Source organism: Haliotis rufescens, unplaced genomic scaffold, assembly GCF_023055435.1.
Source record: "Haliotis rufescens isolate VD_foot unplaced genomic scaffold, xgHalRufe1.0.p SCAF_19, whole genome shotgun sequence".
Classification (NCBI taxonomy): domain Eukaryota; kingdom Metazoa; phylum Mollusca; class Gastropoda; order Lepetellida; family Haliotidae; genus Haliotis; species Haliotis rufescens.
The window spans coordinates 18,412,775-18,530,715 of record NW_025963879.1 but is presented as its reverse complement, the minus strand read 5'-3'; the positions used below and the strand labels follow the sequence as shown (position 1 = coordinate 18,530,715).

General features: G+C 39.2%; 3 protein-coding genes across 3 annotated transcripts; 1 reads left to right on the top strand and 2 right to left on the bottom strand.

The window, feature by feature from the left end:
• Positions 1-6,574: 6,574 nt before the first annotated feature.
• Positions 6,575-18,046, bottom strand: LOC124137533 (cilia- and flagella-associated protein 418-like). Its single transcript, XM_046503871.2, has 6 exons — positions 17,867-18,046; positions 16,780-16,837; positions 15,206-15,279; positions 11,125-11,190; positions 10,297-10,445; positions 6,575-7,511 (listed from the first exon to the last, which is right to left on the bottom strand). The coding sequence occupies exons 1-6, from the start codon at positions 17,977-17,979 to the stop codon at positions 7,414-7,416; spliced, it is 558 nt and encodes a 185-aa protein (XP_046359827.1). The 5' UTR covers positions 17,980-18,046; the 3' UTR covers positions 6,575-7,413.
• A 233-nt stretch (positions 18,047-18,279) lies between these two features.
• On the top strand, positions 18,280-74,674 carry LOC124137534 (vesicle-associated membrane protein/synaptobrevin-binding protein-like). Its single transcript, XM_046503872.2, has 7 exons — positions 18,280-18,444; positions 50,568-50,720; positions 52,702-52,808; positions 66,288-66,365; positions 67,848-67,919; positions 68,514-68,615; positions 69,432-74,674. Exons 1-7 carry the CDS (start codon positions 18,387-18,389, stop codon positions 69,603-69,605), a joined length of 744 nt encoding a protein of 247 aa, XP_046359828.1. The 5' UTR covers positions 18,280-18,386; the 3' UTR covers positions 69,606-74,674.
• A 24,621-nt stretch (positions 74,675-99,295) lies between these two features.
• On the bottom strand, positions 99,296-99,892 carry LOC124137618 (variable charge X-linked protein 3B-like). The gene has a single exon (XM_046504010.2). It carries the CDS (start codon positions 99,890-99,892, stop codon positions 99,296-99,298), a length of 597 nt encoding a protein of 198 aa, XP_046359966.2.
• Positions 99,893-117,941: the final 18,049 nt, after the last annotated feature.

Here is a 117,941-nt window from a genome sequence, read left to right as displayed (position 1 = left end):
CCCAATGTGATGTATGTTTGGTTGTTTGCTTAACACCACACTCAGCAATATTCCAGCTATATGACAGCAGTCTGTAAATAATTGAGTCTGGACCAGACAATCCAGTGATTGACGTCATGAGCATCAATGTACACAATTGGGATACGATGACATGCATTAATCAAGTCACTGAGCCTGACCACTCGACCCAGTTAGTCGCCTCTTATGACAAGAATTATTCCAGTTATATCATGGCATGTCAGCTTAATGTGGGAGGAAAGCCTGATGTGATGCAGGTCTCAGACATTTACCCCTTCGGTGAAACCCACAAGCACGGGTATGGTGCTGACAAACCTAGAAACATAATTGGGGCAAACTGGGATTTGTACCCACAATCATAGGTTTCTGGTGTGCCCAAGTGACGCAACTCTGCACAGGGAATGACGGCGCCTTAGATGACTGGGCCATGGGTTCCTGAAGATCTATTCTAACTCAGATCTGTACCCGGGTGGTGTGAGATGTTGCTCATGAAGTCAGTCATGGGGTTGTCTGGTCCAGACTCAACTATTTACAGGCCCAACATTCTGCTGGAATATCGTGGCTTTAAACAACAAATGAAAGAAGAAACTAGAATATAATTTCCAGGTTTTATTATTTGAACACAACAGCACGGGTTTCACAACCCATGTGAATACAACAAGCAGAATGAACAAGATACTGAGGTCAGATTAATGGTTGGTCAAGGTTTCTGTAAGTGGAAATGTGGCACACGTGTTGCAGATCTTAACACTTGGTAATCATTTGAATCTTCAATGAGGGTCCTGATATGTAGGGGGATGGTGGGTGGGCCAGTAAAATTTTGGCCCTTTTGTCAGTATTGGTAGTCTTTACTATCCCCACAACAAAGTGAGGCAGGGTATATAGGAACGGAGTTATCCGTCCTTCCTTTCCATCCTTTTGCTTCTCAAACAGGACAAATGTTCTCAAAAACTATTTAAGTTAGAGAAATGAAATTTTTCACACTGATATTACTGGCCATGATCTTAAATGAGTTTGAAAATTGTGTCATTTTTCTGTGCTTTTCAACTTAGTGATACTGTGTGAAATGGCGACAGGTTCTCAGAAATTACTGAAATCACTTGAATATAAGTTTGCATGCTCATATGGGAGATACTTGTCAGTATCTCAGTCAGTTCAAAAATTGGAGCCATATATTAACTTTTTTACAGAGTTATGTCCCTTGCTCCGTGCTTTTCAACTTAGTGCAATGGGACAAGTTTACAATAAACATTTTACTCATCTTACGTTTACAATAGGTTTTTTAGTCGTTTTACGCTAAGCAGTATGCCCCATCAGAACCCTCTTATGTAAACTACTGGTCTAACAACATACTTGTGGTCCCTGAAATATGATAACTCAAGTTTTATGATGAATAATATCTACTTTGTCATTCTTCACTGTCATTTATCCGAATCAACCTCACACAAACAAAAGCAATCCTTCTTATGAATGAGTGAGTGTGGTTTTACGCCACTTTTAGCTATAATCCAGCAATATCATGGCAGGGGAACCCAGAAATGGTCTTCCCACATTGTACCTATTTCGAGAATAAAACCAACGCCTATGGCATGACGAGCAGAAACTGAAGCAACTGGTCTACCCAATCAACACTAAGAGTTAAGTAGACATGTGTCTTGTCTAGAACGTAGAGGGATAATACACAGAGGTAGACTCATCCTCAGTTATCCAGGGTATTATATCTACATTCTATTGTGATAAATACCCTGGACCAATAAGACAGCATAAGGACTTCCCTCCCCCATCTCAATACTTAGAAACATGTTTTTCAAAATTAACAGACAATTTATAACCATGATAACAGTCTCTCATTTAGGGTTTCGTGCCCACAGGGAAGTGAACTCGTATCTATGCTCGACTAATTTTGATTGGTTGTTTCTGTGCTAAGTTGGGATAAGACAAATGGGGTCATGGTGGTGATTGAGTGCAGGTGCTTATCATAAAAGAATGGAGATATCCAGTCTACGGCTTCCGCCACTTGTCTGAGAACTGGGGCTTGTAAGATTCTGGTTGGCCTCGTAAGCTCTGCTGGAAAGTCTTATAATAACATCAAAATGTACAAACAATATTGCTTAATGTCAACTTCGGGCTAGTAGCCTTAAAAGTATTTGGCACAGACTGTAGTACACTGGATAATTGAGGATGGGGTAGACTATTAGGGCTGGGATGGGTAACTCGGGTACTGAGAAGGACCCGGGTAACCACAGGGCTACCCGGACCTATGGTTTGTCACGTGATATATTGTTTAATGACAAAATTATCCAGAACTCTATAGTTACACGACAAGTCAGTAATGCTTGCATTTCTTTCTGACTATGCACCCATTCGTTCTCACTTTTATAGGTTTGAAGGGGCGGTCGGGTTGCCTAGTGATTAAAGCGTACGCTCATCACGCCGAAGACAATGTTTGAAGCCCATTTCTGGTGTCCCAGAAATATTGCTAAAATATTGCTAAAAGCGGCGTAAAATCAAACTCACTCACTTATAGGTTTGAATAAAGGCTGAACTTCAATGTATACACGACCAGATCGTTTTATATGTGTATCTAAATAGTTGCCCAAGTACTCAAGTTACCCGTCCCAGCTCTAATACAACAAAATTATCTTACCGACATGTTTTAATGTGACATTGTAAAGAAATTAACACAAATTCAAATTGATAGAAAACAGCTGTTTGATCGAGCTGAGGTTAACTTCACATGACTTCCATTGAATCAGAAAAAGCTTGTGGCTTTTTGCTATAAAGCAGGGCATAAGGCATTTATTCTGCCTTTCAGAAATCCACGTGCAGCCTGTATTGCTCCTGGCGGGGTATAAGAGATTTATTCTCCCGCTGAGAAATTTATTCCCCTCCAAGGCAGGTTACACAGTATTTTATCAAGATCACATGGACTAATCAGATCTCATCATTCTGACATGGAGAGATGATAATGCCATTGCATATGGTTAACACACAGTGAATAGATTGTTAAATGTATGTAGCATCACACATTTTTCATGCCATGTAAGCTGTCAAGTACAAACTATATGACAACATGTTCAGTTGTAATGGCTATTCTTATAGAAGCTGAATGGAAAGTGACCTCATGTATCCATAATTCAGAATGAAAAAAATATCCAAAAAAATAAAATTGGTAATATGTTTAACCCAAGATAAAAAGTGAGATGAGTTTACAGAGATTACCATCACTCTATTGACAATAATCATATATAATCACATTCAAAGCACTCCATCCATCCACACACCTGGGTCCACTTGCACAGAACAATCTTAGTTACAATCGATCTTAGGCGGCTACAATCAACTTTACAATCACCATACAATTGTCCTATTCCACTAGCCCAAACCGATCTTAACGCGATTGTAAGGCGGCTTTTAGATTGTAGCCGAAGCCTAAGATCGTGATCTTAAGGATTGTAGCACTAAGATGGCTTTGTGCAAGTGGACCCTGTTTGACCTTGAGGTCAAAGTAGTATTGACAAACAGACAAATGAGAGAATGCTGTTTTATGCCACAGTTGGCAATATTCCATCTATACAAGGGTGGCATTTTAAGGATCAAATCTTTGCAAGGCAAACATATGCCTGTATGAGTAACACTCAAGGACTATGTATACAAAGACACACAATCACATACTGTGACAGCCTAATCAACTTTAGACAATTCACACAACAAACATCTGCCCGAAGAGCAGGTCGGTGGATCGATTCCTGGCCGTGTCACACCAAAAGATGTGAAAAGATGTTACTTGTTGTAACACTGCCTTGCACTCGGCTTTACGTGGATAAAACAAGGAATGGTTGGAGTCCGTATACTAGAAGAGTAACACTATTTTTCAGGGCATTATCATTTGCAGAGGCCTGAGGTCTTCCATAAACTGCCCGATGAAGGAGGGAAGTTGAAAACACCGAGGGATTCTGCAAATGATAATGCCCTGAAAAATAGCGTTACCGTTATTATTGCTTAAATAGATGGAAGTTGTTATCAAATAAGAAGAAACAACAATATCGGTTTTGAAATATGTACTGCAATCAACACGATTGTCACTGACCCACTTTTACAAATATGGAAACGTCATAGAACAAAACAGATGACATCACTATTCAACGTGACGTCACCGATCCCTATCCTATGACGTCACCTAACAACAGGTGTGATAACAGCCCGTCGTCAAGCAATATATGAGGGCATTTTCAAGTGACAGTGGCCCGCTCATTTCTGATAACATGTGGGCGGTTTAATGATAATTCTATCCATTTTAGCTATAACGTGTCCTAGTTATCCATGTTATATTGTGGCATGGTGTCTTGGTGGCCTAGCACTGTAAAAACAGCCTAATTCCGGACTAGTACAAGCATCCATACACCTACACACACACATGGCAGATTGCAATACAAGTTAAATGATCTTGACCATGCAATTAAAGTCCATTTCAACTCACATGGAACACAAAGGACTGACAAAGAATAAGGTGAATCTGACAAAGAAATACAAGTACCGTAATGACCAATTTAAGCGAACCCTCACTAACATTCTGTAAAAAGACGTTTCCAAGAGGTCCCTACTAAGACTGAAAATTTACAATAACACCCCATATTTTCTTTTGTATATTACACATTTTTTCATAGACATCAACAGAGCAGTTGGGGTACATAATCGTCTAGTTACTATAATTGAAAAAGGTTTATTTTCATCAATTATCGTTGTTCACTAACATTCAATCTCTTGAGAACAAATTTATCTCGCTGTGTACAGTTTTAGTACCGGTATGTGTCCCCTTTTGTCAATTATGGAAGAGCCTTTTGCACTTATTATGGCAAATATGGTAATGCCGTTTTCCTAACACTTATTTGAGATAAATAGAACATTCATCATCTCTAGCCATAGCTACTGGCCATGAGCATTCATGAAGTAAACATTACAACTATATTCCTGTAACAACTTGAGTACCGGTATATATTTTCAGAAAAGTTACTTTTGACTGGTCAATGTAATATCTTTGTTTTCATACCTCAAATTCATGGACACGGCAGGGAGTGAGTAAGTATGTATTTATGCCACTTTTCGCAGTATTCTAGCAATATCACAGCAGGAGGAACCAGAAATAAGCTTGAACTTCCGTTTCATCATATCTTATTGTGTGACACCATGGTAACGCCTCCAGCTATTAAATGGCAATAAATTTGAACGAAAACCTTATTGGGACACAAACAAACAAACAAACTGAAGCTCACCACACACACATTGCTAACACACAAAAGACTCTCTCAAAAACAGTGTTTGTGATGATGACACAGGACAAGGTACACACTTACGTAGCAGGAATTCAAATTGGTGAATTGATGTCTTTAACATACCGGAATATCATTGTAACATGCATACCTGAATTATGGAACAATATAAACAATTTTATGTCCAGCCTTTCAAACTTAATGAAAATTCTTATTACAAATGTGACCAGAACTTCTCTTGAATTGATCACCTCAAGATATACATCTACGTCTCCACAGAAACATTTCCATGAACATCAAACATAATAGAATATATACGGTATATATATATATATATATATATATATATATATATATATATATATATATATATTTCTATCTATCTATATACAGTAAACTACGTTTATTACAAACACACTTATAACAAACTGACAGATATAACAAATTGGGGGGGGGAGTCCCGGCCATATGTATATATATGCTGTACACATGCTTATAATAAACTATGGTTATAACAAACTAAAACAAGAGTCATCAGAAAGATGAAATATCCCCCCGTCAGCTGTCTGTAAAGTAACCACAAGTAAATGTGCAATTCTGTATGTAATGAGTCAAGAGAAGTTCTTGAGGAAACATACATTGTTTACCAACAAAAGATCCACCATGGTCGCATCCATATGAAAGTAAAACGTGTGTTTCTGTGGGTTTTTTTTATGCAAACAAATGACAAATTACAAGAAACAAGCGTATAGTCAACGAAGTCATCTATATCCCCCACCCATTTTAACATGTTATGGTCCCAAACCAGGTAACTGACCCAACATTTTTCTTAGGCCATGTCAAAATAGCTGCAATGGAAATTCTAAAATGAACATTTCTAAAACTCCTTAATATCAAATGGCACCTGTTCAGTATGTACTTTATATATGGCTATGCAATGTTTGGCAAGGAAATATTTAACAGTTTATTTGTTATACTCCATAAGTGAACCCACCCTATATGAAAACTTCAATCCAACTTGTTACCATGGAAACATAAAAAATAAAAATTTATAGTATTCCTAAATAGCAAAAGGCACCAGTTCAGTATGTGCCTGGTAGACATGCAAAGTTTTGTAAGAAAGTATTTAATGGTTTTTGAGTTACGCTCCGGAAACGAACACCACCCTTATAGAACCTAAGTCCAACTTGTTACCATGGAAACGTGAAAAATGAAAATTTATAATATTCCTAAATAGCAAAAGGCACAACTTCAGTATGTGACTGATAGATATGCCAAGTTTCGATCAAATACACTGAATTATTTTTGAGTTCTGCCCCGGAAAAGGAAATGATTACGGACGGACAGACAAACGGAAAGACAGACTGGCTGATCGCTATATACCCCCGCATTATATGCCGGGGGGATAAGTAGTGATCCCTTTGGGTTCGTTCTAACCATAGTTTACTGTATACATATATATGCATAAACCAATCTGGTGCTTGGTTTAATGCAAGCAATACAGTATCACATTGGCCTAAGGACCGTAAAATAAAATAATTTTGCCTTGTCAAGAAGCGCATTTTCACAAAAGCTTGGGTTGTATACTCCCCAGGAAACTGGGAATGAAAATTGAGTGCTCATTGATCCTTTGACCGGGGTAATAATAGTGTAGCGCTATGAGCATCCACTTGGTGAATGGAATCTGGCGCATTATAAAAGCACTTATTATTATTATTATAATAGTCCACAACCTCTGAAATTGGCTACAGTCAAGATTTCACGAACAAAAGATAAAGTTTCTTGAAGTCACTATTCAGTGTTCATGAAAAACTGCCTCAGTGATGCTATAGTCATGAAGAAATAACAAAGTAGACACAATTTATGGAAAACAACTTCAATATACTGTTATAGAACGTTTGGGTATAGGTCTTTATACTGTTGTCAAGCAGCAAGAAGATACTGAATGTCACTATAACCGTATAATAAAGAAGTTGTTATCCATATATTGTGTCTATCTGGTCATGCGTCAACGTCTGAGAAACGTATATCAAACAATTCCAGAAGAAATGGTTGGTGATGGTTGTATCATGGTGGCCAATGGGACGGAATGATCTGGAATCTGTCATCTAGAGCCTGGTCTGCGTCAATGCTTGCCACACACCCACTTCAACTTGGGGTCTTTCAACTCCCCAAGATCCTGAACAGACCTCCAGCAACACTGGCAACAGTACGCCCTCATGCCTGAAACAACAAAACAACTGTCAGTATGCTCTCATGCCTGAAACAACAAACAACTGTCAGTATGCTCTCATGCCCCAAACAACAAAACAACTGTCAGTATGCTCTCATGCCTGAAACAACAAACAACTGTCAGTATGCTCTCATGCCCGAAACAACAAAACAACTGTCAGTATGTTCTGATGCCTGACACAACAAAACAACAGTCAGTATGTTCTGATGCCTGACACAACAAAACAACAGTCAGTATGTTCTGATGCCTGACACAACAATACAACAGTCAGTATGTTCTGATGCCTGACACAACAAACAACAGTCAGTATGCTCTGATGCCTGACACAACAAAACGACAGTCAGTATGTTCTGATGCCTGACACAACAAAACGACAGTCAGTATGTTCTGATGCCTGACACAACAAAACAACAGTCAGTATGTTCTGATGCCTGACACAACAATACAACAGTCAGTATGTTCTGATGCCTAACACAACAATACAACAGTCAGTATGTTCTGATGCCTGACACAACAATACAACAGTCAGTATGTTCTGATGCCTGACACAACAAAACAACTGTCAATATGCTCTCATGCCTGAAACAACAAACAACTGTCAGTATGCTCTCATGCCCGAAACAACAAACAACAGTCAGTATGTTCTGATGCCTGACACAATAAACAACAGTCAGTATGTTCTGATGCCTGACACAACAATACAACAGTCAGTATGTTCTGATGCCTGACACAACAAACAACAGTCAGTATGTTCTGATGCCTGACACAACAATACAACAGTCAGTATGTTCTGATGCCTGACACAACAAAACAACAGTCAGTATGTTCTGATGCCTGACACAACAATACAACAGTCAGTATGTTCTGATGCCTGACACAACAAAACAACAGTCAGTATGTTCTGATGCCTGACACAACAAACAACAGTCAGTATGTTCTGATGCCTGAAACAACAAAACGACAGTCAGTATGTTCTGATGCCTGACACAACAATACAACAGTCAGTATGTTCTGATGCCTGACACAACAAAACAACTGTCAGTATGCTCTCATGCCTGAAACAACAAACAACTGTCAGTATGCTCTCATGCCCGAAACAACAAACAACAGTCAGTATGCTCTCATGCCCGAAACAACAAACAACAGTCAGTATGTTCTGATGCCTGACACAACAAACAACAGTCAGTATGTTCTGATGCCTGAAACAACAAACAACAGTCAGTATGTTCTGATGCCTGACACAACAATACAACAGTCAGTATGTTCTGATGCCTGACACAACAAAACAACTGTCAGTATGCTCTCATGCCTGAAACAACAAACAACTGTCAGTATGCTCTCATGCCCGAAACAACAAACAACAGTCAGTATGCTCTCATGCCTGAAACAACAAACAACAGTCAGTATGTTCTGATGCCTGACACAACAAACAACAGTCAGTATGTTCTGATGCCTGAAACAACAAACAACAGTCAGTATGTTCTGATGCCTGACACAACAAACAACAGTCAGTATGTTCTGATGCCTGAAACAACAAACAACAGTCAGTATGTTCTGATGCCTGACACAACAAACAACAGTCAGTATGTTCTGATGCCTGACACAACAAACAACAGTCAGTATGTTCTGATGCCTGACACAACAAACAACAGTCAGTATGCTCTGATGCCTGACACAACAAACAACAGTCAGTATGTTCTGATGCCTGACACAACAAACAACTGTCAGTATGTTCTGATGCCTGACACAACAAAACAACAGTCAGTATGTTCTGATGCCTGACACAACAAAACGACAGTCAGTATGTTCTGATGCCTGACACAACAAAACGACAGTCAGTATGTTCTGATGCCTGACACAACAAAACGAAAGTCAGTATGTTCTGATGCCTGACACAACAAAACGAAAGTCAGTATGTTCTGATGCCTGACACAACAAACAACAGTCAGTATGTTCTGATGCCTGACACAACAAAACGACAGTCAGTATGTTCTGATGCCTGACACAACAAAACGACAGTCAGTATGTTCTGATGCCTGACACAACAAAACGAAAGTCAGTATGTTCTGATGCCTGACACAACAAAACGAAAGTCAGTATGTTCTGATGCCTGACACAACAAACAACAGTCAGTATGTTCTGATGCCTGACACAACAAAACGACAGTCAGTATGTTCTGATGCCTGACACAACAAACAACAGTCAGTATGTTCTGATGCCTGACACAACAAAACAACTGTCAGTATGTTCTGATGCCTGACACAACAAAACGACAGTCAGTATGTTCTGATGCCTGACACAACAAACAACAGTCAGTATGTTCTGATGCCTGACACAACAAAACGACAGTCAGTATGTTCTGATGCCTGACACAACAAACAACAGTCAGTATGTTCTGATGCCTGACACAACAAAACAACTGTCAGTATGTTCTGATGCCTGACACAACAAAACGACAGTCAGTATGTTCTGATGCCTGACACAACAAACAACAGTCAGTATGTTCTGATGCCTGACACAACAAAACGACAGTCAGTATGTTCTGATGCCTGACACAACAAACAACTGTCAGTATGCTCTGATGCCTGACACAACAAAACGACAGTCAGTATGTTCTGATGCCTGACACAACAAACAACAGTCAGTATGTTCTGATGCCTGAAACAACAAAACGACAGTCAGTATGTTCTGATGCCTGAAACAATCAAAAGCAACCCATTTTGTGAATTTCTAACTTCCCAGGGCACTAATTATCACAAATTACAAAATGCTTACCTTTACGAGCTTTAAGCTTAGATTTCAGTTTATCAAAATCTGGTACATTGTTCCTGAGAAACAGATAGTCTGTACTTGTAAGCCATTCAAAGTTGTCAAACTGTGACACACGGAAGTCACATGACGTACACCTTAGCTTGTCACAAGCCCTGAAACAGAGAACTTGACACTAAACATGTCTGTGTTTACAGAGAACTTGACACTAAACAAGTCTGTGTTTACAGAGAACTTGACACTAAACAAGACTGTGTTTACAGAGAACTTGACACTAAACAAGTCTGTGTTTACAGAGAACTTGACACCAAACATGTCTGTGTTTACAGAGAACTTGATACCAAACATGTCTGTGTTCATTGAGAACTTGATACCAAACATGTCTGTGTTCATTGAGAACTTGATACCAAACATGTCTGTGTTCATTGAGAACTTGATACCAAACATGTCTGTGTTCATGGATGACTTGACACTAAACGTATCTGTGTTCATTGAGAATTTGCAATGTCAAAGTAGTTCCTGACCGTGACATCTTTAATTGGCTGACACCTCCATAAGCATGTGGGTTTTCTTTTGTTAAAATCAAAATTTCCAAATCAAATTGGTAAAGAAATGAAGCCCAACTGTTTTAGAAAGCTGTCTTCTGATTGGTTCAAGAACCCATGCATCCTTCATTTAGATTGGACTATCAAAGTTTCATGGTTCATCTGATGTGACCTTTTATGGAAGAGTTGTCAGAACTTCATGCAGAGAAGTATCGTATAGGAGTGGTGTGATCTTAATAAGATTAGGTAAAATATCAGACAGCCAGACCCTTCAGGAAAAATCACTTACCGTTTATTTACACTTGAGGCTGAGCCCAAAGCACAAGAACTTCCACCTAAATATACTGGAAAGCATCTGAAAATTATAAATGTCAAGTCATAAAGAGTAGAAATCTTATTTTGAAGTGCATCATGTGAAACAGGCATGATCCAACGGTTAAATGAGTGAGGTGTAAGGTTTGATGCTACAGTGTTCCCGTTTACCAGTAGTTAACAGTTTTTTACCGGTAAAATTAAGGCTTGGACTAGTAATTCAGGTGACTGCCAGTCCCTCTGGACCGGCAAATAATGATCCTTATAAATCAAGGCAAGAGGCAAGAAGAACTGTAACAGTCAGACTGTAACAAACCGGAACAAATATGTCCGGGAGAAGGCGGCCTGTTTCAAATGACATGGTCAGTTACCGACAGATTCAAACATAAGTTCCCTGAGAACGGGAAGACACAGTTGGCAAAATGCTAATTAGAAATGAAACCCAAAGAGGTTAAAGTTGTGGAACTGAGGTGAGAGGGGAAAAAGGGGCGAGCGAGCCTGCACGTTTGCTGTTTCATTCTTCTCGGCCTTCGGTCTCAAGGTGTTGTTTGGACCATGAATATGCATGAATGTCACTAAATGTCCTGTGCATGACGATACACTTGAGCAGAAAGGGCATTCCCTGGATTCCCTCACATTCCGTAGTAATAAAAGTAGTCTGCCTCGGTGGGTGTGGCTTAATTTTTTACATTCATTGGGAAATGAATGCAATTACACTTCACCAATTCAGCTAATCAGAATGCAGGAAATTCAATGAACACAATGAAAATTTAATTATTTTGACTTGACACTTGTATAAAATCTTCCAACAAATTGATATGCATGATTTGAAAAAGCAATATATTGTTTTTTTCCAAACGTTTTTAGGTACGTATTCATTGGTATTTCATATCCCGGTATACCGGTAATATCGTGCACCTCTAGTCAATACACAGTACTTGGGTATGTATACACTACATTCCTCCAACACCCATGAATACAGATGGCTGCTATGCCGTGTAATAGTGACTCATGTCTATGTTTAGACAGCTAATGAAATAACTCACAGATGTCACATGACCTTGCTCCATGCATAAACTTTGTGTGACCCCAATGATCGACAGATATTGATTAGTTCAGGTTTATTGTTGGTTTGTTTGTCTGTTGTTTAACACTGCGCTCAACAATATTCCAGCTACATGATGAGAGCCGGTAAATAATCAAATCTGGACCAGACAATCCTGTGATCGATATAACGAGCAATAATCTACGTTGTCAGGGTAAAAGGACATGCTGTCAAACAAGTCATATCTGACCACCTGATCGCCTCTTCTGACCAGCATATGTTCCTGGGGATCCATTCTAACTCAGAATCTCTAGGGGCGATGTTACAGTAGATTAGATGGTTGCGACCCATGAAGATCCGGGGTAGAATAGGTCTTCAGCAACTCATACTTGCCGTAAAAGGCGACTATGCTTGTTGTAAGAGGCGACTAACAGGATCGGGTAGTCAGGCTCGCTGACTTGGTTGATGCATGTCATCGTATCCCAATTGTGTGAATCGATGCTCATGATGTCAATCACCGGATTGTCTGGTCCAAACTTGATTATTTACAGACCGCTGTCATATAGCTGTAATATTGCTGAGTGCGGCGTTAAACAAACAAACGAATAAGATGACTGCATGAGAAATATTGCTGATGTATTTTCAGTGCTGACTGGTTGATGATGTTGGAGATTTATCGAGTGCTTCCGGTAGACCTGATTTCTCACTTGATCTCATTGGTCTGATAAGTAGCTGGTTTACCTAACACCGGAATGAGGCCATAGTTTGATTCATTGCTTGAAAACAGCAACTACAGTGAAGTCTCGTTAATCCGACATCATTGGTTGCACATGATTGTGCCGGATTAACAAGTATGTCGGATTAACGAAATTAAGTGATTTGTAATCGAAAATCGGACGTCTTCACGATAGATAAAAACCCTGTGTACCTTGTAATAAAATCATTAAAAACGAAATATTTATATTGTTATGTTGTTTATTCATTCCTTCCTTAGTTTATATGGTGTCGACAGTGGCATGGGATGGGGCATTGTCCAACAGCAATACCACGTGGTGTCGCTCAAATCGCATTTGCCGATCCAAGATCAGTAGCCAGGCTTTGAATATTAATGAAGTCATCCATGCTTTCTTGTTTACATACCAGTCGACCATGGTGAGTCGACCATGTTTTATATACCTGTTCGTATTTTAAACTGGCTTCATGCACATTTATCTGGCTTCAATTTGTAAACTACATTTGTATAGCTTTGTACATACAGGTTTGAATAGCTTTTCCGGTTAATTGTTAAGTTAATCTCTGCAGCCAGTGCGTGTCAAAACATGGGGTTGTGTACTCGCGGGCAGATGACCACGGAGTACGCTGACCACTGTGTCAGATTAACGAGACTGATTAATGAGTGATTTCGGTAATTCGTTGGAAATTAGGTGTGTCGGAGTCGGAGTGCGAGAATGTCGGATTAACGGGACTAAATAGCACTGAATCAATCGGTTCCCATCATTTGTGTCGCATAAAGCCGAGTGTCGGATTAACAAGACTTGACTGTACACAGAAAAGCAGTTGTATTCATTCATGGGTGATAGGGGGACGTATCATATCCCTGGGGCTCAGATTAATAGTTGATAACAGTCTTGTTACTCTAACTTTCCCTGGCATTTTTATAAGATTTTGAACAGTGTAATTCTATCCTGCTGCATCCATAATGGAGTGAGTGAGTGAGTTGGATCTAACACCGCTTTTAACACTATTCCAGTTATATTGTAGTGTGTCAGCTTAATGTGGGAGGAAAGCCGGAAATTATGCAGGTCTCATCTAGGTGAAACCCACGAGCACGGGTATGGTGCTGACAAACCTAGAAACATAATCGGGGCGAACCTGGGATTCGAAGAACCCACAATCATAGGTTTCTGGCGTGTCCAAGGGACGCAACTCTGCACAGCGAATCGCGGCGCCTTAGACGACTGGGCCACCTGTGCCCCCCAACCATTTTGGAATCAAATGACATCTCATAGTCATAATGATAATATCAATATCAAGCGAAATGCAAGCCTCATCTGAAAAATGTAAAAATATTTAATTTGTCCCCTGATTACTATTTCATGTCATTAAGGTTAATAAAATTATTATTTACAAATCATATACTATTGATACAGGCTCCAGTCACAACAGTGCGAATATGAAATATATATAATTTACTTTGTCAACATTAATGTTTACAAATAATACATGAATTTGTGCAGTGACTGTGATGTTTTCCTTTACAGTTGACTTCTTGTTGGGTATACAAGATACAGGGATAAACAATGGAACAGCTTATCGTCTTGAGGGGGGCTGGGAGACTGGGGGGCTGGGGGGCTAGGGGGGTGTAGGGCATAATCATCAACCATGTCCACTGGAGGTGAACAGCAGTCTTCTTTACATATTCAGATATACTATTTCATCACTATTTTTACATTCTAGTATCCAAAAAAGTATTTCCCCACACTAAAACTTGAAAGTATTTCTTCACACCCGTCACTTCCTGTCACATGGCCCAGTCCACCATGCCACACCTGGATTGTGTCTGGTCCACTTCCTGGGTTGATTATGCAAGCAATTCGCAACCAAGGAACTAATACTGCTGTTATCTTATCAGGTCTTGTTCTTTCAAAGGGAAATATTTAATGGTCAGGAAACCATGAAATATAATGGCCCAGCTGCCGTGTTAATTACCTGAACATGATTGTTACAGAATAACAGGAGTATTGAGATGAGGTCTTTTTAGATAACCTTGACCTGTATGTCATGCTGGTTCCATGAGCATCCATAATTACTCAAGAGTACACTGCATAATTTCATTAACTGAGAGCAAGATCAGTTTTCAAGATATAATATTTGTCACTTCAGAAACAACATGTAATATTATTTATATGCATAAGAGGTGTATAGAATTTTAAAAGATTATATTTCTACATCACATAACACATTATAAGTCTGGATATTAATGAGGTTGTTTGTGACCAGCTCACATACTTACTTTCGAGAAGATTGTGACCGCTGGTTGGCTTCACCATCTGCTGAGGTCTTACTGCCTATATCGAGATGCTTCAGCTGCAAAATAAGGCATCCATCTTACTATACTGTGTGACGCTAAGTGTTGATTACTGTGTTTCAGCTTACACTTTCCTGATGATGATTGTATAATATATACATACAGTCTGCAACATAAGCCACTAGTCCGAACCCTCAGTCTAGTAAAAAACATTTCGGTCTTGGAAGCTCAGCTAATAAAATCACCAATATAATCCTAAAATGTGCTACTTATGATGCTAAGAGTCAAGTTTATGCTACTAAACGCAAACATTTTGGGCACAGTAGACTAACATCTAGTCTCTGAAATGAACATATCTTACAGAAAAAAACAGTTGTTAAATTATCTTAATAAAAATATATTAAAAAGGAGCCCAGAGACTCTCTTCATTTTAAGATACGGATTTCAGATTTCCTGATACTGCAGTAATCTAGACTCGCCAAACTTTATAGACTTGCATTGGCTGTATTGGATATATTTGTATCAGGGTCTGTATGACAGACTAGGGGCACAGCTATACAGCTCGAACTATTCAGTTCAATAGAAACAAAATCTTTAAATGTCTTCCAAAAACTTCTAAAGAGTGAGTGAGTAAATGTTGTCACAGTCACAGATATCAATATTCTAGCTTATCCCAGCAGCTGAGTCTGGATCAGGTAAACCAGTGACTCGAACAGCTCATTCATCATCCTACGTTGGCTTGTATGGCAAGCATTGCTCCTGGGGACCAACTCCTCCCTTGATCCCTAAAAGGCTCCCAGGAAAGTCTACAAACAATATCTATTTCTAAAATAGTTCCAAAGTGAATGTACATTTACCATGTTTACATGACATTATATTGGGCTAAAAACATAATAGTCTTGGTTCTCAGGCCCTGCCCGCATCATCATAAAATCTGCTGCACGGTTTGTTTTTATTTCCATTTTCCCAAAAAATAACACAATCCTAATACTTTAAAAAAATGCGATCCACTTTAGCACTTATTTACTTCCCTTTACATGTGCACTGCTTTACTGCGCATCTTGTGTTATGGTCATGGTGGCAATAGGAGTTTGTGTGCTTGTTTATGTAGGGAGGCCCTTTCCCAGGTTGATGGTACACAACTACAGGTATATTTGGTTACATACTAATTCGAACAAGCCAAAAAACTCACAAAGAAACACCACCCGCCTGCAAAAGTCCTTGCCTGAGAACCAAATCTTTTATTTTGTTAAGCCTTACACATAAATAACATGATACAACACTTTGAAGATTGTTAATTCTTAAATTGTTAACTTATTGTCTGAAAACAGTGTTCTGTTAAGTCTTTCAGTATACACATTCTTTTCATGGTGAACATCTGAGTTTGCATTTGGCAGAATAAACAATGATAAACAAATTGTGCCTTTCAGACTATTTTCCACTTTTCACATGACTAGGACCGTACTTTGAAAAAGATGTTTCACCAACAGTGTCTCATTTTGTTCTTACAAACAATATTCCATCACATAGGAACACGCTGAACAGATCAAATTTGTTACCTGTGGAATGTCGTCATCATCTTTGAGAATGTCATCAATGTCATCATCTAATTTGGCTCTGTCAACAGTAAAACATACATATACTGAAAGGTTAGACATATGTCCTTCAACTATTTCAAAAGTAAGATTGGTTGGTTGGTTTGTTGTTTAATGCCACACTCAGCAATATTCCAGCTATATGACGGCGGCCTGTAAATAATCGAGTCTGAACCAGGATTGATGACATGCATCAACCAAGTCAGCGAGCCTGACCACCCGATCCCGTTAGTCACCTTTTACGACAAGCAGAGTCACCTTTTACGGCAAGCATGGGTTGCTGAAGACCTATTCTACCCCGGAATCTTCATGGGTGTCAAAAGTAAGCGCTTTGTGAGCAAGGATCATATAAACAAATTTCAGATGACAGCTCGTTATATACGCGAGGTGGCAACAGGGTCGAGCCAAGAAAAGTGGCCTTGATGTGGCAAGCGTAGAAACTATAGGCTTTGATATGGGATAGTGGACACACTTGCCTCGGAGAAAAAGTATTTAGATACATGTATAATACGCTTTGGTCATGTTGGTCACACATACATTGAAGTTGACCGAAGCTTTATCTTTATTCATTAATGACTTGTAGTGTAATCACAGTTAAAGTGAGTTTTGGTTATTTAACAATATATCTCATGACTAACCACAGGTCTGGGTAGTCCAGCGGGTACTTGGGTCCTACTCAACCCCTATCTTCATGGGTTAAGCACTGGATTGGCTGGTCCAGATTCAATTATTTACAGACCTCCGATTTGTAGATGCAATATTGGTAAGTGCGGCGTTAAACAACAAATTACCCCAACAATATTCTAGCAGATGAAGTATTTTATCAATCTTCTTTCAAAATATCTGATGTTGGATATAGATTCTGCATCATATTGGCATGGCTATGGATCTCTAAAATACAATATCTATGTCTAATCAAAATAAAAAAATTCTTAATTGATCGATGTATATATATTATACAAGTTGATACCGGTTCAATCTACTTTGTGTTTTCTGTTGAAATATTTTTGACATAGATATCCACTATCATCGGTAAAGTGAAATCGCGCACCTGTTCCTGGGTTTATTGGTAGTTATTCTTTTGTGGGATCCCGTTGTAGATTTTCCGCGTGTACAGTATTTAGTTTCGACCTCATCTAATAAATCATCTATGTCATCAGCCATCCTTGATTACCACGATGATACCCCAGCTACTGTTTACTCGATCACCAGGCTCATGCTCGTGTTTACTTCCGATTTCCACTTTTAGTAATAACGTTTGAAAAAGGTACACTAATGATTGGTTGACATTTGTAATATAAACATGGCCATTTACAGAATAATGCTATAGTAGATAAATAAAATTTGTAACGAAGTTTTAACAACTTTGATAAAGTTTTGATATGTAAGCAAGTTTTGTATGCATCCCAAATCGGATGGAATTTCCTGCCTAACTTTTATACTAATATTACTCAGACAAGAATGAATTGCGCATGCGCAGTCCACGCTAACAGAGAGTGAGTCGAGCAGATGCTTTAGTCGTGGAAATTAATTTACAATATCTGCGATTATAGCGGAGAGGATACTCTGAAATGGCTAAAAATGAACAAGTGTTGATTCTTGAGCCAGCTGGTGAACTACGTTTCAAAGGTGAGAAATAATTGAGAAGGCCACTTGAGTCAAAGACACGCTGCTCTATGGTCACATCCTCCCCACTGAACATATCACTGTGCTATCGATGGTTGGAGGCAAGATCTGTAATTTATAATGCACAATAATGCAGTTGATCTAATCAAAGGTGAAGTAATTTATTGAATCAACCTTTCATGGCGTACAGAGACAGTGTTCCGCTTGCATGAGACCGGAACATTCCAGAATTGCTGAAGAATCTTCATGGGGTTATACCGGCATATTTGTAAAATGAAAGTCATGCTTTTGATGTCATTTATAAGACCTAGACAGTGGCACTGTTTTTACCATATAAGTATTTGTGATGTAGGTAGATTCATTACGTTGAGACTGAATATGGTGAATACTTCATGGGATGACCATCCGCGATGGAATATGTTTCATTTGCATAGCATTATCACTTGTATACTGATCTGTCATTGATTTTTCAGCACGTGTATAGCCTTGTAATTTCTGGTAACCCTCAGATAGGACCTAATCAGTTTTCATATAACTGCCTACAGCATTAACCTTGGAGTAAGTTGATGAGAATCTTGGAGTAATTTTTTGTACAACATGATGGTTGTGACACACCTCAGATGCATCTTATGTCATGCGAAAATAACCTTGTACAAATATTGACATACGTTACAAGTTCAAAAAATCATGCTTTGTAACATGTTTGGATTCAAGATTGTTTTGGAAACTGAATGAAAACTCAGTCATGGTTCAAGGATATTTTGCCATTCTTTCATATTTACGTGGCATCGGTTTATTGTTTCGGCTTTTGTACTTGCAGTCTTGCCAGTCATGTGACAGACATCAACAAACTGTTTCAAACACTCCACTTCATAGTAACCCTGGGGGGTATTTTAGATTGCTTAATTATTACCAATGATTAATGAATTGTGACCATGCTCACTGCTAGTTTACCGGGGTGACACAAATATGGCAGCTTGCAAATTACGTCCTCATGTACATGTGTACTTTTCATAAGCTTATCTCTTCCCTTGAATGGAGGGTATCACAAGCGTGAAACAAACACAAAGTATTTACGCAATATCTATTGTGTTTCTGAGTCAGGAATCATGCAAAAATAATAATTATTACAGTCAAGCAGAATACAATATCCTTCAACATAAAATACACAAAATATCAGACTTTTTCTGCTGGAGCTGCTATTGATATGTTTCTATCCACATGCAGTTTTCGAAATAAATAGGGTCGTTCGGTCCTTAAGGTTTCTATGGTATTGAATCTACTGACCCCTAAATGTTTAACTTTTAATGTAAGGGTTATGATACAAAGGTCTCTTGCTTAATTCATTCGTTTAAATATAAGATATTTTCTTAATTAATATTATATGGACTTAACAGAACTAAAGCCTTACCACTGAACATAATTTTAATAAATGGACATAGAGAATTATATAAGCAACACAGGCCTATCAGCATGAACAGAGCTCTGTATTTTCCTTTAAAACACTTTGTCACATGCCATTGGCATCATTGGATATGGGCAGCAGAAGGTGTTAGTTACATTTTTTAAACATTTCCTTTAATTTAGTAAGCTTGTCCAGGATTAGAAACTAACAGCTTTTGTCCACTAGCCCTAATAATGATAACACATAGCAAACCCCTTTAAAATGGCAAATTTCAACTAGTCCTTATGATACCTTCACCATTGAGCAGTTTGGCAAGGACTATAGGACCAGTGCCAATTTCTAACACTGTTGTCCCTCTCCTGGCAAATAGCATTATCACATTATTTGTATACATAGAATAACCGTATATTAGGCAAAACCTGAAAACTGCTAAATCAGATTACCAGAGTATACCTATACAGCTTTATCTGTCAGTACTCCTTTCATACTGTTATGTCTTACCTGGCAGTCTGCTGCAGTATTACTTATGTATTAGCCTATTAATATATTATGACAATAGTGATTCAAGGTTTGGGTAAGTCTGGAATCATGTCGCTATACAAGTCTTACATCACATGTATATAAGGAAAAGGAACACATGTTTACTTGAATGATCATAATGATCATATATTGAAAGTGTTTACTACATTGTGTTTAGTATAAGAACCTTTCTATGAAGATTCATGTACATACATATCCTGGGAAGGTCAAAGCATACTTGGACTGTTGGGGTAGCCTTTTGGTTAAACATCCATCTAGCACTGAAGGCAGCCCAGGTTCAATTCCCCACAAGGGTAAAATGTGTGACTCTCATTTCCCTTACAAATATGTACAGTATAGTCAAAACAAATACAAGAGAACCTCATTCCATAATGTGTGCTTTCATCTTGCTGAAGTGACATGATACTAAGTTGTTGAAAAGCTTTATATGACATGTGAATGTATTTAATTTGCTGTCTTTCTGTTTCCTTGAGTTGTCCAATGATTTTATTATTTCTGAGGTAGGGCTACACATATGATGAATTTTATGCTATGGTCTGTCACTTGTTCTAATTTGGTGTACCTTTCATTTCATGATACAGTTTTTCAATCAACATGTTCAGTTTTCATTCAAGAACATGATTTCTACCCTTAAGAACAATTTTAAGACATTCATGAGTAATTGATTCATCAGTGTCAAGATGAATAAGAACACCCATTTTCAGTAATGTAATAATTCAATCGTTAATTGATTTGATTTATTTTACTATTATTAAAGATTGAATTATTACATTAGTGACTTCAGTGTCTTTGGGTGGGAGGGGGGTAATAATAAGAGGAACAGTTATCATGATTTTTTCATGAACTTCCTAGTTTGAATACACTTTTATTATCACTGTCATTGAAATTATTATCATTGAGGTTAATTTTTGGTTGGTTACATTTACAAGTCTCACAGGAATTAAATTCACAAAGAACACAAAGTTAGTTTAGGATATGTTGTTGAGGACATTGTGTCCCTTCCCTGGCAGTTTAAAGAGGTGTTTCTGGGTTTATGCAGGCAGTTTTCCCTCAGGCCTACCCTTGATCCTATACTCAATCAGTGTATACCCATGAAGCTGTCTCACTCTCAACCCTCTCAGTGCAGAGACAATATACCTTGTTTGACATTAGCTGCAACTCGAATTGTGCTTTTTGCAACTTGAATTATCTAGTGTAAGTTGCAAATTACATAATACAAAAAGATCTGGTTTTTCTTGCTCAAAAGGTCAGGAAAATCATAGACGATGCAAGTGATCCAATTACAGGGCATGATTAGTTGTTATATGGCATGCAGAGGCTCTCCATTTCTTGGTGCATAATGTGGAATATCTTTTTAATCATTTTGGTAATTTGGATTAATGTCAGGGAATCATTTGGAATGAATGCTATTATTGTGTAGACAGTTCATTGTACTCCTCATGATGTACTGGATCAAGGTTGTAATATGTCCTTTGTGGTACTGTCTTGATTCTAAGTCCATCCTAAACCTTTCTGTCTTGTATGTATAGCTGGTTTTGTAGTCTTTTCAGCAAAAGTACTGGCTTTTCTTCATTTGAAGCAGTAGACAGAATCATTAATGAGTGTTTATAATAGATCTGTGTTTAGAGTGAAAATTGTTGGGTGGTATGGAAAATGTCATTGTGAAATGTCTTAATATATATAGTCAATTGTCAACTGCATAAAAGGTTTACATATTTCATATGTATACTATTACTAGTTTCATTTTTCTTGTGTCTAGTTATGTGGTTGATTTTGTTTGCAACTGTGAGGTGATTATCATAGTAAGGGGAAGCAACTGTGGTAGTCTTGCTTACATTATGGAGCCTTCAAGAAATGTTGCAATATTATATTCATTCCTAATTGATAAGGTTGTGAAGAATGCTGTCAGCAGAAATCCACATTGACTTGGATACCTATAGGTAAGGTGACCAAATACCTGTGAAAAAGATGTGCCAGGTATTAGAAATATGATGTCGGCGGACTGATATTGCTAAAATTGGAAGTTGTTTTTTTTCGTCAGAGGTCCAAGACCGGGAAATATGAAACACTGCTGCCAGCATATATCTGATAAAGTGTCTATCATTAGAGATTTATGAAATTATGATCATGCAGGTTTAATATTATCAGAGATTTTGTGTGGTAATTCAGGCCATGTGACACCACCTGTAAACAGCTTGCGAGTGAAACTGTGACATCTACTGCTGGTTAGTGAGTTTTGTGATCATTCTGTGTTTGACCCAGGTTATTGGTGTTGGCGGGATGTTATTCATGAAATGCAGGACTGAGGTAGTAGTGATACATTGGGTCATGATGGGATCATATGTATCACATTATTTAGAAAGGTTGTAATATGATAGGTGATATGATAGAAAAACATGACACATTCCAAGTGACATGTAGTAGGGGCATATTTTAAGAAAGCTGAGGTTGGTTGGTTGGTTTGTTATTTAATGCCGCAGTCAGCAATGTTCCAGCTATATGACGGCGGTTTGTATATAATCGAGTCTGGGCCAGACAATCCAGTGATTGATATCATGAGCATCGATCCACGCAATTGGGATGGATGACATGCATCAACCAAGCCAGCGAACCTGACCACCCGATCCTGTTAGTCACCTCTTACAAGCATAGTTGCCTTTTACGGCAAGCATGGGTTGCTGAAGACCTATTCTATCCCGGATCTTCACAGGTCAACAAAGGTAAGGAGGCCCATCTTAAACGTTCAGTATATTTTGAGTCAAGTAATTGTAACCTGGTACAAGGTGTGGTAACGTTGAGGCAGACCATAAGTGACTGTTATAGAACTAACCAGAACATACAGGGACTTATCTAAGATTCCATACTAAATGCCGTGTCAAGCAAATAGGGCAAAAAGCTGTATATCAGACAATGTATAGACATATCAGTACTTGCCATGGTCGCAGTGTTCACCTGATTGAGGGACCAGAAGTAGCCATGAAACATTGTTGCAAACATCAACATGATAAAGAAGTTATTGTCCATGAAAGTATCATGTCTTCATGTTCTCTCAACATATAATTGCCTATCAAAGACTTAACATGATTAATGAGAATTATGGAGACAGTACAGGCAAATAATTTTTGTTCGTACAACATGTAGCTTAAATAATTAATACCAAGTTGATGAATTAATATGATGAAATGCCTTTGGGGTATGATCTATTTCTGATGCAATTTACATGTACAATACAGGGTTTCAGATCGGTTCGTTTTCTAGGACATCGGCTGATGTGTATCCAAAATGTCCTCAAGACATTTTTCAAATTTGGTAAAGATCTAGAACAATGTCCAATCAACCGTTAATGAAATCGTGAAAATGCCAAGCTTCCATTTGTCTCTAACAAATTCACTGCAATAAGTATGACATTGTTAAAAGATTAATTCTAATTTCAAGTTTCAATTGGCTTGAGAAACTGGAACAAGTGGATTGATGTGAAAACTTGAAGGATTCTGTCATTGTGACAACATGCAGGAAGAGCATCCATTATGATGAAGAATTGTGATGTATATCAGAATTTTGATTATGGCATGTTTAGGGAAACAAATATTTTGATGTTTCATTCAGTGCATTAAGCTTTATGTCTGTTACCATGGTTATGAATACATATATTCCTGATACACATGCTATCTGTGAAGCTGTTATTTATGAGAAATTTGTTCATAAATAAACTACAGTGATAAATAACATACAGTCATCTTGGTAATGTTAAGAAAATATAGAATTTCATTGACTATATCATATGCCAGAAAGCAAGCTGTAACAGTAAGATCAAATCTTATGTTGATATTGTTTTCTCTACTTTTAACAACCTTAACCATGTGTTAACACCAAACCCGTATTACCATTATTCAGGAGTAGATACAATTGGTCATATACAGACCATATATAGATACAGATATAGATCCAACTTGTCCATGGCTCGTTTCAAACTGGTGGGTTTGTAAAATAACTATTTTGGGAGAGAAAAACTAGTTCTTCCAGGTTTTTACTTGTCTCGGACTGGAATACTAGTGGTCGTGTCTATCCCTGTTGTTGCATGTAAATGGCTTCTGTTGTACGACAGCTACTCTGATTTATAAGAAATTTTAACAGGCTGATGTTCTGTCTTCTATACACTCCCACTGTTGCACAATGACGCTCTGTGCAAGGAGTGGAGGGGGCAAATCAGGTCAACTCATTATAATCCATATTTCTTGTCCGCCTAACTCACATACCCTGCCATGTGAGTGAGCATGAACATGATGAAGTGTGTCTGTACTATTTTACACGTGTCAGAATAACATAGTTAACCCTACACATGCTGAAGCATTCCGCTGAATTTGTTACCATGGTGACTGGCTGTTGTTTTAAGTATATCTTTAATGTTGTTCAATATCTTACAATTTACATGCTGTTCAATGTTGCCTCTGTCATGTCTGTAGTTAATAACCATATATGTTTTTGAAATTTTGCTTAATGTTTTGGCTGTCAGTGTTCATGTTGAAAGATCAATAAATTGTTTTGTTGTATTGATCAATAACTTCATTGTCTTGTATTGATATTGAGTGTAACTGGATACGTTTAGTGATTTACATTTCATCAATATTTGTTTCATACATTCAGTTAATGAAATTGAATGCAAACTTCTGACATTTAAAAGTGGCCCATGTGACCTAGTTGTCCAATGCACTGTGATTCACAATCATGGCTTTCACCGAAGTGGTAAATGTCTGAGACTTGCATCACTTCGGGCTTTCCTCCCACATTAAGCTGACACGCCCTGATATAACTGGAATACTGTTCAAAGCAGCATTAAACCCTACTCACTCACTCTGACATTTACATACAATAGAGAGCAAGTTTAATTTAGTAGGTCACTGCTATCTAGTTTAATCTCATCCATGACAAGTATTTCTTAGATAATATTCTTTAGTTATTTCAGGGTTAGAAACAAACAGTTTTCGTCCACTAGTTCTTATAATAACATATAGCAAAATCCTTAAAAGGGGCAAAATTCTACTGGTCCTCATGATACCTTAACTATTGGGCAGTTTGGCTGGGACTATAGGACAAGTGCCAATTTCTACCGCTGTATTTATGACCATAACCTGTATTAAGCTTGGGGAGTACTTGTACTTGTGTACTTAAAACACCCTACATTCTTGGACTAGTTATCCACGAGTAACTTATCAAAGCTAGTTAATGTTTTTGAGTGTCTTGTGGCCTGCTAAGTCCGGGCTGCTGGGTTGCTAGTCTGAGACAAGGGTACATCTACAAGGAATGTTTCCTTCCTAGATTCTGAAAAGGCACAAAACCACTGGCCCTAAATGAGCTGTTGACTTCTTGAATTTAACTCCTACTCCATGGCCTCATTCCATAAAAGGATCTTAGCACTGTGATTTTTGTAAGTCTATGTTAAAGTATGGTAGTTACAATCGTCTTTGTGCTAAGATTTTTGTGGAACAGGGCCCTTGGTACCGTTGTACAAAACAACCTTAGCGGTAGAAACTAACATTTCTAGTCCACTAGTCCTTATAATGATAACAGAGAAAAACCCTTAAAATGGAATGATACCTTAACTGTTGGGAAATCTTGCATGGACTACATGACTAGTGCATTCTAATGCTACTGATTGACATCTTAGCACTAAGATCCCTCTTAAGATGACACCCTGGACTTTCACCCCATATTTTAATATAGACTTATGATGGTTGTAATGTCATGATTACTTTGTATCTAATTAATGTGTATCCTGTAACGCTGATTAGGTGGGATGTGAACATGGTTAACCTATAACACTGATAGGTTTAGTTTGAGAATGTCTTCTTACCCTTAAAATGAAAAATCGTTATTGTAATGGCATTTCTTGAATTGAGTTCTTTCGGACTCAGAACATCAATATTTCATATGGCTGAGGTAGCATTGTGTTACCTGTACACAGGGATGTATTGACCTACTTCAAGAGGAAAACTGTAATAGACCTGCATACTTAAGTCATGAGTGTGTGTTCGTACTTACCTGTCACTTGTCACACCTGTTGTCTATTGGTTCTACCTCACTGAGAACCATGATCACTAGTTCATGACTGGATGTTAATCACTTGTGCAAGAGTCTTGTCAAGGCTAGGTGGAGTACGGCCTATAGGGAAATAGGGAACAGTAGTAAACTGCATTGAAGGCCTGTCTGTATTTTGATTTAAGCACACCTGTTTGTACTGTTGTTTCTTCATTGCATACGACTAAGTTTGACACCTGCTAAGCATGCCAAAGTTTTTATGAATTAATGTAAGTCGTAAAATTCACGCGAGCGTGAATTAAATCCGAAATGTGAGTGGTCTTCGCTCACATTATTAAACTTCGCATTTATGTCTCCAAAATGACTATCAACAATAAGACGGCCTCACTGCACACTTTGAACTAGTGAAGATCAGGGGTAGAATTGGTCTTCAGCAACCCATGCTTGCCGTAAAAGGCAACTAACGGCTCCCTGGCTTTGTTGATGCATGCCGTCGATCATAATTGCATGGATCGATGCTCATGATATCAATCACTGGAGTGTGTGGTCCAGACTTGATTATTTACAGACCGCTGTCATAAAGCTGGAATATTGCTGAGTGCGGCGTTAAACAACAAACAAACCAACCAACACTGCACACTTTTGGATAGCGGAAATGCCAACTTGAATATAAACACGAACACGGTTTATTGAGCAGCAGTTGTAACAAGTATATTACAATTTCATTCAAAGAATAGGATTTACCAAATGGTCATCCGGTGAGTTATGACTGCTGGGGTCAAGAGTTCTACCCACTTGTGTCAAACTTGTTGACACCTTCTCCGCATACCAATCAGTGAACTGTTGTTGGTTTATTATTTTATTGCCTTTGAACTTCCTTAATGCCAGTCAACCGAGTAAACATATAAACTGTGTGTTGTTTCTACTCAGTGCTAATAAGCAATGCTATTTGCTGTTTGATTGGATTAAGGTAAGGATATGCATCATTCTACTGGGGATGGGGCTGGGAGAGTCGCATTGATGTTGAGTCGCATTTTTGGCTAGAGGTTAGCAGTCCCATTAATTTGGAGATGCATTAATTTCCAGATTTACAGTATTGGGTAGTGTTCAATAATGTTTATAGTTTTTACTGGAAGTAATACTGATAAACAAATACTTATAATAATAGAGTCTTTTTGGTCTGATAAACTGGTTCATAGAGCAGTGGTAGAAACTAATAGTTTTAGTCCACTAGTCCTTGTAATGATAACATATAGCAGAGTCCTTATGAATGGCAAATGTCTCCTGGTCCTTATGATACCTTAAATATTGCGACTACAGGTCAAGTGCCAATTTCTAATGCTGTAGAGATATAGCACCCTATGACATTCCTGGGATGGAAAAGGTACCAGAACCCCATATGATGATGCTTGTGAACAGTGGATAAGGATTTTGGTTACATTGTATTGCACTGATCATGATTGGGTGGATCATTGTTTATTTGTAGCTGCCAGCCACTGGTTTGCCTGGTTAGATGGGATTATTTACACTTACAGGTCAATGAAATATTGCTGGAATATTCAATCTACTCCATACAACAGTACTGAGTCATTGGACATAAATGCTGGACGTATACAGCATTAGAAATTGGAGCTAGTACTATAGTCCTTGTCAAACTGCCCAATAATTAAGGTATCATAAGGACTAGTAGACATTTGCCATTATTAAGAGTTTTTCTAAATGTTATCATTATAAAGATCAGTGGACTGAAACAGTTTCTATCGCTGGTATACCTTGATGAATTTCTTGGAGTTGTCAAAACATGGTGTTCGGGAGTTGTAGCTTGAGACTGATGTGTGTTAAAACGACAACACTGTCAGCAGTCTGAATGTTGTTATTGTAAGACTCCAGAAACATTCATAAAAAAATATTTTGTTAAAAAGTGGATTGGGTGTGGGTTGTTTTCAGTATTTATTTTGACAGCATGGCATGAGGTTCAAGTGGTTTATGGCACTTGTTTACATCCTCTCTAATTGACAATGAAAGACAGATCCTGTGAGAAAATACTGTAATATGCAGATACTAAATAAAGCATAATGTTTACTAGAGATAAAATTATCAGTGATAGCAATTGCCAAGCTGGGGGTGGTTGGATAGCCTAGTGGTTAATGCGTTCGCTTGTCACGACGAAAACCTGGGTTCTAATCCTGACATGGGTACAATGTGTGAAGCCCATTTCTGGTGTCCCCTGCCTTGATATTGCTGGAATATTGCTAAAAGCGACGTAAAGCCATACTCACTCACTTACTTGCTGAGGTGCCCAATAGTTAAGGTATCATTTGGACTTGAAGAAATTTGTCAGTTTTAGGTGGGGTTTTACTATAAATTTGGACTAAAAATATTGGGGTTGAAATAAAACATCGGTGCACCAGTGCATCATGAGTTTTCATGTGAAAATGCAATGTTTTTTTCTGTATCCATACAAGATGATACACTTGCTAAAATATATTACTTACTCCTCATTGAATTATCCCTACCCCTGCATTTTTGTAAGTCAAATCTTGTTAAATATGTTGTAATGAGCTTTTTTAGTTCACTACCAAAACTAGCAGCTATGAACATGTGTCTACCATGTGTCTACAGCTAGATTTTCCTTTAGAACCTGCTCTGAAATATTTTTAGTCAGAAAGTTCCCACATGATTTGACATAAATATGTGTATACATATTGTATCATAATACATATCATATCGTGAGCCTGCTGTATAAAAATTAGTTTCTAGTTGCTGCTGATGTAGTTCATAAGATACAAGTTTGAAAGAGCTATGGATGAGCATTCAAAAGTTAGATGCATAACTTGGTGCAGACAGGAAGAAATAAACATTGTCCTTTGCTATTTGTTAATTACTATGCAATGTTCTGATCCATTACACGGCCTTTACAAGGAAATAGCTTATAACATGAGGAAAGTTTATCATATGTGTTCCCCTCCCCTCCCCTCCCCTCCCCTCCCCAGTGTGCTACTTATGAAGGGGTGCTTTCCCTGTGTATCTTGTCAGACAGGGGAACATGACTATTTGTCCCAGACTCTGAGTCATGTTGATTGCAGATGTATATTTGTGATATTAGGTCATTAGCATGATTAGTGTGAGTCTCGGTCTGTCATTATGACACGACAGGTGTCCAGTTACAGGTGACAACTGATTGACAAATGTCTCTTGTGGATACAGAAACATTTTTATCATGGTGTTACCTGGTCATCATTTGCTGATCTAAGCACGTATTATAATAGTTGTTGTAAGTGGGAAAGGAGAATTATTGTCCTGACTACAAACCTTTTCATGGTTTTGGGCATGTCCTTGAGATTTTCTACTATATGGTCGTATTTTAAGCAAGGGGTAAATATCACCTTAATCATTTTATGATGAACATAGTCTCTAGTTGTTTTTCATTCTTATTTAGGTTATTACAAGAAAAATATGACTATTGATCTTGCACATTTTAATTATCACAAGCAAATTCTCAGAATCTATCAGTTTACATCTAACCAGGCTTATGTCATATGCTCATATCACGTTACTGTAATGCCATTTTGTTACACCAGTAATGTATGATAGGCAGATTGCTTCAGTAGAATGGTATTTCAGAAGTTTATTGGAAGACAAACTTTTGGGCTGAGAAATAGATTTTGAAGACAGTGGTATTTCGACAGTTGTTCAGCAGGTTGTATCAGAGATCAGTCTGTTATCTTGTTGAAACCAGTGGAACTTTTGTATAAATGCTTTGAATCAAAGTATTATCAGTAAGCTCATTATCTTCCATCCAGCTGTAATGTTTAAGCTCCAGATCCTAATCTTTCCTTTTGTCCTTGCGAGTGTACAGGGTCAGGTATGAACATCAGCTTACACATGTTGGCAGTGTCTGAGCTGGAGTGAGTGAGTGAGTGAGTGAGCGAGCGAGCCAAACATCACACACATCATAGACATTGATAGACAAACAGACAAACAGACAGATAATTTATTAAAGTCTCACCTTGTGTGTAGATAGATGTTTACCACTTTGGTGAAACGTAGAAGCATGGTGTTGACAAACCTAAAAACAATGTGGAAAGCGAGCTCAAAACCAGTTGATACTATCAGATGCAATTTACACTAACTCCCAGGGCTAGAAACTAACTGTTTTAGTCCACAAGTCAATATGATGATAACATACAGCAAAACCCTTAATAATGGCCAATTTCTAGTAGTCCTTCTGATATCTTAACTATTACGTATTAGACAGTTTGGCAAGGACTATAGGACTAGTGCCAATTTCTGACTGACTCCCCTTCCACAGCAATAGAAACTGTTCTAGTCAATTTGTCCTAATAATAATAACTTATTGCAAAATTTGGCAAATTTCTGCTTTTTTTCCTTGATTTTTTTAATAATTAGGCAGCTATGTTTTTATTTAACAATTGATAGTGTGGAAGAATGTCATATATATGTTGAATTATGGCAATGGAATGTTAGACTTCTGTAGAATAGTATCTGTTTCTTGTTTGCTTGAGCAAGATTGATGTCATCTGTTAAAAAGTATCCATTTTGATTTAGAGTTACCCCCCTTTCTGTACATACATCTGAGAAAAACATTGTCTTTGGTAGAAATGAGGGATACAGCGATAGTTCATTTGAAACATTCTGATGCCCTACTATTACACCTCTTTGCATGTCAGTTTGAAACTAAATGTTATTTGAGTTCTGACTCCTATCTGTGAGTGACAAATGAGACAAATGAGTCAGTCGCCTCAGATGAATGAATGAACAGATGTCATGTGCCATATGGTGAGCTAAGGTTTTAGTCAATACAAACTGAATAGGCAGAAATATAATGACACTGCAGTTGTTGACAAATATCATTGTATGAAGGGAGAAATTGATTTTTGTGTCGCTACCTTTGGACATGTTGAACATGGGACCTTTATGGCACTGATATTGGAAACAATTTGTGATGATAGATGGTTCTTGCATGTTAGGAGTGACTGGGCCCAAATGCTTGTCCGAAGATGAAATAAGTATGGTGTAGAAAATCGGTTGAGAATTATAAGAATGCTGAGTATATATTTTAGTTTTGACTTAACAAGTTAACATGAAAACTGATATTGTTCACACATCACACTAGAAACGACATCATAGCTGAAGATTATTGATGTCATTCGACAAATTGTGGTTCCACTGCTGTTGCGACTTGCTGTCATTATAGGTAAACACTAAAATTTGTCTCTCTATGTAGACATCTTCTTTTGTAATAAATAGAACTTTATATGAGTGTTCATGTGACACTATGTTTATGACACTCGTGCCTAAATTTCGGTATTTCGGGAGCTTGGGAAATACGTGAATTTAGACATGGGTGTCATAGACAATGTATGACATGATACTTATATAATATCCTCATGTAGAAATTTATCATTATTAAGGGTTTGGCTACATGTTATCATTATTAGGACGAGTGGACTATAACAGTTAGTTGCTATCGCTGGTTCATTTGATCACCTGGGCCCCGTTCCACAAAGCGATATTAGCGCTAAGATGATCGTAACTCAACATAGGCTTACGATGATCGTAGCGCTAAGATCGCTTTGTGGAACTGGGCCCTGTCTATTAAATAAAAGTGAAAGACAACACTATTAACAATATTCCACAATGAGACTAAACATTATGCCATGTATAATATTGTATTACTGATCACTTTCAGAAGGCCATTAAGCAATTATGAAACTGTCAATGTACTGCATATCATGTTTCATATATGGGTTTTACATCTACGCACATGATTGGGGAATCATTCTATATGTAGTTTTTGGTGTTGTTTTTTAGTCAGTCATTTGTGTACAGCTGATAACATTCAAATGTCAGCTATGAAATAGCATCCGACTCTCCTGATGACTGTATTGATCTGTGACTAGATTGTGCATCTTGGGTGACCATTGGAGAAGGTTGAACTGTATGAGTTGCAGTAGTTAAAAAGATTGTGCAGGGATGTCATTGTTTTTACATTTTGGCATCAATATATCAATAAATTAAATTAGTTATTTTGAAATTTTATTAGATAATAAATTCCGATCTAGACCATGTAGAGCTGCAGTTATTCAACTTAAGGCTAAATATGAACTAAGCTGATCTATTAAATGTTTAAAATTGAATTTCAGCTTTCTTCTGGTTCATCTTAACCATGGTAATCTTAACAACTGTGAATGTTTCTGTGGCAGTGAAAATAATAAATTTAGTAGCAATATACAAAACTTTGTATTGATACAGTATTGACATTAAAATGTATTTATACAAATACATGATGACATCCCCATTATTGTGACACAGTGCGATGATATCATTGTAATAGGTGAGGTGAGGTGAAATAGGGTTTAAGGCTGCATGCAAGATTATTGCACTTATATAACAACGTGCATGCGTGGGTCTGTGTGCTAGCCCACTGAGATACCATGCTTCAGTTTAACATGAATACCCAACTCAGACATAATATACTGTCTCCAAGCCGACCAGTCCTTGTTTTGTCTCCTTACTGTCGAGCGGCAGACAGGGTAACAACAAGGACCATCATTTTACGTCTTTTGGTATGAAGTGGCCGGGGATCAAACCCCGAATCTTCTGCTCTACTGGCAGACACTCTACCACTAAAGGGGTGGTCGGGTTGCCTAGTGGTTTAAAGGTTCGCTCGTCATGCCGAAAACCCTTGTTTGATTCCTGACATGGGACAATGTGTGAAGCCCACTTCTGGTGTCCCCTGCCATGATATTGCTGGAATATTGCTAAAAGTAAAAGCCGGGTAAAACCATTCTCACTCGCTCACTCTACCACTAGACCATGGAGGCAGTCTAATTGTAATAAGTTTATCACTATAAAAAACACTTTTTTTCTGCATATTCCAATGGATTATAATTGTATGAGTAATTTTATTCAAAGTCAAAGAAGTTGTCAACGTCCCCAGTACTTTGATTGCTAGAGGTTATGTTTAAGATTCATAGTACAAAGCTGTCATTGTAATCTCATACTGTAGGAACATGTTATTTATGAACTCACATATCTCTTCATGTGTTTTGGATAAAAATGAATGGTAACATGCTAATGTTAATTTTCCTTTCTTATTTCATTATGTTTACTACTCAAAAGAAGTTAAAGAATACCTGATTCTTTCATATTACTATAGTCAATCTGTCATGGCATGATGATTGACTGTGGTAATGTGAAAGAATGAGGTGTTCTTTAACTTCTTTTGACTCGTGTATTGTATTACTGTCAATAGTTTTGTGATATATCAGTGTCAACTTTGGTATTTTTACTTGTCATTGATGTGTAGCCATCAGGTCATTGTGAAGGGTAATGCATGAACAGTTTGATCAGTTGTCTGCCACCATTATAAGAAGCTCTCTTCATGCCATGAAGTATAGAAGCTCCTGGCATAGGTAATCAATAAATCATGGTAATGTGAGTGAACGTTTTGAGACCTCATGGTTTTTAAAAGAGCTTGGTACATAAGACAGATGTGAGATATTTCATTTATTGACCACCATGAAGCAGTGAAGGGGATAACTTTTGTATCCAGTGCTATGCTGTTCAATGTAGAATCAGCTCGTAAGATGGCCTGGTTGATACTTGTCTGAAGTGTCAGGATACACACATTCTGTGTCATAATTTTAAGTCGCATTGATTGTGAAATTCCCTCCATACAAGGGGTAGAAACTAGCATATTTAGTCCACTTGTCCTTATAATGATAACATATAGCAAAACACTTAAAAATGGCAAATTTCTACTAGTCCTTATGATACCTTAACTATTGGCCAGTTTGGCAAGGACTACAGGACTAGTGCCAATTTCTAACGCTGCCTACTGTATCCTTGGGTGTGCAATATTCTGTAGTTTCAAAGGTTTCTGTATGTGGAAGATGAAGATGATACATTAGATGATCATGATGATGTTTTTTGTTAACGCCACACTCAGCAATATTCCAGCCATGTGAATGCAGCCTGTAAATTAATCCAGTCTGTGCTAGCCTTTTCAGTATCAGTCCATGCCATTGGGGTACATTGACAAGCAATCAACCAAGTCAAAGAGTCTGACCATCCAGTCCATTTGGTCGCCTCTTAGGACCAGCATAGATTCCTGGAGACCAATTCGAACTGAAATCCCAACAGGAATCTTTCTCTTGCTGGCAATTTGTTGCATTTGGCACTTCAGTTGGGGAAGCAGATCTTTCGTTTTCCACAGATATTGCAACCAATTTCAACATTTGTTACCAATGTCATGAAGCCTGCTAAAGCCCAAGTTTGGTCAAATAAGTTTAGCTTCTGACTGCCAACATGAAAAGTTTAAAACTTAGTGAAAAATTTTGGACTAGTAGTCCATCTGTTGACACCAGTGTCATCTCCCCGCTTGAGATCATCTCTGTCGACTTGATAGAGCGTTGGCTTGGAGATAAAGAAGGCCAGTTGTTCGATCCCCGGCTGCATCATACCAAAAGACATTAAAAAATAAAAGATGGTTCTTGTCTGTTTCCCTGCTTGGCGCTCGTCATTAAGGGCATTAAGTCACCACTGTTGTTTTTGGAGCAGCCTTGTTATCATCATGTGTTGGTTGGCCGAGCTTGACCCCAAGTGGATCTCTTGGGGGTGAGGATTTGGGGGAATTAGAGTTGGCTCAGACCCTGCCATGTGGGGGACAGTAATCTCCAAAGTAGACTGGTGGCTAGTGTACCTGCAGCATGTACAGTATATGCTTTGTGTTGTGGCCAGGATTGGCTTTGAAGAAGCAGGCCACTTGTTTGTTGCAATGAAGGTTCTTCTCTGTCCAGGGACATCTGACAGACATCACTATACATGTGCAATAATCTTGAACACGTTGAACACCTTTTCGCCATACTGACCCATTATTGTACCCTTTTTGAATTTTATCTTCAAGCTTCAAGTTTAGTCAAAAGTTAACATGCTTTGACATTTTAATAATGTTACATGCCTCTCTTGTATGGTTTAGAGACTCCTATGCTCTGCTCTGTTTCATTTTGACTTGGTTCTTTTTCTTAAAGCAGAAGAAAAAAACATTTGGAGTTTAGTGTGAAAAAATGAACTACCGGTACACTGTATGACTGTGTTCATCACATTGGGGCAAATTTTGCAGAATATTCAAAGGGTAAGCACCATACTTTGTTCTTTTTGCATGGACTCTTTTTCCTGCTTCCCCAATGAACATGATGAATGCAGCTGGTTTTGAAAATGCCATATCTGTGAAGTATGATCATGATGATCAATCGGCTAGTTTCACATCATTTACTGTCAGGCATTCAGCATCATTTCATTAATTGTGGCTTGTCATGTCTGATAGCCATTTCAAGCACCATTATGACTTGACATGAAACTGTTATCACAATTTCTTCTACCCTAGTCTTCTTGAACAGGGCCATCTAGTTGACAAGTATAAATGGGTCGATTGAAGGGCAATGTGATAGAGGAAATATTTTCCTGTGAAAGAATGACCTCATTATTAATACATTTGCTGGCTAATGATGAGATACATCCACATCATCAAATCAGTCAAGGAAGTGTTCTGTCCAGAATTTTAAAAACAGATGCCAACATGATAGAGGATTTCATTGATTTAGAACCTGACCTTATAAGGTGCTTTAAAGTTACACCTTCAGCAGAACTTTCTTGGTTCACTGATTTTGTTTTAGGAATAAACATGATAAAGGTTTGAAGGTGAGAACTGAAGAGAAATTACATAGTCTGCTATGCAGTTTAGGATAGATATTTATCAGTTATTTAGGGATGTGCTTAAAGTAACTGTTGAGATTAAGGTCCTTATAAGCGCTTGCTTGCATTTAGTCGATGATAGGTTGATAGGTTGTAATGTTCGAATTCAAAGGGATGGTGGTAGTCTTTCTCACAATCCCTGAACCATATGATCTACCCTTATGCCCAGCCCTAACTTTGATGCTGTAGCCCTAAATGAAGCAAGTCTAGATTTTCCACAGGTTAAATGCAGTTGTATGTTTTTATAAAACTTATATAATTTCAGAGACTGAGCGTGAGTCGAGGGTGGTGGGGTCCTTGAGATTTGTTTTTATAGTATTTTAATCTATCAAGATCTATGGACCCTCCAAATGTTTTCTTTTTAACATGTTTACCATTTTTAGCATCAGGGCTTTGACGAGGACCCCTTGACTGCTCTGTTATCTGTAAGTAATTTCTTCCAAAGGGGAGACAAATGCGTAAAAAGAATGGCCAGGGAATTGTGGTTTAATGTATGCTAACATTGTAAAGGCTGGTTAGAAAAGTATTCAAGTTCCCAGATATGAGTTGTCTTACATGATGTAATTGCCAAATGTGTTCAAACAAGGGATCTCCTATGTCTGTAGTTTTCATTTTGTCTGCTTGTCAGAGATATTTTACAAATCTTCTGAAAGCTGCATTTGGTAAGCAGCTGATAAGAAAGTAAATAAACCTAGGAAATTGAGGTTGTGAGTGAAATGGTTGTGCTTGATCATGTTGAAGAAATGGTTTTATTGCTCTAGATACTGAGGTACATTTTTTTGCCTGGGTTTGATGCCTGATTTCACCGACAGCCGAGTGACAGGCTTGAAATAAACAAGTGCAGTTTGATTGTCAGTTCATGTCATGTTGCTTGGGAAGACATTTTAAAAAAATCAAATGGCTTTTGTCTTTCGCACATAAGATGAAGGTGTGAAAATTCACATGTTTTATTTTTGTTGAACTAATAGGCAATATGGCGAGTCTAGTGATTTCTCTCAGTAGCTCTTATCCTTAATACATTGATACATTGATTAATTTTGTATTTGTTGAACACATTTTAGTACATGCCTAGTATGACAGCAATTGTGCTGACAGTGATATGAAACACTTGGCCTAAAGGAGAAACTAGGAAATCTGACAAGTCAAGTATGTTTTATGAAATTCATACAGATTGCACTTTGTCTGATAAATCTAATATTATCGTGCATATGAACCAAGATTAAAGATTACCTTATTACTAAGAATGTTATGATTCACTCGCGTATTCGGTGAATCGAACTGTATCCATTCATGAATTGAATTCGGTATTCGGGGTCACTAGAATCGAATATTTATGAATATGCAGTCATGTGCATCTACATACCCTGTACCTAAAAATATCCCTAAGAACATATTATATGCAGAGATTTCTTTAAAGACAACACTCATATTTATAATGTGACAGTATTGTGGTCATCGGTCATTGTGGTATTTGAACAGATACTAGTACCTGGATAAATGCAGTATATGAATGTATACTATATTAAAAATTAACCAACCATGTCAAATAATTAATGTTTTTATTTTTCACTGAATATAATAAATTGTACATCAACTGCTGACTTATTATTGTATGCGTGAATAAATATTCGTATTCGTTACCCTTTATTCGTGATATGAATGGTATTCACCTCATAGTGTATTCGTTGCAGCCCTACTTATTACAGAAGGAAATAGCATGTCTTGGAATCATCTGTTGTTTATAAGATTGTAGTTAACCCTCGAATTGTTACAATTAGGTCACATCATGCACAAGGACAAAAGCTCTTAACAAGGATGGTGTTTTTTACAGCAGTAGAAACTAACCTTTTTGGCTCACTAGTCCTTATAATGAAAACATATAGTAAAACCCTTAAAAATGGCCAATTTCTACGAGTCCTTATGATACCTTAACTATTGGGAAGTTTGTCAAGGACTACAGGACTAGAGCCAATTTCTAACCCTGGTTAATGTGACAACATATGGCACTATCTGTTGTCTATTAGATGATGGGTGGTGCACAAAGACAATGCCCCAGTATCATATAATTATGGCACTAACTACAACATGTACAACATTAAGATCTCAGAGTCTGGGTACCAGGTCAAAGGTCAAGAAGTCATGACATACATCAAATATTTGACATTTTGATAAAGCGCTGATCAGGGTAATTACATTTTGTCAAGGTTTCACCACGTAATGCTTTAAGCCACCCCATGAATAATGTCACTCCATCAGATGCAATCATCTATTCTTTTCAAATTAAGAAGTCAATGTCAATATTTTATTGACTATCATTTGATTAATGGTGAAGATGATCAATCAGAAATTGATTTCTGTCACCCTACCATAGACTCCTTAGGCACTTAGTAGCAATGTGGATGTGAAAGGAATGATTGCCTGTGTTCCAACTCCCGAATTCTTGACAGCAGTACCTCGGAGGCCTGTTGAATTTCCTAGCTGCTAATTCTAGGTTGCTGGCTTGTTGTAGTAAACCCAGCAGTTCCTACTACCAGCGAGTAGCCTATCGATCTATTCGTCCAGCTAGATTTGTTTATTGCATTTCCGTTACTCTCATGCTCATTCTGGTTAGGGTCAAAGACTCCTGGTTTCACATCGCATATTTCAATTTGACAGATCTTCATCAATGCTTAATGTGTGCTTCTTGTTTTGAGGGGGGCAGAGGTGCCCAGACTAAGGTGCCACATTGCACAGTGCAGAGTTGGGTCCCTTGGGAACGCCAGAATCTATGATAGTGGGTTTGTATCAGTTTCGCCTAGATAATGTTTCTAGGTTTGTCAGCTCCATACCTGTGCTCGTGGGTTTCACCAAAGTGGTAAATGTGTGACCAGCATCACTTCTGATTTCTTCCCACATTAAGCTGACACGTCGTAATATAACTGGAATACTGTTCAAAGTGGCATTAAACCCAACTCACTCATTCTAGTTTTGAGGATGTAAGAAGGTCACATGGTTTTGTGTGTGACCACTTCATTGGCAGATAGCTACTTCAAGATGTAATTTTGCCACTTACATGCTTCTTATCAAATGTTGGAAACATCTTGGGATTGTTCCAAATGGGATTTTATGAATTGGAGAAGGAAATGAACTGTTGATTGGGTCAGAGTTGGGAAGGCCAGATGTTGAGTCATTAGTAAAAAGTCCAGAGTTAAAATGATTCCCATTGAAACAGTTATGTTTTCTGGTCAGATGACTCAATCTTGTGGAAATTATGTCTTTTTTTTAAAAAACAAATGCCTTCAGCATGTTCAGTGTTCAGAATATTCTCCCAATTATCAGAAGGTTTTGTTTTGTTCTGTTCTAAAAAGTACTTGAATACAGACATGAATACAAATGTATTGTAGATTTAACACCTTGTAAATAGGCCTAACTATTCCTTTCATAAAGTTTTCTTTAGCATGTTCAGGCAGACTGAAGTTTATTATAGTAATGTGGTATAGATGTTTGATAATAGGAAAAAATCAATCAATTTCACCTTATTTGGTCTCTTTCTTCAATACCAGTGTTTCAATTCTGTCTGGCCTCAAAGACATCAACTGGTCCTAGAGCCTTATAATGCTGCCCTGATAACATTAATGATCTGCCCAAGAGAAATAGCATCTCTCTTGTGCCTATGATGTCTGTGGACTGGTGGAAGCTTCACGATGCATGCTTAATGCCAGTCGATACATCTCTTCTCTCAGCTGGCAGACTATGTACCTACATGTGTGTACATCGTGCTTTGTAGATATGTTGTCCAAGGTCCAGCTTAGATTTCCGTGTGATGCCCCATTCTAGAAAGGATTGGGTCCTTAGTCTAGGATCCATTAGCTGACTTCGTTGTTTGTACTGTAGACAGGGCAGAGCACTAGATAATGGTCCATCAGTAGACTTCCTTGTTCTGTCCTACTGTAGACAAGAGTGAGTCCACAAGGTCACAGAGTTACCTGCTCCACTGTAGACAGGGTGGGGCACAGAGTTACCTGTTCCACTATAGACAGGGTGGGGCACAGAGTTACCTGTTCCACTGTAGACAAGAGTGAGTCCACAAGGTCACAGAGTTACCTGTTCCACTGTAGACAGGGTGGGGCACAGAGTTACCTGTTCCACTGTAGACAAGAGTGAGTCCACAATGTCACAGAGTTACCTGTTCCACTGTAGACAGGGTGGGGCACAGAGTTACCTGTTTCACTGTAGACAGGGTGGGTCACAGAGTTACCTGTTCAACTGTAGACAAGGCGGGGCACAGAGTTACCTGTTTCACTGTAGACAGGGTGGGGCACAGAGTTACCTGTTCAACTGTAGACAAGAGTGAGTCCACAAGGTCACAGAGTTACCTGTTCCACTGTAGACAGGGTGGGGCACAGAGTTACCTGTTTCACTGTAGACAGGGTGGGTCACAGAGTTACCTGTTCCACTGTAGACAAGGCGGGGCACAGAGTTACCTGTTTCACTGTAGACAGGGTGGGGCACAGAGTTACCTGTTCAACTGTAGACAAGAGTGAGTCCACAAGGTCACAGAGTTACCTGTTCCACTGTAGACAGGGTGGGGCACAGAGTTACCTGTTTCACTGTAGACAGGGTGGGTCACAGAGTTACCTGTTCCACTGTAGACAAGGCGGGGCACAGAGTTACCTGTTTCACTGTAGACAGGGTGGGGCACAGAGTTACCTGTTCAACTGTAGACAAGGCGGGGCACAGAGTTACCTGTTTCACTGTAGACAGGGTGGGGCACAGAGTTACCTGTTCAACTGTAGACAGGGTGGGTCACAGAGTTACCTGTTCCACTGTAGACAGGGTGGGGCACAGAGTTACCTGTTCCACTGTAGACAGATTGGGGCACAGAGCTACCTGTTCCACTGTAGACAGGGTGGGGCACAGATTTACCTGTTCCACTGTAGACAGATTGGGGCACAGAGTTACCTGTTCCACTGTAGACAGGGTGGGGCACAGAGTTACCTGTTCCACTGTAGACAGGGCGGGGCACAGAGTTACCTGTTCCACTGTAGACAGATTGGGGCACAGAGATAACTGTTCCACTAGACTGAGGGGCACTGAGTTACCTGGCCATCAGATGGCTTCCTAGTTAATCCACTGTAGCACTAAATAGAACTTAAAGATCAGAAAGTGTAGTTGCAACAGAATGCATAGTCCCTAAGACAAACTTTGACAAAATATCTGTGATAGATAGCCCAAAAGATTCTCAAGTTGTATCCCTGGGCAGAAACTCGAGTAGATTGCCTTGCTTTTCTTCTGACTGTCACATTTAACACATTTTGAAAACGTTAATCATGTTAATCACATTGATGTTTTTAGCATTCTGAAAATGCCAGTAGTTAACTCAGAATCCTCGTAATTTCATTGATTAATGTTTGTATCCCTGCTTCCTTGTTCTGCCAGACTTTAATACACTGTTGTGCATGTGGATCATGTGGATGCCATGGCTGAATGGTGATTGATAATCAGTCTTGATATTTATGTGAAGTTGGTATTAGATCTGACATTTGTCTTGATTATGTATTTTGTGATGAAATCTATATTTATGTCAGTTAATCATTGTTAATATTGATATTTCAATCCACATTGTCAACTGAAGAAAATTGTTAGTACCCTCTATTCATCATGTGTTCATTAATATTTAGCAATTGTCAGTATATGGATGTGGCAGGCACACTTTTTGTACAACTTTAATATGAACTCAACATTTCAGATCAGTTGTTGTTCAACCCATGATAATCTGGGTTAGAATAGGTCTTCAGCAACCCATGCTTGTGGTTAGAGGTGACTAATGGGATAGGGTGGTCATGCTCACTTGGGGGGTGGCCGGGTAGCCTAGTGGTTAAAGCGTTTGCTCATGATGCTGAAGACCCGGGTTCGATTCCTGACATGGGTACAATGTGTGAAGCCCATTTCTGCTGTCCCCTGCCGTGATATTGCTGGAATATTGCTAAGTATTGGAGAAAACATGCCCACAAGGTTTTGGTAGATAGAGCATGCCCTGGGGAGAGGGAAAAACCAAGGGGGTGAAGCCCCCGCGGTTTTCCCGACCCCCAGGGCATGCTCTGTCTACCAAAACTGAGGGAAAGTGTTTTTCCATGCTTATAAACCGAAAAAAGAAACTTAACACAACATTTATCATCATTTTTATGTTTCGAACATACTTTCCATGAAACTTAGGAAACGCGCTTAAATATCTGTTGCTGGCGTACAGATCTTGAAAAGGACGTTTTTAAAAACCAGTGAGTCTTAGTACCACGGGGCTACAGATATGAAGGTTGCGAGTTCGATCCTCGGGAATATAAAGAAAACATTTGTCATTTGATTTTACATTTCATTACATGTTACAATCTGAACGGAAATTATATTAATAAAATACCCAGGACATTATATAAAATCCCTGGGATATTATATAAAATCCCAGGGACATTACAACGTCCCTGTTAAGGAGATTTAACCCGACTGGAAAGTAAAACCTCACAATAGGTCTTAATGTCTATAGAAAGAAGTCTCTCACTTAATAGCGATCCCAATGAATAGGTTTATAAAAGCGGTGTAAAACCATACTCACTTGGTTGATGCATGTCACCGTATCCCATTTGCGTGGCTCGATGCTCATGATATCAATTACTTGATTGTCTGGTCCTTACTTGATTATTTACAGACCACTGTCATATAGCTGGAATATTGCTGAGTGCGGTGTTAAACAACAAAAAGTTGTTGTTCCGTTATTAAGTAAAAGGTGCTTCAGCATGAATTCATTGCATTGTGAAACAGAACCCAGGGCAGCACTCCTTATCTTTGATAAGAAGCAGGGGCTTGATATAGCATGGGCGGATACAGAGGAGGGGTGCGCACAGCCCCTTTTTATTTCGAAAAAAATCTTTATTTCTGTATAAATTACCATCAAAGACAATAAATAGATCTGTGCACACACCCCCCCCTTTTCAAAAAAGCTGTATCCGCCCATGTATAGGTTTGGGATCCAACCATTCATCTTCCTGTCAGTCCAACCAAATTGGGACCAGTTTTCCTAAACTGTTGTAGATACAAGGATGATTTTTACATTCACCTTTAAGCAGTCTACTAGTGATGTAATGATATGGCGATACATTTGATACAATACAAATACAATACAAGTTGTATGGTGTCCAGCACATTAATCATGTTAATAACAACAGAAACTGTTCAACAACCAGCTTATATGGATTATCTGATATTTCCCGTATTATAACACTAAAATATAGAAAAAATAATGTTAAAAGCCAAGTTCGTGATGGTGGAGTTGAAGGTTTTGGTGGCACAGACTGTTAAGGGGTATATGTGATGATCGAGTTTCAAAAAACGCATAACCTTCACAGTACCCTCTAGCCTATAGTTTTCTGCCCTCTGAAATTTAAAACAAATGATTTAGGGTTGTGATTCACCAGTAAATACAAAGCATATCACCATGATCACCTTAACAAATAAACTACCGTATCAGGATATGAATCATATCACAGCCATAGCATCGGGATTTGTATCATATAGTGACCCCTCCCTGTCATTACACCTCTATAGACTACAAATTTAATAACTAATATGAACTTCTTTGATAGGCATTTAGAAGTTGGAGTACTAAGTAAGGATAAGAAATTTATGGATGAACAACTTCTTTATTACAATTAAGAGCGACGTTTCGGTGTAGGTTCTAACACCGTTATCAAGCAAGATAACACTTGCTTGATAACGGTGTTAGAACCTACACCGAAACGTCGCTCTTAATTATAATAAAGAAGTTGTTCATCCATAAATTTCTTATCCTTACTTAACTAATATGAAGTCTGAGTCTAGTAAACTTCTGTTCGGTAAAATTTGCTCAGTGAATAATTATCCACATAACACTAAAATGTAGAAAAAATTATGCCAATAGCCAAGTTCGTGATGGTGGACTTGAAGGTTTTTGTGGCAAAGACACATATATTTGATGATCAAGTTTGATAGCAATACTCCAGCTATATGGTCTGGATCAGATGATCAAATGATTGACATCATGAGCATCGATCCATGGTGTAGGGTATGATGACATGCAATAAGTCACTGAGCCAGTCCACCTAATCCATTTAGTCAGCTCATGACAAGCATAGGTTGCAGTGACGTTTACCCAGGATACCCAAGGCTGCCCAAATACATAGAGGTTATCATGTGAGTGTGTTTGGGATGGTAAATATCCTGATTTATGAATAAATATTGTATTTAGTGAGCCGTGACATAGTGTTTATTCCTAATAGAGGACATTTACCATCCCAAAACAAACAAGTGTGATTAACCACTGATAGCCTCTTTCAGTCTTTGTCATAAAATGCCATTCTTACAATCTGTCATTGAAAAACCTGTTCTCATCTCTCACCAACATTACCTAAACATTGCTCTTCTGGTGCGCATTAATATATATTATGTTAGAAGGTCGGCCGTGGCAACAATCAATATAGTTCAAACTGAAACCTGATTCTTAAACAGTGGCATAACTTTAAACAGGCAAAATAACAACTGCCTACACATTGTTCCTACTTGCCTTTCGGGGCATTCCATCAGTCTGCCCGCTACATGCCCTCAGAGCTAGAGTAACTGTCACAGGAAAGCTAACCCTAGTCTATGAGACATCATGTCTTTGTCTATCCTGTCATAACATTATGAAGTGCAGTCGGATGTACACACAGCAACAAGATAAAACAAGGTAACAATTTGGACATATTTCGCCAAAATCAAAAATTTTGTATTTGGCAAAATGTCCCCAGCTACAGAGGTCTACAAGCACTGATATGGAAACTGATCCTGTTAGGCTGGTCTACTCGCTAAATTCACCAAAACTTATAAAATGTCTCTCTCAGCTACATCCCACTTACACACTGCTTTTCACTATGTTCAACTATAATTGTTTGTACAATGACAACAATTATCCCAGTAGTTTCTTCAGATTCCTGATGGTTAATTCTGACTTTATCCATATCCCTGATTGATAAGGGTGACACAATGTTTGTTTGTAAACACTGAAAGAAGTACCCACCTGACCTTTAATTTTTTGCATCTTTTACGGTATATGACCCCAACTGATATTGTTTTTTATTTGTTAGCTTTATCAAGCCGAGGAACCTTCCCATTGTATGATAATGTAGTTATGAGTGTAGACTGACTTCATAGTGCTCTTTCTGCCAGGACTTATCTTACGTTGTGATAACTGATATATTATCAAGAACAATCAGGCTTAAATTACAGAGGTTTCACTGGTATAGTACACAAGGCTCTCAGCTGAGACCACGCTGGTTTGGATGTCATCATATGTAGATGCGATGCAGCATGTGTGATCCATGCCCAGTAACACTTGACAGGTTGTTCACTCTTCAGTAGCAGCAAGGGGTCACCTGCCCAGTGGCACCTGGGACACTTGCTGGATGGAGAGTGTCACATCTCTGTACATGCGGACACCCTTGCCAGGAGATGTGTATGTCTACTATGGTATAACCTGTGTCCTGTGAAGATCAGGAGGGTAGAATAGGTCTTCAGCAACCCATGAGTGCCATTAAAGGCGACTATACTTGTCGTAAGCTAGAATATTGCTGAGTGTGGCGTTAGACAAAAACAACAAAAAGTTAAAATTTAACATTAATTTGCATGCAGGTACAAGCCCTACCGCAAATAGACAAAACTATCCTGTATAAAAGCATTAGAAATTGGCACTAGTCCTATAGTCCTTGTCAAACTGACCAATGGTTAAAGTATCATAAGACACTTTAGAAGTTTTCCATTTTTAAGTGTGTTGCTGTATGCTATCATTATAAGGACCAGTGGACGTTAACTGTTAGTTTCCATCGCTGTATAACACTGCATGGGTCTACGTGAACATGGTGAACATATTCCTGTAGCATTACATTTTTTATGTGTAGAAAGGTATTGAGAAGTGCAAATTGACAGACGTGCAAGTAGACATGTCTTCTGTTAGTGTATGTCTGCAGTCTGTACACGTCTGCTGTCGGGGCACTGTCTGCATGTCTGCTGTCTGTTCATGTGTACTGTCTGTAGATGTCTCCTGCTTGTATGTGTCGGATACATGCAGCATCCTCTGCTCAACATGCACAGGTTTGTTAATAATCTGATGTGACCAAGAAGAAGAGATGATTAAAACTGATGATCAATCATTAGTCGGAGATTGGATTTTTGACGCCAAGCAGTGATCGATCATGAATTAAGTGATTTTCAACATTACTTGCACACAGTTATTTCAGTAATGTGACACACTTTAAAATGTAGCAATTTATGTTAATGAACCAAACCATGATAACCTGAAAACTCTTTCCATGCTTACTTTTGCAACGACATAAACAGTGCCCACTGACCATTCCTCTCTTTATGTCTTTGATCACCCACAGGGTTAGCAATAACCGAGTTCCTAAAAAGTATACCGTATTCGATGTAATAAGTGCCCACGGCGTTATTTGTGAATATATTGGCTAGTGAACAAATCCAATTAGCCCCCCTTTCGATTGATCAATGTTCACATTGTTTATCTATTCGCGTATGATACGCACCCGTGTGTTATATGCAACCTTAATTATGGGCAATTTAATTCTGGAAAAATATATCTGTCGTACATGAACACGAAATTTATCTTTCAACTCTGTTTTTTTTTCCTCCAAAATAATATTTGAATAAGAGCCCCCTATTTCTAATTTTGAGCGCGCCCTGGGCACTTATTACGTCGAATACGGTATGTGTACTAGTGAAAATATCCCTTTCCATGCACCAGTGCATTGTTGCCGGACATCCAGACATCATTGTTGACGTCATTCGAATCTCATTCTGAAGTAAGCACAAAATGATGTCACACTAGAAACGATGTTGAAGATGTTGACATCATTCGACAAATTGTGGTTTTCTAGGACAGGGCTATAGATAATGGGGATTTAGGGTGTAGAGAAGCATTTGGGAGTAAGATTCTTGATGAATTTATCTAGTCAGTCTCCCAGACCCTATATGAATAAAAAAAAATGAGTCCAACTCAAGTCTAGAACGATTTGGCAAGTCTAGATTACCTCAGCTCTATCCAGAAATTAAGATTCAATGTGATCTGTTGTCTGAAACTTTAAGTATTGGTGATGGTATCAGAGCTTTACTTGATTGGAGCTGGAGTCAATGAGCTGTACTCTGATTGGTCATGTTAGTGTGGGTATTTAGAAGGTAGCTGTAGATTCATTGTGCAGGTAAGTCAAAGTTAAACCCTGCTCATTGCATTTTGGCCATGATGACACAATCGCAAAATATAAATAGACAAATATTTCTATGTTTGGGACTCATCCTGTTACATTTATTGGACCACAAGCTGTTCTTGGAAACCAATACAGATATTTTTATTAAAATATTGGCAGTAACTTGTGATACAACCCTTTGACAATGTGATACTGATACCATATTCCCATTCTGTGATCAATATCTTATTTTTCCCCAGGTGACTTCAGTAGCTGATTTTTTATTCAAATTTTGGATAAATTGGGATATATTTGATGTTGAGAAACATTGACATAATAAATCAATCGGTTAATAAGAAATTGAACAGATTGTCCTCTTTGGAAAGACAAATGGGACAAGTATAAAAACATTGATCAAACGACTGCAATAATCACATTTAATCTTGGTACGAAGTTCAATTTCTTTCAGTTTTAACATCGTTAATGTATTGGCTGTTGAAGTTGAAAAATCAATTTAAAAAGTTAACAGTTTCTGTTTCATCGGCATGAGAAGGCAATTGAACATGGGGCGGAAAATCAATCTTGGAATTAGTATCCAACTGGCCTAGATCTGCTTGGTGTTCAGTCAGACAATCAATGTCTGTGATTGTATTGGTGTTGCATTGAATAGACAGTTCTTATTATCTCTGATGTAAGGATCTAAACTTTGTTTATTGTTCATCCCACTGCTGTTTGTTTGTTGTTATATTCCAGCTATATAACAGCGGTTTGTAAATAATCGAGACTGGACCAGACAATCCAGTGACTGACATCATGAGCATCAATCCACCCAATTGGGATACAATGACATGCATCAACCAAGTCAGCGAGCCTGACCACCCGATCCAGATAGTTGCCTCTTATGACAAGCATAGTCGCCTTTTACCCCACTGCTGTTTGTGATGTATTGATTTGGGGACCCACCCACTCACTCACTCACTCACTCACTCACTCACTCACTCACTCACTCACTCACTCACTCACTCACTCACTCACTTACTCACTCACCCACTCAAGAAGTTTCCTCTTGTAATATTTGAATCTTGTGACCCCTAAACGCATTAAACATACAACATTAGAGCTATGAGAGGACCCCTGGAGACTCTCTGATTAATTTTGAACAGTTTCAGCCACTGGTTTGCTTGACACAGACTTGATATTTACAGACCAACATGATAAAGCTGAAATGGTCAGTCTTGCTGGAATAATGCCACAGTTATCAACATTCAGTCCAATTTGTTTGTAGGTTAGTGATACGGATAGGTTAAAAAGTGGGGAGCTTGCGAGAGCAAAGGTCTAAGGCAGTGTTAGAAATTGGCACGAGTCCTAAAGTCCTTGCCGAACTGCCCAATAGTTAAGGTATCATAGGGACTAGCAGAAATTTGCCCTTTTTAAGGGTTTTACTATATGTTATTATTATAAGGACTAGTGGTCTAAAACTGTTAGTTTCTAACACTGTAAGGTGCTTCTGGTGGTATTTATTTGCGTTTCTTGACAATCAATTTAGAATCGGTAATATATTGTGAAAATGAGAATGGCTACCTTGAGTTGTGTTCATTATTTAAAATCATGAACCTGGAATTAAGCCAAGGCTGCCAACGTGAATCAGTAGCAGTTAGCATGCTGAAAGGAATTGGTTTAAAGGTGGCGGTGTGACCAAAATGTCATGATTCAGCTATTCATTCCTGACTGGGTAACTGGTAGTCTGGTACTCACATTCTTCTCTGTGTTATAAACCTATAGTTTTACTCTGTGCCACTTTTGAGATTGCTTGCCCGAATTTGGCTCTTAGCCTAATTATCAGTAGAATATAATGTGATTATGTACTCAGCATCATTATTTAGGGGTCAGGCAGATAATAAGATTAAGGGGGTTTGTAAATAATGGAGTCTGGACCAGACAATCCACTAATTGACATCATGAGCATCAAGCCATGCAAGTTGGGATATGATGACATACATCAACCAAGTCAGCGAGCCTGACACCCGATTCTGTTACTCGCCTCCTACGACAAGCAGTCGCTTTTTATGTCAAGAATGGGTTGCTGAAAACCTATTTTACCCCGGATCTTCACGGGTCCGATAATAAAAGATAAAAGTATAATTTTTTGTGCTTTTTTACAACTTTCAAGAATGCAGTTCAGTTGATCTGGAATGAATCTTTTGATACCCACATTGACCGTTACTCGTCATATATTGCACGTGCTTGGGCTAAACCATTGGTTGCGTTCAGGTGTTTGTTTTGGGTAGCTGTTTCCATCTTTTTAAACATGAAAGTCGGTGAGTCCTTGTTGTAACTCTTAGTCTTATGTTAAAAGTTGGAAACTTGTTGGTAGATTAAACCTCAAACCTCAAGGTTCCAGGACCCCTTAATTTTGAACATTGTTAATGTAAGTAGGGGTTACTCTGTTGAGAAGACTGGCCCTGATCATGGATACTGCAGTATGGTCTGATTCTGTTGTTAAGCCCTGGGTCATATGTTGCAATCAATCCAATCAATTTATGACTTTGAAAGTCACGTTAGGAACTGAATACTTGCTCTAATGGATTGCATGCATTCACCTATTCACATGTCAACAGTCTGGGGCATGAATATTTGATTAATTGGTCTCAAAATAATATGCTGGATAATGCAGAGTGTGTTCGACATAACAACAGTTTTTATGTTTTTGGTGTGTTGTGATAATGTATGGGGCTATTGCCATGGCAGCAGGTACCTGAAATATGTTGATTTCTTCACTGACAATTCGACACTGTACATGATGTTAGTAATGCTGACATCCCTGCCATGAACTATTATCAGTGGTAAGTCAACTTTTGGCTTACTGTTAAGACTCGGCAGACCAAAGTCTGGGAACACTTCAAGAGGTGATTTGATGGTCCTGGACTTGGTTGAGGGTATGTTATCTTACCCTGATGGCGTGGATCATTGGGCACAGTGGCAATCATTGGATTATCTGGTCCAGACACTGTAATCTATGGTCCAAATCTTATGACTCGTGTATAGCTGAGTGTGGCATTGAAAAAATGAACTTAAACTTGTAATTGGTGCTGCATTTTTGTAAGTATTTTCAATTTGTTTCACTTCAGGACCATTCACAGATGTAGTGACAGCTGATTTGAAACTTAAGAATCCATCAGACAAGAAAGTATGTTTCAAGGTAAAGACAACAGCACCCAAGAGGTACTGTGTCAGGCCAAACAGTGGTATCATCGAGCCTGGTCTCGCGGTCACAGTGGCAGGTAAGATTTGCTGCTACACTAGGACCTATGTCCTTTTAAGCTGGGTTGGACTGGTTGTACTAGTTGTATATAAATACAATTATTGTTTCAGCTTAGGTGGTTTGATGTACTAGAGACTTTCATTGGGGAATGTAATGTTAAACTTCAATACTAAAATACATTTGAATTTCGGAAAATAAGAATGAAAAAAATAAAAAAATTGAACAAAATAATCATTTTCCCACAATTTGCCTAACAATCCTAGATAAGTCCCTGGGTAGCCTCATAGTTTTAAGTATTGGTCATAGTTGAACCTGGGTCTGATCCCCTGTCTGGTACAGTGTGTAAAGCCCATCCTTAGTGGTCTCCGCTAGGAAATTTGGAAACTGGAAATAGAGGTGAAACCAAAGTTATATTTTTATATCAAATTTATTATATATGTCGTTGTGAAAGACTGAGTTTTCATTGCAGTGAACATAACACTTGATATTTCACTGCAGTGAGCAACCCTTGTCTTACAAGAGTTACCTCCCCACTAATAGTCTCCCCTTTATCTGTCTAGCCCAAACACAAACTGTTGACTTCTTTTTTACGTTAGTTCCACATTGACAAGGCAAAATAATGACAGATGGTCATTTATGGAGTTAATATAGCTTCCCCCTGTTTGTTATTCTCTTGAAAATATTTGTTATAAACTGTAAATTTCTGTTCGTTTCCCAAAGCGCCATTTTTGTGACTTGAACAGCATGTATTCTTTCGCTTCCAACAGCGATCTTACAGGTTTCAAGAATATGTTTTATTGAAGTTGATTTTGTATATTATCATATCCAAAAGTATGATAAAGAATTTTTTTACCTCAACTATTTTTTGTTACTTATGTATATATTTTTTAAGATTTTGCAAACATGGAACTACTTTTTATGTTTCGTTTCGTTTCAAGGTTTTACTCTCACTACACAAAAAGTATATAATAAATAGGATATTCCATGTGTCAAGTGAAATATGTTTGGTCATCTCGTGATGGGGAAAAGAGATATTTTCACAGCCACTTGTGAAAATATCTTCTTTCCCCACGTCACTCAATGAAAGAAACAGGATATTTCACTTGATACATGGAATATCCTCTTAAAAGTCAATAAAAGTTGTAAACTACGAGGCTTAACAAAGACTTTTAAGTTTTATTGATAAGTGGTGATATGTTTGATATCAAAAGACAAGTTAGGTGAGATTGTATGTTTCATCCACAATCATTCTCACTTTTCTGTTTGTAAACAGTAATAACGGGTAGCTTTAGTCAGTGTTCCCGCTGGCTATTGAAACTGCCAGTCCACCAGGACTGGCGACTCTAAAAATTACCAGTCCCCGCTAATTTTTGTCAGTCCCAACTTTCAACAAATGAAAATTACCTGGTTTTAAATCTTTCAACTCTTTTCTTTTTTTTATAATTCGAGACTAAATCATGTAAATTGTTGCAAATATATATTTAACCTATAAGTAAAGCTAAATGTTATTTCTTTGCACTAAAAATAGACAAGGGGGACCCAGATGGCAACTGACAATCTGACTTCGAAAAATATACTTATATGAATATCGCCGAAAAACAATATTTATAAGGTACATGCACTTTATTTGCCGGTCCACAGGGACTGGCAGTAACATGAATTACCGGTCCAAGCCTAATTTTACCGTTGAAAAACTGGTAATTACCGGGAAACGGGAACACTGTTAGTGTAAAAGGTACAGTAAACCAGCTTCATTGGCAAAGAGATTAGTGATGTCAGGTTAATAAATGACATCACAATTGACTGCCAAAGCATTGTGGTGCAAAGCCATTGTTGCGATATCTCCTGGGTGATGTATTGCTTGATCTAACCCAAGCGATACGTCCTGTGGAAGTCAGTTGTGGATGATAAAGTATTTTATTCACTTAGTCATTACATGCAAGGAATACTTCCTGCTCAAAAGACGTTCTTTCAAGGCCTTGCGGTTTGTGTCATTTCAGTAATGTTACAGCCATTCGAGTATGACCCAACGGAGAAGAACAGGCACAAGTTTATGGTCCAAACAATGTTTGCTCCAGACAGCAAAGTGGACACTCTAGAACAATTGGTAAGATTTACACTCTTGTGTTGTTATTTCATATAATGTGATAAGGATTTCTTGCCAGCACTGATAAGCAGCAGAATAACCATGATAACAGACTGCTGACACCTTGCTGGATGCTTCTTAGTGGTGTGTAGGCACTGCTGTAGAACTTAAGGGATGTTCTGGGTATTTAGAAGTTTCTTATTGGGTGATGATTTGTGTGTTCTGCCTTTCTGTAGAAATACAGGGCATTTTGTGTCTATCCATCTTCCCGAGGCAAGGGAGTTGCCGAACTAGGCCGGAATTCCTGTGTTCAATCGTAGCACCACCAGTCCCTTCTATGTCCCTCCTACTGACAATCAGATTCCTATCTCTTATGTCACTTGCATTTGCTTCAAACAAAATGGCGGCACCCAGTGAAGAAGATCTGATCGATTATCAAGATCTGTATTGTAAACGTGTCTTACTTCGCTAAGTTCATCAAATCAGGTGAGCACCTTGATTAAAAAGTTGACGCTAAGTTGACGGTACAAATGCTTTGCAAATCGTGCAAACGACCGAAGTCTGCACTGCAGTTTACGAACTGGATGTTGATTTCATTTTGTGATTTTGATTGGACTATGGATAAACTCGTTAGCATGGTTAGTCCAGCCAAAATACAACTCCATGATTGCAGCCTAGTTCGGCAAGGGTGGAAACTAAACTTTTATAGTCAGTTAACTCCCTTGCCTGTCGTGATTCACTCAGTATTTGACCTTGGTGTAGAAATACTGGGCTTTATTTGGTATGTCATGATTATCATAGTTGTCTGCCTTGCTGTATTATGCTTTTTGAAAATTTATGAAGGTCTTTTACTCCTGATAGGGTTTTTCTTAAGTGAGATGTACAGAAAAACAATCAGTAGGTCCCTTTTAGATTTGAGAAACAAAATTAATAAAACATGTATTATGTGTGCACAATGTCCGAGGTGGTTATAACTAAATTCCCCTTTCACATGGACTCTCACATGCAACCCTGGGGTGTGTGCAGTGTAGAATAGGTGTGTGGCCTGGCATTTACTGGGGCATTGTATCCTGACAGTGGGGATTATTGCTTATGCTATCACTCACTGTTCACCAGTCTCTCATGCAGACCCTGAAACAAGATTTGGTTTGTTTGTTGTTTAACGCTGCACTCAGCAATATTCCAGCTATATGACGGCAGTCTGTAAATAATTGAGTCTGGTCCACGTCAATCCAGTGATTGACATCATGAGCATCGATCCACACATCGCATCAACCAAGTCAGCAAGCCTGACCACCCAATCCCGTTAGTCACCTTTACGACAAGCATAGTCGCCTTTTATGGCAAGCATGGGTTGCTGAAGACCTATTCTATCCTGGATCTTCACGGGTCCCTGAAACAAGAACATCAGATTACACCCAAGCAACCTTGAGTACTAAGCCATTCTCAGGGCCCCGATCCACAAGGTGATCTTAGAGCAAAGACAATCATAAATCTATGTTAAAGTATTGGAGTTACCATTGCCTTAGCTATGATAGATTTGTGGAACGGACCACTGGGCCCTTTCTATTATATTTTAAAAGACAATTTAACCCCTCGGATCATGTTTAAGGGCTGTTCAATGTTGATATTGTTGCAGCCAGTAGTTGACAAAAATAACATATATGAAAATACATGTCCTTTAACACAGGGACTTACTGAACAAAATAAAACATTCTTAATTTATGGAAATGCTTGTTTTCTCTTGGCATATACTGTGTTTAGCCATAGAACCAAATTGTCCTGATTATGTTTTTACCTTCTGCAAGATCTTGAGCATAAATCTATGGGTCTATTCAGACACGTTTTTTTGCACTAGTGAAAGACAGGCCAATCCAGTAATGAACAGAATCATGCAAGTACATTTCTCTTTCTGGTACAGCCAACTGTATTACTTGTTCAATTGGCTGAAGAGGCACCTGTCAAATGTTGCAACATGGAGGCAAAAATCAATAAGAAATGGTGGTATTGTTGGCGCTGCAACTATGTTAGAGGAATGCAAGGACAAATAGTGCCATCTGTCTCCCAATTCTGACAACCTTGTCATGGGTGGGATTGGAGCAGGATGGGGACATGATGGGGAAGAGAACCTTGCTGTCAGGTGCTGAGCCTGACATCTTGTAGGCCACCGTGACCCAGAAAATAATAAGCCTCAGTCGAATTATCGTTTTGGAATTTTATGTTATGTTGTTTGTGATTAAAACTGAACATGGCTGTTCCATTTTTGTCTGAAAGAAAACAAGGTCCTCTGGGGTTCCTGTTTTCAGTGCCATAGACAGCTGACATTTGGGATTCAAAATATTTTGTTCCATAAATTGAAAAATGCAGCCATTAACATTTTTATGAACATTGTGTCGATGACATTTGTTTTTGAAAGTGTCTTCATTTTGTCCCTTACTTTGAGAAACTGATGATAATAACGGATGAAGGAATCAAGAGGGTTTTATTGACTGGTTGCTGTATGAATCAGTTGTTCCTTGCCAATTTGTCTGTGTTATGTGGAGTAAATGACGTCACTGTTGCATAACCAGTGCAGTGAGGTAAGGGTCAACCTTTGATCTGCTGTTAGGTGGTATCATTGATTCCCCTGATTAGCCTGAGCTCAGCTTGTGCTGGAGATGGGACATAATGTTACCAGTGTTTCAAATCAAGGATGAGCATCAATTAGGCATACATTGTCCTCATGTTAAAGGGCAGTAAGGTGGTATAGTGGTTAAAGCATTCACTCATGCCGAATGAAGAGGTTTGTTTCCCTACATGGTATTATTTCTCTGCATGGGTACAATTTGTGATGCCCATTTCTTGTGTCCTGTTCCGTGATATTGCTGGAATATTGATAAATGTGGTGTAAAACCATATTCTGCTACTATTGCAAAGCCCTAATCTAGTCAAATTCTGTTTGATCTAATAAGGTCAGCTTACCCGTGAAGATCCGGGTAAGAATAGGTCTTCAGCAACCCATACTTGCCAAAAAGGCAACTATGCTTGTCGAAAGGGGCGACTAACAGGATCAGGTGGTCAGGCTTGCTGACTTTGCTAATGCATGTCATTGTATCCCAATTGCGTAGATCGATGCTCATGATATCAGTCACTGGATTGTGTGGTCCAGACTCGATTATTTACAGACTGCCATCATAGCTTGAACATTAAACAACAAATAAACGAACAAAATAAGCTCAGCTGAAAATAGGCCATATAATAACCCTACATTCTTCTAAAAATGATGTTTAGAGCAATGTTCAGGCTAGTTGTCTCAAAGTTTTTGGCACAGACAGTACTTGCCTAATGTTAAAACTAGGAAAGTTATGAATTTGGAATTTCATTTTTACAATTATTCTCCATTCATGTTGGAATAAGTCAAACATCTGCTCTTTGAAGAGTGCATTGTTAAATTGTAACCTGTTACTGGCCGACTTTCTGGCCAGAATACACCCACAGTCAGTCATACTTGAACTTCCATGTAATAAGAGCTGGCTAATAAGTATCATGTGGGTACAATTTGTGACCTCCCTCTTGTCATTACACCCAGATGATGTGGATCAGTATTCATGCTATCAACCCCTGGTTTTCCTTACCCAGATTCAGTTTTGTACACTCTACTGTGATATAACTAGAAAAACTCTTTGAAATAAAACAACAATCATGCATTTTATCATTTGAGGGAATTGTACATATTGTAAAAGGAATGGCAGTGTGTGCTCCAATCAGCATGATCAGATAAGATGAAACACGTGGGATTGGTTTCTGGGAATCTTTTGGAGTCTCCACTGTTACATAATGATTAGTGGTTATTGAATCACAACCATATGAAAGCTGCAGCTACTCTCTTCATTTAGCACAAACATCACCGCTGATCATTAACGTGACAATCACAGACTAATCCAGCCTCTCACAGCAGTAACAAGATGTGATGTAAGAGGATTTCCTGTCAAGAGCTGTCCAACTATTTTTTGGTATTTTGATCAACTACGCATGGATATGCTAATTTATCCTATTAGTGGTGTTTTACAGCCACCATTGTATAGTTCAGGTCATGCTAGCCTTCTGTGAAGTAAGCTTGCTGAGGAACAAGAGCCTGCTGCAATTATCTAGCTGTGAAATTGTATAGGATATGTTGCAATATCTTTAGTCATTTCTCATGACAGTGGACCGGCTCCGCGGTCTTGTGGATAGAGCCTCTTTAGTCGATCCCTAGCTGCGTCATACCAAAAGACGTTGAAAGATGCTACTTGTCATTATCCTGCCTAGTTCTCGTCATTAGGGGATGCAACAAGGTCTGGTTGGTTGTGACTCAGTATACTGTGTCCCATCAGGTTATCCATGTCAAAACTGCAGCATGGTATGTCATTGGGCTTGCATTATAAAACTGATATTAGTCCTGACCAGTGCGTTGAACCCCATTTCACCTCCCGTATCATGACAGTGTGATTGTAATTTGCATTTTAAGCAGTGTTGTGAGTTGGGAGTATTTCTTTTTGAGTCTGTGACATTGACCATGATAAGGCGTGCAAACACAGCTAATTACTGCTGACTAAGCTGTTTCATCTTCCTCGACTGTTTAAAATTAATGAGGGCTCTGGGGTCCTTGAGGTTTGCTCCTATGTTATTTAGACCTTGGTTCCCTTACATATTTATCTTTTAACACTAGGGATATGACAAAGACTCCCAGTCTTTCCTGCTTAATTTTGAACATGACTTCACTCACTAAACAGCTGAAGGATGTATTTATATAAATCCAGAATATTAACCTTACCTTTAATTTGAATAAGAAAATAAAAGATATGGATTAGAATCAATACCATTTCTTAAAAGGAACAAACACACTGTATTTATCTAATAACTTACTCCTGGCAATAGAAAGTAATGGACTTTCAGTATTTGTTCAATGTTAACAACATTGTATGCATGTTCAAAGGGAAGTCATTGCTTGTGGATGTCAGTACTACAACATGAGATTTGACTTCAAAGGAAAGCAAGCACTTAAACACTTGAAGCATGTTGGGATAAAGGTTACAAAAACATTTTCTGATCAGCAATAGGTTTATTGGACATGCAATGTTTACAGAACAAAACCAGCCATAAAAATCAGTCACCAGCTACTGACAGTGATTTTCTATAATTTTAGGGTAAAAAAAAACTTGACCGAGATTCTCTGATAAGGTAGAGTTGCGGAGCAATTTAACTATTGCAGTGGTGTCATGTTAGTTGAAAACGCTATAGCCATTTATTGCAAAGGTTCTACCACTATTGCAATAGAATTGTGAGGGTATTCTGAACATCTTTACCTTCAAATAATGCAGATTTCCTTTTTTGATGCCTCAAGGAGAGATACACCAATCAGAGATCAGAACTACTAACCCAAAACGAGCCTGTACACTGTCAATACAAATCCAAAATGGTTGTTACTGACTTAACATGAGATGGTATGCTGTCAGTAACAGCCATCTTGGATTTTTGAACACCCACCTCACATATTTCGCATGAAAATTCTGGTACAGACATTTGTTATTAGAGGCTGTTTTGTGTTTTAATATTTTTAACTGTGATGTGCAAGGATATTAATTTTTAAAAATCACGTTCATGACTTTATTGATAATGATTATGGTTAAAAATTTCCAACAAGGGTTGGGGGGCACGGGTGGCCCAGTCGTCTAAGGCGCCCCGATTAGCTGTGCAGAGTTGCATCCCTTGGGCACGCCAGAAACCTATGATTGTGGGTTCGAATCCCGGTTCGCCCCGATTATGTTTGTAGGTTTGTCAGCACCATACCCGTGCTCGTGGGTTTCACCGAAGTGGTAAACGTCTAAGACCTGCATCACTTCGGGCTTTCCTCCCACATTAAGCTGACACGCCGTGATATGACTGGAATACTGTTAAAAGCGCCGTTAAACCCAACTCACTCACTCCAACAAGGGTTGGCCTCAAAGGTTTGAAAAGTAGTCTCCCTTTGACCCTCAACCTCTACAGTTGTGTCAAGTTTTCATTTTGACATGACATGCGGTAAAGATATCAGATAGTGAAAACGTTTCAGCTTCATGGGTTTGTTATGGTGTCTTTAGTTGCTGTATATGGTGTCATTTTAGGTTAGTAGAAAAATATTGGGCTCGGCTGATGCCCAATAAATTTTCTGCTAACCTAGCATGACACTGTGCATATGGCAACTAAAGTACCATAACTAATAGTATTCAACATCTCCGCCATTTCCAAGATTTTCATTTAGAACTGAGTGTTTTCAGGGATGTAGTCTAGTGCATCCTTGGTTGTCCTGTGTGTTATATCTCCATTCTATTGTGATTGTGATTATGCATGTGTTTTTCATTGTTTGACATCTGTCAACACTGGACACTGGACACTGCCCCTGTGGTGTTGTAGATAGAGCATCTGCCCAGGGAACAGGTGGTCGGTGGTGTGAACCCCTGGCTGCGTCATACCAAACGACATTAAAGATGTACTTGTTTCCCTGCCTGGTGCTCGGCATCAACAGGATAAGACAAGGACGAAGAGGCTTGTAGTCCTATACTGTCTGAGTGGGCTATTCATGTTAAACTGCGGCATGGTATCTTAGTGGGCTAGCACTATCAAACCGATATTAATCGACTAGCACAAGCAACCACACCCATGTGTATGCATATTGCTATATAACTGCAATAATCTTAAACAGGATGTTGAACTCTATTCCTCCTCATGTCTGTCGAAACTATTGATAATCAAGCATGGTATTGATTCCAAATATTCTTGGCATGAGTATATTGCCTTTGACCCATAGATAAAGGAATAATTGGAGCCCTGTGAAAGTCCGCCTAATTAACTAAACATACATAATGTTACACTCATTTTTGTCAATGTCATGATGTTGCTGATATAATGGAGGACAGGTGGTCAAACTGACCGAGGCAATGGTGTGATAATAACAGGCATGATTGGTTCATTGCCTTGGCGACTGGCGAGGCTGTGTTGGTGTGGATTGATGGTCAATATGTGCATTCATAATGCATCACCCTCATACACATGATGGTCTAAGGTGCCGTTGCTATTCAGAGTTTGTTCCAGGTTGCGCCATTGGCACGTTCAATTTTCAAATGGTGCACATTGAAATTACGAATGGGCCATGATGGCGCACTGTGCTTGAATTAATTCCAATCTAATAAAATATATTAAGGATCCCAATACCAAAACAACATGAATGTGCATCGAATGAATCCGCATTAAAACTCCAAATCATACACTCCCAAATACTGTATTATGTTACATATAGTAGGTATGTGGCTTTTCACGGGGCGTATCACTGTTTTGTACTCTTCACGCTGTACAAGCAAACATTTTGCATATGAAATGCTGTCGAGTAACTGCATCAAAACATTTTATTTTGAGCTCAGAGATTGGCCATATCGCCAGCAGTAGCCAGTCATAATTTCAAGATGCATATTTCATTAGCAGAACATGGCTGGATGGCCTTGATGGCTGAACTCATTGGTTTAAATTGTTGGCTGAGATATTTTCATTATTTTCAAAGAAACGAATTCAGTTGATGATCATGAGGAAACAGATAATCCATTCTGAGGAAATACCAGCCGATATTTTACAAGCTAACTTACAACTAAGTGTACACATTGCAGTGTCTATGACATGGGTCGCTTTCGGCTTTCCTTCCATATTGAGCTGACATGCTGTGATCTAACTGAACATGCTGAAATACTGTGGCTTTCACCGAAGGTCCTGATGTGAGGGCTTTAGATGTGTAGACGTAATCAGACTGTCCTCGCAGATGCGCCTCTTTTGTCAGGGATGGTACGGGCTGTGATAGTTGTCTGGAACCTGTGTAAAATCTACGGTAACATAGTGCCATAAGTGCCATGTGTTCTGTGGATGCTGAATTGATCAATGTGTGACGTCACGCTGCAAGGTACCAGATTCAAGCATTCTTGTCTTGCTATCTGTTGTTTCATGTAGGTGTGACATGACAAAATTTCACAAAGAATATCAAAAGTGGTGTTTTTTTAAACTCTGTACTTCCAGTGGCAGTTATATGGGGTTGGATATGTGACCCTTTATAGAGAGCATTGGAAGCAATTTCTCCTGAATATTCATTACTACTTGCAAAAAACATGCAATACCAGTGACAGACAAACAAAATGCAGGACTACTGAATTATAGAGTAAGAGTAAAATGCAAGCAAAACTCACTCAGTCTCGATCTTATATTGACCCAAAGATAGGAATCCTACCTTATCTGAGATGCTGGTACTGTAACAGTAATTGTTTTTATTGAGTATCATTTCCAAATCAATAGGAAGTATTGTCAACTTGTGGCAACATGTGGTATGGTGATACATTGTGTCCTGATTTCTGTCAATATTACAACCAACTGGCTACATGAGACTGCTGGGTCTGGTTCACCTCTGAGACCCATAAAATGACATGGAATTTTAAAATGCATTTTTCATTATGGATTTGAATAGTTTGAAGAATGTAGTTTCACTGGTTAATGAGGGATCCACAGTGAATGCATTTATTGTAGATTGTGCAAGTTTGTACCCAAGTCCTGCTGTGACTCATCACTGGCAGAAAGTTAAAAAAAACAACGGCAGAATCTGTTCAGAATTATTGTGTCCTGAAAATGTCACTTAATATTTTCAGAAATTTGTTTAAAAATTTGAATTTTGTTGGAATTTTTTTTCTGTTTTATGCTGTGGTTTGGTGGTAGTTAGCTGGGAACATGTTGATGAGCCTTGATACTTGGTAGCATATGGGGTGAGTTCAACCGTTACTTACAGTCTTTAAAGTGCCCTGTCACCATCACATGGGTCACTATGGAAGATTACATCTCCGATATGGCTCACATCATGCACATAGTACTTCCGTCATTAACTGGCAACAAACTCTAGCACCAACAGATGGGCGGCAGAGGCAGGTATTGATCAACATGATCTTTGAATTTGTGGTAAATTTAGCTGTGTCCTAGATATGCTGAATAGCTAAATGTTATGGTGTATGTGGCATCTGTTACCACTATCAAATAGATCTGCTATGTTTGTGATGCAGTGCGAGCTATTTGTCGTAAGGACTTGCGGAACCTTTTAATTATGAGGAACACAACGTTTCGGAGTATATTTTTACTCCTTTATCAGGTATTAAAAGGTATTAAAACTCCGAAATGTTGTGTTCCTCATAATAAAGAAGTTGACATCCATAAATTCCATAAATGCCATTCAAAGACTTGCTGAACTTTGTTAACCTATCCAGTGTATGTTAATGAGCCAAATGAAACTGAACTTCTATCAGATGCTGTTTAGCAAAATTAGCCCAGCATATCCGATTGTCAAGCTCCTCACAGTTATATCCAGTTCGCGGAGCTCTCCATACTATCACTGCCCCCAGTCGAAACTCCCTACTGTGATAGGTGACCACAACCATGCTTGGAGTTGAACTTGCAGTAGATTGATCGTTATGTTTACAAACAGGTGATGACTGCCATGAAGCCGAATACTCTTACCCCTGCTAAATTAGTTTCTTTGTTTGTCAATTTGAATTTCTGTTTCATTACAACTATCATGTAATTGGTATAGTAACAATGTAAGAATGTAAAGGGGAAGCTGGTTGATTTTCCGTTCCTCTGCCATCTCGAACCAACCTGATCAAACCGCCAAAAGGGTAATTTCATCTGGGAAATATTGTCAGTCATAAACCTTTTACAAATTCACGATGATGGCATTCCCAAAGACATAAACAAAAGTATAAACGTTACTACATTTGGGTTTAGAGGGCAAATTTCAAAACTCTTGTAATGGCAGTTCCCACAGTGAGGGCAGCAATGTTACCGAGAGTGTAACGAAGATGTCACATACTGGGAAGGAGCTTGTCCGATTGTAATGTAAGGGCGACCACTCTGGGTGTGTTGACATCATCTGTTAGTTGTCAAGATGGCCTTGAAGCAATTCGCTGGCCATACTGATGAATGGGGGATGATTATGTTGTGTGTGTGAGGCTATGTATCCCTCATCTACTGGGGTAGGCCTATGTCACACAGTATACCCTTCGAGACCGATCAACAGATTATATTGGAAATCCTGATTTAGTAAATTTAGTATAATGTGATTTGTAAAGAGAAAAAGCTGAGAAAAGGAAGGAAATTGCTAGGAAATTCATTGTTGTCATTTTTAGGTTAATTTGAGTAACTTTTTGGCTAATGATGTTTTGAAGAAGATCACATTTCTGGTCAATGTCAAATTATAACAATAAATTTGTTATCATATATATCTGCATAATCCTGGAAGGAATATGGGCTGTTGGGTAGCCTAGTTGTTAAAGCATTTGCTCGTCATGCCAAAGACCCAGGTTTGATTCCCCCAATGTGATATTGCTGGAATATTGCTGCATAACCATACTCTCTCATTCACTTGGATGGAATAGACCCCTCTGGTGACATGCTATCAGCCATTGGTTTGGCTATTGATTACTCACAGGCTATCATGATAGATATGGAATATTGCTGACTAGCATAAACAGCAACCACTTGTTGTATAGAACTTGTTGTGGGGCACGGGTGGCCCAGCCTGAGGGACAGCAGTTTGCTGTGCAGGGTTGTGTTTTTTGGGCACGCCAGAAACCTGTGATTGTCGGTTTGAATCCCAGTTCACCCCTATTATGTTCCTAGGTTTGCCAGCTGCCAGACCTGTGTTTTAGGGTTTCACCAAAGTTTCACTTCAGTTTTTCTCACCTTAAGTTGACACCCCATGATATAACTTGAATACTTTTCGGTGTTAAACCCAACTCACTCACTCACTCACTCACTCACTCACTCACTCACTCACTCACTCACTCACTAGAACATGTTGTAAAGGGACAGGTACTTGTCATGTCTACATCTGACTCCCGTGTTTCTACATTCTAAGGTCCCGGGGTAGAATAGGTCTTCAGCAACCCATGCTTGCCGTAAAAGGTGACTATGCTTGTCGTAAAAGGCGACTAACGGGATTGGGTGGTCAGGCTCGCTGATTTGGTTGATGCATGTCATCGATCCCAATTGCGTGGATCAATGCTCATGATATTAATCACTGGATTGTCTGGTCCAAACTTGATCATTTACAGACCGCCATCATATAGCTGGAATATTTATGAAGGCGTTAAACAACAAACCAACCAACCAACCAACCAACCAACCAACTACATTCTAAGGTCATGGAGATAATGTGGGAAGGTGTTGAACTTGAAGAAGATAAAAAAACATCATCAGTCATTTTATGATTACTGCAATGCTCGGCCTTTCTTTTAGTCCAAAATGAATGGTGGACTATTTGGATTTTCATCATGGTGTCTCCCTGTAAATGATTTCAACTTGAATTAAGTATCAGTTTCCCGCTTAAAGCATCCCTTTGAAGGTCATTTGTAATATTTTGAAGTGTTCAGAGTTGAATGGCTATTTTGTGGATTACGATGCTGTATTCAGGTGCCATCATCCAGGATGATATGAACTGCTCAGGATAGAGCTCTGAAATTCACATGCTTACCCTCGGGAACTGCAAAATGCTCTGAATGAAAAGTTAAAAGTTTTGACATGTTTGATGTTGGCTGTGCAAGATCACGCTCGAAGGAAAAAAAACAGCATTGAAATCATCTTGAATTGAATTCGTTTAGTGCTGCTGGAATTGCTTGAATTTGTCGGTAACATCGCTCTGTCTTGGGACACCTTGGCTCAGATAGTGCAAAGGGAGAGAACTCCAATGGCCTCCAAAGTCAATACTTCTGGCACTAAGGTAGACAAGGTGTTTGGCTAACCTTTCAAGTTGGCAACAGAAGCTGTGGGGCCACGCCCTCGTGCTAACAATAGACTCACTTCAGCACTGGGCTCTTTTCATTATATCTGTAATGTCTGCTTCCCCCAGATAGTCAGGAAATGAAACTCAAGTCCAAATAATCCATTGCCACGTTTAGATTCATGGACTTCAGACTCAACCAGTAGAGAGAACATTTGCATAAGACACATATAAACTCGTTAATTTTGTAGTCTGATGCAGATATTTAGGGAGTGTTGTAGGGTGGCGGAAAGGTATCCAGGTGTTGATTCTGGGGTGCAGAGAGTCCACCTTTTAGAATTTACATATGCTGTACACCTGTCAGTGCATTGTCAGGTTGACATGCCATAGTTTAACAAAATGCAACGACATAAAGTGTTGTTACAAAAATGTTTAATGCTTAAATGAGTTACTGCTCAGTCTTTAAACTTATCTCACTCGCTATGCCCATGATGATCCACTGCCCTATCAACATGATATATTAGAAACAAATGCTGGATCTTTCATATTCCAGAACAAATGATTGACAAGTCATTTCAGGGGTGAGCTTGTGCCAGAGTTCATGTTCCTGCATGAAAGCACTCTTAGAAGTAAGGTCCAGGCAAGGTGCAGAATAGGTCCCCAGTGCCCATGCTTCTTGTTAGAGATGACTGATTAAGATCAGGGGGTCACAATGTCTGACTGTGTGTCATTGTATCTCAATGGGCTCATGGTATCAGCCACTGGTTTGCCACCTTGGTTATTCTGGGCCAGAAAAGGTCCACATGGCCCATGCTTCTTGTTAGAGATGACTAATGAAGATCAGGGGGTCACAATGGCTGACTGTGTCACCATGCCCTGAATGAAGGGATGGTTACTCATTCTCACTTATATGCATTGCCCAGATTTTATTATTTTACAGTCAGCTGTGATATTACTTAAATACTGCTGACTTAAATACTTAAATACTACATTCATTCACTCACTCATTTTAATTATGGTCCACATACAACATGTACAAGACACTGGAACAATCATGGAAATAACTTTATATTTGCCCACTGGTACAGATCCAACCCATGAAGAGCCTAGCTTAGGAAATCAATATGAAAGGGGAGCTTATGAACTTCAGGGTTTAGTCTGGCTTGCTTGTTAACATGTAGGAAACAACACCCTCATGGAGACCATGTGTTTCCACCCACACACAGAAACGAGGCCCACATGACGAGGCAGTGCCTCTCTCGAACTATTCACGCCCATGCAGAGGTGGGAACAGCCTTATTAATCACAAACACTGAAACAATCACCTAGAACAAATGTCCGGAAGGGATATTTTTAAGTCCCTTGAGTGCTTGTTGTCTTAAGTACAATTTGGGAAGCCTTTTTCCCTTGTTTGATACTTGTGTGAAAATGCAACCAGTTTTGACATAAATTATGTCCTATTGATAATGGAAACATGGTGTCTTTTCCTCACATGTTGCTAGTTGTATGAGATGGTATGTATATTATCTTTTTGGCTGGCAGACTCAATTGGTAGCATTCTTGTTTGTGTTTTCTCACGCTGCCTGAACAGTTTCCAACAGCAGTGGTGAACCTACAGACTCTGAGTCATATGCCTATGCTTGGGATGTATATGAATGTGTAGAGACAGAGATCATTGATGTTAATTGCCATGTATGTTTTTGTTCCAGTGGAAGGACGTGACACCAGAGAACTTGATGGACTCGAAGCTGAAGTGTGTGTTCGATATGCCCGAGTCAGCACAGCAGGTCAGTACCACACAGTACCACACAGTATATGTTATCTGAAGGCCGTTTTGGTTTTGATTACTTGTTTTCAGATCCACTGACCCACAATGTATCAGAACAAGAATAATATGTTTGAAAGTCTTTTTTCTGTCCTGCCATTTCCAGTCTGCGACTTCAGCTACTTGTTCTAATAGTCCATATAATTTTCTGCAATTGTCTTTAACTAACTGCAGCAATATAAAAAAAATAGGTCAGTACTTAAATAGGCGAATGCCAGTTGGGATTCCGGGTTGGACGAGTCCCAGCAACCAGCCTGGTCATTAGAGGGGGCTTAATGGGTTGGGCGGTCAGGCGGTCAGGCTCGGTGATTTAGTTGTCATCATTTCCAGATGGTGTGGATAGTAGCTCATAATATCAATCACTGGATTGTCTAGTCCAGACTGAATTATTTACAGGCTGCTATCATAAAGCTGGAATTTAGAGTGTAATGTTAAACAACAGACGTACACAACATGGAAAGTAACTCATCAACAACTTTTTGTATCATGTGTTTTAACCCACTGATCATGCTGATGATTGCAGAGATCACTTTGTTAGTTATTTTCTTTATTTCAATAACTAACTGTATGGTATGATTAGATATACCCCTCGTTTTAAAAGTAAGATCTAAATAATGGACAGAAACCATAGGGGGTTGGTCGTCTTATGCATTAAATGCAGAGGGACAATTACCTTTATTTCTTTCCTCTACCAATGCATGATGCCATGTAGGAAACAATATCATTAAAATCAGACCTTTGTTCTCACTACCGCTAAACAAAGATCTGAAGACATCCAAATAGGGGTCACATCAGACCGACCTTTCATCCGACCAATCAGAGCGTCGCTTACCAGATTATGAAAGTGACAGTTGGAATGTGATTTCTAATCATGCATCCTCGAAAACTTTAACACGGCGTATTCCGAACGATAGTTACGGGTTTAACGACTGAATCCTTACAATCTAGACCATCTATCAGCCATTCCAGAATGTTCTTTTGTTCAGGTTTTAAATTTGTAATCAAGAATTTGTCAAAATATGTTTCAAAGTGTAGTTGCCAATTTGAAATTAGTGCCGTAAAGCACGAGAAAGCTGCCTTCTGATTGGTCATTCCATTGGTCGGTCTGACGTGACCCTTAATGGGATGTCCTCAGATCTTGGTTTAGCGGTACCGAGAATTAAGATCTGATTTTAATGAGATTGTGTAGGTAATGATCAGTCTGTTAATTGATAATTATTATTGACACACTAGTGTGTGTACTTATATTTCGATCGAGTATTTAAATGTTCAAATGGAAATAATTTGTGAATACTTTGATAATTCTGTTTGAAACTACACTGCTTTTTAAAAACTAGAACAGTGTTACTGTTATTATCGCCTTAAATTTGGTGGCTTATGTTTTGTAGAAACGTTGTATAACTCAGTCAGTTCTCTAATCGGAGCTGTTATTTTCATGTTACAGTCAAGTGTGGCGGACGTGGAGGAGAAGCCTAAGATTGTACGTCCCTTGGAGACACAAGCTGTTAAGCCAGCGGTAAGAATTCCATGTGCTTGAAAATAGGGTCTTGATGGGGGTATACAGCAGTAGAAACTAACCTTTTAGTCCACTAGTCATCATAATGATAACATATAGCAAAACCCTTAAAAATGGCAAATGTCTACTCGTCCTTGAGATGATATCGCATTTTTGATTAAACCTTTTAAGGACTAAATTTGATGCTGAACCATTTCACATTTTCCTAGGCCCAAAATATAATGACTAAAGTCCCCTAATAATGCTAATTTTACTGACTACTGCTTTTGACATTTATAAAAAATGGGGGGTGCCAGATGCTTCTAGTCAGAGAAAAAGCTGTGGTTATGGTCATTGATAGGAACATTTTATAAATTTATCCTGATTTGCAGAAATAATTTTGTACAATTAATTCCATACAATCATGTGAAATAAATAGTTTGGGAATTGGATGATTGGACATTCCTCATTATATCAATCACTGGTCTGTCTGGTCCATACTGGTGTAAAACAACAAACAAACAAACCAAGTTCTGAATAGCAGGTTGGGTATGGGCAAATGCCTGCCCAGGATGTATGCGCTGTTTGTGTAACGATGTATTGTGTCTGTTACAGGTAAGCAGTAGCACAGACCCGGAGCTGAAGAAGGCAATGGAGGAGTGTTACAAGATGCAGAATGAGATCGGACAACTAAGGGACGAGAACAGCAAGCTAAAAGTAAGTGCTCTTCCAAAAACCTTCTTCTTCTTCTTCTCTTCCAAAAACCTTCTTCTTCTTCTTCTTTATTATTAACACCAAATGCCATCAGTGGCCATCAAGTATTGATTAGCGGCTGCCAGTGGAATCAACTCTCACTTCCACGGTGTGTCATTGTCAGTAGATTGGTGTCAGTTGATAAGCTCACTGGTTCACTTCCCCTGTGAGGGGCATGGGTGGCCCAGTTGTCTAAGGTGCCGCGAATCGCTGTGCAGGGTTGCGTCTCTTGGGCACGCCAGAAACCTATGATTGTGCGTTCGAATCCCGCTTGCCCCGATTATGTTTCTAGGTTTGTCAGCACCATACCCATGCTCGTGGGTTTCACTGAAGTGGTAAAAAAGCGGCGTTAAACCAAACTCACTCACTCACTCACTTCCCCTGTGAAGGTCTGGGTTAGAATCGGTCTTCAGGAATCCATCCTCATTGTAAGCGGCAACTAGCGGGATCGGGTGGTCAGGCTTACTGACTTGGTTGATGTCATCGTAACCCAATTACGTAGTTTGATGCTGATGTTTGTCACTGGATTGTATGTTCCAGGCTTGAAAAAAATAATTCTGCCAAATGCAATCTTGCATGTTGCCCTAAAACATTTATGCATTCAATAGGTTCAAGTGTTTGACTGGCTACATGGTTAAATATTCAGATGACTCTTTATTTGCCACTTAGCAACAAGGAGTTTCACACATGTAAAATGTCAGAATCTGTATGGAAATAGTTTCTTTTCTTAGAATCTAATGTGAATTAAAGTCTTGTCATTCATGTGTTATTTTCTTACAGGATGAGGGCATCCGTCTGCGGAAAGTGGCAATAAAAGACACTGTATCCTCCACGCCCACATCCTCGTCCTCGTCGATGTCAACACAGGCCAACCCAGCCATGGCTCTCCCCCCAGTCGTATACATCATTGCAGCTGTAATACTAGGCTTCATTATTGGCAAATTTATCCTCTAATCTTATCAGACAAAAACAAGAAACTTTTAACAAACCCTATTCAGTTTCAAGGGAGATAACCTGTATTCAGTTTTCAAGGGGAGACAATCCGGTCTGTTTCGTTGCCTGGAGATCGACTGTACAAATAGTATAGGCAGTTGGCGGAAAGACCCAAGGTAGCCTCGTTACCAGGATGAGGGCAGGATGCTAGGCCATCTCCAGGGTGTGGGCAGGTACAGGACACGATTCATTGTTGCACTGAAGGAATAAATAATGCAAAAACTAAGGTTCTATTTGTGAGAATGTAAAGGCATTGAATTGTTGTAGATTTCTGCCAGCACTTTGAGTGACTGGTTGCTTGTATATTTCCTTGCTTACTGTGTAATTATGTTTTCCCATGATCAGTGTTGACTTGCTGTGTCAATAGGCATGTGCTGGTTTCAAGTAAATTTGTGGCCAATTTAGATCATTTAATCGTTTAAGGCTCCCAGTTGCTACAATTTGATCTTTTTGATTTTATTTTTTTTATCACATGTCTCTGAATCTTTGTTTTTCTCTCCCAAATTTGAATTAGTGTTCAGACAAATCTGCAGGAATGATTTTATGTACATATGCATGAAGGTTGTTTTGAAAATTGTGAAACTGGTTGCAATTGTTTGTTTCCCATCAGCACATTAAATAGAATATTCATTTGAAAATGATTACGACTTTGTGTAATATTTTGTTTCAAAATTCCGGTCTGCACAGAGATCTATTTAGACCTGCTCAGAGGCCGTTTTAGGCCCCAAGCTTGAAGCAATTGACACTAAAATTTCGCAAATTGGAATATATAATTATGAGATAATAATAAAGTCATGTTATTATGGTAATAAGAAATGTTATAGTTTTACAGAGGTGACTTGCATGTCACTGATAACCGGACCAATCAACAAGAAGGGTTTAATGTTTAGTTTTGCATTTTTAAAATACAACTGAATGTACGAAATTAAAGACTTCATAAAATTCCCAATTTTGAACCAAAAAAAATTTCCCCCCAATTTTTCTGCCAAGTGTATTTAGTTTAGAATTCTAGATAAATCCCTGCTGCAACAAGATTATTGTTATTATCAGAGTTGAGTAACAAAGTTGGGCATAATCCTATTGCTTGAAATTAAGGTCAGAAATAACCATCATCATTTTTATACAAAAACATACATTTTTCCAATTATTTGATTCGGACCATTGGTTAAAGACAAATGTATGAACGATTCTATGGTAATTGGGATGTCTTGAGTTTAAGGGAAACATTTTTGCATTTAACAAAGGCTGAATGTTACTCTGAACAATTGTGTTTCTGCTACTAATCAGTTACTATTCCATGTCAAGGGTCATACCAGTCCAAAAACGATGTGGCAATCATCAGTTGTAAAGTGTGTATGAATGGGATGTTAACATGTGACAAGTGTCTAGCATAGCCTTCGGTCTCCTCCTGTTTTCACATTGCTTGCGCTTCCATGAGAATTTGGTCTGGACTTCTATCAGCATTAGAAACTGCATCGACCCTGTGTTGGGATAAGACAATGATCTAGTCATTTAAAGAATTACCACCTCTTCTTGTGTGCACTAGGCTTGGACATCGGTCTGAATTTAGATTCAAAGCCATTCAAAATACACATGGGTGTCTGCCAATGCTAGTTATATCATGTTGATCAATCTGGCAGGTAATGACTCACCTAATTACACAGAAAACATTTGGTCTGACACAAGTCATTTCTTAACACGTCTAGACCTAGACTTGAAACGTGACCAGCATGCATCTGCGTCCCTCTTTGGAATAGAGGGGTGGTCGGGGGGGCCTTGTGGTTTAAAGCGTTCACTCATGATGCCAAAACTCATGGGGTCGATTCACCATGTGGGTGTAATCTGTGAAACCCTTTCTGGTGTCCCCCTGCCCTGATATATATGGAATATTGCTGAAATTGGCATAAAACCATACCCTCTCACTTTAGATTTGAGATTATGAAACAAACCTAGTCAGTTATTTCTCTCTTCAGGGAACTGATGGTAATTATTTCGTGTAATTATTTCGTGTTAAACAGGAAGAGAGAGAATTGCATCATCAGGGTATAGGGCTAACAGCTCCAGGCCGTTTTGTTTGTTTCTGATGCTGATGGGCACATAGTGATCACAGTAGACACAAGCTAGTTTCTGCAGGTTTCATATATCTCAAGGGAAGGAAAGGATGAATAATATGGATGTATTTAAGTGCTTAAAATGAAAATTAAGCACCTCATAACCATATTTTCACCAAACACAACAATAACAATGCACCATTTATACTATGCTTGATAACTAGTGCTGATTTGCCCATATTGGCTGTGCATGATATGCCAATAACAGCAGATCCAGGACATGCAAGCTGCTTTTGTGAACACATCCCCGAATACCCAGGGAATAGTCCTGTCCTGACCAACATCAAACCACATAATAGGAATCATTTAGACCTAACAATTATAGGACTCCATGGCAGTTACTTAAAACTGTTGATAACCCCGACATCATCGAGGAAAGATGAAAAGTTGAACAGTTGTCCGGCCACCAGGACCTGTTTCACAAAGGGAGCTTATTGCCAGGATCGATTCCGGGGTAGAATAGGTCTTCAGCAACCCATGCTTGCCGTAAAAGGTGACTATGCTTGTTGTAAAAGGCGACTAACGGGATCGGGTGGTCAGGCTCGCTTGCTTGGTTGATGCATGTCACCGATCCCAATTGCGTGGATCGATGCTCATGATATTAATCACTGGATTGTCTGGTCCAGACTTGATTATTTACAGACCGCCATCATATAGCTGGAATATTGCTCAGTTCGGCGTTAAACAACAATCCAACCAACCAATCCAGCCAGGATGATCGTAACTCCCGTACATTAACAGTGACTTATGGAAGTCGTAACACTAAGATCGTTTTGTGAAGCCGGTCTTTGGTATGGCTTGGGACACCCTCATGGTTAATGGATATGCTTGTTGTTTCAAAGTCTGGGGTGTGATTCCCCACATGGGTACATATAGTGAAGCCCATGTTGGGGTCAGCTGCTGTATCATGACTGGAATATTGCTAACAAAGGCGTAGTAAACACAGCTCGCTCTCTGTCTCTCTCTCTCCCAAGAACATTTCGATTTCGACAAGAGATCAAATGTGAATATGATTGGTTAAACCCATGCTGTTATTTAGCCTGTTATAAATGTTATCACGCTTCAATGATATGAAGTATACTACTCAAAAGAAGTTAAGGACCACCTACTTCTTTCATTTTATAGTTAATCTGTTCTGAATCAGGTGGTCCTCAACTTCTTTTGAGCAGTATATATTAGATGATGGAGAGTTGTGTCCCTGGGAATTCAAACAGGATGTTTAGTAGTTTGAGATATTGGTATCTGTGGAAATAGAACTGAATGAAAGAAAGGATATATTTATGAATATTATCTGTATAATAGTTTCCTTGTGAACAGCTTTTCCTATGAGTTTAGAGTAGCATGATATTAACATCTATTTTAATAATGAACTGGAATTAATATTTGGTAATGGTTATGATATGAAAATACTTTCAAATGTTTAAATTTTAACTGTTTGTATATTCCGATGTTAACTCACTGACATAATTCTGGACTACATTTTTAGATGGTTATTTTATTAGAATAAGTTTTAAATATAACCTAAATTTCAATTGCTTGCACACTGCCCCTCACCTTGCTTTTCCCGTCTTCGTTGCAAAGTGGAAGTGTGTGCCTTGGTTTCTAGTGGTTTAATTTGCAAAAGAAATTCAATATTGTGATAAACATTTTGCATATGCAGTTAGTCCTTCCTTCACAGGTTTATAAGACTTGAATGGAAAGACACCAAACTTATCACAGGCAGGAGTGGTTATGTACTCTTAAGCTGTGGGATCACACGCATCGTAACAGGTGATGAATTTTGTAATGTCATCAGTACGTACTTTTCTTCAGGCTATGATGTGTGAAAAAACTCATTTTGATTTTCGAGGAAGGTTTTAGATAAGTAATTATGATAAATTATTAATGTAATGCAGCTCTATTGTCAGGTTTTCATATTGATATGAAACCAACAAGTAAGAACGTGAATTTGTATTCTCTTTGAGTTTCTCTCAGAATATTATATTTACTTGTATTAATCGTTTATTACTGAGCAGTCAGTGAATCAGCAGAGGTCTGTCTTTATCAACTTAATGAGTTACCTCCCTTTGTAACATGGTGGGTGTAAAACTAAAACTCAGTATAAAAGATTTCAGATTGTAACAAACCTGTGAGGTGCTACCTCCCATTACAAGAGTTTGTGGTTACTGCTGCCTGTGTTGAAGGTTTTGGTCGCGGTGAAGTGTGTATATAATTTAGTGCCGTTGATGTTTGTTAGTGTATTATAACTACTGATTATGTCCACAAACAGCAGCTATTGTTTGACTAATGCATTGTTGTAATATACCTTACGTTACCAAGCTTAGTACTGAGTTAATCTAATGGGGAGGAGGGTCACAATGGTCCAGAAATTCAAGAATACTTACAACAAAAAACACACTCTTAATTCACTGGACATTTAAACACTATGTGCGCTGAACTTCACTTTAGTCAATGTATGTTCAAAATATGTAAGATCCAAAAGTATATTCACTTTGAAATTTATGAGTGACTTAATTGGAGAAATTTAATCTAACAAGATTTTGAAAATTAAAAAGTAAGAAATGTATATTTATTTGAATTTGATCAAGGTTTCTATTGTTTGTGAAGCAAGAAGATGGAAGTTTAGCTTACACAATGTTTCTATTGTCCTTGAGATTACAGATGCTAACGTGGTACATATTCACCTGACTTTGGGTTATCTAGTTGACAGCTATCTTCGACATCTGATTGATAGATAACTGAAATCTGAGTTGTTTGCAGTAAAGGTTAGCATTGATTCTGTATAAATGTATTAATTTATTCAACTAATTTGGACACTGAGGTCCAGGATGTGGCTAAAACTGGAACCATCTTGATTAAGCATTTTAGTTCATCTTGCAATACTTTATTCTACAGAATAAAGAATGTTCCAGATCATCATGCTGTTAGTTTTGTTCTCTTTGTTGAAATATACTACTCAAAAGAAGTTAGAGGACTCCTGAGTTTTTCGTGTAATTATATTTAATCTGTCATGGCTGGTAAATTTTGGTACCCAAGCTTCCAATTGTGGGCGTTCTTTAACTTGTTTTTAGTTATATATAATTTGCCATCTCTGAAACTGATCTTTGAGTGGCATTAGAGTGTTGGATATGTTGTTTGTTGTTTAAACACGCACTCAGCAATAATCCAGCTATATGACAGTGGTCTGTAAATAATTGAGCCTGGACCAGACAATCCAGTGATTGACATCATGACCATCTATCCGAGCAATTGGACCACCCGATCCAAATTTGTCGCCCCTTACGACAAGCATAGACGCCTTTTGCGGTAAGCATGGGTTGTTGAAGACCTTTCCTTACCCGAATCTTCATGGATGGTTGGATATATGTAACTTTTAGTATTACAATTGTAGCACCTGCATAGATTCAAGAACTGTTGTCAAGTGAGTGATATACAAATTGAGTGTGTGAGCATATAAATTACCCAAGGATTGACATCATGATCATCAATCCATGCAATGGATAGGTGACATTTGATCAATCAATTCACCAAGCATGGCCACTCCATCTATTAAGTCGTCTCTTATGACAAGCATAGACTGTTGGGTATCTATTTTCTTACCCAGAAATGCCCATGGGTTTGTACTTCATGAAAATGGTGTTCTTCATCTTAGTTCAAGCTCAAGATGGCCTTGGCATTCAGCTCCATTGCTTTGCTGAGGTTGGTTTTGTTTTCTTTGTTAATTTGTTGATTAACTCGCAATATTCCAGCTATATGACAGCGGTTTGTAAATAATCGAGTCTGGACCAGACAATCCAGTGATTGACATCATGAGCATCGATCCATGCAATGTGGATACGATGACATGCATCAACCAATTCAGAGAGTCTGACAACTCAATCCCGTTAGTCGCCTCTTATGACAAGCATAGTCACCTTTTATGGCAAGCATGGGTTGCTGAAGACCTATTCTACCCAGGATCTTCACGGGTCGCTGTGGTTGGTAATAAACACCTGTAACAGCCTGTAACACCTCACTGCCAACTGTAACAACATAACATGCTATTATGCTAAATGGTATATACTGTTTCACTTCGAGAGGAATTTTTTCAGTGTTCCGGTGGGGAATGAATGTGACTGTTTGCTTGGAGATGTTGTCATACAGATTGTCTTTGCTCCTGCCATGGCACTGGCTCTGGCACATTTATAGTTTTAAGTTAGGATTAACAGAAGTTCTTATTTTAATAAGTTCACATAAGTTTTGCGATGCATGAAATAATATTCTTTCATTTTTGTTAAAAGTTGTGCAGTAATGTTACTGTATAAAAAAAAATCATTACCTATTGTGTGGATAATGAAAGTAGTTGTGGTAACTTGGTTCTCTGACCAGAGTATTACAGATGGAACATGCTTGACTGAAGACCATCCCGTGAAATAGGATTTACCTGCAGAGCACTACAGATGGAACATGCTTGACTGAAAACCATCCCGTGAAATAGGATTTATCTGCAGATGCACAACAGATAGAAACATCTTTGACTGACGGTACGCGACAAATGGAGCATGTTTGACAAAATTACCGTGCTGTGAAGTACATGTGATTGATCTACGGATTGAGGCTAATGACTACTGTGAAAGGTGATTGATTGACCAGAGCCATATATATAAAACATGCTTGACTAAAACCCACACGTGAAAGATGATTGATCGACTAGAGTACTACAGATGGAGCATGTTTGACTAGTTTGTCAGTGGGAAAAGTGATTGACCAAATGCTCACATGTATGGAAACACATCCTACGAATGTAGACCCATAAAGATCAGGGGTAGAATAGGTCTTCAGCAACCCATACTTGCCGTAAAAGGTGACTAACGGGATCGGGTGGTCAGGCTTGCTGACTTGGTTCATGCATGTCATCGATCCCAATTGCGTGGATCGATGCTCATGATATTAATCACTGGGTTTTCTGGTCCAGACTCGATTATTTACAGACCGCAGTCATATAGCTGGAATATTGCTGAGTGAGGCGTTAAACAACAAATCAACCAACCAACCAACCTACGACTGTATGACCAAATGCTATGACCAACCAACTTGACAAGTTTTCTTTCTTGGAAATGGGCTTGACAAAAAGTTGAGTGCAGAAACAGGCTTGACCAAACACAATCATGGCTGCATTGTATGGACATACACTGGCATACACAAAAGACAATTTAACCAAATCATTAAAGGAAATAAGATGACTCAAACCCTGTGGTATTAGGAAGGGGGATAAATCAAACACTCTTGATTAAAGAAACAGGATAAGCCAAACACTTGATTAAAGAAACGGGAGGAAAAACCAAACATTGCCACAAAAAGAAACAGGATAAGCCAAACACTGTCAATTATAGAAACGGGATCAGCCAAACACTGTTGATTAAAGAAATTGGATAAGCCAAACACTGTCGATTAAAGAAATGGGATAAGCCAAACACTGTCGATTATAGAAAGGGGATAAGCCAAACACTGTCGATTATAGAAACAGGATAAGCCAAACACTGTCGATTAAAGAAATGGGATAAGCCAAACATTACACATTGAAACAGGATAAGCCAAACGCTTCGTTTAAAGAAACGGGATAAGCCAAACATTACCACATAAAGAAACGGGATAAGCCAAACATTGTCACATAAAGAAACGAGATGAGCCAAACATTACCACATAAAGAAACGGGATAAGCCAAACATTGCCACATGAAGAAACGAGATAAGCCAAACATTGCCACATAAAGAAACAGGATAAGCCAAACATTGTCACATAAAGAAACGAGATGAGCCAAAAATTGTCACATAAAGAAACAGGATAAGCCAAACATTGTCACATAAAGAAACGAGATGAGCCAAAAATTGTCACATAAAGAAACGAGATAAGCCAAACATTGTCACATAAAGAAACAGGATAAGCCAAACATTGTCACATAAAGAAACGAGATAAGCCAAACATTGTCACATAAAGAAACAGGATAAGCCAAACATTGTCACATAAAGAAACGAGATGAGCCAAAAATTGTCACATCAGGATCAGGATCACTGCCGTATAACGCAACGGGATAAACCAAACACTGTCGATTAAAGGGGATAAGCCAAACATTATTACAAAAGGAAACCAGATAAGCTAAACACTGTTAAAACGGGATAATCCTAACACTGTCATACAAGGGAACCAGGTAAACCAAACACTGTCGAATAAGGAAACCAGTGCTGTTGAAGAAAAACATTTTACTCTCCGATTAGTCGTATGCCTCAATGTACAGTTCCAACGCTGGTTCGAAGCGTGCATAATATCCTTGTACCAAACAAGGGAGACCAATCTTAAAGGCTAATTTGCGACATGGTTCGAGTTGACTATGATCTCAGTCTAATAATGCTATATTTACCACTGCGTAGCTTTAACGATAGAACCGCCATACTATCAAACACATGGTCACTATCCATCGTAACCGTTCACCAGGCGGCACGCCATTTGGTCCATTCCTCTCAAACATGACCTTAGGTTCGATTCCCCATATGGGTGAATCGTGTGGAACCTATTTATGGCGTCCCTCGCCGTGGTATTGCTGGTATATTGCTAAAAGCGGCGTAAAACCATACCCACTCAAACATGAAACAACTTTCTGAAAAAAATAACCACTTATCTAAAAAAAATTAATTCAAGTTATATGATCGGCAAGAGGCCGTAGTTTACCTTTTTTGACATAAGTATCAAGTTAACTTTCACAAGGAAGAATGTTTTCTATAAAAAAATCCACGGGGGGAGGCAACTAAGGACTGTTTTTTTTTTACAACAAGACAATTTCCATGTTTACACTTGGTTTGAAATACATGATGTAAACAAAATATTAGTTTAACCCGACATGTGTGAATATTTTGGTCGAAGAAACCATAAACAATGTCATTTAAGATAGACGCCCAAAGTAATTGAAGCCATTATACAATACATACTTCTTTATACTCATGTGTCTGAAGCACGAAATGAAAATATGAATATGTTCAAACACGTGTTGCATGGGCAGGTCAGTAGGTGCATGTTGTTTCGCGCCTCATTAAAACTTCAATCTGGGCATGCGCACGAGCAGTTGTGATCCACGTCATCGGACTACGAACAATCAAGATACACTGAACTATCCGATCATTAATAATTTGTTTGTTGTTTGACACCGCACTCAGCAATATTCCAACTATATGACGGCGGTCTGTAAATAATCGAGTCTGAACCAGACAATCCATCGCTCATTTTGTTTAATGCCGCACTCAGCAATATTCCAGCTATATGACGGCGGTCTGTAAATAATCGAGTCTGAACCAGACAATCCATCGCTCATTTTGTTTAATGCCGCACTCAGCAATATTCCAGCAATATGACGGCGATCTGTAAATATTTGAGTCTGGAGTAGTCTAGTCCATATTCGTTTATTACAGACCATCGTCATATATCAGTGATATTTCCGAGTGTGACGTTAAACAACAAACACACACATACATATATAACGTTAGAAACTTTCTCCACAAGACTTTCTCTTATGCATGTATCTCTGCTTCATGTTACATCAGAGAGTCTCTAATATGTATATGGTGTCCTCGGATCAACTGAGGCAGATGACGATACTCAGTTTTCAGCGGATGGCTATAGTGAGTGAGTATTGTTTTACGCCGCTTTTAGCAATATTCCAGCAATATCACGGCGGGGGACACCAGAAATTGGCTTCACACATTGTACCCATGTCGGGAATCGAACCCGGGTCTTCGGCGTGACGAGCGAACGCTTTAACCACTAGGCTACCCGACCGCCCGGATTGCTATAGACGTGGACGGTTTGTTTAGGTCAGTTACAGCCTGTTGAATCCACTGGATATGACAGGATTAGTTGATTACTTAATTGTACTTTGTGAGTTATATATAATACCACTGGAATAATAAGGCATGTTTTGATACTTCGTTAACTGCTCCACCTACCCCAAATTTCACAAATATTGAAGAATTTAATTTAATAAATGTGAATAATCTTTTAAAATTAAATTAATTTTATTCTGAAAAATACCACTAAAATTGGTCAGCATATATAGGAAAGGAAGTTTTGACTCCTTATTTGTTTTCATTAATTTTTTGTTTGTTTCAGTCTACCGACACCAGATCACTTAAAAACGTTTTCAATAAATATTTTACTTGCATTAATCATTTCGATCATAGTCCCTTAAGACAAGTGATAAAAAAGAGGCTTTCAACACAATCATACCTGTTTATAGCCCTTAATCAAAACATCAAAGATATAGGTGTATCTATACTCTAAACCTGATTTTCCAAACTTGCCATATACATTAAAATTTAATTCAGTCAGTCCATCTTTCAACTGATATTCCCGGGTTATTAAATATTAAACATATATCATGGAACAGTACCACGGATGTAATCCATCTCGACTGCACAGCGCAGTTCATCCCCTTTGTCACAAGGGGCGGTCGGGTAGCCTAGTGGTTAAAGCGTTCGCTCGTCACGCCGAAGACCCGGGTTCGATTCCCAACATGGGTAAAATGTGTGAAGCTCATTTCTGGTGTCCCCCGCCGTGATATTGCTGGAATATTGCTAAAAGCGGCGTAAAACCATACTCACTCACTCACTCACCTTTGTTACAAAGCAATGGCATCACAAGTTTCTCTGCAGAGTTACGGCCCTTTGGCAGGCCAGAAGCCAAGCTCCTTCCCAGCGCGTGACACCTTCGTTACACTCTCGGTATAGAGAGCTCCGCGAACGGACTATCGCTGTGAGGAGCTTGGGCCAGAAGCCTACGATCTCGGGTTTGAGTCCCGATACACCCTGATTATGTTTCGAGTCAGCCATGTCCGCCGTGCTCGTGTGTTTCACCAAGTGGTAAACGTCTGAGATTATTTGGTGCTGCCGCAAGCTGACACGCCTTGGTGTACCTGATATATTGTGTTTAAATCGGCGTTAAATTCAATCTCCTTCAAATCAGATCTCAGTTCTCGCTACTGCTGAACAACTTTGCTTAGCAGTAGCGATAACTCAGATCTGATTTTAAGGAGATTGCATAAAATTAAAATTAAAATTGCAGCCGACTGATCGAATGGTTTCAATGTGTGACCTGGCTGTACCATCGAGGCTCGGCGTGAAACGGTGCTCGTGCTATCAACCACGATAGCTCGTGCTATCAACCATGCAATGATATAGCTGGAACATGTCGGACTGCGGCGTAAAACAACACCCACAGAAAGTTATTCGAATTGTTAACTAGACAACAGAGGATTAACCAGATGACATTGGGTGACGTATGTTGTAGTGACTGGAGGCTGGACCAAACAAACCAGTGATCGATAGCATGAACAAAGACCCATGATGTCGGGGAACGTCCGTAACATTTAATGTCTCGACTGATCTTACTTAAAAGGAGGGCACGGGTGGCCCAGTCGTCTGAGGCGCCGCGATTCGCTGTGCAGAGTTGCGGCCCTTGCGCACGCCAGAAACCTATCATTGTTCGAATCCCGGTTCGCCCCGATTATGTTTCTAGGTTTGTCAGCACCATACCCATGCCCGTGGGTTTAACCGAAGTGGTAAACGTCTGAGACCTGCATCACCTCGGACTTTCCTCCAACATTAAGTTGACACGCCGTGATATAACTGGAATACTGTTAAAAGCGGCGTTAAACCAAACTCATTCAGCAGCAGTAGTAGTAGTTGTTGTTGCAGAAGTTGTGGAAGTAGTCGTATTAGTGGTTGTGGGAGTTGTAGTCATTGCCGTAGTTGTAGTAATAGTTGTGGTGGTAATAGTAATAGTAGCAACAGTAATTTTAGCAGTAGTAGTAGTAGTAGTAGCAGTAGTAGTGGTAGTGGTAGTAGTAGTAGCAGCAGCTTCGATGATTTATCCCCTCATGAAATGAACATCCTTTCTTTTTTAACACATAATTATAAAGTAGCCTAGAACACGTTGCTCGTGTGAATCATATCGAGGCTCGAGGCAGTGACTTATGAACATAGTTCCTGGTATCAGAATATCAACACACATGGTACACACAGCCTGTTCACACTCGTAGTGGTCATTGTGACATTCCGCCCCATAAGTTTTGTAATATTTCAAAGGCCACTCTATCTCCACCGTCAATATCTGATAACTCTTCCAGTGAAAGCAGTGATGCGTTCTGCTGACAGTGACGACACAAATAGAAATATTAATTAAGATAAGAGTCCACCTGTTCGTTTTGTTTTTGTATTTTTTAATTACAGAGACCAGGTGACGAGATTTTGGCACAATAGTCAGTCACGGTGTATAATAGCGATATCACAGCATCATTGTCTTTGGTCTGGGATGAAAGATAAGCTTCAGGTTCGTTCCAAAAAAGGTTGAACCAAATAGATTAGATTCCGCTTCAGATTATTTAATGTATTCATTAATACACATAATATAGCTTAGAACACGTTGGAACATATCCAATCTCCCAGCAATGACTTATGAACAATGTTCCTGCTATCAATTGGTTTTTAGAATTATGAGTATTTTAATATTATGTATCTTTCCATACGCCTGGATTAATATCGCAATATCGGCGTTTTGTACAATTTGGGTACATGACTGGAATTGTTTTTTGTCGGGCCTGTGCAGGAGTGAGTGCATCCTCCCGAAATGCATGAACACAATGCGTGATGCAGTGACTGGTCGCTATACATGGATCGGATGGTCAGACATGTTGATATAGCCAATGTAGAGTCATCGTTCCCTGTTTCTGTCATATCATCAGTCACTGGTTTGTCTGTAGACTAACATTTTCATAAAATAAATATATTCCACGGTCATGGTGCAGGACTAGTTTGTCTGGTCCAGATTCGATTATTTACGGGTCGCTTTAATATATCTGGGCAATTGCTGACTTGCCCATTTTTTCCTACAATGAATTAGAGATTTTAGTTTAAAAAATTAAACGAACACAGTGCAAACCAGGGCGCATGTAATCAATTAAATATAAAAAAACCCGTTTATCACATTTCCACAAGTTTGAATCAAAAACGTAACGAATATATACTTGAGGAATATTTCTTATATATATTGGTTGATACTGAATATCAGAGTCACTACAGATGGCCTTTGAAGATCCGGGTTACAATTGGGTTTCAGCTACCCATGCTGGTTGTAAGAAACGACTAACGGGATCGGGTGGTCACTGATGATGACCATGATGTCAATCACTGGATTGTCTGGTCCAGACTCAATTATTTACTGACCGCCGTCATATAGCTGGAATATTGCCGAGTGCGGCGTTAACCAACCAACAAACAACACAAGTTTATTCAATTAAGGACCTGAGGCCCATACTACACGCATGAACAGTCGCTTCATAGGGTACAATATTTTCCATGAATTAATTTCTAAGCATAATATAAACATTTACTCACAGAATATATTGTTTTTCATCATAATTTTGAAAAGATTACTTATGGTTACAAAGGCTACATTTGATTCCATTTTAGCTCACCACGAACCGGGTCAAGGTCGCAAGATGGAGATTATTCTGATAAAAAGTCAGTGTACGTTATGATTAATAACATATGTGTTCATCAATCACTATCATATCTGTCGTATCTTTCACTCGTATCAGATACCACTCCTTTCAATGACCTTTAGTCAAATAAGATCAATATGATTGAAAATGTATTAATTCTATAAATCTAAAGGTAGGATATTCATCATTTGGTCTTAGACAGCATTTTAGCAAAATAAATATACCCTAGGTTTTTAGTTTGACACTTCAGGGATATATGACAGCGTAGGTATAAACCTGAACAAGACACTTTGGAAAGCAAGTGTACTTGTCTTGGTACAACTTCAAGTCCAGAATAAGGCGCTGTAATTTGTGCCCTGTTAGACTCACGCTTTGTCTCTGAAAATGCATAATTTTGATAGAAACAAACAAGTCAATTTAAATTGAAAAGGAGCCGCCGTGAGATGAACTGACCCCTCTGAACCTGTGGAAAATCTAGACTTGCTTTAGTTTGGGCTACAGCATTACACAACAGGCACGACAGAAGGGGAAATAATGTTGTTCAGGGACTGTGAGACGGACTGGTGATCTGTGTAAAACTGAAACTAGTTAGGGTAACCTTTAACGTGTGGACAAATTGTGATCACATCGTGGGTTTTAAATGACTTTGGACTGTCAATGGCCAGAGTCTGATCTCGCTTTTCACGCTCAGCTCATTGTCTCTAATGTGTTCCATTTTTCTACAAGGGTGAGCGCATGTACCTGTGAATCTCGACGGCAAGTACTTTCTTCCATCATATATTACATCAAACGGTTCACCGGAGGTGTATATTTACTCAATGGCTCGTGGAAACACAAATATGATACTGTTTCTTCGGTGCTGTTGTGAAAAGGGCAACAATAAGAAACTCATCATTACTTTTAAAATTATTCTTCCATTGATTTCTTATATCATTAATGTTATATTGTATTACTTTGAACATTTCTGCTGGACCACGTCCGTGGTCTAGTGGTAGGGCGTCCGCCCGGTGAGCGGAAGGTCCGGAGTTCGATCCCCGGCCGCGTCATACCAAAAGACGCTGAAAGATGGTACTTGTTGTTACCCTGTCTGACGCTCGGGATTAATGGGCTAAAACAAGGACTGGTCGGCTCGGAGTCAGTATACTGTATCTGAGTGGGGTATTCACATAGCAGCAATACAACAAAGTCTGGACCAGAACAACCAGTGGTCGATAGCATGAATAACGATCCACGCGATGAAGGTATGATGACTCATATAAAGTCAGATCGCACATTATAACGACCCAATACCCTTTAGCCGCCGCTTACAACAGTGGAACCTATCCTGCCCTGGGTACCCCACGATACTTTCCTCAATCACCCCCTCACTTTGAACTAAATACTAGTATCAGACTACTAGACACTTAGTTTGGTGATGTATATATACCTTTATCATACATTGGCTGTAAATAGGTTCCAGGTTGACAGCCTTGGGGACCTCGTTATCTCATGATCCGCCCCACAGTCAACTTAGGGTGTATACTTCCCAGGGAGCCAAGAATGAAAATCGTGTGCAAACCGATCCATTGGTTTCATTAGCGCCATGGGAATCTCACTTGATGATGGAATCTGGCACATTATAAATGGACTTCTTTTTCTTGTTGTTCTTATTATTATTATTATTTGTAGCGTTATTCTAGAAACTGTTTTCCGAAATTGGTATGCTCTGGTGTACATTTCCATTATTTTTAATCACTCTCTGTCCAGTTTGAAGCAAAATTATCGTTTGGTTTAATATTCTGAGACCATTTTACCATACATGTGGTTAAGATCTGTCAGCTTTCGCAAAAATTGATCCTGCTCTTAAAACCAGACACAACTCCATCTTGAAAACTTCATATGAGGATTCATCATCGACTTGATTTTACCTCTCTCATTCTCCGATCTCATACTCTGGAGTTATCCCACAATCATGTAATGTCCCAGAACATGTTTAATATCACTTAGTTTGTCCGTTTTCATCAAATTTAACAACAACTTAAGATGAGAATTTTGGCATTTATATTGAGGATCGCAGAAACAGCGAATTCGGAATGAACGCCATCGATCATTAAGTGAGGACGACCGCTGTACCTAGACTGATCAAGTCTGCTGCCGGGGAAGGGATTTCCATATCTATGTAGAGAACTATTCTGATCCATTTGAAACGGCGGAGATTGGCCGATAGGAGGCGCTGCGACGTCTAAGTGACGCCATTGCACCACTACAGGGCCCTACAAGATGGCGATCTCAAGATGGCGGTAGATAACGACGGGAGCAGAACAACAATGGAGGCGAAGGTTGGAGACAAGATACAAAGATAGAGCCTGTATTTATTATTTGTGACAGAACAAGCAGCCACATGAGAAGTTGGGGCGTTTTTATACGTTCTGTGACATAATCTTACACAATAATATTCTTTACATTTGACTACGTTTAACAGCTACACTCAGTGTTTATATTTCTGGTTGTTTTTCTGCTAACGTTCAGGAAATGTTGTAAATTAAGTGCTTGACAGGAATTATCGAATAATTGATAACGAGCAGAATGGGTTATCGGATTGTTAGGTTTGTTGAAATAGTTTTTGCAATTCGGCTGATATTGCCGTGAAACATTTTTATTCACCATAGCTTGGCCATGTCTTGCTAATAGCTTGCCTCTTTGGAAACGTACAGTTAAAAATGCTTGATGATTTAAGGCATGTGAAGATGGGGGTCATGATAATGGTGTAGCGTTTTAGGGAAGACTTCCTATAATACTGGGAGGGGGTTGGAGTGCGGGGGTTGGGAGGTCTCTCTCAGTGTGTGGGTGAGTGTGTGGGTGGGTTTGTGTGTGTGTGTGTGTGTGTGTGTGTGTGTGTGTGTGTGTGTGTGTGTGTGTGGCGGAAGTCTCACCGCAATTTACCACAGCGTTCCCTCCGACGTTGAATTGATATAACTGATATGTTGTGTGCAGCGCGGTGTTATTTATACCCTCTAGATGCCGAGTGATTTTTCTGTTGCACATTTTCTTAAGATTTGAAAAGTGAACGTTGGGAAAGTGTAGATGTAACTATAAATGTTAAACCGTTTTAAAGAACGTACAGTGCTATAAGTGTCACCACATTAAGCCGCTGCCCTCGTCGTAATCACTGTTACAGTCGTCTTTGTCGTTAGTGTAATTGTCGTCATCGTCCCCATTACTATTACACTCGTCATCGTCAACACTGAAGCTGTCCTCGTCCTCGGGGAGAGAGGGAAGAAAAGCTTTAAAAATGTAGATAAAAAAATATATACTCCACGCGCATACATTTTGCGCAGAACGTTTCCCCAAACTACAAACACATTTTTCAGATCCTTAGAGTATTACCTTTGTGACTGCGTAATAGAAACTAGTAATTTTACCTATTTCAAGGAATGCATCTGGGTAATTACGTTACGACCCTAATTCCCAAAATATTTTTTGTAACCCCCGGTTGACTTAAGGATATGATGACGGTGACGATGGAGACGTCAACGAGATACTGTATGGGGCTAACAAACATTGGTGTTCGATAACGAGATACTATATGGGACTGACAAACATTGGTGTTCGATAACGAGATATTGTATGGGACTGACAAACATTGGTGTTCGATAACGAGATACTGTATGGGACTGATAAACATTGGTGTTCAATAACGAGATACTGTATGGGACTGACAAACATTGGTGTTCGATAACGAGATACTGTATGGGACTGACAAACATTGGTGTTCGATTCACCACATTGTGTGTGCAGCCCTACATACATGTTCGGATGTTACTGTCACAGTTACAGGGGGCGGTCGGGTAGCCTAGTGGTTTAAGCGTTCGCTCGTCACGCCGAAGACCTGGGTTCGATTCCCGACATGGGTACAATGTGTGAAGCCCATTTCTGGTGTCCCCCGCCGTGATATTGCTGGACTATTGCTAAAAACGGCGTACAACCATACTCACTCACTCACAGTTTCTCCCACTCGCATTCCAAACTGAATGCACCCTTTCGAATCTTGACGCACTGAAGTTGACAGCGTAGGAACACATCACGTGCTAGTCCCCATACTGAAAGAGAGGCTACACGAACTATATTTTGTCACGTTATCTATTTTATTGTGGCAGGGAAGGTGACAGTAGAGACTCCCCGGTGATAAAGCAGTTCCCCCACCGCTAATTAGGAAACATGAACCTCCCCTATCGGGGGGCGAGCAGGATAAATGAAGCACCTATCTTTTAATCTTTTGTAATCTCAGCCTTGTGCCCTAACAATCTAAAACGCCGAACCCTTACCCCAGGGCTCATAGGAGGCTCACCCACCCTCCCTTCTACCCTCCACAGTCCCAAAATAATCTTAAATGTCCTGGTTGAGTTTGTACTCGTGTTTGAGAAAAAAAAGTATTTTCTTCCTCTCTGCATTTCGAAAGAAGTTTCTTTTAAATTTAAAGTCTGTCTCATTAAAATCAGATCTTAGTGCTCGCTGCCGCCAAACTGAAGCCGCAGAGAGCACTCAGATCTGATTTTAATGAGATTGATTTAAAGTATATGTACCCTCAGTTGAGTAATTGAGAAACAGACCAACCTGTTATGCATTTATACACTGTTTTTTTTTTTTGCGTCTGTTTAATTTACCAACGCGTATTTAAAACCATGGCAACAGAATGGGTTCATAGACGTAAAGACTCCATGTTCATAAGCGTTATGTAATTAACATATTTATACTGCCGGGCAAAAGAAAGTATACCCCCATGTTTGATGGTGGCTAAAAGTGAAACAAACAAGAAATGATTATTCGATGGCGGTGTGTTTGATCCGGGCATCACTGTTGTGTTTTGGACCTTTACTTTGCAGAGTGCCCGCGACTTTATTCAGTCTAGAGACGTTTTTATAACGTTTGTAGTTTTTTGGTCATATCCAATTGTGCAGTGTATACTTTCTTCTGCCAGGCAGTATATTTTGTTGAGGACCGTACAATTTATACTACATGACACTGATCTAATCAAACACAAACTTTGTTGAACGTATACAGGTAGGGAAATATGCGCTTTTTTATTGACTTTATTGATCAGCAAACCTTTCATGATTATGATATTGAATTAGTCAATGGGGGGGTATTGTTTTACGCCGCCTTTCAGCGAAATCGTAGACATCACAGCAGGAATAACAAGAATTGGCGTCATACATTGTTGGGAATCGATCCGGGTCTTCGAAATGTATGAGCGTTTGATGTATGTGAACATTCCGACACGCAACCACACGTATGTCGACACACTTTGTGTCGAAGTTTAACCAAGGATATCTATTACAAACTACAACGTTTCAATAAATCTACTGCTGATGACGATGACTGGCGACGACGACATTGACAGTGACGTTGGTGATGGCGATGATGATTATGATTAGTGAGTAAGGTTTTACGCCGCTTTTAGCAATATTCCAGAAATGTCTTTGTTTGTGTGTTTGTTGTTTAACGCCACACTCAGCAATATTCCAACTATATGACGGCGGTCTGTAAATAATAATCGAGGCTGGACCAGGCAATCCAGTGATTGACATCATGAGCATCGATCCACACAATTGGGATACGATGACATGTATCAACCAAGTCGAGCCTGACCACCCGATCCCGTTAGTCGCCTCTAACGACAAGCACAGTCGCCTTTTACGGCAAGCATGGGTTGCTGTAGACCTATTCTACCCCGGATCTTCGCGGGCTCCTTCTGTTACTCGGCCGATTGAGTCAGTCGTTGCTCATGCGTTCAGTCACCGGTTTGCCTCGTGGCGGACGACTGTCTCTTCGTTACCACAGTGCCAGATAAGGTTCAGAAAGATCCTCTCCAAATCAAACATTTTGACATGTGTCTTTTAAGGGTTGAACTTGTGCCATGGTGTAGTGGTATCATCATTATATTTTAGTGATTCATGAGTGAGTGAGTAAAGGTTTACTCCGCTATTAGCAATCTTACGGCAACATCACGACGGGGGACACCACTTGGTTGTCCTGTCAGTCTAGGATCTTGACTACATCCGATGAAGTTACAGTGAGTAGAAGTGGGTGAGTTGGCTGTTTTCGCCACTTTCAGCAATATTCCAGTAATATCACGACGGGGGACACCAGAAATGGACTTCACACATTGTACCCATGTGGGGAATCGAACCCGGGTCTTCGGCGTGACGAGCGAACGCTTTAACCACTAGGCTACCCGACCGCCCCCCATGTTTAGGACTCGTGAATAAAATAGACCTGCGGGCTGTTAAACTATGCACGGAGTCTACCATGCGGTGTGCAGCCAACGACGTGTTTCGTTTGTTCATTTACAGCTGGAAATCGTTATTGTAAGAGTTCAACTGTATGCAAAAGCTGGTTAAAATGTTGCATTAGGTACATCAAATTAAAAAGGGGAATTCTTATGTACCCGTCAGTGATTTCATACCCGGACAATACGACTGGACTGTGGCTGTACCAGCCTAAAACAGTGCTTGTTTAAGAAATATGGGTGCATTATCTTCTGAAATAGTACGACGCTGTGGGCATGACGGGTTAAAATAGGCCTCCGGAAATCTATGATGATCGCAAGAGGCGACCAACATGGACAGAGCGGTCAGACTCGGTGACTTGGTTTAAAGCATCTTAACGGACCCGACGCGAGGATCGCTGCTCATGATATCAATCACTACTTTGGCACAGAACTGATTATTTACAGGCATCTGTCATACAGATTGAATATTGCTGAGTGCGCGTTTAACAAGCAAACAAAATAAAATTTCATGACGCTTTTCAGTATCATATATCACTGAAGATGTCAAAGACATAACTTTAATAACTACAACCGCAACACGAATCTCCTCCTGCATTACGAAGAGTGACCAAAATACCCCACAGCGACCAATACCATTCATCTAAATCTCTGAATATTTAGCAAACAAATGCAATATATACTCCAGCATTTTGATGTTTTTCATATAATCGATAGAAGATCATCAGCCTATTTTAGGTCAGAAGCCGCCGGTGCAGAAACACCGACAGCATACAATCGTCAAAGAAAGTGACGAAGAATACCCTTTGCAATAACGCATCGCCGCTGTTTAGATCATAATTTTCCTTACAGCGAGATAAACGAAAATGGCGCATAAATACATCCAGACAATCTTTGGACGATAAGTCATTTAGGCCTAATATAGCTGTCCAATTGACGATATTGATATATTCTTGGTGTATATGAATTGTTGTGAGATATGACATCTTTACTATCGAATCTATGGCAGAACAATGTCTTATCAAGGGGGCAATGAGTTACGCCGATGTTGATGCACTTTCGGAGAATATTTCAGCGCAGTAATAGTTATAAAAGCATTAAAAAATTATTTACGAAATCTTCGTCAACGCTGGGTAAATCACATGGGACTTGAAATCTATTCCATGTGTAGGACTTGTTATTTAAATAGAACCAAGGGCAGATAGACTATGCTCCGAATATATAGTATCTATGTACAGTCATCGATGTTCGTGTTCAGCTGGAAATCACTGTAGTATGAGATGTATATTGTATGCCTATTTGATTTAAATGTGTTAATTACATATTATAAATTCAGTTATATATATCTTTTATATATCCGGCAGTGATTTTGTAAAGGTCACTTAAAGTTTCGGGAATCGGGAATTATTTTTATGCTTTATGGCATATATTAAGGTAAAAAGTAAAGCAAACGGGAATAGAGTGACAAAGGACATTATATAACACACCACACTGCGGAAGTACAATAGATGAATGACACACCCAGCACTACGGGAGTAGAGTAGGACACTGTCACAACCAGCACTCTGGGAGTAGAGTAGGACAATGTCACACCCAGCACTACGGGAGTATAGTCGGACAATGTCACACCCAGCACTCTGGCAGTATAGTCGGACAATGTCACATCCAGCACTACGGGAGTATAGTAGAACAATGCCACACCCAGCACTACGGGGGTATAGTAAGACAATGTCACACCCAACACTACGGGAGTATAGGACAATGTCACACCCAGCACTACGGGAGTATAGTCGGACAATGTCACACCCAGCACTACGGGAGTATAGTCGGACAATGTCACACCCAGCACTACGGGAGTATAGTCGGACAATGTCACACCCAGCACTACGGGAGTATAGTCGAACAATGTCACACCCAGCAGTACGGGAGTATAGTAGAACAATGTCACACCCAGCACTACGGGAGTATAGTCGGACAATGTCACACCCAGCACTACGGGAGTATAGTAGAACAATGTCACACCCAGCACTACGGGAGTATAGTGAGACAATGTCACACCCAGCACTACGGGAGTATAGTCGGACAATGTCACACCCAGCACTACGGGAGTATAGTCGGACAATGTCACACCCAGCACTACGGGAGTATAGTGAGACAATGTCACACCCAGCACTACGGGAGTATAGGACAATGTCACACCAAGCACTACGGGAGTATAGGACACTGTCACATCCAGCACTACGGGAGTATAGTAGAACAATGCCACACCCAGCACTACGGGAGTATAATGAGACAATGTCACACCCAGCACTACGGGAGTATCGGACAATGTCACACCCAGCACTACGGGAGTATGGTAAGACAATGTCACACCCAGCACTACGGGAGTATGGGACAATGTCACACCCAGCACTACGGGAGTATAGGACAATGTCACACCCAGCACTACGGGAGTATAGTAGAACAATGTCACACCCAGCACTACGGGAGTATAGGACAATGTCACATCCAGCACTACGGGAGTATAGTAGAACAATGTAACACCCAGCACTACGGGAGTATAGGATAATGTCACACCCAGCACTACGGGAGTATAGTCGGACAATGTCACACCCAGCACTACGGGAGTATCGGACAATGTCACATCCAGCACTACGAGAGTATGGTAAGACAATGTCACACCCAGCACTACGGGAGTATGGGACAATGTCACACCCAGCACTACGGGAGTATAGGACAATGTCACACCCAGCACTACGGGAGTATAGTAGAACAATGTCACACCCAGCACTACGGGAGTATAGGACAATGTCACATCCAGCACTACGGAAGTATAGTAGAACAATGTCACACCCAGCACTACGGGAGTATCGGACAATGTCACACCCAGCACTACGGGAGTATAGGATAATGTCACACCCAGCACTACGGGAGTATGGGATAATGTCACACCCAGCACTACGGGAGTATAGTCGGACAATGCCTCACCCAGCACTATAGGGCGGATTGTAGATGAATGACATAGTTTTTCAACATTGCTTTCTTTTGTGATGTTCACATTGTTTTAACATTGCTTTCGTTTGTGATGCAAACAGTATTTTAACATTGCTTTCATTTGTGATGTAAACAGTATTTTAACATTGCTCTCATTTGTGAGTAAACAGTATTTTAACATTGCTCTCATTTGTGATGTAAACAGAATTTTAACATTGCTTTCATTTGTGAGTAAACAGTATTTTAACATTGCTTCCATTTGTGAAACAGTATTTTAACATTGCTTTTATTTGTGATGTCAACAGTATTTTAACCCTGCTTTCATTTGTGAGTAAACAGTATTTTAGCATTGCTTTCATTTGTGAGTAAACAGTATTTTAACATTGCTTTCATTTGTGAGTAAACAGTATTTTAACATTGCTTTCATTTGTGATGTAAACAGTATTTTAACATTGCTCTCATTTGTGATGTAAACAGTATTTTATCATTGCTTTCATTTGTGAGTAAACAGTATTTTAACATTGCTTTCATTTGTGAGTAAACAGTATTTTAACAACGCTATCATTTGTGAGTAAACAGTATTTTAACATTGCTTTCATTTGTGAGTAAACAGTATTTTAACATTGCTTTCATTTGTGATGTAAACAGTATTTTAACATTGCTTTCATTTGTGAGTAAACAGTATTTTAACATTGCTTCCATTTGTGAAACAGTATTTTAACATTGCTTTTATTTGTGATGTCAACAGTATTTTAAAACTGCTTTCATTTGTGAGTAAACAGTATTTTATCATTGCTTTCATTTGTGATGTTAACAGTATTTTAACATTGCTTCCATTTGTGAGTAAACAGTATTTTAACATTGCTTTCATTTGTGATGTAAACAGTATTTTAACATTGCTCTCATTTGTGATGTAAACAGAATTTTAACATTGCTTTCATTTGTGAGTAAACAGTATTTTAACATTGCTTCCATTTGTGAAACAGTATTTTAACATTGCTTTTATTTGTGATGTCAACAGTATTTTAACCCTGCTTTCATTTGTGAGTAAACAGTATTTTAGCATTGCTTTCATTTGTGAGTAAACAGTATTTTAACATTGCTTTCATTTGTGAGTAAACAGTATTTTAACATTGCTTTCATTTGTGATGTAAACAGTATTTTAACATTGCTCTCATTTGTGATGTAAACAGTATTTTATCATTGCTTTCATTTGTGAGTAAACAGTATTTTAACATTGCTTTCATTTGTGAGTAAACAGTATTTTAACAACGCTATCATTTGTGAGTAAACAGTATTTTAACATTGCTTTCATTTGTGAGTAAACAGTATTTTAACATTGCTTTCATTTGTGATGTAAACAGTATTTTAACATTGCTTTCATTTGTGAGTAAACAGTATTTTAACATTGCTTCCATTTGTGAAACAGTATTTTAACATTGCTTTTATTTGTGATGTCAACAGTATTTTAAAACTGCTTTCATTTGTGAGTAAACAGTATTTTATCATTGCTTTCATTTGTGATGTTAACAGTATTTTAACATTGCTTCCATTTGTGAGTAAACAGTATTTTAACATTGCTTTCATTTGTGATGTAAACAGTATTTTAACATTGCTTTTATTTGTGATGTTAACAGTATTTTAACATTGCTTTCATTTGTGATGTAAACAGTATTTTAACATTGCTTTCATTTGTGATGTAAACAGTATTCTAACATTGCTTTCATTTGTGAGTAAACAGTATTTTAACATTGCTTTCATTTGTGAGTAAACAGTATTTTAACATTGCTTTCATTTGTGATGTTGACAGTAATTTAACATTGCTTTCATTTGTGATGTTAACAGTATTTTAACATTGCTCTCATTTGTGATGTTAACAGTATTTTAACATTGCTCTCATTTGTGATGTAAACAGTATTTTAGCATTGCTTCCATTTGTGAGTAAACAGTATTTTAACATTGCTTCCATTTATGAGTAAACAGTATTTTAACATTGCTTTCATTTGTGATGTAAACAGTATTTTAACACTGCTTTCATTTGTGCTGTTAACAGTATTTTAACATTGCTCTCATTTGTGATGTAAACAGTATTTTAACATTCCTCTCATTTGTGATGTAAACAGTATTTTAACATTGCTTTCATTTGTGATGTAAACAGTATTTTAACATTGCTTTCCTTGTGAGTAAACAGTATTTTAACATTGCTTCCATTTGTGAAACAGTATTTTAACATTGCTTTTATTTGTGATGTCAACAGTATTTTAACACTGCTTTCATTTGTGACTAAACAGTATTTGAACATTGCTTCCATTTGTGAGTAAACAGTATTTTAAAATTGCTTTCATATATAGTGTAAACAGTGTTTCATCATAGTCTTCTGTTGTGTAAACAACCTTTTTAGGCTTTCACTTGATATAAAGATTTGTTTATATTTTTATATCTGTATGTTTTAACATATAGACACGCTTAAAGTATAATGGTCGAAATCAGTGCGATTATGTTCCAGCTGACGAAGGATGTAGGTCTTAAATCTGTTGGTTTGAACAAGATACCCTTATTTCACTGATATCGCATACATTAAAACAGACAAAAGGCGAGATATGCCAAAGTGCAGAATGAAAGATTCAGTATATAAAATAAAATAACGATTGGATCTGAAGTTAAACAGTCACTTGTGTAAGGAAAGAATTTTCCTTTTAGTCACAACGTATAGAGTCTATAATCTAACTCCAAAAACCCTTATCCTTCTTCACTTAAAGCGCGTTTTCAGTCACATGGCTTGTCAGGTTTGTTATCACATCTTAAGTGAACCGATGATAAAAACTGAAACTTCATCTGTTTTTTAACAAAGAAATCTTGAATTTTTCCCCTCGTGAGCATCCAAGTACATGAAACGCACTATCGCTTATGAAACACTAAAATGGCTAAATGAAACATTATATCGACATGGAGCGCTATCACTGCCGTATTAATGATAAAGAAAATGAAATGATTTGATGTTTGTTTATCAACAAGCGCGACTGGTTAAAAGCGATCCCAACTCGTCAGACTGAAAGATCTGGACATAGGTACACTTAGTGCTCTCACAGTTATCGCGATGTTTTGTTTCGATAACTCTCCATGGAGCGAGATGACAACGTGATAACACGAGATGTGATAAGCCCTACTCAAAACTGACTTTATCGGATGTAGGTGCTAACGTTTCGTACTACGCCCACTGTTAGCTCCGCTTCTCCAAGACCCCACTGAGCATGCGCGATAGCAGATGCGTAGAACTGATTTCTAAATCTCATAGATTCTACCGCCTCAGCTTATGTTGGTATTGCGGGATATGATAAGCACATCCTAAAATTCCTTTTTTCGTAGGCACCACCGTGCAGGCTTGGTCTGAGAAATTCTAAATTGAATCCCTTATCACCGAGACTGATATGTTATCTTGACAATAGAAGAACAGCGTATCAGTTTCATACACCATTACGATAACGCCGATAGGTGTCAAAGACATGGTCTGTTACCATGGAAACGTCATTTACAAGATGGTGATAACACACATCATTCACATCAGAAACACTTGATCGGAGTTAGGCAAGTGCAAAGGTTCGGCAATATTAACTTTACGTTGATGACTGACACTGGGCAAAGGCGAGGGCAGGACCTTCACCATTGCTGTCAACTTAGCGTTATCGGCAAACTTCTCAACATTAACCTCTGACACCCCCTGCGTGACTTCTTCTTCTCTCTGCTGACACATGGTCATACATTTGGATCATTATGAAATCGACACTTCCAAAAATTAGTAAATGCTTCAGATGTTGCAATACGTCAAAATAGATTAAAAAAATGTTATAACGTCAACCCTAGAGGACAACCAGTGGTGGTCAAGGCGACGAAAAAAAACTTCATTGGGAGTAACTGTAAAAGGCAAAATAGCGGTGAAAACTATATGAATGGATCACTGGAAATATATATAAGACACCAGGTGTTCGCCAAAAGGGTAATCATGTACTTCCTTACTGGTAGCACCCGCCACGCACACAATTTGCATAAAAAAAGTATGTGTTTGTTGCCTGACAACGCACAGCCAAACTCATACCATGCGACGGTGACTTGTAAACCACGTCTAATCTCGTCATATCACGTCATTTCGCCAACTCACTTTACGTCAACAATGTATGATACCAAACGTATACTTCAAGAAATCCTGAGTTTTAGGACGGCACTGACAGTGAGTTGGATTTTATCACCGCTGTAAACAGGAGTTCGGTTATATCAGTTGTGTCAGGTTAATGTGCCCAGGTTGTAGATAGCTATACGACTTTGATTAAGTGAATGATTTTCTTTAACGCCGCTTTGAAATATATACTACTCAAAAGAATTTAAAGAAAACCCGATCTTTCCTATTACTATAGTTAGTGTGTCATGGCAGATTAACTATTGTAATACGAGTGAGTATGGATTTACGCCGCTTTTAGCAATATTCCAGCCATATCACGGCGGGGGACACCAGAAATGGGCTTCACACATTGTACCCATGTCGGGAATCGAACCCGGGTCTTCGGCGTGACGTGCGAACGCTTTAACCACTAGGCTACCCGACCGCCCCTATTGTAATATGAAAGAATCGGATTTTCTTTAAGTTCTTTTGAGTAGTGTATGTATCTGTCAATTTTTTTATCATTGTGAAAGTAAACGCAAGCATGACGTGAATATTTACCATTGTGATTAAGGCAACGAGTACGGGTATTTGATGGATAAGAATATCTGATCAGAAGATCCTTGTTCGACTCAGGGTTGCACAACGAACTGCCCCCCTCCGCTATGATAAATGACCAGTCTATTTGATGGATAAGAATATCTGATCAGAAGATTCTTGTTCGATTAAGGGTTGCACAACGAACTGTCCCCCTCTCCTATAATAAATGACCAGTCCCTTAGACCGCTGTGCCTTCACATATATGCAAACGAGCAAAATTAACATGACTTACATGCCGTTTTGTGATTGATATAATTCGTATTAAAAAGGGTGGACTTCACGCGTTGTGTCCATATAAATAGAACCCGGGGCTTCCGCGTGACCAACGAGCACCGTATCCAAAAGGCTACCCCACCGCCCGTATCATCTCCCCGAGACAAGAGTGAGTGAGTGAGTATGGTTTTACGCCGCTTTTAGCAATATTCCAGCAATATCACGGCTGGGGGCACCAGAAATGGGCTCCACACATTGTACCCATGTCGGGAATCGAACCCGGGTCTTCGGCGTGACGAGCGAACGCTTTAACCACTAGGCTACCCGACAGCCCCCCGAAACAAGAGAGTTAACTTACTTTAAAAGTCCAGTTTCCACCCTTGCCGAAATAGACTGGAATTCCTGGGCTCGGTCGTAGCGCCACCAGTGGTTATTACGAGTTATGTCCCTTCTAAACCTCTGCTATGGACCAATCAGACTCCACCACTCGTATCACTTGCATTTGATTCAAACAAATCTGATCGATAATCAAGATCTATATGGTGATAAAACGGGTCTTACATCGCGAAGTGCATCAACTCATGCGAGCACCTTGATTAAAATCATGAACAGATTTGGAAAATATCTGTTGACAAGGGGTTGGCGGTGCACATGCTTTGCAAATCCTGCAATCGATCGAAATCTGCAGGACAGTTTACAAACCGGATTTCGATTTCGTTGCGCGATTTTGATTGGACTATGCATAGACACGTTAGCCCAACCGAAATCTAACTCCATATTACCAGCCTATTTCTGCAAGGGTGGAAACTGGACTTTTATTGTTAGTTAACTCCCTTGCCTCGGGAAGATGCGCCCGTATATAAGTAATGAACACTGACATTGTTTATAACGATAGTGCGACTAAGGAACATTATTTTCAACTACCGTCCACGCGATAGGGAACGACACACCGTCTATCTGCGACCAAGATTGTAACACATGTATACATATGTATTTTTCATCAAAAGATTTAAAGGGTAAAGATATTGTTTTCATCATATTTATTGTCGAAAAGGCATATTAATCAGACACAAGTTGTGAAACTTACATGGTGTTCTCAAGTTTACCCAATATAATTCATGAGCCTATACCGATAGTTAAAGGTAGAAGGTTAAACAAATCAATGCTACAGCTCAGATTACAAGGTTTTACAAATTAGGGTCGTACGGTAGGAAATAATTTGTTACATATGTTTCTGAACGAACGTATGACTACAAACACAGAGTCACACTCCGGCGCAGTGGTGACTCAGCATAACACCACTGCCACAGGCAAATTTGCATATCACTTGACCGGACTTTTCTCTTGTTTGTAAACAAACGCGCTTTTTCAGAAATCAGTATAGAACGGACTAACGGACATGTTGTATTGCATAATTATAGGGATAAACTACTACATCTGCGACAGTGAGTTGCATGACAATATATATTTATACATCAAAGTGACCGTATCGCTCGCTCTCCGTTGGGCTTCGATGTGGGCATTTATTTTGTTGGGTAAAACATGCCATCCATTCTCTCCAGGTGAAGTCTTTGATGAGGGAGAGAGCCATTCATCGTTCAATATATTTGATTTAGTGTCAAAATCAACCAAAGCGCGACAATTGGAAAATGCGACAATGTCCTTTCTAGGATTCCATAAGTGAGTGAGTCGGGTTTTAGTAATATTCCAGCCGTATCAATGCAGAAAACAATGACGCTGGCCTTTACGCATTGTACCTTGTGGGGATTTTATACCGGTGTAAAATACTCACAGTCCGATAGGATCCATTGTCAATGGCTCCTCGTAACTAACGTCCACGGACAATGGTTCCTCATATCTAACGTCATAGGACAATGGTTCCTCGTATCTAACGTCATAGGACAATGGTTCCTCGTAACTAACGTCCTTGGACAATGGTTCCTCGCAACGGAACTCCTTGGACAATGGCTCCTCGTAACTAACGTCCTTGGACAATGGTTCCTCGTAACTAACGTCCTTGGACAATGGTTCCTCGTAACTAACGTCCTTGGACAATGGTTCCTCGTAACTAACGTCCTTGGACAATGGTTCCTCGTAACTAACGTCCTTGGACAATGGCTCCTCGTAACTAACGTCCTTGGACAATGGTTCCTCGTAACTAACGTCCTTGGACAATGGTTCCTCGTAACTAACGTCCTTGGACAATGGCTCCTCGTAACGAACGTCCTCGGACAATGGTTCCTCGTATCTAACGTCCTTGGACAATGGTTCCTCGTAACTAACGTCCTTGGACAATGGTTCCTCGTACCTAACGTCCTCGGACAATGGTTCCTCGTAAATGAACTCCTTGAACCATGGTGCCTCGTATCTAACGTCCTCGGACATTGGTTCCTTGTAACTGAAGTCCTAGGAAAATGTTTTCTTGTAGCTAACGTCCTTGGACAATGGTGCCTCGTAGCTAACGTCATAGGACAATGGTTACTCGTATCTAAGGTCCTGGGACAATGGTTTCTTGTAGCTTACGTCCTAGGACAATGGTGTCTCGTACCTGACGTCCGAGGACAATGGTTCATCGTATCTAAGGTTCTAGGACAATGGTTCCACGTAACTAAAGTCCTAAGACAATGGTTCCTCGTAACCAAAGTCCTAGGACAATGGTTCCTCGTAACTAAAGTCATTGGACAATGGTTCCTCGTAACTAAAGCCCTAGGACAATGGTTCCTCGTAACTAAAGTCATTGGACAATGGTTCCACGTAACTAAAATCCTAGGACAATGGTTCCTCGTAACTAACGTCCTTGGACAGTGGTTCCTCGTAACTAACGTCCTTGGACAATGGCTCCTCGTAACGAACGTCCTCGGACAATGGTTCCTCGTATCTAACGTCCTTGGACAATGGTTCCTCGTAACTAACGTCTTTTGACAATGGTTCTTCGTACCTAACGTCCTCGGACAATGGTTCCACGTAACTAAAGTCCTAAGACAATGGTTCCTCGTAACCAAAGTCCTAGGACAATGGTTCCTCGTAACTAAAGTCATTGGACAATTGTTCCTCGTAACTAAAGCCCTAGGACAATGGTTCCTCGTAACTAAAGTCTTTGGAAAATGGTTCCACGTAACTAAAATCCTAGGACAATGGTTCCTCGTAACTAACGTATTAGGACAATGGTTCCTCGTAACTAACGTATTAGGACAATGGTTCCAACGCCCTTTCGCCGGTCCTTGATTCCTAACACATTGCGACTAGAGTCTTGGTTACTAAGCGGACAGAGTATCCTGCCACAGTAGACCTTTATAAATTGGTGTCCGTAAGTATGTGTAGTCCGATGTTAATGTACTGAGCCGGTAAGCAAGTGCTGATCAAATTTACCACGATTACCATCGCTGCCCCACTGGTGCCGAGAAAGCCTTATGACGAAGTAACAATGGTTTATGATGGCTTGTTGTCTTTGTCGAGAGTCCGATTTCAATGTTTGTGGATGTGTCATGGACTTTATTTTTATACGATAACTTGGTGACTTAGTTTGAAGTAATGGCAAAATAAACCAAAATGGCATCAACAGCATATTTATGACTTAAAGTTCAATGTGCAATTATTATCAGTGACATTTTGTTTCAGGATACATGATGATGATGATGATGATGATGATGATGATGGTGATTGTTGTTGTTGATGATGATTGTTGTTGTTTTTGTTGTTGATAATGATTGTTGTTGATTTTGTTTTTGTTGTTGTTTTGATGATGATGAAGAAGATGATGATGACGATGATGATGATGATGATGATGACGACGATACTACAAACATTTTCCTAAATCACTGTGTATATATGATACACATACATTATATGATCGAACATCTTCGTCAGCATTCGTTTCAGTCGTTTATTCATTCATGAATTCGTTTACCTTTATAATCTTTGTCGTGAAAGAGTACACAGTCGCATCGTGTGCAGGAAGTCATAAAGTACAGGACCACCGAAGTGATGCCTTGCTGTAAAGGGGAACTAAGAGATCAATAAGTTGACTGCGTATAACGGCAGCAGGCTTTAGGTACATCGACCTTTTAATCAGGGGTGTGTGAGCTTGTTTAAGACAGTTATATCGTGCAGTATATAAATAAAATATTAATATCAATATTATCCAGAGCTTCAAGGCATATATTATGACACTCTGAAAGGTGGACCCAGACATTTTTAACAACACAATATTATTCACAACATCCAGCATGGCCAGTGAAAGATTTATATTGATTAATATTTTTTAAATCTGGGGACAAAAATATTTTTTTCAGCATTTTCGGAAACAGATTATCGTTTACAAAAGACAAATATCATAGCGATCAGATAAGGCCTTGAATACGCATGTATGGATCATGGTGTTAGAAAGGTCAAACTTTTTATGTCTATATCACTAAGGAGGTAAAGATTGTCTTCAGCAAATGTGGATAGAAAAAGTTTATCATATAATGGGTAGGTTTCTTGGAAGGATAAAACCTACGGATAAAAACGATATCCGTTGGGGTCATATGCGGATAGAGATGCAAATATCAAAGGTCAAGTAGGGACTACTTTCAGTGTTTATAAACAAACATGGCGTCGCCCTTGTCTAACTGTGACGTCGCTAAGGCATTTTATAAGTTTGGGCAACTTTGGAGATATAAATTTCGAAACAATTTTGCAAAGGCACTAGGCCTAGCCAAGCGGGATCAGTAGCAATATCTGTGCTTGTAGACCTCTGCGGCTTGAAACCTTCTCCACAAATTAAAATAGTTGGATTTGGCCGAGATATGTTTGAATTGTTACCTTGTTTCGTTTTGTCGCTGTGTGTACATCCGATTGCACTTCTTAACGTTATGACAGGACAGACCGACTGTCAACAACGTCTGAACGCAATCTCATTAAAATCAGATCTAATTCTCGCTACCGCTAAACAAAGCGAGAACCAAGATCTGATTTTAATGAGATTGGTCTGAACGTGGCCGTGACGTCCCATAGACTAGGGACAGAGTAGCTTCCCTTTGTCAAAGGGCAGTTACTCTGGCGGACAGACCGATGGATTGCCGCGAAATGCAAGTAAAAACAATTGTTGTTTTGCGTATATGTTGCTTCGTCACCGTATGTGAACAGATTTCAGTTGGAACTATATTGTCTACTGTCACTGTCCGACTGACACATCACTTATCCTGTGACGTAATAAATATTAATGCGCGCATTCCAGGAAAACTCGCAATGTTTAGGTAATGTTTGTGAGAGAGGGAAAGCGATTTTCAAGCACAGAATGATAGAATGACATTATATGATAAAGAGATTATCACGCTTGTGTGTTTAGGGATGGTAAATATCCTGTATTAGGAATAAACACTTTGTATTTAGCTCGCCAAGGCTCGCTAAATATAAAGTTTATTCCTAATGCAGGATATTTACCATCCCCAAACACACTCGCGTGATAACCTCTATTTACATCATATCCAAATATCAATTTGTGTTGCATATTTATGTCACCCTCAAATGTTACATTATTACACAATGTTACTCGTGCATACATCGTGCATTGTTTGTTAGAAGAAACACGCATGCCTTGTAATTCCGTTCTTTGTAATTTGTGATGATAACAATTTTAATACCGACAGACAATTCCTTGTCCTGCAACATCACTGCGGAATGGCTGCAATAATTATTTTCAGCAAAACCAAGCTAGATTATTAAAATAGGCAAGTCTGGCTAGCTTATTCCAACGTTAGTATTAAACCAGAATTGAAACTTTGTTTTTAGATAAATGAAATGTGTAAATAAAAGCGACAAAACCCTTTCTATATTCATAAGAAATCTCCGCGCTGAGTCGACTGAGACAAGACTGAGACAAGCCGTAAATACCATCTTAGGTTCTAAATTTCATTCCTAATGGCGATACTCTAATCAGGGGCGGTCTGGTAGCCCAGTGGTTAAAGCGTTCGCTCGTCACCCCGAAGACCCGGGTTCGATTCCAGACACGGGTACAATGTGTGAAGCCCATTTCTGGTGTCCCCCGCAGTGATATTGCTGGAATTTTGCTAAAAGCGGCGTAAAACCATACTCACTCACTCACCCCATCGCCCAACCTCGACCCTTTCTGAAACGGAAAAGGAGTCTATTTTCTTGGAAAATGGCCGATCCTGTTCCGATTGACTACAAATCCCTGTGCTTTCACTAAAACCTGGCCACGATACAGTGTTAGTTTTTTTGCCGTGGGCACTGATACCTCAGATTTAGTAGTCCTGTGTCATTGTTACCAAGGACGAAATATCCTAGGACAATGAACGATGGGTCTCATTGACCGGAACGTCGAATCCTAGGATACAATGTCCGGTGGAGAGTTTGCAGGTCCCTGGTATCTCTGACTCTGGCACTTTATTACCCCTAGCATAAGACCCGATACATTTCACTTTTAACTGACTTTTTGACATTTAAAAGAGAGGAGCCCAGAGAATTTCTTCATTTATTACCGAACTGGAGAAATCTAGGCTTTCCAAGGAGGTATAGACTTGCTTGGGAGTTTTCGGAGTTTTGATTTTTGTTTCAGGGTCTGTATGAGACACGTCCGTGGCTATCACAATCAACTGTAATATTCTATGACTTTTCTATGCACTTCAAAGGAGGAAATGGTTTATTTGGACGTGGAAACAGCAAATCAGAGGAAGTCACTTAAACGTTGTCTCGGAGGCCTCTCAACCAAGAGGCATAATAATTATCGCACTCGACGGACCCTGCGCTGTGTGTCTGCGAGTAAGAACTGCGGGGGTGGCAACATAACGGTTATTTAAAGACGTAACGGCGATAGTGATTCTTATTTTTGTCTGATCACCAAATGATTTAGGCAGTCTTCAAACATTATACCTACACCAGATATACAAGTCTGCGGTTACTATCGTAGGAGATGAACTGACACAGTATGAAGCTTGCGACACGACAAATAACAATTTTGTCGAAGTTAGCATCAACTCGCAAATGGATTACGCCGTAGATATTACCCACAGGAACTAACCACTTGTGTAGGTCCGATTTGATCTGCCACTAGAGGGCGCGTTCCATGGCGCATAATCTCTGCCCGGCACCGTGGCATCCCGACTAATGTGATGCAATACCAACTCGATACCGATCCGGGACAAGCCGGAAAGATGCGAGTGGTGACGAATGAATGTGATCCGCGACGTTCATTCGTGACCAACTCGTGTTATTCCGGGACAAGCCGAATAGCTCTTCTTGCAGGTTACGGAAAGGGGCGAGTGATCACAAATGCCGCGACGTTCTAGTCTTCGGCATCCGGATTTAGCCGAAGGTGGGATATGAGCTAAATCCGTAAACACTCGCGTTTCCGGGAAAATACATTTCTTTTCAATACGTTTGTGTGAGAAAATACTTGAGATTTATTTCATGGTTCGATGGAATTCTTTAATTAAGTAACATCAATCCGTCATCCGCTCGTCGTGAAAAGTAAGTGTGTAATGTACCATTGATTGTGGGTCAGTAAGATTTGTGTTTTATGCTACACCCTGCAATATTCCAGCTATATGAAGGCGGTCTGTAAATAATCGAGTCTGGACCACACAATTCAGGGATTGACATCATGAGCATCCATCTACGTAACTGATACGATGACATGCATAAACCAAATCAGCAAGCCTAGCCACCGATCCAATATGTCACCTCTTGCGACAAGCATTGGTTACTGAAGACCAATTCTAACCCGTCAAAATATGGAATTACATCGGACATTTGTCACTGATGACATACGTGGAAATGGCCTTCACGGGTCAGACCGCCTACTTGGTCTAGTGGTAGAGCGTCCGCCCGGAGAGATGGTCCGGGGTTTGATCCCCGGCCGCGTCATACCAAAATACGTTAAAAGATGGTACTTGTTGTTACCCTGTCTAGCGCTCGGCATTAAGGGGCTAAAACAAGGACTGGTCGGTTCGGAGTCAGTATACTGTGTCTGAGTGGGGTATTCATGTTAAACTGCGGCATGGTATCTCAGTGTGCTAGCACTATCAATCGGCATCAGTCCGGGCTAGTACAAGCAGCCACACAAACACGTACATGCACGTCGCTATATAAGTGCAAGAATCTTGGACGCGACGTTAAACCCCATTTCACCTCACCTCACCTTCACGTGTTTACCATAACACGTTTTGAAAACTTTACTAAGGCTTTGAATAGTGTTACTCTGATGTAACAACTTTTGAGCATCAGTCGTATGACTTTCTTTGAAATGTTGGTAGAAAGAGAATGCTCGATTGTATATGATAAATTGTGAAATGTAGACACCAAAGGCAGGAACTGCGGGAATATTTCTCAACATAAAGGGAAAGTTGACTATTTGAAAGATAAAATCATCCCTCTTGCCATACAGTCTTGTGGAGAGTTGTTTGTCACTCTGAATCTTAATACATTTATCTAAACATGAAACATATGAGGCTTTTGCATCAGTCTATTTTTCTGTTTCAGGTGGTTAAATCAGTGGAAGGGAATTAGCTGTTTGATATTATTGAACGATATCAGATCATCGATATACTTAAAGCGTAAGTTGAAGTTCTTGGCCAAATTCCCTTGTTTTGAATTTTTCCAATCCGAGCAGAAATTCTGACTCGAATATATCAAGAAGGAGATAAGAAAGGAGGGAAACACAACTGGGTGCCTATTTCTTGCCTAAGTCATATCGTATTTTTTTCAGTAATCAAGGACTGTGACGTCATCAACTGACCATTCAGAATTGAGAATCGAGAATACGTCAAAATATGTTTCGAAAGTAGTGGCCAGTTTGAAACCAGTGTCGTAATGTTCGAGAAAGCTGCCTTCTGATTGGCTAATGTCGATTTCTTGTCAGTCATTTCATTGGTCGGTCAAAATTAACGAAAGGTCGTTCTGACGTGACCCGTAATGTGATGTCCTCAGATCTTTGTTTAGCGGTAGTGAAAACTAAGATCTGATTTTAATGAGATTGTGCAAACACCGGCACGTTATCACACACGATCATTCTACCCTAATGGATAATATATGTAATCATGTTCCTTCTTAAAGGGGTATTTACAGCCTATTTAAAAGCCTAACTAACGAGCTGCAAATCATGGATTCTCACTCAATGAATGGTTCTAGTTTTGGCGAGAGACATTCATTCGGAACAGATAATACGTAATCCTGAGAAGGAAAGTCTAAATACTCGTATATAGAGGATATTTCATGTGTCGAGTGAAATATCATGTTTCTCTCATCGAGTGACGGCGGGAAAGGAGATACTAGTATTTTCACGAGTGGCGAGGGAATATATCACATTTTCCCCCGTCACGAAATAAGAGGAACGTGATATTTCACGAGACATGGAATATCCCATTTATTATGTACTTTTTGTGCAGTTGTCTGCCGGAAAATTAGACTCATTTGTTCATTACAAATGTAAAACATTGAAACGTCAATTCTCCCTACCTGAAACACAGGGACGGTTCACCACCCCTTGTATTTGCGACCTAAAAAGTAGTTTCGTGTTTGCAAAATCTTAAAATATATAAACAAAAGTATAAAAAAATATTTAGGGTCATGATAATTCTTTATCATACATTTCGATATGATTATACACAAAATCAACTTCAACAAAAAAGATATTCTTGAATACTAGGAAAACTAACAAAAATGGCGCTTTGCGAAACGAACAGTCTCGAATGACGAGTTAAATGAGAGATTTACAGTTTATAACGAAACATTTTCGAGAGAAGAATAAACGGATAGAAGTGATATTAACTCCATAAATGACCATCCGTCATTATTTTGCCTCGTCAATGTATTACGTAAAACGAACGTCAACAGTTTGTGCACGGGCTAGTAACTTACGACAAAGGGAGATAATTAAAGGGGAAGTAACTCTTGTATGTCAATTGTTCCATCAAAGTGTTATGTTCACTGCAATGAAAATATCACTTTTCTCAACTTCAGAAAACGTTCACGCTGAAGTATATAATAAATTGGTTTAATGAAGACTGGGGTAAGAAATGACTTTGAAACCACCAAGACAATAATGAAATAACCTCATCCATTGTTCATGACATCACGGGCAGTTTCATGTGACAATAGATTGAATGAGCTGGTTGTGATTAGGACATCAGCAATATTTTTCTTCTCAGAAAACACTAATGTTAACATACTGAATAACTTATTTGCAACTCGAAATATCTTACCCTCGCGGACTGTAATTGAAATTACGCAATTAATTGCCCCGGGACATGTACACGTATTTTCCCGAGCTTTTGAGTATATATCATCTGTTTGACCTTAAGTAAACAAAATAACTGATCTTAAATAACAGAGAGATATAGCAGATACGTGTATCTGTAAAAGCAATCATAACTCGCGGATTTCCACACCCCCTAACCTGAAAGGCTCTAATATTCACGTGGATGTCCAATTCCAAATGTTGTCATTGGACTTATTTTCAAAATGTTCAAACTATACTTTTACATTTACAAACATTATCCTCACATGGGCAACCACGTCTAGAAACCATCCTTAATTTAAATAATTTAATACAAGTTTAAATTTCAAACTCCCCATAACGTCTTTCTGAATCTAAAGCGTATACGGGTTAATAAGTAAAGCCTTGAAATGGCTATAAACACCTAAAATAATACATTTCAAATATATCCTCTTCAATATTTTGCATAAATATCTTCAAGAAAATAATTCAACTGTGTTTTTTCTGGTCCAATTTTATTTACCTGAAACAGTAAAATATGTTTATGATGAAACTGGGACAGTAGGGATTGCGTTATCGGGGATACTCGACGGTCAATACCGAGTGAGTGAGTGAGTTGGGTTTAACGCCGCTTTTCACAGTATTACAGTTATATCACGACGTGTCAGCTTAATGTGTGAGGAAAGCCCGAAGTGATGTAGGTCTTAGACGTTTACCACTTTGGTGAAACCCACGGGCATGGGTATGGTGCTGACATACCTAGAAACATAATCGGGGCGAACCAGGATTCGAACCCACAATCATAGGTTTCTGGCGTGCCCAAGGGACGCAACTCTGCACAGCGAATCGCGGCGCCTAAGATGACTGGGCCACCTGTGACCCCCGGCGGATACCGAGCCTGAGTGTCTTTACACCGTCATTAATATAATATTTTATCTATGTCCATACATACTTTTGTCTGCCCATCAAATATGTTTTTATTTGCATACACAATATAACGAGCATACACATTATCGTAAAGCTAACGGAACATTTACATCACACAAATAAAGCCGATACTGAGAACCAAGTCAATGTTTCTTGTGTGTCTTGACAAACATATTATTCTAGTAATCGATTTTACTTACTCAATTGAAAACCTCAAGGTGTCAGACATTTCACGGTACACAATTGTACAAATGTAATAAGTCTTGTTTTGTCTTGGATATACGTGTTTACCTAGGTATAGGTATTTTATAAATGTAAGTTAGTATATGAAAAGGGAATAGGTCGTGTAAGTGCGCATGCATTTCCCCAGTCCATATGTCGTTTTTTTGTCAACATAACATATTTAAAACAAACCGATCATGAACCAGTTCCTTTACGTCCACCAGTAACATAATCAGCGTCTCTCTCTCTCTCTCTCTCTCTCTCTCTCTCTCTCTCTCTCTCTCTCTCACACACACACACACACACACACACACACACATTCGACTTCCCCCTCAAGACAGTTTTTTTAAATCTGAAATGAATTGTAGATTAAGGTTCTATTATCGGGTCTAGGAGGTGTTTGTGGGCAATTAGGAAAGCGGAACGCTATTAATTAAGAGCAAAAGCAATTTCTTTAAATCACTTAACTCATAAATTGAGTTTTAATAAAACAGCGTATCTCTCGTTTTTTTTTTTCAGTTTGATACCACCGTCCACCGTCTCCATCTCTCGACATATCTATGAAGGAACATAATCAATTCTAGTAGTTTGACATTATCTGCTTTAAATATTCATACCGTGAATATGAAAAGGATCTTTATCAGATGGAAAATTTAAATTGACATAAATTTTAAATATGCAAAATATTAAATTGAGATAGATAGAATAAAATGACAATCATAAACGATAGATTTAGCCGACAAGGAAGTTATAAATATTGATAGGAGTATGAGCCTGGCCCTGAGATTGAAACCTCTATTTATTGTGTTCTTGACAGAGTTAGACTGTCTTGTTAACATTCCTAATCCCTGGTTTAGGAAATGATTCCTGAATTAGCTATAGAGTACCTTTCTGGTAAACAAATCTATATCAATACATATTTAAGAAGAGTTCAAAAAGACCGAGGCAACAAAATATATATTTCCCTGGCGTCGACATGTGTAATTTGAAAGGAAGGTGGTCGATATGGGTATTAAAAAGTAAAGCGATCCATTGTGAAAAATCAAAGTTTTGATTTTCCGCTTAATATAGAAATACAGTGCACTCATGCAAGGAACCTTCCTGGTGCGAGAGGAACCGAGAATCAAGACATGTTAAGAAAATGTTCAGAAAATGTATTATTATTATTATTATTATTATTATTATTATTATTATTATGCAGTTAGAATTCTTATCATATGCTTTTTCATGATCCTATGGCTGTAAAGACAACTCCACTCCACAATATACATTTTTCTTCATTTTCTTCTATGGTAAAACCGTAAATCGCCTCAGAGGTATTTCGTGAATTTTAGCTCACCTGATCACATGCACTCATTAGCTTACGCCCATATCCGTAACAGATACGAGTTGGCGCGAATTGTTCGAATTAGCAATGTGGTCGGTAAACGACAGTCATGATGACAAACGAATGTTTATGCATTGCTTTTCGGATTCAATTCTAATTTTAATAAGATCATTAGAAATTATCTTAACCCCCTATTGCCATGCCTTGTGTATATACAATTACGTGCACCAGTAACACAATCAGTGCCATGTAACGAGATCAATCGATCGTACTCAGTACACACTGAATGCTGCTTTCAACTCCACCAAACTCCTGCAAATGAATATTCACGAAGGCACAGTATCATGACAGACAGACAGACAGACAGTTGTATTTCAGTGTTGGAGGCCCCGTGGTACAATCTTACACACATTACCAATAATGCGCGGTATAGAAATTTAAATTGTACATTAATCGTGAATTCTCTTAAGTAACTTAACATTAAACATGAAAGTTTCAAATGAACGCCTTTAAGAACTCTCTTCGTGACACTGATGGATACAGCCCAGGAGTGTATTATAAGTGGACATCAAGCTACGAATTCAATATATTAAAATATGGAAAAAATTGCTGAGTGCGGCTTCAAACAACAACAAACAAACAAACAAACAAATCCACGTGCCACGTATCATGCCACGATATATATATGGATTTGTTTGTTTGTTTGTTGTTATTTGACGCCGCACTCAGCGCAACAAGAATACACACACGTTTTGAACTACAACATAAAATGTAGCCATACTCCTATCAAAATACACACTGGTACCTGCATGTATATATATATATATATATTGATAGGAGTGTGGCTACATTTTATGTTGTAGTTTAAAACGTGTGTATATTCTTGTTGTGTGTAGTTTGAGTCGTTCTCACAATCATACATCTCCACTGTGATGCACATCTGGAGTTTTATACACGGTTTGGCATGGGCGGATACAGAGGGGGGGGGGGGAATAGTTTTATTTCGAAAAAAATCTTTATTTCTGTATAAATTACCACCAAAGACAATAAATAGATCTTTATTGTGCACCCCCCCCCCCCCCCCCACCCCCCCCACCCCCACCCCCCTTTTAAAAAAAAGCTGTTTCCGCCCATGTTTGGATTTCGCTCAAACGCTGCACTCGTAATATCTTCAATAAGCATCCTTAAAACAACTGACGCCTCATCTCATATTAAACATATCAGTCCCATCGCCAGTGACAGTTTTACAATGTGTATGTATATGTAATTATATATGTATGCTTGCATGTGTATTTGTGATTATGCGTTTTTGCATTTATGTGTATATACAAGTAAAATGTGTTCATATAGGCATTTTATGTATGTTTATGTTCTTCTTGCAAACATTATGTTAAAAAAGCATGTTTATGTTTTTCATTGAAATATATTTCTCTCAGTTACTTTGAGATGTAATATGTATAACAACGATATGATATGTTTAAAACAAAACAAACAAACAAACAGTGTTACAAACGTATAACTTTCGTTTCGGAGCAGTTCTGATACTGTTTTGTGTCTTGTGTTTTCTTAATCATTTATCATTTTTTATTTGTAAATGCTTGATTAATAGATTTACAGTTAGAAATCCTGATGAAAGTAGAACGAAAAAAACTTTGTTTTTATGCTCGTAATCACTCCACTGAATCCAGACCAGTGGTCATTCTGTGTATTGTTTACTTCCTAAAATATTCCAATTCCTGAAAACTGATAAATATAAACAGTGGGAAAATTTACTTTTGATGGTGGACATTTTTGAATTATTAAAATATCCCTTATCACAGGATGGAGAATTTAACGTTGATTATTACATTTTTATGATGCCATGGAAATTGGCAAGCGATGTAAACGATCAGCACAATCAGCTCCTCAAAATACCTGCGTATATTATTTTCTATCTTTTTTTATTTTTTGTCTTTTTTTTGTGGTCAACCGACAAATTCTGGCCAGTGTCCAACACCATATAGTCGGACCGCCCTGACGGCAATATGTAAGTCTATATATAATTATCTGTTTTTAGGAATCTCTGCTCTTATTAATTTGCATAAGGGATTTAGATTATTTATTCAGTGTAGTAATTTTCTAATCGGAAAGATGTTACTATATTTACCTTCCGAGAAAATATAACTGTAGTGAAGGACGTTTCAAGTTAAACAAACCACGAGAAGAAAACCTTAAATTTGTTATGTTTTGTTTGTTTGTTTCTTTCTTTGTTGTTTAACGCCGCACTCCAATATTCCAGCTATATGAGAACTCAATTATGTATGCATGCGCGCGTTGATAGTCCACCAAAACAGTTCAGAATTATTCACACATAATACTAACCTTCTCACAATTACTACTATTAAAAGATATACCGGAGTTAATTTTTAATTTTATTAAATAATTTCAAAAGAACCCTGCGAAAAAGAGACACACGTATTTATGCAAGTGGGGGGAATTTAAACGTGCCTTGCGCATTCAAACACGCATGTCCCACTGGACCCATCAACCAATGTATACCACGTCAAACTTGAGATAAGTTCACGTGTACTGACCCGTTCACAATCGTAGAAAACTTAAGCTGCTAAGTAGCTCCCAGCGAATTCTCTTTAATTGAATTTTTGAATATAATCGAGAAAATTAATAAAACTTTGGAAAAGAGATGACGGTTTAAGCGACATATTCACTGGCGCGGGAAGATTTTGTCAATCAAATCAGAAGCGCTAACAAAATCTAATATCCCACAGAAATGTAATTACTAGAAGTTATTTAATAGTGCCAAATGATAATAAAAAATTATCTCCTTTTCTAAACAGCAATCTCAATTTTCACCATAGGCCTTCTCAGAAGAGACAGATTCCGCGTTTAGAAATTGTCATTGTGATTTTTATGTCGAAAAGAACCTTCCCTAACGAAAAAAGCAATATGTGCGTTATCTCTTTGCTTGCTTGATTAGGCTTGTGTATTTGTGGTTTTCGTCGCTCCCCAATGTTACTAACGATATGGTAATCCTTATCAAGGCGCGAGCAGCAAGTCTTGTCACGTGTTCTTCGCAGATGCTTATCTTGGTTGAGAACGCGCTTCGCAGACCCAAGTTGTGGCCGCCAATGATAACGACGGCTATTTTGTGAGCGCTATGCCAACCCTTCATCTTTCGGTATCGACACTTCGCTTTGCTGAAGAATCGCCTCTAAAATTAATTTATCATTGCAGTTCAGCGGTCTGAAAAAAATATTGAAGAGGGGGATGGGGGTGAAGGAGTTGACAGGGACGAGTGTTTGAGTGAGGAAGGAGGGGAGGGGAGGGGGTACGGATGAATAGATTGAAGGTTGGGATATATTTCATCCAGCAGCCTATACAAACGTTAAACGAATACTACGAATTATGAGGGAGAGGGTTGTTGTGAAACACGGGGACGAGTTGGTTGGTGGGGGTGGGGGTTGGGAGTGAAAAGAGAGATGGGGTTGGGGGGTTGGGGGGAGAGGTGTGTGTGTGTGTGCGTGCGTGCGTGCGTGCGTGCGTGCGTGCGTGCGCGTCTGTAAGTATGTATGTCAGTGTATCTGTTTATGTTTGAGTGCACGTGTGTGCGTGTGTGCGTGTGTGTGTGTGTGTGTGTGTGTGTGTGTGTGTCTGCTTGAAAGGTAGGATGGTTCAGGTTGGGAGACAGGGTGGTAATTGATGAAGGGGGTGGGTGGAAATGGGGGTAGCGTTAGGTATACATGGTGGCGGTGTGGATGGAAATGAGGGTAGCGTGAGGTAGACATGGTGGAGAGGTGGGTGGAAACCGGAGTAGCGTTATGTAGTCATGGTGGAGGGGTGGGTGGAAATGGGGGTAGCATTAGGTAGACCTGGTGATGGTGTGGGTGGAAATGGGGGTAGCGTTAGGTATACATGGTGGCGGTGTGGGTGGGAATGGGGGTAGCATTAGGTAGACATGGTGGAGGGGTGGGTGGAAACCGGAGTAGCGTTATGTAGTCATGGTGGAGGGGTGGGTGGAAATGGGGGTAGCGTTAGGTAGACCTGGTGATGGTGTGGGTGGAAATGGGGGTAGCGTTAGGTAGACATGGTGGCGGTGTGGGTGGGAATGGGGGTAGCATTAGGTAGACATGGTGGAGGGGTGGGTGGAAACCGGAGTAGCGTTATGTAGTCATGGTGGAGGGGTGGGTGGAAATGGGGGTAGCGTTAGGTAGACCTGGTGATGGTGTGGGTGGAAATGGGGGTAGCGTTAGGTAGACATGGTGGCGGTGTGGGTGGAAATGGGGCAGCGTTAGGTTGACATGGTGGCGGTGTGGGTGGAAATGGGGGCAGCGTTAGGTAGACATGGTGGCGGTGTGGGTGGAAATGGGGGCAGCGTTAGGTAGACATGGTGGCGGTGTGGGTGGAAATGGGGGTAGCGTTAGGTAGACGTGGCGGTGTGGGTGGAAATGAGGGTAGCGTGAGGTAGACATGGTGGAGAGGTGGGTGGAAACCGGAGTAGCGTTATGTAGTCATGGTGGAGGGGTGGGTGGAAATGGGGGTAGCATTAGGTAGACCTGGTGATGGTGTGGGTGGAAATGGGGGTAGCGTTAGGTATACATGGTGGCGGTGTGGGTGGGAATGGGGGTAGCATTAGGTAGACATGGTGGAGGGGTGGGTGGAAACCGGAGTAGCGTTATGTAGTCATGGTGGAGGGGTGGGTGGAAATGGGGGTAGCGTTAGGTAGACCTGGTGATGGTGTGGGTGGAAATGGGGGTAGCGTTAGGTAGACATGGTGGCGGTGTGGGTGGGAATGGGGGTAGCATTAGGTAGACATGGTGGAGGGGTGGGTGGAAACCGGAGTAGCGTTATGTAGTCATGGTGGAGGGGTGGGTGGAAATGGGGGTAGCGTTAGGTAGACCTGGTGATGGTGTGGGTGGAAATGGGGGTAGCGTTAGGTAGACATGGTGGCGGTGTGGGTGGAAATGGGGCAGCGTTAGGTTGACATGGTGGCGGTGTGGGTGGAAATGGGGGCAGCGTTAGGTAGACATGGTGGCGGTGTGGGTGGAAATGGGGGCAGCGTTAGGTAGACATGGTGGCGGTGTGGGTGGAAATGGGGGTAGCGTTAGGTAGACGTGGCGGTGTGGGTGGAAATGGGGGCAGCGTTAGGTAGACATGGTGGCGGTGTGGTTGGAGAGGTACAGCAATGCGTTGGGGGGGGGGGGGGGGGCTGCTAGAACGCTAGAAAAGGGTGTCGATGGTAGAGACATGTTTTTGTCCATTTCTTCAGTCAGACCTTAAATACGCTACCATCGATCACGATATGGGGCAGGGGATAAACTTGTGGTGAGTAGGAAGGTGATTGGAGAGGGTAAGGGTTTCTTCTCCCGACCACAGTCTACAGAATACAAAAATAATGACAAATGACAAATAATAGATGCATGTATATGTGTATAGCGATTGGATAAACTAATTATTCAAGTGAGAAGATAGGATGTGCTTGCAGGCTGTGGGACTTGTGGCACGGACGTCACAGAAGAATATTTGCCTTGGATATTAAACAAATGTTTCCGGAATAACCTCTCAAGAGAAGAAAGGAACACGGGGGAATTCACAGAACAGTGTTAAGCCCTGTATTATTTAAATAGGATTGGTTGGTTGGTTGGTTGGTTGGTTGTTTAACGCTGCACTCAGCAATATTCCAGTTATATGAAGGCGGTCTGTAAATAATCGAGTCTGGACCAGACAATTCAGTGATTAATATCATGAGCATCGATCCACGCAATTGGGATCGATGACATGCATCAACCAAGTCAGCGAGCCTGGCCACCCGATCCCGTTAGTCGCCTTTTACGACAAGCATAGTCACCTTTTACGGCAAGCATGGGTTGCTGAAGACCTATTCTACCCCGGAATCTTCACGGCTCTAAACACATAGGAACAAATAGGAAAAATATATATATGTTTGTTAAATTAAAATGCTAAGTGTATATTGTCTTTATACTTACAATCTGCTTATATGATATAACAATGTTCTTTCTTATTTTTTTGTGTTCAAGTATAAAATATCCCCCAGTTTTTAACTTGATCAAATATTACATTAAAAGTTGTTTAAAGAAGCTCTTTACTAATTCAGTTTCCGTTTCAGATACCTAATTGTCGATAATCACGTGCATGAATATTAAAACAAACGAATATCGTTCTATTTAGTATAGTTTAGTTTAACAGTTGTTAAACATGATTCCTTATGACACTGTAGATGATAAAACGAAAAGCGATATTATTATTATTATACGTGTCTTTATCAGAAGTATCATGTGACGCGCCGATAGCGGCTTTACAGCGAGATGTGTTTGAGGTTTAAGAAGCGAACTTTCACCAACCGCCACTTTCACATAAAATATGAATATGGTCGTCCACTTATTAGAAATGATGTTCAATGATTTTCATATCTTAACACGCAGTTGACATACTCTATCCCGCTTGAATCTGTATTGCTAAGAAGATTCTTGACTCTAACGACTGAACTGGTCTCTCTTTCGAACTCTTCTGATAAGACAGGGTAATTAAAACTGTTATCGCTTCAGCAACAAGAAGGAAATTTCTGATTTAAAGCACACAAAAGGTTGTACAGTTTGCTTTTTTCGAGATAAGCGTGTGTTTTTAAATCATGACTTACAAAACGATAGTCGTATAGGGTAAGCGTCGCTCTGTAAGACAGGTACACGATACAATCAATTGGGGTGTTTTGTAAATCGTATTTGATATACATGTAATTCCTTACATATTCTACCATTATTCTGTAATATGCAGATATGATCTAAGCCCGGGTAGAGTGCGTATCGTATCTGATGTTTTGTCTTTGATATTTAAAATTTGAATCAGCTTCAAATGTTATCATATAGATTGAAGAGATTCACATTTCTTATCTATCAAATAGTGGTATGAATAATTTCGATATCTCCCTCTGAGCGAGTTCGTACCGTCGTATCTGCAAATTGTCACCTGTTAGAAAGCAGATCATGGTTGAATAGAATAAGCAAGACATTCTACGATGACGAATATCTAGCAGTTTTAACGTAAGGCCGCTGCACGTAAATTAACAGGGACTGAAGGGTAACAGGGTGAGAGAGTGAGTATGGTTTTACGCCGCTTTCAGCAATATTCCAGCAATATCGCCGCGGGGGACACCAGCAATGGGTTTAACACATTGTACCCATGTGGGGGATCGAACCCGTGTCTTCGTGATGAGTGAACGCGTAAACAACTAGGCTACCCCACCGCCCCCTGAATGGTAACAGATAGCATACCAGGGGGTAGGGTTGGTTAGGGGGTGCAGTTGAGTGTGTGTGTGTGTGTGTGTGTGTGTGTGTGTGTGTGTGCGTGTGCGTGTGTTGTAAGACAGCGAAAAGTGGCCCTCAACCCTCTACCTACTTGTTAAATATAGTTTTCTTGCGTAAATTCAATATTAATAGCCGACTTGTTGAAAAAACTCGGTATTTTTTGTTTGTTAATATCAATGCGTACTCTCTTTGTAAAATGAACTAATCTTTCATGCCAAGCCGATACAGACTTCTCCTGTCTGCATCTGTGTTGCGAATGAAAATTCAAATTGATGTCCGTTTATACATAAAAAGTCGAAGGATCTTCAAAACATGACTAAAATGTTTTTTAATTAAAACAAGTCCGACCCTTTAATTAGTTGAATTACGAATCAGATTGCTCATCATAATTTAATGAAATAATTCATTCATGGTATAACAGTCTAC

Bases quoted from the DNA above. Each gene is read 5' to 3' on its own strand.
- LOC124137533 (XM_046503871.2), bottom strand. From the start codon at position 17,979: ATGGCTGATGACATAGATGATTTATTAGATGAGGTCGAAACTAAATAC. The intron at 10,446-11,124 runs GTAAGTGATTTT...TCTCTGTTTCAG, and splicing joins GCCTCAAGTGTAAATAAACG to GGCTTGTGACAAGCTAAGGT. The intron at 7,512-10,296 runs GTAAGCATTTTG...TTGTTGTTTCAG, and splicing joins TAAGCTTAAAGCTCGTAAAG to GCATGAGGGCGTACTGTTGC.
- LOC124137534 (XM_046503872.2), top strand. From the start codon at position 18,387: ATGGCTAAAAATGAACAAGTGTTGATTCTTGAGCCAGCTGGTGAACTA. The intron at 66,366-67,847 runs GTCAGTACCACA...TTCATGTTACAG, and splicing joins TGCCCGAGTCAGCACAGCAG to TCAAGTGTGGCGGACGTGGA. The intron at 67,920-68,513 runs GTAAGAATTCCA...TGTCTGTTACAG, and splicing joins CACAAGCTGTTAAGCCAGCG to GTAAGCAGTAGCACAGACCC.
- LOC124137618 (XM_046504010.2), bottom strand. From the start codon at position 99,892: ATGTCCGAGGACGTTAGATACGAGGCACCATGGTTCAAGGAGTTCATT.